General features: G+C 36.2%; 5 protein-coding genes and 1 long non-coding RNA gene across 6 annotated transcripts; 4 read left to right on the forward strand and 2 right to left on the reverse strand.

Annotated features, from left to right (window-relative positions):
* Positions 1-14,162: 14,162 nt before the first annotated feature.
* On the reverse strand, positions 14,163-20,223 carry LOC140156614 (metabotropic glutamate receptor 2-like). The gene is made up of 3 exons (XM_072179548.1): positions 20,084-20,223; positions 19,183-19,418; positions 14,163-17,804 (listed from the first exon to the last, which is right to left on the reverse strand). The coding sequence occupies exons 1-3, from the start codon at positions 20,091-20,093 to the stop codon at positions 17,226-17,228; spliced, it is 825 nt and encodes a 274-aa protein (XP_072035649.1). The 5' UTR covers positions 20,094-20,223; the 3' UTR covers positions 14,163-17,225.
* LOC140156549 (metabotropic glutamate receptor 3-like) lies at positions 20,107-34,627 on the reverse strand. The gene is made up of 4 exons (XM_072179488.1): positions 34,178-34,627; positions 21,535-22,662; positions 20,222-20,989; positions 20,107-20,135 (listed from the first exon to the last, which is right to left on the reverse strand). The coding sequence occupies exons 2-4, from the start codon at positions 22,526-22,528 to the stop codon at positions 20,107-20,109; spliced, it is 1,791 nt and encodes a 596-aa protein (XP_072035589.1). The 5' UTR covers positions 22,529-22,662; positions 34,178-34,627.
* Positions 34,628-35,164: 537 nt separating this feature from the next.
* Positions 35,165-43,840, forward strand: LOC140156550 (uncharacterized). The gene is made up of 3 exons (XM_072179489.1): positions 35,165-35,267; positions 42,660-42,886; positions 43,790-43,840. Exons 1-3 carry the CDS (start codon positions 35,171-35,173, stop codon positions 43,838-43,840), a joined length of 375 nt encoding a protein of 124 aa, XP_072035590.1. The 5' UTR covers positions 35,165-35,170.
* Positions 43,841-43,905: 65 nt separating this feature from the next.
* LOC140156616 (uncharacterized) lies at positions 43,906-47,381 on the forward strand. Its single transcript, XR_011859570.1, has 4 exons — positions 43,906-43,945; positions 44,227-44,320; positions 46,643-46,814; positions 47,349-47,381. It is a non-coding gene; the product is annotated as an uncharacterized lncRNA (long non-coding RNA).
* A 16-nt stretch (positions 47,382-47,397) lies between these two features.
* LOC140156615 (uncharacterized) lies at positions 47,398-50,925 on the forward strand. The gene is made up of 4 exons (XM_072179549.1): positions 47,398-47,513; positions 48,173-48,287; positions 48,754-48,863; positions 50,355-50,925. Exons 1-4 carry the CDS (start codon positions 47,484-47,486, stop codon positions 50,715-50,717), a joined length of 618 nt encoding a protein of 205 aa, XP_072035650.1. The 5' UTR covers positions 47,398-47,483; the 3' UTR covers positions 50,718-50,925.
* Positions 50,926-62,026: 11,101 nt separating this feature from the next.
* Positions 62,027-83,108, forward strand: LOC140156621 (cytochrome b5 reductase 4-like). Its single transcript, XM_072179557.1, has 15 exons — positions 62,027-62,194; positions 64,889-65,120; positions 65,806-65,906; positions 67,950-68,028; positions 68,666-68,753; positions 69,189-69,246; positions 70,225-70,318; positions 71,454-71,486; positions 73,356-73,481; positions 74,705-74,845; positions 76,513-76,671; positions 77,461-77,614; positions 78,374-78,463; positions 81,167-81,337; positions 82,595-83,108. Exons 1-15 carry the CDS (start codon positions 62,033-62,035, stop codon positions 82,647-82,649), a joined length of 1,743 nt encoding a protein of 580 aa, XP_072035658.1. The 5' UTR covers positions 62,027-62,032; the 3' UTR covers positions 82,650-83,108.
* Positions 83,109-144,179: the final 61,071 nt, after the last annotated feature.

Genomic DNA, 144,179 nt, shown 5'->3' on the forward strand with positions numbered 1-144,179 from the left:
TGTTCAAAGGGTTGATTAACCTTGAAACGTTGGTCCTTGGTGGAAATCAAATTATTTCTTTAGATGGAGATTTATTCAACGAGACAAGACGGCTGATATCACTCGTCCTGTCTACAAACAAGTTGAAAATGTTACCAAAAGCTTTGTTCAAAGGGTTGATTAACCTTGAAACGTTGGTCCTTGGTGGAAATCAAATTATTTCATTAAATGGAGATTTGTTCAATGAGACAAGTGAGCTGACTGCACTCATCCTGAATGAAAACAAGTTGACAATTTTACCAAAAGGTTTGTTCGAAGGGTTGACGAGGCTTTACATGTTGTCCCTTTCTCAAAATCAAATTATTTCATTAGATGGAGATTTGTTTAATGATACAAGTCGGCTGGCTATACTCTACCTATCTACAAACAAGTTGACAATTTTACCAAAAGATTTGCTTAAAGGATTGATTAACCTTGAAACGTTGTACCTTGATGGAAATCAAAATATTTCATTAGATGGAGACTTGTTCAATGAGTTAAGTGGGCTGAGTTTGCTCCAGCTGAATGAAAACAAGTTGACAATTTTACCAAAAGGTTTGTTCAAAGGATTGATTAACCTTACAACGTTGACCCTTGATGGAAATCAAATTATTTCATTAGATGGAGATCTATTCAATGAGACAGGTGGGCTGAGTTTGCTCCAGCTGAATGAAAACAAGTTGACAATTTTACCAAAAGGTTTGTTCAAAGGATTGATTAACCTTGAAACGCTGGCCCTTCATGGAAATCAAATGGTTTCATTAAATGGAGATTTATTCAACGAGACAAGTAGGCTGATTTCACTCTTCTTGTATGAAAACAAGTTGACAATTTTACCAAAAGGTTTGTTCAAAGGATTGATTAACCTTAAAATATTGTCCCTCTATGGAAATCAAATTATTTCATTAGATGGAGATTTATTCAACGAGACAAGTAGGCTGAACATACTTGGTCTGAATGAAAACAAGTTGACAATTTTACCAAAAGGTTTGTTCAAAGGATTGATTAACCTTGAATCGTTGTCCCTTGATGGAAATCAAATTATTTCACTAGATGGAGATTTATTCAACGAGACAAGTGGGCTGAACATACTCGGTCTGAATGAAAACGAGTTGACAATTTTACCAAAAGGTTTGTTCAAAGGATTGATTAACCTTGAAACGTTGGCCCTTGATGGAAATAAAATTATTTCTTTAGATGGAGATTTGTTCAGTGAGACAAGTAGGCTGATTGCACTCTTCCTGTATGAAAACAAGTTGACAATTTTACCAAAAGGTTTGTTCAAAGGGTTGATTAACCTTGAAACGTTGGCCCTTCATGGAAATCAAATTATTTCATTAGATGGAGGTTTGTTCAACGAGACAAGTGGGCTAAACATACTCGGTCTGAATGATAACGAGTTGACAATTTTACCAAAAGGTTTGCTCAAAGGGTTGATTAACCTTGAATCGTTGTTCCTTCATGGAAATCAAATTATTTCATTAGATGGAGATTTGTTTAATGAGACAAGTGGGTTGATTGAACTCATGCTGTCTGATAACAAATTGACAATTTTACCAAAAGGTTTGTTCAAAGGGTTGACTAGGCTTTATAACTTGTCCTTTCATGAAAATCAAATTATTTTATTAGATGGAGATGTGTTCAATGAGACAAGTAGGCTGAGTGTACTCAATGTGAAGGAAAATAGGATTTCAATTTTACCCAAAATGTCAATGAAAGGGCTGTTTAACCTTAAACAATTGCATCTTGGTACAAATCAACTTCTATCATTAGATGAAGATTTGTTCAATGACACGAGTGGGCTGATCAGACTCGAACTGCATGATAACAAGTTGACAACTTTACCGAACGGTTTATTCAAAGGTTTGATTAACCTCGAACAGTTGACCCTTGGTAGAAATCAAATTATTTCATTAGATGCAGATTTGTTCAATGACACAGGTAATCTGATTCTACTGGATCTCAACCTGTCTTATATGCCAAAAGGATTGTTCTCCAGAATTAGTAACTTGCAAACACTAATCATCGAAATATATGAAATAGCATCATTAGATGATCCTTTTTTCCAGAATTTACGAAACTTAAGGGAGTTGTTTATACGTTTCCCCAAACTGATAAAGTTAGGATATAGAACGTTTTGGAGGCTTGTTAATTTAGCAGTGCTTTTCCTGATACACAGCCCCTATTTGACTGATTTACATTATAGAACATTTGAGGGATTGAGAAATATTGCAATTTTGTCTTTGTCTTTCAATCGGCTACATATCTTGGATTCCCGTATATTTCAAGACACATTGAACCTTGTTTATCTGCTATTGGATCATAACAGGTTAACAAACATTCCAAATATGACCCATTTAAACAATCTTACCTACATTGACTTACGAGAAAACAGATTGACAAAGATAGATAACAATACATTTGTCGGTTTTCCAACGCAGTTTGTAATTGCGGTAAGCCAATCAGAAGTATGTGAATGTTATCTACCAAGTTATAATTGTAAAGCTGCAGAGGTGAGGTCTCCATATTTGACATGCGATAGATTATTGTCCAGTAGGGTGTTGTTGGGTTTTATGTGGCTCATTGCTTTGAATGCCATAGTTGGGAATTTGTTTGTTTTATGCAGGAAAAAAACAAAAGAGGAAAAAGGTAAAATTCAAACATTTCTGCTAAGCAATCTGGCGCTGTCTGATTTCCTTACGGGAATTTATATGCTTATAATTGCATTCGCTGATATCTACTTTGGTGAATATTTTCCTATGCAAGCTGAGTCTTGGAGAACTGGTGTCACGTGCAGAATTGCTGGCGCAATGGCAATACTGTCCAGTGAAGCTTCTGTGTTCTTTGTGACATTGATAAGCATTGACAGATTCATGAACATTCGATTTCCTTACTCTAGTTGGAAATTAAGACAAAGGTCATCAGCTGTAACAGTAACATTTCTTTGGCTGATTTCTTTCGCATTAGGAGTGATTCCTCCATTTTCTCAGGAAAAACTTCAAATTTTATGAGAACTCTCACGTGTGCATCGGACTTCCTCTGGCGCAGGTTGAAAGATTCGAAATCAACAATGCAATATTAAAGGAAATTCCGTTGGGGAGTGGTTATGTTTTCTTAATGAGTATCTTTGATAAATCTGTATCTCTGGGATATGTTCCTGGTATGTACTATGCGTCGGCAATATTTCTGGGTCTTAATGGCATCTGCATTATTGTTATACTGGTGTGTTATGTAGAGATTGTGCGATCTGTTGTCAAGTCATCAAAACGAGTAGGACGTGAGCTAGGTATGAAACAACAGATCAAAATGACTGCCAAAGTATCTGCCATAATTCTTACAGATTTCCTTTGTTGGTCTCCGATTATTGTGCTTGGGATATTGGTGCAAAGTGGGCTAATGACTTTACCCTCTTCGGTATTTGCATGGTCTGTTTCAGTTATATTACCCGTAAATTCTGCTATCAATCCGTATTTGTACACCATTGCGGCACTTATCACCAAGTATCGCAAAAAGCGTAAAACTGAAAGAGTTGAAAACAACCGAGAACTACCTCGACCATGGGATCAGAAGCCTTTAAGACAAAAACCTCCGGATGAAAATTTGCTAAAGACACAACCTGTATTCATAACCCAGATGCCGCTGCACAGTACTCAAGACATAGAGCTACGAACTTTATCTAGTGATCTAGATTATCGTCGACATCCTGAAAATAAATCTAAAGAAGCCGAGGCAAATTTATAAAATAACAGTTTGACCTTACTGTTATATATAACAGCTACGATGTCTAAGTTGGGCAAAAAAGGCAGATGTTAAAGTTGAAATGTTAAAGTTGCTGAAAGTTGCAGCTCGATGCCTTAAATGAACATATAACATGTTCACAATCTACTTCAACTTCGTTGTTATTGCAACCAATTTGACCTTGAACATTTTGTCACGATTGTATTGATGTTCAATAATGTATGTATATAGATCCGGATACATGCAAAAATCCATTAGATTGTGAAATTGGTTATTTGCACACGAAATAATCTTATAATCATTTAGTGGCGCATGTGTGTATAAAAGATTTGTTATGGTTTAGTCTGGCTGAAAATGGTCAAGGGGTCAAATTTCATGTAAGTGACATTTGGAGCATGCATATTGTGTATTTTGGGATGCTGTGAAATATCACTGAAAACCTTCTTTGAGCACAGAGTGTAGAAAAGTTACGGCGAGATGGGGTCTAGTTATCAAAGCCTATACATAACGTCAGTTGAGCATACTCTATGACAATATCTATTCGGCTTACAGTGGATAGGACTATAGGACCGGTCAACTGGGCTTTGTGATCATTACATGGTCACAATAGGAGGTAGCATTATTTAAGGAATTTGCATAGTGGCAGAACTAGACTAGCAAGGATCGAGTAAAGTCAACATTGCAGCAGCAAGATAAGTTGTGCTGAAGATCCGTCAATACGTTGTAGGCATAAGTCTGTACCTAAGATAATTGGTTGGCAATCTTGTGCTCTCAAAAAATGGGAATTGGACCAAACGGAATTTAGACCTCTTTATCTCCTTAATATCTCCTGAGTCCTGAACAAAATTTTATCACACTCTTGCCTTACTTGACTTATATGCGCAGGCCGGTGTGGCCCTTTGCGCTCTGCCGAGTAAGCCTCCTCCATTCAGTTCTGTCTGTTGCTTGTGTCTTTGCTTCATGTGTGGTCATTCCCAAGTTCCTCTGAATTTGGTCCTTCCATCTGGTTGGTGGACGACCTGGTGGTCTTTTTCTTGCTGAAGTCATTAATGTAAGCTTGGTGGGGAAGCCGATGTAGAGGCATCCTGAAGATGTGCCCAGCCCATTTCAAACGTCTCCGGCAGATAACATCATTGATGGAGCTAGTGATGTTGAGACTCTGTCTGATGGAGTTGTTGCGGATTTTGTCAAGTAGGGAAACTCCACGCATTGCCCTAAGGCATCGCATTTCTCAAAGACATCCAGTCTGTGTCGATCGGATTCACGTAGTGCCCATGATTCTGACCCATTGGTGGCAATAGGGAGGATGAGGGACTGGTACACTCTATAAATATTTAATGAAAGATGTGTCACTCGACCATATCGTCTGTATTGGATGTACCTACAACTACTTTTGGGACACCCTGTACGTACTATTATTACTAGATTCACATTGTTAAAGATTGCTTCAGTGAATAAGTATCACATTGTCAAATATAAATTATATCAAATGTCACGAAAACATATTATTTATCAATAGGATATATATAAATTAAGGTATTATAACTTATATAATGTAACTATATAGTATGCATACAGGTTATATCAAAATGATTTGTACCCATCAGTTTGCAGTGATGTAAACATGACTGCGAAATCAAAATGTAACACAGAATCAACCTAATTTCTTGATTAATGAGATAAACGGTCATATAATTAACAATTATGGTCAATTCAAGAAGATCCTTATATGCATTGGGGTATAACCACCAATACTGATGGGTACCAATCATTTTGATATAGCCTGTAATGTTTTCACCAAAATTGTAAATACTATGCATATGATATAAATATTAGAAGAAATCTACGAAAATATTTAAAATAATTATAAACAAATTTGTGGAAGTTATTATTATGGTGAAGGACGTATGATTTGCGTGGGAAAATCGCAGATCGCGTGGAATTATTTCAGTGCGATATTGAAGTAATGTGTATTTTCCTTTGGTCAGGACTGTTTTAGGCCACAGTTGACTTCATTCTGTCACACTTTAGTATTAAAATTACGCTCTGTGCGCATATTTGTCCTGGTAAAGCCATAGTGGGCCTCAGTCAAATGAGAAACATAACGGGAGTGTCCTAATGATGAACTTTTCAATAATATTTTTCTGTAAATTTGTATTAAGGTTGTGTCTACAATGCTGCTTTTAATGCGCGAGGAAGGATATATTTCGCCGGCCTTTTTCACAGAAATTCCCGCCTGGAAAATCATGCGTCCCATGCTCGCAGTCGTATCGTTTATCGACGAAATTGTAATAGTATAATCTTGATGTTCTTGTTATAGAATATTAATATTTGTATGAACAGAATATTTTCATGTCGGTGTTGTCAAACGCGGCACAGATACATATTACCCCTGTGTGTAAGGTGTTAGCCCGGCAGGCCTATTATATGCTCAGTGGTGTATGCCTATACGTATAGCCTACCCACCCCTACCAGGCAATTATTTTAGAGGGACAATAAACAATGGTTTTGCCGCTGACCTGCTCCAAATTTGACTTTGCCTGAAAGTATTTTGACTTTTAAAGTTGCATTTTGCTGTAAAGTGGGCAGGAAGCTGTTCCGTGTCAGTGCTTTTTGCTGCTGTGTCAGTTGGACAACTGCTTGGTTACTGACATGTGCTTTGAGTAGAGTATTAAAGTAATCCTGTGTGTAATTTTGATAGACAGGATTTTAAGATATGACCTTGTGATTCACAAGTTGTGAAAAATTATAAGTTTCTTTTTGAGCTCAGTTTATTATTATTAGGGTCACATTGTTAAAGATTGCTTTAGTGGATTAGTGTCACATTGACAAATATAAAAAAATTACTAGGTCACGAAGACATATTGTTTTTTATTTTATTTAATCATCTTTATTAACAAAAGAAGAAGAACATATAACCCCAAGATCAACTGAGATCCATACCGATCTCAGGCAAGGGTAAACACAATTATAAACAGCAAATATACACATAAACAATGAGGAAATACATCATGGCGGTGAGAAAAAAGTTATATGACTTCATGGACATTCCACTTTGGCTCATGTCTTGAGTTGAAGATTGAGTAAGATGACATGAGAACAGATTTGGTAATTTGGTCTTTCAATGCCTTGAATTTTTTTGGGGTGTTAAGTTGTTTTGACAAACGAGTCAGCCTAGTTTTGTTGTCGGTGTCAATCAAGCCTCTAGAGCCGACTTCGATGGCAATTAACGAGCAATCATACCCGGCGTCGGTAATGTCGGAAACAAGGGAAGCGTACCGATCATGTTTGATAAAGTTGGCTTTACCAATGTTCGGCTCGAATGGCACCGACAGTTCAAATAGAATGACTCGCTTGTCTGCCGGCCAAAATAAAACAATGTCGGGTTTTTGGGATGTGGCAATTATGTTGGGCGGTATTGTACCGCCACCGATGGTATTATTTTCAATGTCGGCATATACTTGTAGATTGCCACACTTAAACGATTCAGCCTCTTTGAATGTGGATAAAAATATACGAATAACATTATTATGTCTCCATAAGTATCGATCTAGCATATTTGGGCAATTATTGAGTATGTGCAGTAAGGTACCTTTACTCTTACAGAGGGGACATGTCAAAAAGTCTTTTGTCCCAGCGTTTTAAATTTGTAAAGGAAGGCAGGGTATCTATGGAGGCGTTAATAGCGAATTTTAACACAGCTTTGGATAAAGAATATATCAACGATTTCCAGGTTAAGTCGGTTTCATAGGATATGAACTAAAATAGTACAACTTAGATAATACAATATTATAATTATAGAATGCATAAATGTTCTACGAAAATTGTGCACATCGTTTTCAATATTGTATTGCTATTGTGACTCTGTGAATGAAGAATTAAATCTGTACATAAAATACTTGCAACTAAATTACAATATACGGGACAATAAACAATGGTTTTGCCGCTGACCTGCTCCAAATTTGACTTTGCCTGAAAAGTATTTTGACTATTAAAGTTGCATTTTGCTGTAAAGTGGGCAGGAAGCTGTTCCGTGTCAGTGCTTTTTGCTGCTGTGTCAGTTGGACAACTGCTTGGTTACTGACATGTGCTTTGAGTAGAGTATTAAAGTAATCCTGTGTGTAATTTTGATTGACAGGATTTTAAGATATGACCTTGTGATTCACAAGTTGTGAAAAATTATAAGTTTCTTTTTGAGCTCAGTTTATTATTATTAGGGTCACATTGTTAAAGATTGCTTTAGTGGACTAGTGTCACATTGACAAATATAAAAAAATTACTAGGTCACGAAGACATATTGTCAATAGGATATGAACTAAAATAGTACAACTTAGATAATACAATATTATAATTATAGTATGCATAAATATTCTCAGACAATTTTGCACATCGTTTTCAATATTGTATTGCTATTGTGTCTCTGTGAATGAAGAATTAAATCTCTACATACAATACTTGCAACTAAATTACAATATACGGTGTCAATGTATTGGTTTGTGAGTGTTAAGGGTCAAAGTGACTAACGAGCTTTAGTTAACTAAGTGGTCTTAAGGGCTGGGATATGGGCCTTTGCACAGTATTTATCGTGGCACATGAGAGCACATCAGACATATCGAATTGCATTCTGAATACGAAGAATGTCCTTCTATTATATCGACTATTGGTTACATTAATGACTTTCCCCACCCCGGGGATACATTGAGGGTATCTTATACCCACTTTTGATTTGATTTGTTCGGGTTTTGACAACCCAACTAATGTGACGTATAGACCCAAACACACATCACATACACAAACCCACCCCAATATGTGACTTAACCTTCACCGTGGTGACGTTTGAAAAATGGCTCCAAAATCGACATTTTAGCCTCCATTCCCTCAAGATATTTGTAATGAGTGAATTTTGTTTACAACTTTGGGAACAAGTTATGTAATGAAAGATCAAGCACAATTATCAATAATATTATCATCATATCAAATGTTTTCAAAAGTGCAAATTATATTCAACTGATCCTTTAATTCTTTTGAGGAGTGTATAGGCCTATAACATGTTATTTGGGACTCCAGTTTTGGGTCTCATCTCAGCTAACAACCAATCACAACGCCGCTAATCTCTACCACATCCGCAATGAAGTGATATACGCTCATCACGCATCCAATCGTTATCAAATGATTATCTGACGGTTTTTTTTTGATAACTGACTTCATAGGCAGGGGACAGCCTATTTATTTAACATGGCATACTTCGTTTCACACTCTCTGCAATTGAATTTGTTTTCGGTTGACAAGGGGCATAATTCATTGAATGACTCTTTTCATTGCCACCAAACCTTAGGGACCGTTCACAAACACTTGTTAGGGGGGGCCTGATGCAAAAAAAATTCATCGCGAAAATTTTTCGCCCCCCCCCTTATATCAGACCTCAAAAATTTCAGCTCCCCCCTTTTTGACGTGAAAATTATGGGTTAACCCTATAGAAAAGCATATAAACTCAATTTTCCCAGGAAAATTTGTGGTAATTTTGTTCAGCCCCCCCCCCAGGAGGGTCAAAAAATTTAAGGCCCCCCTTTTTGCATCAGGCCCCCTAACAAGTGTTTGTGAACGGTCCCTTATGGGTGCACACCAGTAATTAGCCCCCATTGACTTTATGTACAAACAGGGTCCAGGAAAACGTAATTTTCTTGACTCCAGAGCGACTCAGTTCTTCAAAACTTACCCTTTCTGCAAGTCGAAGGTCAGATGAAGTCACCCATTGTAGAAATTATATACAGAGTCCAGCATTTTTTCCAGAAAAATGCCGACTAGATCACCCTATAGCCCATACAGCGTACGCCATGCATGCATCACGAATAGCTTGGTGTTTCTGAAATGTAACACATTTTGAAAGTTTAGCCAAATTGTCATAAAAAGTCAGATCCTGCTCATTTTTTACAGACAATCTATTTCCCAGGCCTAAATGAGGATTAAATATGAATCAGGGCCTAATAGTTGGGTTTTAAGCCTTTTCTAATGGATTTAATTTAGTCGTATTGCACGTTTCCTCGTTTGAAACAATGATTTTTATTCTCCCAGGGTGTAGGAGACTTGTACTTACTGGTGTGCATTCTTATACTTCAGTAGATATGCGAGGTATACTTGTTCTCTGTTGACAAGGGGCAGTTTTCAGTGAATGGCTCTTTACAGAGCCATCAAACCTTTTACTTTAGCAGATAGGCGAGGTCTGCTTGTTCTCTGTTGACAAGGGACAGTCTTCAGTGAGCGGCTCTTTTCAGAGCCACCAAACCTCTTAATTTAATATATAGGCGGGGGGGGGGTCTGCTTGTTCGCTGTTGACAAGGGCCAGTTTTCAGTGAATGGCTCTTTACAGAGCCATCAAACCTTTACTTTAGCAGATAGGCGAGGTCTGCTTGTTCTCTGTTGACAAGGGACAGTCTTCAGTGAGCGGCTCTTTTCAGAGCCACCAAACCTCTTACTTTAATATATAGGCGGGGTCTGCTTGTTCGCTGTTGACAAGGGACAGTCTTCTGTGAACGGCTCTTTTCAGAGCCACCAGTAGGCAAGGGGAGCATACTTGTATTTTTAGGTACTTTGTCCTGAAGAGGTTAGAGCTACTCTTGACGAAAGCTTGACAGTTCCAAACTTGTCCGACGCCGAACCTGCTAGATGCTATACTAATTTTCCGCAAGAAAATCGTATCTGCGCAGATACCGACCTTCTTGCATTAACTTATGAAGAATGGTGCAAGAATGTCGTATCACCCGGAGATACGATTTTCCATTTATTTATTACTATTAGTAGACACATTTTCCGGTTTTGCAGTGTTTGTTTTTGATACAAAAAACATTTTGATGAAGAAAAGCTTACAAAATATATTATGATACATTCTTCAGACCGATGTTTTTTTACAAGCGTAATCGAGTATTTTTACCCCAAGCTAGGACGTCATCGATCTTTTGGTTTGTTCCCTTAGAAACAATAATTGTTAAAGATCGTCACAAACACTTGTCATTATAATAAATATAATTCAAATTTAAGAAAGGTTATTTTTTCTTTGAAAAATATTCTTTAAAAAAGCAACCAATGCTACTAATAATCCTATTTCCAGTACGTGTCCTCCTGAATTTTTGGGGAGTGTACCGTAAATCTTGGAATATAAGCCGCATCGCCAAATAAGTCTCACTGACCTTTGACACTACAAAAATCAACACATAATCCTCAGCTCACATTCCAGAATTTACTGTAAGTACTTTCATGTTGCTTGAAAAGGTCTCTGCTAATTAAACATACTACAATTTCCTTTACAGACAGTAACAAATTACCAGTTATGTTTACTCATGTAGGCCTATATCCTAAACATTAACAAAGACATAATGTGATGCGATCAAACACAATCAGTCGGAACTCGGAAATATTGATTTTGAGATATAGCCAAACAAAGGAAATATTTCCTTTTGTTTTTGAAACTCTTTAATTGCTCATATCTTTTGAACTGGTTGTTCAATTTCAATGTGGTTTTCTAGAAAATGTAACTTTGTGAATGTTTTTACTATCTGTAAGAATCTGAAATTTTAATATCTCCGAATTCCGACTGATTTTGTTTGATTGGATCACATATATGTTACAACTTAAACCAGATTTAAGATCTCATTTGTTGAAATTGGTTGAGAATTACAGACATGGTGTTCTAAACCCAAGTTAGTAACAAAATCAAAAGTTGCACTTTTATGTTCTAGTTAATGAAAAGAACGGCGCTATAATTCTCTTGTTCCCGAACGATTTGTGTATTTCTTGACCGATTTTAATGAATGATGTTTTAAACACGGGCTCACAGATGTAGCTATTGACCACTTGTTCTAATTATGTCTTTAATACATATAGGGGTGGAACTAACTGGCACCTTATTGTTTTGCTGACTGTATTCTTAAATTTCAGGTCGCAACATATTATTTCTATAAACACATTTGGATTTGCTATTTTTTAAACATACTTTTCATTTAATGTAAAATGTTGTCATTCTGTTGTATCATACATTCCACAAAAGATATGGCATTACTTCAATTAGACTCAAACTAGCACAGAGAATGTTCTTACCAAACTCAACGTATACTTCGTTAGCTCAAATCCCGTCAGTAGAAGAATTATATCATGAAAATTCACTTGAAAATATATATATCTTATCTGTCGTTTTCATTTTTCTCGAATGGGCATTTTTGTTTGGTGCTGGTTAAGAGCGTACACCAAGGCTACGGCTCTGTACGTATCACCGGCTAAATGAAGACTATATTAAATACGCGTATTATGAAGGGTTCTCAAGGAAGAACAGATGATTAATTGTGTTTTCAACTGATTGAGTGTCCCAGGTTAAAGAAGAAATAAAACACACTAATAAAACGGAATAACAGCCTTTAGTAATGTTATTTGATTTGAGCCATAGGCCTATACGGTATTCAATGTTCCTTAAAGCTATAATAAGGCTTTAAGTAGTATGGGTGGAAAAGGAGAATACTAGTACTTGCAAATCCTCCTTTTGTACCCATATTACTTTAAATGCACCAATTCCATAACACGTACATTTGGAGTCTGACTCAAAATGGGTTATGAAATGTATGTATTTAAGGTCTGCCCTCCTTCTACATGTATTTGTAGGGCTCACAAAAAGATGTGTCCACTGTTAATCAATGACTGCACACCGCACCTTTATTGTCGTTTTGAAATATGTGTCCACACTAGTAGCCTCAGTCACTCCGTACGAGCGACGTCCCAATTTGTAGAATATCAATCTGAGCAACCTTGGACTAACTACAAGTGACGCATACCCGTAGGGGTGGGGGTGGGAGGGGGTGTGTGTACACACAATGACGCAAGGATATATATGTTGGGCCTGGTTGTGCTTGTGTGGTCTATGTACTCGTTATCCACAGATAAAACATGCCGAACTAAAGTAATAGTCAGAAATTTCTACAGGGTGTAACAATAAAATTTGTACAATTTTGAAAATAGAATGACACAAATATTTGGTTTGATATTTATATGTCTATCAAGATAATTTCTTTAGCCACCAGGTAAGCTTTATTCCAATAAAATCGATGGTATACAAGTGAAGATAAGGCCAATTGTGTAACCTAGTCTTAAAACCGCTTGGGCCACTTTTGTCTAAAGCAGTATTCAGACTTTTTATTGTACGTACAATATTGTATGCAACATATCTACGTTGTTTAATCTATTGCCATTCTATTTCCAGTAATGTTTAAGTTCTAACGAATGTTTGATGACGTAAAATCGATAATATATTTCTACTAGATATTACATGTAACATATTATCGATTTTTCGTCATCAAACATTCGTTACAACTTAAACATTACTGGAAATAGAATGGCAATAGATAAAATAACGTAGATATGTTGCATACAATATTGTACGTACAATACTCGGAGTCTGTGGAGCGCTTAAGTGTTACAAAAGTGACTGAATAGAGTTGAACCATGGACCAATTGGACGGTGCTCTAAAGTAGTTTCAAACAATGGGGTATTCGAAGTGGTAGAAATGATTACACAATCCTTGAGTTTTTGAAAGTCACAACTAAGCACTGACATAACAACCTCATTTACTAGAAATCGTGGCTAGAAATCAACAACTTAAAACCCCAATTAACGTTGGAAGAGCGTATTTTTAATATGGTTGTGACATTCGGTAGCACACGGAGTCAAGCAGAAACCATAAGATTGTTTAAAGCTCATTTTCTCACATCTTCCAACAAGGCATACATAATTTATAACTGTGAGAAGCATGTAGATTTTGTTAACAGAAATGCTAGCAATAGTGGTCGCCCCAGAACAGCTAGAAGCCCAGCTGAACTTAATTTCAAAATTTCATTGTTTTGTACTTACGGATGCAAAAACTATTCTCAGTTTTATCAATGATATCTCAGGGATATGAGAAATTAATGTACTTTATTTTAATTTGAAAGAAATTTCATGACTTCATTTATAAATTTTAAAGAAATATCATATTATTATTAAGTTCATGTTAATTATATGAAGAAATAACACTTATAATTCTTTTGTGTCAGTTCTTTAATGCACGATAAGCATATCTACGCGGTTCAAATTTGATATGCCCAAACGTGGCAAAAGTGGCCCAACACGTTTTCTGGACGATTTAATTAATCGGATATAACTTTTGAACCCAAGCTAGTAAAGAAACCAACTAAACGTCTTCTTTTAGCCAAGATATCACTGATTAAAGTGCATATAATATTTGTGCCATAACTTTTTTAGTTTTTTCCTGAGAAGTCAAAATGCAACTGAATACATGAATACAAAAACCACCCAATCAATGTGTTACAAGACTCAAATCGTGGAATTGGGTGATTTTTTCATACATGCTATTTTTCACATGCTCAATGGACACAGAGGATGAATTTGAGTTGTTCTTTCATACATATGACAGGCCTATGTATAGCAACACTTTCCCATGCTTAACTCAATTTGGCCAAAGTATGGACTTGGGTGGCTTTTGTATTCATATATTCAATTGTACAAATTTTATTGTTACACGATGTAGATTGTATTACCATTAATACCATCTGGTAAAACTGCAACATCTCTCTTCTCAGCATTATTTCCACCATTATACATTCCTTATTGCAGAAGGACCCTTTAAATTGTCCTTCTCGGGGGGTTTCCTGAGATTGATATTTGCCAGTGTGCTTCTTTACGTTCTACGTTTTAAGTCACACAAAATAAATAGCGTAAAGTTTGACGAAAAGCAAACAAAATAATATAATAGTTGTATTAAATATTAAAGCTATTGACGTGCAGGGTTGCATTTGCCTCTTTCAGGGTCCTGGGCCAGGCAAACATTTAAAGCATCATATCCGAGTCCAAGTGTTACACCCACACGCTGCCCCATCCCTATAAACTACATTATACATATACGAGTGGATATTCGTAACATCCTATGACGTCATTCTGTCAATCATATGACGTCATCAGTGAAGGTTATCCCGATCGTAGACAAGATACCATCACAGCATCACCATCTGCTGAAGACGCTAGTCGAACTAGTGAAAACGTTCCAGGTGAGCGAAAAATAGTGTAGTGTTGAAGTTAAACTCTTTAATTACATTATACATGTTATATTTCTCATCCAAAATCAATGCCCCACTAAATCTGGGCCCCTGGATTTTGGGCCCAAGGTTCGGCCCATCTGACCTTGTGGTAAGTCCGGGCCTGACGTGTAAACCGCTCTGTGGAAAATCTGTGTCACTGTAAGTCCAGGGACATGACGGATGGAATGCACAGAAGTAAAGTATTACACTTGGCATGACAAACACACCAAGAACAGGACTCCAAGAGGTGTGTGCTTGAGGGGAGGGTGTGTCCTCGTTACACACGGATGAAATGTGCTGAAGTAAAGTAATACATGTACACTTGGCATGACAAACACACCAACAAACAGATGACTCCAAGAGGTGTGTGCTTGAGGGGAGGGTGTGTCCTCGTTACACACGGATGAAATGTGCTGAAGTAAAGTAATACCCATAAACTCCAAGATCTCTAGATTGAATTCAAATCACGTGTTTTGCCATTATTACCATTTGCAACGTGTCCCTTCTCAGCCTTATCCCCCACCATGTACATTCACCATTGTAATACCCATAAATTTCCAAGTTCTCTATATTGAATTCAATCACGTTTGTTGCCATTATTATCATCTGCAACAACATGTCCCTTGTCAGCCTTATTGCCCACCATTATGTACATTCACCATTGTAATACCCATACATTTCCAAGTTCTCTATATTCGGTTGTCAATTCAAATCACGTGTGTTGCCATTATTATCATCTGCAACATGTCCCTTGTCAGCCTTATCCCCCACCATTATGTACATTCACCATTGTAATACCCATACATTTCCAAGTTCTCTATATTCGGTTGTCAATTCAAATCACGTGTGTTGCCATTATTATCATCTGCAACATGTCCCTTGTCAGCCTTATCCCCCACCATTATGTACATTCACCATTGTAATACCCATACATTTCCAAGTTCTCTATATTCGGTTGTCAATTCAAATCACGTGTGTTGCCATTATTATCATCTGCAACATGTCCCTTGTCAGCCTTATCCCCCACCATTATGTACATTCACCATTGTAATACCCATACATTTCCAAGTTCTCTATATTCGGTTGTCAATTCAAATCACATGTGTTGCCATTATTATCATCTGCAACATGTCCCTTGTCAGCCTTATTGCCCACCATTATGTACATTCACCATTGTAATACCCATACATTTCCAAGTTCTCTATATTGAATTCAATCACGTATGTTGCCATTATTATCATCTGCAACATGTCCCTTGTCAGCCTTATTGCCCACCATTATGTACATTCACCATTGTAATACCCATAAATTTCCAAGTTCTCTATATTCGGTTGTCAATTCAAATCACGTGTGTTGCCATTATTATCATCTGCAACATGTCCCTTGTCAGCCTTATTGCCCACCATTATGTACATTCACCATTGTAATACCCATACATTTCCAAGTTCTCTATATTCGGTTGTCAATTCAAATCACATGTGTTGCCATTATTATCATCTGCAACATGTCCCTTGTCAGCCTTATTGCCCACCATTATGTACATTCACCATTGTAATACCCATACATTTCCAAGTTCTCTATATTCGGTTGTCAATTCAAATCACATGTGTTGCCATTATTATCATCTGCAACACGTCCCTTGTCAGCCTTATTGCCCACCATTATGTACATTCACCATTGTAATACCCATACATTTCCAAGTTCTCTATATTCGGTTGTCAATTCAAATCATGTGTGTTGCCATTATTATCATCTGTAACATGTCCCTTGTCAGCCTTATTGCCCACCATTATGTACATTCACCATTGTAATACCCATACATTTCCAAGTTCTCTATATTCGGTTGTCAATTCAAATCACGTGTGTTGCCATTATTATCATCTGCAACATGTCCCTTGTCAGCCTTATCCCCCACCATTATGTACATTCACCATTGTAATACCCATACATTTCCAAGTTCTCTATATTCGGTTGTCAATTCAAATCACATGTGTTGCCATTATTATCATCTGCAACACGTCCCTTGTCAGCCTTATCCCCCACCATTATGTACATTCACCATTGTAATACCCATAAATTTCCAAGTTCTCTATATTCGGTTGTCAATTCAAATCACATGTGTTGCCATTATTATCATCTGCAACATGTCCCTTGTCAGCCTTATTGCCCACCATTATGTACATTCACCATTGTAATACCCATAAATTTCCAAGTTCTCTATATTCGGTTGTCAATTCAAATCACATGTGTTGCCATTATTATCATCTGCAACATGTCCCTTGTCAGCATTATCCCCACCATTATGTACATTCACCATTGTAATACCCATAAATTTCCAAGTTCTCTATATTCGGTTGTCAATTCAAATCACGTGTGTTGCCATTATTATCATCTGCAACATGTCCCTTGTCAGCATTATCCCCACCATTATGTACATTCTCCATTGTAACCTCTGCAGAAGGACCCTTTAAATTATCCTTCTCGGGAGTTTCCTGAGATTGAGATTGATATTCGCCAGAGTGCTTCCTCACATTCCAAGCTTCAAGTTTCACGAAATAAATAGCGTAAAGTTTGACGAAAAACAAACAAAATAAAATCATAGTTGCATTAACTATCAAAGCCAATGACGTGTAACCCGCTTTGTAGTAAAGTTCTGTCACTGTAATGTTCGTTGTGGAGAAAGCTAAGAATACAAGAAATGAACAAAACGCGCAGAATGTAATGAACTTTGTTTCATTAAAGTTTTCTGGTAATTGTCTGGTAAGGAACGCTAGTATGGAGCATACTAGGATGACGACTAAGTTCCATGCGTGTATACCAATGGAGGCAGCAGGATTGCGTGAACAGCCAACTTGGAGGTGTGGTTCATTCTCGTATGGCATGTCATGAATTACCGTGGGCGGTGCTACAAACAACCAGATGATGGTCCAAAGTACCTGCAACATTTGGAAAAGATGTAAAATGGGTTAAGTTAATTTAATCCAGGCGCCATCCATCGAGAAAAGTATAGCATTATGGGCAGGCCCGTACGCAGGATTTTTTTTGGGGGGGGTGCTGACTTTTCCCCCAAAAACCCGTAAAAAACCAGATTTTTTTGCTCGCTACGCTCGCAAATTCTTACATTTTGGGACTTTTTGTATACTTTTGGGGAGGTGCGGTCGCACCCCCGCACCCCCTGCGTACGGGCATGATTATGGGAAAAGGAAACAAGGAAGGCCTGCCCTAATATAATGTCGACATCCTGAAACAAGACACCGGATTTGAAACAACTGACATGGCAGCAGCAATGCAAGATAGGAAGATATGGAGGGCCATCACAGTTCGAGGACACCACTCGACATAAGCAAGTAAGCAAGAGCAAATAAATTACCGATACAAGCATATACAAACAAGTATTATTGTAAGACCAATCTATTGTACTGGCATATTTATGGCTGTTTCGTATTAATCTAGCTTTCATCAAAAACACCATTATGCTTGTAGACGAGGTTTTACAGCATAAGGATATCAATAGGTAATCAGTGTACATGGTGTACTAATGATTTTTTTCTCCCTTTGAAGTAGGGTTAACATTACCGATTCGAGGCTATGAAGTTTCTCGAACACAAATAATCTACCTAAAGTGAGAAGGTAATAATATAATCATATCAAGTGCGAAGAAAGTCGCCTCATCAGTATGATCAAGACGGCAGAAATAATGGGCACCAGTGACTGAATAATAATGACTGGTCTTCAGTGGTTTTGAAAGAACAATCTACCTTTCTATTAACGCTTCTTGCTTGTCCATTGAAGCTCCTGGGTAGAAGTTGCCTGTTAATGTACTGACATGTTCACATTAGAACCGAGATAATAAGACAACAAAAGTGTCATCAACGTATCAACCACTTACCTTCATAGCTAGTCTGATACACTACTTATAGTGCCCAGGCGATAAAATTAGGGGGAGGGAAGGGGACAAAAATTGTTTTGGCAAGCCTCAAAGGTGAGCCAAGCATTTTTAGCAGATGCGGGGGGGCGATCATCATTTTTACGGAACATTTTTTATATTATGCGATAAAAGAGCATAGAAAATATTTAAATATGCACAACTTCATGACAGCTGCGCTCGCACCACATGATTAGACTATTTAGTGTTCTAAAAATCTGGCATATGTAAAGGAGTCCAATGATATTTTGGCACATTGAAAGGGGACGAATGTACTTGGTTATGTCCAGATGTGTGGTGCATGCGGTTTTTGGCAGTCAATTTTGAGAATTTGGTTTGTTCGCTGCCATCAATCAGATTCAATTGGCAAGGGCCAAGGTCACACTTACCGGTATAGTTGTGATTGACAAAGCCAGAATGACTTGGGATTTCGGACGAATAAACTTTGGCCTCTTCGCTGATTTCACACTGGCTTTGAAAATGCGGAACAGTCGGAACGTCTTCACTGCTAGAGGCACGTAGATAAGAGAAGTAGCTATCGGTTGGCCCAATCCACGCATGACACACACGCCACGTGATGGGTAGACACCAAATAACAGGGCAGTAAAGTAGGCAAGAAATATTCCTGGAAATCATCATTCAAATTAGATAAGAAGATTAATATTGTGTTTATGCATGTCTGATTTTCAACACCCGCTGATGTTCTAAATAATTATTAAGCAACGAACAAAATAAAAACAATGCTGTACCCATTTTCAGAAAATTGTTTGGAAATTTCAATGGTGTAACAAGTTTGCCATGATCAGATAATATGTAAAGGGTGCAACCGACCAGCCTAATTTAGTCTTTTGGGGATACAGTTAAATAATAGTCTCAATCTTAGATTGCGTGAGACCAAAACTATTAAAAAGATTATACGGTTGGATTTTGATTCTGCCTACCCTACATGTAGTGCCTTATTTGGTTGAAAGTGTACAACATTAAATCAGCGATTTCAGATCACGTCGCCAGGGAAAATTATGTGATAAACTGGGACGAATCCAAGATCCTTGGGCGGGAGCAAAATAAAAGAAATGCTGGAAGCTATGGAAATAAGAAGACGAGGTAGCAAGGTCATGAACAGAGAGGAGGGGACATATTTTCTAAGCCACGTTACTTTACGATCCGCTTTTAAAGATTGGAAAATAGATATAAGAAGTTAAGTACCGGAAACCAGTTTCCAGGGAAAGTGGATCACCACTTTGGGAAGGAATGTATCATCGACGTAACGTCGACAGCTATGAAACTTACCAACAAACATGATGTAAGAGAGCTCACGGCTTGAGGCTTTTATTAATGCATTCTCGTGGTTATAAGTGTAGAGACAAATGATCACAACGGTAACAACAAGTCCCACAACAGACGCGGCAATAATGGCGTAAGACCAACTGTTGTCGTTAGTTGTCAGCGGTAGACACTCGGTGGAATTTTTGTTAGGCCAAGCATAAAGTTTCATCTCCTCATCTATGCATGATTGACAATGCGTCCCATTATTGGTAACAACTTCATGTTTGTAACATCTAATACAAGTCCAGCAACAAGAATTATCGATGTCTACGTTTATCCGTTCTCCATGACCGCACGGTTCACTGCAGATTGATTTGGGTACTGCGTTCCCACTTTGTGGCGAGCGGTTAGTCTGAAGGTACCATGTGATATCCTCATGTATGATTGTCTCAAAGTTGGTTCCTTCTTCCCATTTGCCGACTTTGACAAATCTATACATGTTCTCATCGACATTTTTCTCTAGATACTTGATAGTGTATCTCCCTGCAACATCACCATTGCGCATGAAGCTTACACGACCATTTGGGCTCATGAAACTTGTTTTCAAAAGATAGTCGCGCAATACGATACCATCAGCTGACTTCATTTCATCACAAACGCCACTAATAGCGTTAGGGCAAAGATCTTTTCGCATGTTATCCAATGCAAAAGCGAACGCATAAACGCTATCCATGACTAGTGTTTCGTGGGTGGATACGTCGGTGTCCAGGATATCAAGGATACCAGGCTGGTCGCAATTATCCGTGCAATTTGTAAAGTATTGAAGGAACTCCAGAAGCCAAGGGTTGTTTGAGGTATTTGGAGTCAGGGAACGGAAATACTCGTTAAACTCGGGCGATATTTCAGACACAGGTAGCACGGTGAAAGATCCTGAAAGTATACAAGATGTGAAACGTTTCAATATGAAATATTACGAATTCCCATGTGGCAGTTGACACATAATGTTATACATTTGCTCTGAAAAAAACATTAAATATTTGAACATGCAACATTATACTATTTATAATATTTATGACAAAGTAGACCATCATCTGTTGGAAGTTTGTCCTGGCATCTTCAAAGAAGAAGTTGTAAAAATTAACAGAGGGTAGAAGTATCAGTTGTACTTCTACTGTCTTAAACGTATTATGAAGGTAATCTCGCCCTTTACCGTTTTCTGATAATTCATAGGCATTTCATGTTGCCTACGATATTCTTTTCTAAACGTCACTTGACACTTGTTGGAGCCCTCTATGTTTTAAATACGATAAAACCATCGAGAACGGTATAAAAATGATGGAGCTACCCATCCCAATCCTTATTCAAGATAATCAAAACAAATATTCATATATACTCATCTCCATCCAAGCACGAATCCTCGATCCCAACAAAAACCTCAAAATTATTCGCACATCCTATATACCCTCCTCACTCACCTAGAGCTGCTTCCTCGTTCCCAATCACTGCTTCCTCGTCATAATTTGCCCAGCTATCACTGCCAATCCAAATGAATCTCCTCTGCGCTTTCATCCTCGTCGCTGCTGAGAAGATATTCTGCGCCATCTCCAGGTGTATAAAGAGTACCACAACCGTAGCGCTGTACTCTTGTTGTATGTTTAGTAAGTCCTTGACCAGACTGTCGTAACGACCGCGTGAGTCAACAAGAGATACGGTTTCTGAAAGACCGACGCAGATGCCATTTTGTGCGGCTAGCGTAGTGAATACTTTCCTTCCATTTCGTCCGTATGTGTCAGCAGAACTTATAAATGATACGTACTTCCAATCAAAGTGTAAAAGTATATCAATAATTGCTCGGATTTGGTAACTATCAGGTCCAACTGTTCGTAGGAAGTATGGAAACCTTATGTCATCACTGAGCTCATCACTTGTGGATAAGTAAGAAATTTGTGGTATATGATAGATTCCGAGCAGAAGAGCTGCTTGGACGCTTGAAGAACTCCGCTGCGCACCAACAACACCAACTATAGGCAACTTTTGACGCGGTTCTGAACTGCTTGTACATCCATCCCCAGGGTTATCTGCAGATGGGATGAAATTCAAACATTCTCGTAGAGTTCTTGCGTCATAGGAGCACGTGTCATAGATCTCAAACCCAAGAGTAACATTTGGCAACAACGTGGTATTTTTGTTTATCTGTTGTACTGCGTAAACCATAGCTTCTAGTTTCTTCAAGGCGTCGCTTCGTAAAGTACCGCATTTTTCAGTCATTTCGTTATATGTATGGAGAGGTATGATGCCGCCTAAATTGATGTCTCCTGGCAGTGTGTAATTGATGCTTGTTGTTATGAAGGCATCGGTTGATGGTAGCAAAAAGTGGTATAAAAGCATTATTAACCATGGTAACCGTGCAGGGATGAAACCCGAAAATCTACACATGAATTGCATGGCCATAATTGTTTCCTCTCTCATTTTGTCTCGCAGTAATATTACATTTACATCATATACCACATATCAAATGTGTTAGGTATCGTCTCGTCTTCTTCTGTGTTAGGCGAGTTGTTTCAGATTCAAGGAAACGGTTGATGATGATTGCCTTATATAGCCTGTGAAAGAGAAAAAGGGATCATTATTAAACATTTCACATTCATTGAGAAAACCTGTATTTTCATACATGCAGGTTACCTTTTCAATTGAGGGGCTCATTGACTCGGCATTGAGCAGTAGTTCGATGGCGTGGAGTCAGAGCTTTGGCGTGGAGTGATCAAAATACCTTATCGTAAAGTAATATTAATTTCGCATAGCTATATAATCAAATTATTCGCACAGGAAGCATATATTTTATCAGTTGACTTGTAAATAAAATATTTTGTAGCGATATTAATTTTATTTATTTTCCTTTCCATCCCTGCTTACAACTCTGTGGCCATATCAAGTGTATATTTGTGACAGATGTTTGATTACCCACCAACATAAGCTATATAGTTCTGTTTGAGCATTAAAAAATTTCATCAGGCTATAATCCAGTTCATCAAGTTCTGACAGCATCGCGACTTGTTGCTGCATATTATGTATAATTTTTCAAATATTTCATTTACTTAATATATATAAATGACATATCTAAAGAATTATATATATGCGGCAACAAGTCGCGATGCTCTCAGAACTTGATGAACTGGAGAGAATGATTATGCAGACAGCACCTGAGCCTTAAATATACCTCCTTGCCTAAACCAACGGGCAAAGTGAGTTATCGTCAGCACAGTGCTCCTAGAGCACAATGCTCCTGGAGTGCAAACTTGAAGTTATATTGCTCCTGAAGCACAAAGTATTGTTGACACCACAGAGTGTATGAGTATTTTTGGATTTATAAATCCTTCAAAACTGCAGGATTTCTATCTTATGGTCGTTTATCGTAATTTTCATGCAGACTATGGGCAATTGGATATTATGATCTCTGAATGCAACGGACAAGGACACAAAACACATCAAGGATCAATAAATGATACAAGAGGATACCTTGAATATGAACAACAGGAAAGAAAACGAGCAAAGTACACCAACTTGATGTGGGAAAACAAGTAAAATACAGCCTAGACAATATGCAGGGGGCCTGGCGGGGGGCGAAAACCAGCAAATGTAGGCATAAGAAGTAGTTCGATAGCCTGCTTTACCTACTTCTTATGTCTACATGTGCTGGTTTTGCCTTTTTACTTGTTTCCCCACAGGTGTACCTTGCTCGTTTTCTTTCCTATGATCTCTGAATTTGCCTGCTGTTATTAGAAACAAATAATCGCCCTCAAAATGCTTAGTTTAATTCTGATTAATTTTATAATATGAAATTATCTAATTATTGATAGTGGTATGAAACTGACCAGAAGTGCGACAGAGTTTACTATAGCAAGCATGATAAGAGATGTGGGCCATTCAACTATAATTACATTACCATATCGAATATGATATGATATCAACTCATATTCTTGTTGATACAAACAGCTCTGCAAACAGCTGAACTTGTGGAGCACGTATAAAATAAACATTGTAGTATAGTAATTAGTTGTACATATATAGTAATTTTGCATACATGGCCTCACTTCGGCGAACTAGCCAGGGATATATTTACATGTATGCGCTTAATTGGTTATGGCATGGAAGAACGGCAAAGCCCGGGGAAGGGCTAATGATGTCATGCACACCTGATTTCTTCATTCCGTTCTGTCATCAATGACCAATAGAGACGCTTCGTGTTATAACCCTGTTGGCAAACGATGAAAATATATTTACGCCAGTACGCTTGTTGTAATGTTATGGTATGTGTTTGTTTGGCGAGTAGATATGCACGCTTGGGAACTAGTAATAGGACCAAACGTAGACATAATGCTCATGCCAGGCTAAAATTCGTGGAAAGGAAGAGATTTCTAGTGATCACTACGTCAGTTTAAAGACAAAGTGAACACTGATGGCGCTATTTATCTTAAATCGTGTTTTCATCTTTACAAGGTAAAGACACTGGTAGAGTGGTATTTAAACACCAGAAAAAGGGTAACAAATAGCAAGGAAATTTTCAAAAACCTTTTATCATGAAATTTAAGGAATAATTTATATTATTTGGTTAAATTAAATCTCAAATATTTGTAAATAGCGCCTTCAATTTGAACGCAAAGATACAGTTTATAAAAGAAATGACCACAAAAAAAAAAAAAAAAAAAAAAAAAAAGAAAAAAAGAAGAAAAAAAAAAAAAAAAAAAAAAAAAAGTTGAAAAAGAAACGGAAATCTACGTTAAAAACAGCTAAAAAAATTAAATATAAATTTTAAATATTTGTAAATAGCGCCCTCAATTTGAACACAAATATACAGTTTATAAAAAAGAAATGACAAAAAAAAAAAAGGAAAAAAAAGATGAATAAGTTGATAAAGAAACGGAAATCTACGTTAAATATAGCTTTAAAAATTACGTATTTACTAGTGTGATAGCTGTTGGTATTGTTCAGGTCTAGAATTGAACATTATTATAAAGTTTTGGTAGAAAATTTAATAAATGATCACAAATATATGCCTAGGCCTATAACCATGATACCATGCAAATAGGGCCTCATTGATTCTTTCAAAAGTTTACTATTGGATTTGAATGTTAAAAATAATATTCTGTAAATGATGATGCTCATATAGCGTAATTCAGTTTGATTTATTAAATACTGCGTATCTCTCTCGTTTAAAGAAGAGGTGAGAACTACACATGTAGCAGTTATTCGTTGGAGGTTGGAACTGGTATATGACTCTAAAACATCATAGCATCACTGACGGGTCAGTCCATGTCAAAACAGACTGAGTGTACACCCACCCTCTTGGATTATGCTCTCCTTTGGCTCAGGGGTACCTTTCATGGACCCCTAGGTGAGGTCACAAGAAAAAAAAAATCAAATTCAATTTCGTTTCCGAATGGCGGGCCATCTAAGTTTGGCGACCTTGACCAAAATTGGGAATTTAAGGTGTCCAAATGACAAAGCGCTCTCTTTGAGAGGCATTTTCTTCTTAATTAAATCAGTTGTGACCCTCTTTTTGAATGTGGTCACTCACTGGCTGTGTCTGAAATGCCTAATGCCAAAAAAGATTGATTTAGGAATTTCGTTGGGATTTCAGAGGGGGTCAAATTAATTATGTTCAGAATGGATTAACCATGTGCCAATGTCTATGAGCAATTCAAAAAAGAGAAATTTCTAGACCCCCTACAGAATTTTAGGCCCCCCTAAAGTGGTTCAGCCACAAATGGCGCTTAAAATCGGCAAATTTTGACACCTAATAACTTTAGGTGTACACCAGATATGAATTTCTAGTCTTTTGCATCTGAAAGAATGTAGTCTTATGTTACTAGGAACATAAGATTTGTTTTGTATTTTTGTGTTTTGATACTTTCAAAAGGTCGTTGACCTATGAACATTTTTCGTCATAGCGCCCTCCTGAAAGGTCTGACACATAACAAACTATACATTTTGGAATCCTCATGACCATACGAGTAATTTGATATATTACTTGACATAATTGGGAGCATTCTGAAAATTTGACCCCCATAACCTGTACTTTATGTGCATCGTTGCCAGGAAGTGCATTTTGATTATAAAAATCCATACAGAGGATTAGAAAGTAGTTTTTTCTTATTACTTGACTCAAGAGCAACTTGAAATATCAGGATAAATAATACAAATGGCTATAAAGTGATCAAAAATATAAAAAAATATCATACTAAAATTGGCATTTTGTACCGTATCCTGTATGCATGGTATGTTAGGCAAAAATGACTATTTTTGAAAGCGTCAACTTAATACTAAAACACAAAAAATACAAAACAAATCTTATGTTCCTAGTAACATTAAACTACATTCTTTCAGATGCAAAAGACTAGAAATTCATATCTGGTGTACACCTAAAGTTATTAGGGGTCAAAATTTGCAGACTTTAAGTGCCATTTGTGGCTGAACCACTTTAGGGGTGGCCTAAAATTCTGTAGGGGTCTAGAAATTTCTCTTTTTTTGAATTGCTCATAGACATTGGCATATGGTTAATCCATTCTGAACATAATTAGGACCTATAAGTGCACTGTGACATTATCATGGGTCCTTCAAAATCAAGATAATTTGATTGAACAGTACGAAGTGCTGATTTTGACCCCTCTGAAATCCCAACGAAATTCCGAAATCTATCTTTTTTGGCATTAGGTATTTCAGACACAGCCAGTGAGTGACCACATTCAAAAAGATGATCACAACTGATTCAATTAAGAAGAAAGTGCCCCTCAAAGAGAGCACTTTGTCATTTGGACCCTTAAATTCACAATTTTGGTCGAGGTCGCCAAACTTTGATTGCCCGCCATTCGCAAACGAAATGGAATTTGAATTTTTTCTTGTGACCTCACCTAGGGATCCATGAAAGGTACCCCTGAGCCAAAGGAGAGCAAAATCCAAGAGGGTGGGTGTACACTCAATCTGTTTCGACATGGACTGACCCTGACGTAAAATACAACGGTATCGCTATCATATTGATGTTCTTTGTCTGAGTGCTTATACCCGTCAGCCTAAGGGAGTGTTCAGAAATACTTTGGTGGGGTGGGCTGGTAAAAAGGGCGGGGGGACCAAAACAGTTTTGGCCCTTAAAAGAGGGGGGACCAAAAAGTGTTAGGTGGTAGGAAAGGGGGGCCAAAAAAGTTTTCCACTTTAAAACCCAAAGTTTTTGCGCGTTTCGCGCGCATTGAGACCCTCTATATCACTTTTAACATGGGCAAGTTTGGGTTTTCAGTGCTTTTGTTCGAAAAAATGATGGCATTTAGTGTACACATGTCTTTTAATTAATATAACATTAAAGATGATCAGCAACATGCAACATCTGGGTTGGTTGGTCTAAGAAATACTATCATTTATCATAGAATATTATATCTCTACAAAGTAGGCTACAAACATGATTATGTATCAATCTGATCAAAATACAACTAAATCAAGAAAATATTGCAAATAAATTGGATTTCTTTAAACGTAAACTACACACTTCAGTGTACTATTTCTCATTGCAAAATTATTTTGTACACAGGCGCAGGCTCATGGTTAGATTTACCATAGGGCAGCCTGGGTGGGCACAGGCCCAGGTGCCACGGTCTTAGGGCGTCAAAACTGATGCCTGTGTAGGCCTACATTTGCGTGATTTTGACCAAATTAATCTCATAGCTTTTTGCATAAATTAGTTAAATTTTAACAATATTTGACCATTCAAGGTTCAATATGGTCAACTGTTTTGCTGCTGTGCCTATGAACCTCCAAATAAATCCTCTGTTTCCGTATCACTGTAAAATCAGATAAACACCCTGATTTGGGACAAATCTAAATTAAGTATCATTTAATGAAAATTCCCTTGTGCTTGTATTTCATGCGCAATTGTCCCACCGGGAATGGTTCAAACATTTTCCTCCCTCACATATGTGACCCAGATACCACACCACTGGAAACAACACTATAAAGTATAATGTTTGTTATACGAAAATGGGGGGGGGGCAAAAAGTTTTGTCTGTCAAAGTAGGGGTTCAAAAAGTTTAGCGGTCCATCGAGGGGGGGTCAAAAAAGTTTTCGAGCAAACAATTTGAGGAAGACCAGCCCCCCCTACCAAAGTATTAATGAACACTCCCTAATAATCATACAAACAAGAAAAGAGGCTTAAGCATCATACACTGGAACATAAATCAGTGGCGTAGCGTCATAGGGCACGGGCCCCCAATCGATTGCAAAATTTAGAAAATCCCGTAGGAAAATTGCCAAAAACGGCTTGTGCCCCCCCCTCCCCCCTATCAGACCCGGCGCCCTCCCCCCATTCGGATGACTCACGCTACGCCACTGATATAAATATTCAAGCCTTGCAGACTACTACGAGATCAAATTAATTATGCTTAATCGTTATTCTTGATCAATACACAGGGAAAAGAATCGGTCATGTACTTTATGATGTATTTATTTTCACCATTATTAGTACTGATGTTTTTGTGTATGCCTATCATGTTATGTTATAAATATTCTGTAAAAATTATGTACAATATCATTGTATGAGGGCCTATTTGGAAAGCAGTGGTTGCCACTGAAGTAGTTTAAATTCCTCAATAAAGATTTCACAAATCAAAATCATCATTAACTATTATAGCTTATTTAAGATACTGATATCATCTTCAATTTTCCATTGTTTTTTTTTTACATCTGAGCCAATCCATGTCAACTCCAGGGATATGTGCACCACAGCACCTCTTCAATTTTGTTCTTTTTCTGCGTGGTGGTAGATATTGATGAGAAAGTAAAATCCTGAAAACTTGAGCTTCATACTCCATTTCGTTTTCCCGTGGCATCAATTTGAAAATTTAGGGGGGTCAGCGTAAAAAATGTGTCGCGACGCGAAAGACGATGTTTGGAGGTCCATAAATGTATAAAGGGAACCCCCTACAACTTTGAAAAGTATATGTATCCTGGGGTACTTTTTTGTGTAGAATTCAAATCTGGCATCAAAAAATGTAACTCCTTTACTTTAAAAGATATCGGGCCCTCAAAATGCAACTTCGTCCATCCAGGACCAACTTCGGGGGGTCAGAACTCCAAAAGTAAAAATAATTTTACTGTCCATTTTTTTTGCCAGCCATGGAGCCCTTTACTCTTTGCCCTTTACTCTTTCCCATATTGAGCCTATTAGAATACTTTTAGCTGAGATATTACCCATGCAAAACCCCAATTGTACATTTTTTGTACATTTTGACCCCCTGAAAACCAATGTCAGACCATCAACTTCATGTATGTTGAAAATATGTTCTTGGACAACATTTCTGAGAGATTGTGGCTTGGGGTCTTGATGACTTTGCTTTAAAAACATCAGTTAGGTTTGCTTACTCACATGTGAGTCATTCAAGCCACATCAACAAAATGGGTTGGTTGGTCAGTGGTCATCCCTTCAAATTTTGCTGAAAATCATTTACCTCTATGAGCATGATGAGCATAATGAACACAAGGAAAAAATGCTCTCTCGAGTCACGTCGTTGAATTAGTAGCGTTTGGGTTGGATTGCATTAGTATATATCCACATCTTCATCTTCATGATTCCATTGAGTAGGCCTAGGCTTTTGTCTGTCTTTGTCAGCATGTCTGTTAGTTTCTGCTTTACAGACTCTCTGTTTTCCTTATCTTTCAGATCTTTGAAGATACGCTTACCGAGGAATCGCATGGGTTGGTCGTGGATATGCAATCTCTTCTCCATCTATAGTCAACTTTGGATCGTATGCCACATATTGGGTTTTATGTCCCTCTTGCTTTTGTTTCTTATTTGGGACAACTCTTCATGGCATGGGATCGACATTTGCTTGGCTTTGCCTTCATTGATCGGCGAAGTCATTAACGACGTTGACCAGTTTCTGACAGTCTTCTGGGTTTCTTGCAGTTAGAGTATAGTTATCAGCATAAGCTTTGACTGAAGATTTGATGGATGAATCCTTCATGCAGTATCCCAGATGGCTGTGTTGACAAGAAGATCAAGGCAAATATTGAATACTGACAGGAATAGGATGCAAGATAGTGGGTATCCCTGGAATACTCCTATGCTGCAGTGTATCAATCTGTTGTCCATTCCTTAGTCTTTACATAGATGTAGCTTTCATCATAGTTAAAGATCATCTTCCTGATGTGGTCGGGAACATGGTGCCAGTGTAACGCAAACTGGATGAGGTTGTGTGGCACGGTACCATGTGCATTTTGTAGGTCAAGCCACGTTGTCACAATCGGTTTTCCATTCTTTTTGGCGTCTTGGAGTATTAGTATAATTAGTATTTCAAATCATCTGTGTCATTGACGAGAAAAGTACGCGCACATAAAAGCGGTATTCTCTGTTAATGTAACCCTAGATATTCAATTTGATACTCTGCGTTGTCAATTTCAAGTGTAATTGATATCATATTTGAATCCAGGCCATGCGCATCTTCACGGTAATATTATAGTCATTATGATCGTAGAGTATACGGTTCATGTCCATTCAAGAATGAGATAAGTGGGAAACCTTTTTGTCGCCGAACCACTTTTTTACGTTTAGAAAAACGAAAGTACAGAAAACACATGCAAAACTCAAACCATATAGGCTTATACTTGAAGAGAAATTACTCTCTAATATGTATAGGCCTATTTTAACGGAGTATCATTCCGTAGTGAAATTTCACTTCAAAGAGAATTGAACGCCCTGTTCACTCTTCTAAAATTGACTCTGGAGAGAGTGCATTTCACTCTAGAAAGAGTGAAATTCCATTTCTTTCCATGAATAATGCCTGTATCTTTATTAGAGTGAAATTTTATACATCAACATTGTAAAAATGTTGTCGAGACACTTTTTCGTAAACATTTTCGCAAAACATTTTAAAATATTTTTACATGTTTTGTTTTAATAACAATGTTGGAATGTTTTGCATCAAATTTTCAAAAATGTTTCTGTATGTATTAATTAAAACGTTATATAATCTTTATGCCTATAACCCGACATTTAAAAGTTTTCGGCAAAATGTTTGTGTTTGCTGGATGGGCTTCTTATGTTTTTGGTGAACCATATCAGCCTATAATAGTGTATGTTCCCAGCAAAAACACACGTTACATTATTCGCAAAAGGTTAGAAGAAACTGTCAGAAAACGTTTAAATGGTGGGTTATATAAAGGGTATAACGTTTTAATAACATTCACAAATAATTCCTGAAACGTACTGCAAAATATGCTAACATAATGTTATTTTTGTGTTGACGATATATTCGGCAAAAAATGTTTGCAAAAAAACCCAATAATAAATAAATAATAATAATAAACATTTTACAATAACATTTTGACAACATTCTAAAATGTGGTTTTTTTTGTAGTGTATTTTCTTACAAAACGTTTTAAAACGTTTTCATGACCTTCATAAAACCCTACATTATAAATGTTATTAAAAGTTTTTTACCAAAACCAAACCTAAAATATAACCCGTTTAAAATCTTTTAAATACGTTTTGTGTTTGCTAGTTACTTGCTTACTTGCTAACTTACTGACTAACCTTTAGGTCTGAAATGGACATATCTCGAAATGCCACGAAGGTATGTACCCTGAGTGGTGTCAAATGAAAGAATAAGATATAAGGAAAGTAAAGAATATAATAAAAATATTTCCACACCCGGGGGTGACACTCATCATAAGACCTGAGTCAATATTCATATGGGTCCTTTTAATGTCTCAAAATACTAAGAAGGTATGACCTCCAAAGTGGTATCAAATGAAAAAGAACAAATTTAGTAAAGAATACGGTATGCTATAGAAATAATTTTCCCACCTGGGGTACCGTAATATCCTTAAGCCATGGTTCAGCTATGGTCCGGTAACCGCTCTAGTTAAACTGATTAAACTAATATACGTCATGCACTTTTAAATTAAACAATGAATAAAATGACCTTTTGACGTGATCCGGCCAGGGACTCTCATGACACTGAACTTGATGAAGGAAAATAAACTTCTCAAAAGAGGAAGTGTGCATGGGTCTATACAACTCCAGATTCAAAAATAAATCTTGTTTTGTAAAACGAAGCGCTTAATCCTAAATCCTTTAGTTGTCTAACTGGCAATCAAGTCAAATGGTAATATTTGGGTAATCTTTGGAAATAAGGACCAAAAACGCGCGTTTACAACTGTTTTTTATTATACTGTGACAATTAAGCCCAGAGATTTGTACAAATAATTTTAGGTTGTGCATTCTTGACTAGCTCCGAGTCTTTTTGTGTAATTATAATTGCCCATATTTTAAATTGTAACTCAAATTGTAAATTAAAATTTGTCTTATATTGCCATTAAAATAAAAAACATGATAATATATATTTTTTAATCCAACTAGTGTATTTTTTTGGGGGGAGGATGTTTGAGATGTTAAAACATCTCAAGCAATTGTACACGGCGTGACCTGATTAGATTTTCACCGAAATTGCACGGCGTAATCTGATTAAATTCACGTAGTCGCACCAAGTTTCGATTCTTTTTTTCGATTTTTTTTTGGTAAACATGTATTACAAGGTATATTAAATCAAACTGCAGCCAAGGACTGCATGCATTAAAGCGTTCATTTTAATGTCATTCCGTGTGGAAATACGCTTTGGTCTGGTTGGAATTAAATTAGGATAAAGTTGACCGTGCATATATATTTAAGTAGACCCATTTGAAGGAAAAAAAAACAGATTTGGATTTTATAGAAACCCAACCTCAACAAACAAACTTGCACACAATTAATATGACTATATTTCACGTTAACTTGGTATGTGTGAGCAATATAAGCTAATATATAAAACTGGTCCAAACAATTCCATAAATCTTTAGGTATATACGGTATTTTTAGTACAAAAGAATATGAATTTTAATAATGCACTCAATCACTTTGCATAGCGACTGACAGCTATTCAAAAGCGGTCAAATTCAGGTGTCTTTGTTGTGTTTTGTGTGGCCTACTTGAACGTCAAAAGATGAACAATGTAAATATTAGTCATATTAACACAATTATTCTCATTCTTACATAGGCCTTCTTCAATTCAAATTCTAATATTAATCAGGAAGTATACCAAATTTTAATAAAATTAAATCGTACATTTTACAACTATCCCGATGGGATAGGTTTTTTTAAATATAAAATTCTTGGGTCAGTGTTTTGAAAACACAAGAGCAAGCACCGTCTAAATAAAAAAATAAATAAATAAATAAACAAACAAACAAATTTAAATAAACAAACAAATAAATAAATAAATAAATAAATAAAATAAATAAGAAAAATAAATAAGAAAAAAATAAATAAGTAAATAAATAAATAAATAAATAAATAAATAAATAAATAAATAAATAAATAAATAAATAAATAAATAAATAAATAAACGGCAAAAAAAAATGGATATTAAAAGATTTGTTCGGGTAATCGGGTTTGGCATGCCTGATTTACGCCTCTTTATGAATTTTATTTCTGTTTTGGTCCATTTGAACAGCCAAGGAGCAGTCATATGGGTTAATGCTCTGTCTCGAATCTAACTGACAGCGACAGTCATGCATAATAAATAGTGACAAAATCACCCCCCGAAACAACAACAAACAAACATGACAGACAAACAGAAAAACACATGGATTGAATTTTAAAACTTATACAATCATGACAGTAGCTAGGCTACTAGCCTAATTGGCCCAGTAAAATGAGTCGACTTCGACTGAACTTTATACTAGCCCCAGCCCCCAACCTCACCCTTCTAAGTGCAACGTATAACATACTTACACCCACCTTGCTCCTGGCTATAATGACATTTCACCTTAAATTCTGAATCAAAGAGGCTAACCTACTAGTAGTAGTAGGCTACTATGACAAAAATATGAAACACCGAGTTTTTGTGCAGTTCACCACACGTATATCTTTAGTGCAATATGAATATTAAATGATTTGACAACAATAACGGCGTTGTACAATAAAAATCATTGGAAATATAATACACAGCTCACAGTGTATTAAAAAGAGGGAAATTTCAAGTGTTGCAGGTTTTAATTTAATTTTAAAAACAATTATACATTAAAAGTGTGAATACTTACATGAAAAGCTCCGAAGTAAAAGCTTCGCTCACTGACATTGCAAAATCCTGTTGTCAGCCGTGCACAAACATGATTCCCATTTATTCAGCAGTAGAAGTACTACGGTATACATTGCAGAACAACAGGTATGAATTTTTCTCATTGTTATCGACGAAATGTGAAAGCAAGATGACCTTAAGATTTGCGAGGTCTTGTTAAATGAAGCAAATTGGACTACATGCCATGCAAGTATGTACGGTATATTACATAGCAAGGCTTTGCAGAACTTGTATTATTGTAGATCGAGAGAGCGAGACCTGATGCGTCGTCTGCTTGTATTCACAGCAGTTTTATAGTCAACAATATTCCTGCCGCTCTCGAGCGATCCACTTTCTACCAATGGACAGGCCCGTGTACTTTCATAGTGCAGAAGTAACGAGCCCTCTCAGTGGTCAATACTCAATTGCTCGAAATATGAACTTGAAGAACTTGGATAATAATTATTGAATACTGATAGTGGTGAGTTCTTTTGTACACGTGAGTTCTTCCCGGGAGTTCTTGTCACATATTGAAATTGCCTTAGGCCTATAGCTTGAAATTAAGGCGAATAATAAAATAGGGACGTTGCAATAAATAATAGGGCCTACATCTAAGCCTATAGCCGATGGCCTCAATTCTATACAGTGTTTCAATATTGAATGACCCAATTCCAACTGAAGCAAACCCCGGAAGCAAACCTGTGTACTCTCTAAATGTAAAAGAGTGAAATTTCCACTCTCTGATTAGAGTGAACTGACTTTCACTCCTAATTGAGTACTTTTCACTCCTATTTGAGTGATAATGTAACCATTTCTTTTTCGGATTGGTTCACTCCTTCATCGAGTGGTCCGATTTTACCACTCAATGTCATATTCCCGAGTGAATTTCGACCACTCGTCTACCGAGTGATAAAATTATCGGCACTGAAAGCGAGGCGGGAAGCGAGGCAACCAATCACGATGCGTCAAGCGAACGATGAAACTTTCAGTCTTTACCACAATGGCGACCAACGATGTCGAAACATTTCTGCGTGAGCGAGGATTTTCAGATAAAATCATGGAGATTTTCGCAGGTAATACATTTATTTGTAGAATTAGTTGTTCAAAAATAAGTCGGGAGAAGGAAGAACATGAAATTTATTTTCTTTCCGGGCTAATTATTGTATAAATTGCCAATGAAGTGACGGTCTGGTTGTACAGAAATGAACGCATACATTCTATTGCATGTGTCGCTGCGCTGTGCGTGTACTGTATAGCACCACTGCATGGCTAGTAGTAGTATCACTATCAGTGCATGCTTTATCACTATGGTACGTATTTTGCGTGAGATCGCAACATGAATAAATTTTGAGTAATTTATGGTCTTAAATAAATTCTAGAATGATGTGATGATCATGATCATGATGGTGGGATGAGAATAGGTAAACTTGGACTCGCACTTGGCAAGCTTGGCATGCGCATGCTCGGTAACCGTAATGCCTAATGGTACATGCATGACAACATGAATGATCAACTTTACTGTCATGACTGTTACATGAGTCATGATGGTATGAACTTTGCTGCAGAACTTCATGCTGATGCTGCTGGATATTTTTTCATGTGATTAAGCTTTAACTGTTGTCTGATATATAGGTTACTTTTAGAAAGTAAAAAAAAAAGGTCACAGCGGCGCAGCGATAGTCCGATTACTAATTCGTGAACATTTACCTACACGCGTGTAATTTTCGCCCAACACTTTCGCGCACAAGGTCTTATCCAGAGACCTGTCTTTTGAGCGGGCAGTTTCAAAACTGGGCCGGGTGGAAAATTACTGAAGCCGTCTTTGTCAACGGGCATTTTCACAAGCAAGTAAAAAAATAAAAATAAACAAACTAAAAAGTCCCGTTTACGTTTGACTTCGTCTTCAGCTTTTACGACTCAAAATACGGCAAACATCTATCCACATTTATAAAAGTTGTTGTAGTACCGTACTGTACTAAAGTTTAATAAAAATATTTATATTGTGTCCAAAATGTGTGTAGCCTAATCTTGGAATTTTCGCTGTAGTTTAACGTATTAGCGCAGGAGTGCGGGCGCAACCATTGAGCATTGTTACTTTTTAAATATGATTGTAATTATATCCCGTTTTTTTGTGGAGAACCACGATCTCTTCCGGGTTGATAGCGCCCCACACAGTGAAATTTGCGATACTGATTTGCTGATTTCCCGATGCAGAATGGGTTGGACGCGATCAACGGGTGGTTTTGGACAGGTAGTTTTGAAATTCTGGTTAAGACCCTGCTCGCGCACAATGCTATATCTGGCGACGTGACCTATTTTCTATTTATTAGGGCCTACTTAATCTCGTTGACATGGTGATCTCTGCGAGGTACGCGATGTGAGTGTTTTTAGATGTTCACGAATTAGTAAATCAGACTATAGTTAAACTAAGTCGTGCAGGGTTTCTCGAAATTTTTTTTTTCAAACAACGCAACCTTACTCCTACACCGGACATGCGATTCGGCCAAAACTTTGTGTACATGTTCAGGTGTTCCACCATCTATACAGTGTCACTGTCGGGTCACTTTCATAAATCACGTATCAAAATTCACAGCGAGTCGTGCAGGGTTTCTCGAAAATTATGTTTGTCGAAATTTATTTTTCACTGTTTTTTTTCACTTTTCCACTTTCCTTTTGGATTAAATATATTAATAAAAGATTGCGTTCTTACAAAATTATTTTTTAATTTTTTGTTTGGCCATATTAATAAAAAATGCTTTTAATGCTATGTTTGTCAAAATTTATTTTTCAATTCATTTTGAATTTTTATTGAAATTTATCATTTTATTTTGTTTTTCCATAAAATACATTAAAATTGTTAATCGAAATCTATTTTAATTTTAGGGTTGAAGCTAGTCCAACAAAATGGACCTGATTTTTTTCAAAAATCTGACATTGTTAGTTTCGTATTGACCATGTATTATTGAAATCATTAAATCTCGGACAAAAACATGAGCATTTGAGCGCTGTGAGTGCGTACCATAGCGCACCACACAAGCACTTAGCCACGCAGTGAATGCATGACCGACCTTCCAATACGACCAATCACATCGTTGTGCATCGATCGCTCTGACAAGTAACTGCCAATCAACAGGCGCGTTGACCCTTCCGCATTACATAACACTGCCAGATTTATTTATGCGAGATTTAATTATTTCAATAATAGTTCATCATGTAGTGGTTCTACTGGGGTGCGTAGTCAAGTAAGCGGACCTATTTAGGGTGTTGTCAGTGGTCGATTTACCACCTGCACAAATGCAGGTGATTTTGATTCTGTGCAGGTAACTTTTCAAGACTTACATGTACATGTGCAGGCAGAATTTTGGCCCTAAAGACAGTTGGGATGAGATTAAAGGCTGAGAAACATGTACCTCTCAATTGATGTTAAAGGTGCCCGGTCCGATCAATCCAATTTTTTTTTCAGATTTTTTTCAAACCTTCTGAAATTTTGGTATCAGAAGAAAGCTCATAATTAGCTTATAACCCCTTGTAAATTTTACAGCTGAAATATGTACCATTTTGAAGTTTTTAATAAGACATACATGTATGTTTTTTGTAGGCAGTTGCAATATAGGCCTATACGTAATCTCTTCATACATCCAAACGGTTTGACCGATTTGACTGAAATTTGAAACCAAGATCTTTTGGGTGACGATGCATCATTTGAAAATAAATCCATTCAGAGAAATCGGACCGAGCTTACAAAATTACACCAGTTTCCACTTTTCGTCCAGGCAGAATTCAGAAAAGTTTCTTTTATGTTTGAAGACATAATTCTGTGCAGGTAAGATTACCTAAAAAGCTATGTTACCTGCACAAATGCAAGTAACTTTTTCTGGTAAATTAAACACTGGGTGTAGTCCAACAAAATGGACCAGATTTTTTTCAAAAGTCTTTTATCAGTTTCACACGTGCATCATATATGGGTAAAGTCAAAAATAATGGCACCGTTTGGTTTTTGATGCCTGCTATGCAAATGAAAAAGACCAGCAAAGAAATTCATCTTTCAAAAATTGTGTTATGATTTTCTCTTTAACCACAGCAATTTGTAGTGTCATAGCTGTCATGTAAAAATAATATGCCCAATTTTCTTCCCCATATGGTCAGGAGTGTTACACTTTAGTGTGACAAGAAAAGAGGTACTTGTTTTTTAATCATGCACTGTAAAAAATATACAAGTTGCAAAAGTGTTGCATGGGTTTTCATGGCATTTTGTGAAGTGTCTGCTATTATTAAGTACCAAATTCTTTCATATTAGTCGCTTAATAGTCTACTTAGGAACATGTGAAAATTACATGGTGCGAAAAATAAAATGTTCCAAAGATCACTTCTCACCAGATTGTGTAGCATTGTAAGGTTATGATGACAGTAATAAAAAATTTCAGTCTGTTTAAAGTAAAAGCAACATTTGGGCCAAACTTGGAAAAAATAAAACTTGCATGATGTCAAAGCCGTTTTCTTTTGAGAGTGGGTTGAAAAGAGAAATTCTGTCTCGTCAGGAGTGTTACATCAGAATTCAACTTGATTTATTTCATACACCAAGTTGGCAATATTCATACATTACTTTTTATTTTATTAGTGCATTGGGATAGGAACTCAAAAACAAGAAAAATATTAATAATAAATAAAATCTTCAGCCATTGGACTTTTCCCACAAAACACACCTGGCTCAATTTACACCCAATACTGCCTTCGTAGAGTAGGCCTACTTTTACATGAATTTTTATATCTTTGTTTATTTGGCAGTTTCACGAAGATGGAATACACTTACAACATATAAGATGTAGCAGATGAGAGACAGCACAACTTTGAAAGCAGTACAACCACTTTGTACTAAATATTGAACATGGAAAATGGCTGTTGTATGCTTCAAATGCAAAAATCAATTTATTAACACTAGGAAGTTGGCACTGCATCTACGAGTTTTTCATCAATTAACTAGCCGTGAAAAATACATTTGCTATCAAGGTGGTTGTCGGCAGTCATTTGTATTGTTAAATTCATTTTTAAAACACATTAATCGGCATCACAAACATGTTATTGAACCACAGCCAGTTATTGAACCACAGCCAGTCATTGAAAATGATGATGATGTGAATCCTGGTGAAAATGTGGACGTGGATGACAATGATGGCGTTGATACTGATACAGATTCTACTCCTAGCGATGTTGAAGATGTGCCAGATACTTGTGCACTAGACCCAGAACTGATTAAGAAGGATGCAGCTTCTTTCATTTTGCATATGAGGGGTACAGCAACAACTACATTAACATCAGTGAATAAATACATAGATGCTACAGAATCATTGGTAGCTGATAATGTAAGAGCACTGAAGCAACAAGTAACTGATTTATTTCAGAGGAACAATATAGACTTTGATTCAGATGATGTCCAGGGTGTTTTGTCGAATTTTAATAGTGTTTCAAATCCATTTGAAGGATTAAAAACTATAGATCAGCAAAACAAATACTTCCGTGAGAACTGCAACTTTGTTCCTCCCGAAACATTGTCACTGCCAGGAAGTAGGTATGATCAGCATGTAGACAGGACCACCAGCACACACAAGCAGAACCTTGTTACTGAGACTTTCCAATATGTACCCATTACAAAGACTTTACAGGCAATTCTCTCTACAGCTTCTTTGCGAACTCTGATAGAAAATGAACAGAGAAGTGAAGATGGGTTTTTGGCTGGTTACAAAGATGGACAGCAGTATACTGAGCATGGCATGTTTAATGGACACCCAAACACAATAAGAATCACTCTCTATTATGATGGCGTGAGGTGGCTAATCCTCTTGGTTCCAAGCGAGTGATCCATAAGCAAGGCATCTTTTATTTTAGCATTGATAATCTTCCTAAGTTGTTCAATAGAGATATGAAATCTATTCATTTACTTGCACTTTGTCATACTCTTGATTTGAGCAAAAATGGGTTCGAAGCTGTTTTAAGGCCGTTTATAAGAGAGATGGAAAAACTAGAATCTGATGAAGGAGTCATGCTCGAGGTGAAAGGATATGGACCTCTTTGCGTCCGTGCTGCTCTCACAAATGTTGTTGGTGACACACTTGCGGTGCACGCAGTGTTCAATCTTCTCTCTCCATCTGCAAGGCACTTCTGTAGACAATGTTTGTGTGATAGAGAGACAGCTCAAGAGCACTTTATTGAGGATGACTTTGAGATGCGCAGCATAGAAGCACATGATGAACATGCAGCGGAGGCTGTTCAAATGCCTCGTGGGAATTCAGATACTGGTGTTAGAGGATACTGTTGCGTGAATGACCTTCGCTACTTCCATAATGCATCAAATTTCAATTTTGATGTGATGCATGATATTTTTGAGGGAGTTGGTGCTTTTGAGGCTAAACTGATTCTGAGACAGTTGTTAGTTGAAGATGGAATTATGACTATTAATGAATTCAATGAAAGGTTAAGAAGCTTTGCCTATCCTTTCATCGACAGAAAGAATAAACCAATTAACTGTAAATGTGAACAGAGTGGGATTATTGAATGACAGCGACCACAAACTTGGACAGAAGGCAGCACAAATGGCTTGCCTCCTTAGGATGCTTCCATTTCTTATTGGTGACAAGGTACCAGTTGGAAATGCATATTATGAACTATTGCTGCTTTTGTTGAGATGCCTTGATATTATTTTAGCTGTACCTGTTCACAGATCACCGTCTTTTACCTGAAGCACTTGATATGTGAGCACCATACCCATTTCAAAGAGATATTCCCAGACAGAAACCTAATCAACAAGCACCATCATATGATACATTATGCTACATGCATTCTAAAAGCAGGTCCGTTGGCAAATGCAACTTGCTTCAAGTTTGAAGCCAAAAATGGTTTCATCAAGAGAATTGGTCATGTTAATCAAAACTTCAAGAACATATCTAAATCAGCTGCATCAAAATTCAAATACATCATTGTGCTACCTGGCAAAGTGGAATAGAGACCAGATTTGAGTGTTCAAGTGGCGACATTGTCGAAGTAGAAAGCCTAGAAGGTGGTCAGCTTGTACAGGACCTGCAGCCAGATGTAACCGAAGTATTTGTGGCCCATGAAGTAGTGATATTTGGAACAGCATATCGTCCTAATTTGTATGTAATAGTTGATGTATTGGATGATGATGAACATGCACATGTACCGGTTTTTTGGTGTTTTACATCAATTTTAGTTGGACTTCAGGGTGAACAAGATCAGGCTCACTTTGTAATCAAGAAGTGTACCACTGGAGAATTTGTGCCTCACTACCATGCCTACACTGTTATCATTGATGACCCCCCTGTACATAGCCTAGTGAAAGCCAGTGAACTCCATGATCATCTTCCCCATTCAGCATTAAGAAGTTTCGATGAGCATGACGGAAACTACTATATTCCTCTGAGATATCTTGTGTACTAATTCTGGATGGATCAACTCACAATTCTACCTAATTGACAAAAAGGTACAAATTTTCATTACACAGATACATGCCTGGAAATAGGAGTGGGCTATGCTGGGGTCAAATTTAGTTTTGCTCCATTAACATTTTTGAATTCTACTTGACCTATCTCAACATGAAATGACAAAATTTTGAAGGATTTTGCACCAAAAAGCAGTAGTTTCACAAGAAAAAAATGTGCAGCACCCTCTTGTGTCACCAGGCCAAAAATTTTGTCATTTCATGTTGAGATAGGTCAATTTGTTTAAAAACTGTTAACCGAAAAAGCGAAAAAACATTTTTGCCCCGTATAGCCCACTCCTACTGGAAAAAAATGTTTAATTTGGGAAGCTCATTCCTAGGAAGCTTTTGTGTTCAGAAGGAAAATTTAGGCATACAAATAAACAAATTTTAGAGGGAAGTTTGTATACACGCACATTCCCAGGAAATTTTACATTTTCTTTCAGGCGTGATGGATGCCTAGTATCAGAATAACTAAATGTTAAGTTTTGCTGCTTTGTTTTTCTTTCCCTGTCAGACCTGAGGAGCTCAAACTTAGTGTACTCCTTGAAGCTCTCTTTCAATTAGATATGTTATGGACAGCAGTTTATGGACTCGGAGCTCACAATTATTGTAAATTGAGCTTAATGAGCTTAGAAAACTCAGGAGAGTGATAAAACAAAAATTGTTTTCAGGTTGGGTATCGAACCTTTATTTTTGTCAAAACAACTTTCTGCACTCAATTTTGCTTGAAGTGCAGTGTAAATTAACATTTTTGGACACAATGTAGTCCACTTTAGAACAGCATGGAAGTTTTCCACTATGAAAAAGGTTATTGGATGGGTACAGCCTTGTCACATTTGATGGGTGACAACAAATATGAATATAAGTATAGTAACTCAGGTGGGATTTTTATGCTAAATACATAATTCATTGCCATTGGTCAGTATAGATTCTGTGAGGTTTTATATTTAACTTTATCAATTTTTATTTTCAGCTAATGGTGTGGATACAACAGAAGTTCTCAACTCCATAGATGAGAGCGACTTGAAGGAGTTTGGACTAAATTTTGGTGAGAGGAGAAAGCTAGCACTTGCAATAGATGGGAGAAAAGTTGAAGCAGTATCATCCACACATGCAGTAGATGGTTCTCAAGAAGCTTCTGCAGGAGGCACTGCACTTTCCCAGATTTCCAACACAGCAGGCAACAATACAGCATCTCAGGTAAAATATTTGTACAAGCTAGAACTTAGGGCAAGTAGTCTGTGTGACTCTGATATGTGTGCATGTGCGGGTACTTGTACAATACCCCACAGTAACTATACAGTTTTATATACCTCATTTAAAGATTCCTAGCATCTGATTGGTTAAAAGCGCAGGCATAATCTAACTAAGTCGAAAGCAAGACAAATTTAATATTCCCAGGGCCATTTTTTTGCAATGCCCGAGGCATATTACTGCGAGTGTTGCGTTTTTCACGTAAAGCCATCATCACGCACGTCGCACGCATTTGTTAAATCGGTACTTTCAACCAAAAATATGACTAGAATCTTTAAATTTGGTACATATAAAACAAATATTGACTATACTTTTAATTGAGTCATGGTTAAATTATAGGCCCAAGGTGATCTCAAAACCATACTGTGCCCTCAGTCAATATTTGTATACCATACATTATGCATCCATCATTGTCAGGGTTGTGACTATAGGGCTAGGCTAACTTTAAAGCCAGTTAATTTGGAGGTGAGCATAGTGAGTAAAGGCGAGCGGAGCGCAGTGCTTCCAGCAATGGGTGCATGCAAGTAGTAGTTTCATGATGCAAGCAATGTTATGGATGATAGGAATCCCATATTTTGTGTTCAAGGATTTTATAGTAAATAAACAATAATAAAAAGAATTTTTTAGTAATAACTTGGCATCTAGTTGAAAAAAGTACTGGTGGCCATTGTCTGAACATTGTCAGAGCTGGTTGGGATTTTTGAGAACTGGCTTGTGCCGACCATCTGGTCACAACCCTGATCATTGTAAATTTTACCAGCATGTAAATGTAGGTGTTGGTTCTATGTGTATCAAGATGGCTTGATGTAAATCCCCAACCCTTTGTATTTACTTATTTTTTAATTACAGGGTTTTCAAGTTGCTGAGATTATGAAGGGGACCCAAAGGGTAAAGATATAATTCAGCAGCTGGAAGGAGGAAGCGATGTCTGGACAGGAACTGGTTTCCTTGAGAAAGCTTGTGGTAAAAATCCTTACAAAGCACTTGACAGAAAGCTGGAGATCTGTAAGTATCCATAATACTTATCAAGTTGATAGTCAATTTACTCATGATTTGCTTTCCACTAACATCCTACCATGATGGGGTACACAGATTGTAACATTTATATTAGCCAATTCTGTGCATGAAAATTTTGTAATTCAACACCATGAAATTGGCTAACTATTTATGCACGCGAACAGTTTAGTAATGGAGGGAGGACTGGGATGTATGAAATATGGAGGCTTTGTGATTGAAACTTGAACCACAGAATGGCTTAGTACTAATTAACTTGTATATTTCTTTAGGTACCCCAGAACTCAAGAAAAGGAGGCAATGGCAAAGGCGTTGGTGACAGAATTTCCATGTTTCAAAGATCGTACACCTGGATGTAAAGGCTATGTGAGTACAGGTATTAACCAAATGCAAACATACATTCTTAGTACTATAGACCATTTGACACATGGTGTTTATAAACAAAGGCAGGAACTTGAACTTCACAATCTTGTATTGTCATCATGGCAGGCTGGGAAATAAGAAGCGCGGACCAGGGGCTACTTTGTAAAAAATATAGCCCCTGGTTCACGGGGTTTTACAGGGAACGAGGGGCTATTTTCAATGAACCAGGGGCTAGTCAATGGATGGAAAAAATTGTTGTGTACTTTTTGATACCTCACTCAATCAGGCTTGGAAATAAGAAGCGCCGGACCAGGGCTACTTGGTAAAAAATAGCCCCTGGTTCACAGGGTTTTACAGGGAACCAGGGGCTATTTTAATGAACCAGGGCTAACGGCCCTGGCCCCTATTTACTGTTCCCAGCCTGCATCATGGATGGCGCTAGTTTCAATAGTACGGCCCTTACAATGCACAGCCATATTGCAGGGCAAGACAGGGAAAATGCTGGGCATTAACATCACAGGTCATCAATTGGTCTATAGCCTATAATTTTACCCTGATAAAGATTCAAAATTCTTGTAGTTTCCCTGTTATAACAAAGCTGGTAATACCATATTAGGTCATATTGATTGGTTGTGGGAGATTTAAACATTCTATTAATCAAATTGATGTTCATACTCATAAACTTCGCCATATCAACCATTATGTGTACATGTAGCAACAAGCTACTTCAACTATCATGAAATAGGAGCATTGTATAGGCTGGTTAACAATTAAGTTAATCCAAATATTTGAAAGTTGACAGTGACCTGGTGTGTGTACGCATGCGTTATGGTATTTTGCAATGCTCATCCGTTCAGAGTCTGTGCCTCTTTTAGTCCATCTTTTCTGTGGTCTTTCTCTGGGACTGTTGCTGTGTATTAAGTGAAGGCCACATTTGGTAAATATGTGTGAGAGTTCCTCTTTTAACTTGTTCAATGGTGATTAAAGATTTCCCTTCAGTTTTAGGTTCAGTTTTCCTCTTCTATATACCGGTTTTTGTTAATATTAATCGCACCAGGCGTGATTTTTTATTTTTTTCGATTGGAGGTGTTTATTACAATTTTGGTAGCAACAAGTTGTTTTGTGGGTGCCAATAAAGGATATAAGTGCTTTGTAGAATTGGGGGTGGGGCGCTTTTTATTAGGGTTTTGGTAGCCAAATTTAGAGGGGGTGTTTTTTAGGGGGGAGGGGTTTAAAACAGGAAATATGATATGCTCCGTACTATAACAAGTACTATTTTACAGGTGAGGTGACTAACTTTGGAATTAAAAGTGCTCAAACCCATTACAGGTGAGCGTAGAAACAAATTCAAAGTATAGACCTCTGGAAAAGGCAACCGTTACTACTAGTTTCACGACATACCCTCACTTACGATCATTGGGTATACCGATCATCATATATATGCTCCGTACTATATCTGTAAGATACCTCATACTACATGTAAATCGTCCGTATTCCATAGTGGCGTATAGTGAGGCGCCAGTGAATAAACAACTTTTCGAGAAAATCGGGTTTGAAGAAATGCCAATTTAAAATCGAGTTGTGTAAATCAGACATTCATTATATTTTGTAAATGATGTGAAATTTCTGTAGTAAACTAAATAGATTTTATTGTTATATATTTTCAAAAGAAATAAATACATACTATTGCTGGCAAACTGACAATAAAACTATCGTCACTATGGAAAGCGAACAAAAGCATAATACCCTAACCTTACGTTAACCGTGCGCCACCTCGGTCGCCGTGTAATCCCTATGGCGTTACTTTTCATCGTTAAGTATTCCATAGTGGCGTATAGGTCCGATCGCGCACGCCACTATGACATACGATGTTTTTCATTTTGCCGATATTTCATAATTATAAAATGTGTATAAAAAGTAGGCGTATGGTCGATACGCCACTATGGAATACAAAAAATGTCACTTTGTAACTATCATACATTTAATTAATTAATTACTAATTAATTAGCTAATTATGACTGATGAGACTTAGAAAAATGAAAGAGAACATCATTAAAACGTATGTGCCAATTTTCAAAAAAATGACCAAAAATCACTATACGCCACTATGGAATACAGCCGACGATGTGAGAGAATTCATATTTTCCCAATATCTTGTTCAGAGGTTTCCATTTTCTTCTGTGCTCACCCACACCCCTGAATAAAGGAAATTCTGTAATTTTCAATTCTATGATTGGCACTTCAGTAAAACCTGTCACAGAACTTACCAAGAGAAATAAAAAATCTTACAAATTTGCAACTTCTCATATTTTCTTATCTTTGAAGGAGCTGTTCTTTAGCGAGGGAGAAGGCTTTATAGAATGGAGACTAAAAACAATGCGTCAGAGTGAGAAACGTGCAGGAGGTCCTAGCAATACAAGTCAACTCAAGAAAAAAAAACAAAAATGACACAGATGACAATGAAACAGAACAGTGCTCAGCAGAGGTACTGGAGCAGGTGGGTGCTATACAGTTTTGTGACAATTTTAGCTCTTCAAAAGATTTAGTGCACCTCTTGTAAATGTAACATAGCATACGTTAATAATTAAAAGGGGTTGAATTATTCAGCTTCAACATAGTCAATATCATACTTTTGATCACAAACTTGGCTCTTGTGTTGTGATATCTTTTGAAGAAAAACTTCATTTCTTTCATTATTTTCCAGCATATCCAAGTCAGTTTTATAATTATAAACATCAAAAATTTATCATTTAGAGGACACATTCTTTGATGACATAAGAAGCAAAGCACCAGGTACTAATTTAGATATCAATGTATAGAGGTGACCACAGCTACCCATAGATAAGATAGCAGTCATGAGCTTAGTGCTTTATGTAATTATAACAGATGTAAGGGCGTGGCATCACCCACTGTAATGCCCATCCACCTTGGACATCCAGATAAAATACACAGGTGGATAAAAATAAAGTCGTGTGCATTTCTCATGTTGTAAGTTAGGTAATCTTATATGTGTTTTTTTTTCTTCCACAAGATGGAGTGGCTGAAATACCACCCTCCAACGAGGAGAATTAGTCCCCAAATTAAAGCGAACTTGAAAGCCACGTTCTTCTACCGCAGATCAAAACTAGTAAAGGAGGCACCTTCTATCACAAACCAACTTGCAGAAATGCCAAGATTCAGAGACAGTCCTGACCTGGTTAGTATTTAAATGGAGATCACGATCTGTCTCATGAATACAAACAAACAGTATCAACATGTGTGTAGGGTTTTTTTTAAAGCTTTTTCCTGCAGGGTTAGAATTCGACTTTATGAATTCAAAATACTGTTTACCTGTTCATAGTCCATCACGATAGACTCGCGAGATCCATTGACTTTCACCAAACCTTGCCTTGAAAAATCAAGGCAAGTGTAATGTGAAACCAGGCCCAAACTCATGATATGACCATCTGGGGATCTGAAAAATCCCAGATGTTAGACTGGGCATGGATTAGGTTTGGAAATTCACCAGTCAGGACCGGCGGGTTTGCAGTAAAATCAGGCCATCTAGATGGACTACATGTTCATGATTCTAAACCTAAACATGTTATGACCGTCATCTGAAGGAGTGCAAACATAAGTTCCCCCTTCCAAAAAAAATGTTCCTATGTGACATATACATAGCATGGCTTGATACATTCCATAGGTTCTTAAGGTATTATGGTTTAAATTATTGATAAAGAGGTTTACCAGTTTTCAGGGTACTTCCTGATTTTCAGAGATTTTGCTTTGTTTATTCTTGCCCAAAGTAATTTATCAGCGGACAATATAAGCATGATGTATTTTAAATTAATTCACTTTTCAATTTTCATGTTTCAGATTAACTTTGAGTTTGACATGTTGACCCCCGGTTGTGGTTCAAAAATGTTGGTGAAGTGGAACCCTTACTTTAGACCCAAGCTAACACAGTTATCAGAGGAAGCTGCGAGGTTCAGTAAGTAAACATGAAATTTGAACATATGCATTTTAACAGCAAAGCGTTGTAGAGTTAATAAACTTGCTTAAATATAGATATTTTATAGAGCTTGTTGAGCTCCACAATAATCAGAAATCTGAGCTTGATCAGAGTAGCGGCTCAAAAGTTATGGCAATTTGAGTGTCAAAAATATGACAAAATTGAAGCCTACTCTTCTTATGTATTGTATTGTTGTTGTTGTTTTTTTGACCCCCTAGCAAACTTGACAATGTATGCAAAAAATGTAATTAATTTTCACACAATTTTTTTTAAAAGTTCATGCAAAAGTACTGTTACATTGGGAATAGTGTTAGGGTGAAAGATAGGTGTGCAGGTATAAGAGCATCATTCCTTATTATTATTATTAATTTATTTCATATTTCGAACTTTAAATTATTTTGGCTAAAAAATGACTTGAATATTGGTCTAAATCTTGCTGTTACAGATGATCTGGATGTGTTTAAATTTCTCCTGAAGAAACTTCCAACAGTGACCGCCAAAGGGTTGAAGAGCAAAGGATATGATGTGTTTTCATTCATAATGCAACGTAGACAAGTAAGTTACTCTTGAATCTAGATATATGTTCAGACTTATTTCCAATGGGGTCCATTTTGACAAAAGGTTGCAGAGCATGGCGCAGCAAAGAAAAACAATGGAAATAAGTCTTCACATGTTCAAATTTGTGCGGCAGTTTCTCTCTCATGGCAAAATTCTTAACAGCTCTCTTGAAGACCTCTCTCTTTACTTTGAATGCAATTAATTGATTGATATATGTTCCAGTCACAGATGGCATTGTAAAAGGTGTTAGAAGCAATGCCTTTGACACAAGGAACAATAAAGTTGTGAGCATTTTAGACTGAGTGCAATGAGAGTGAATCTGGGCAAAACTGGTAAATTGATGTCTCAAATGTAGCACGGTACTGGCATTGTGGAAATGAAATGGACATTATTGAGTCTGAGTTGACAAGCATCACATTGCTGGCAGGTAGTAGTAAGTAATCTTGATATTCAGGGTTCTAGCCACTCAGGAAATCAAAATCCTGAAAAGAAAATGTCGTTTTTGAGAAAGTAAGTTTGTGTAACTGATTTGAGTTTGATTTTTGCCATTTAAGGTGGTACGACACCCCTGGGCCTTATTTTTAAAGACTTTTTGCATTTTCTCAAAAGCCAAAGCAACTTTGGACAAAATGTCATATGGATTTGATTAGAAATGTTCCAAGGTTCTCTAAAATTGCAATTAAATTTCAGTACAGACAACTGTTGTGGAGTTGCAGTCAAAATGCGAGAAAATCAATATTTGATCCATAAATCAATAACTACTTGTCTTGAGTTACTAATTTTCCAGTGCAGAGATCGGATTCCTTGCCGTTGCCCCTATAATATACATATCTTACTTGTCATCAAGGTGCTATAAATTTTGAGAAAAATGCATAAATAGTCACAAAATTGGTCAGGGGTGTTGTACCCCTTAACAAAAGTACTCCTTTGCTTGTAAGTTTTGATTGCAGTAACTGAATTTTACCAAATAAGGAGCTGCTGACTCGGACTCATTATCTTAACCCTGACATGTTGCTGTTTTCTTGCAATAAGCCCCCCCAAAAAAAAAAAAAAAAGATATGTCTCAGCTTCTGTGGGTCCAAAACCCTAAGTGCTATGCAATTTTGTAAGTATTTATTTTAGTCCAAAAAGGCTATGCACTTTGCGGAAATTCTTTTTATATTGTAGAATTAGGCCTCTTTTTTTTATTCTGGCTGCTTCAAGCAGCCAACTTTCCTAATATTTTTCTTAATGATTTTAAAAACTCAAAAACCTAAAAAGAAATGCTGAATTTTTTAATTCAGTGGGAGGCTGAGACATTTAATTTTTGGCCTAAGCCACAAAAGTATGTTAAGTTTAATGGGACAATGTCACAGAAAATTGGGGGAACTTGTCTCTTCAAGTGAAATAAAGAGAACCTTGATAACATGATGATATCAAACCGACCATGGCGGTCAGATTGTTACTTGTTTTCAAGCCCTAATGTAAGTATTTATCTTATCTTTTCAGACTGGGACAGATGTTGAAGCCTTTGCAAAAACCAAAGATGTGATCTATGCACAGCCCTTCATTCTCGCACTGGGTGATGAAAATGGCAACCCAACTGAATATTTCATTATTGTAGACAACACATCAATTCCAGGAGGGACAAATGCTGTAGAGGCATTTGATCGCCTGTACAAAGTACATTACGTGTTCAACGTGCACTTTGCAAAACCAGTTCTCACATTCTTCAATTTTTTTGACGGGCTGGTTTACGGAGTAAGCAAGAACATTAGGCCCTACGGTAAGGGAGCTCTACTCCCAGATGATGCAAGAGCCTCAACAAAAAGAAGCTTAGATCTGGTTTTGTGGTTGTTTGACATGGGATGATGTACTTGTTATGATTCTACGAGGTATCTTGATTGTGGCTTCTTCTGTATCAAATCAACCGATGGTTTACGGGTCACTTCTCAGATTTGGCTGAAATTCATTTCTATAAAATTCATACATGACACTGTTGGCAGGGCACCCTTTTTAAAGGGTGCCACTTGGAAATTTGGAAAATCCTTAAAAGGGTGGGGTTTAAACTTTGTTGGTAAAAGGGTGGATTGATATAAAGGGTGGGAGTAAAATAAAAAGGGTGGGAGTGCCAGCTTACAATATATTTTCATTGAATGATAAAATCATCCTAGTTTCCAAGAATAAGTGCCAAACCACAAGAATAAGTGCCAAACCACTGCCAGCAAACCATATCGCAAGATAAAATTCCATTTGATGCATGTTTACATCCACTAGGTTATCGTGTGATGATAGTGCAGAATTTGGCGTACTTGATTTACTTCGAACCAAATTACCTGTGACTTCATCAATGTATATAGGGGAAAAAGCAAAAAGTGGTGGGGGTCAGGAATTTTCAGTATAAAGGGTGCCTCAGTAAAAAGCGTGAGGGTCAGGAATTTTCAATATAAAGGGTGCCTCAATAAAAAGGGTGGGGGTAAAATAAAAAGGATGGGGGTCAAACCCCACTGCCAAGTATGATGAGTATATGGCTAAACCTCACCCTGGGAACCAATTTACAGCTTTGTATAGGTTGTTCATAAGATACTGTTCAGATCATTTGATAAATTATGCAATGACACAAATCGTGCATGCTGAAAGTTGAGAGTACCCAAAATTTGAGGAACCGACCTAAGATTTGGAATGTTATACTTTGCATGTGTGCATTACATCCATAAACAAATGTATGAATCAATTGCAGCCAAATCTGAGAGGTAACCTGTTTTGGTCGATTTGACACAGAATTCAATAGATAGATAGAATTGATAGAAAATGACATCTCTACAGAGTTCTTCATTGTGGATAGCACATGATGTACATCTATCCCCGGTTGAAAGACTGCCGAGGCATTTTGATTGCCTGTGCAAAGTTTACTATGTGTTTTGTATTGTACTGCCTTCCCATGAAAGGGAAGTATGGGACAATTTTCCCATTTTGTGAGTGAGGTCAAAATTACATGAGAATTCTCCATATTATTGAAAATTTCTTATTGAAAATAATGTTAAGTATTTGCCAAAATTGTTCAGAGGTCAGCCACGCAGTGTGGAGAGCGTACATTACGCAACGCTGGCTCACACACGGTTTCTTTTATCATGGACGCCACAACCAATCAGCTCGAATGTTTTTCACTTCCTGGTTTACAGACTTAACGCGAGATACGCTGGCTCAAATCTCTGAACAACTTGGCAAATACTGTAGATTTTGAAATGCATGTACCACAATTTAGTACCTTGCAAGGAAAAAATGTGATCAATGTTTGGAATTTTAAGCCTGAAAATGTTTTCAAGCTAGTAGCATGGTTTTTGGAATATTTGTTAGTTATTTGAAGATCTTTCATGAGTCTTGTAATGCCTTGGCTCTCAAATGGTGGTTTTAGGTTCATTGCAGCTGCAAATACACATTAGCTACTACCGTTGCAGAGGCACCCAACACACTAGATTAAAAAAATAAGTACTCTGTAGTTTTTCTGAAAGTGGTAGATTGCAAACAGTTACAAGTTCAATTCACTTTGCGAGCAATGCCACTTGGGGATGAACCCAAAGCAGTGATGAGGGCAGAAGCTACAGACAACCTGAAAATCATATGACTAGATTGAATTTTTTGAGAGATAGGTGCAATTTGAGGGTCCTCAATTCAACTTCTAAATAATACACTGGTGTTTTTCTATTCTTATAATTAATTTTTTAATTGTTCCGTGGTCGGAGCTGTGCGTATCGCTGCATACGCAGTGTAAACACACAGGTGATAAACAATCACGCTGATTGGCTGATCAACGGTCTTGACAACAAGACGGTTTACCCATTGGTCATCAGCGTGTAAAAGGGGAGGAGACCTCACCACTTTTACGCGATCGCCGATCACCAGCGCGTACCTCGACCATGGAACAATAAAAAAATTAATTATAGAAGTTAAGCTGATGACTAATGAATCTCCACTTGTGTGAACTTTTTATGATTGTTGAATATATGGTTTTTATGTATAGTTAGTACATGTAAAACAGTGTTCGAATTAGAAAAAAAATCTTGCATGCACCTGTGCATGTAGTTCAGAATCTCTACATGCACCAGAGAAATGTTACATGCACATACTTTTGCACAAAGAAATATACCATTTTTATGAGCCGTGATAGCTAGGCAAATAACCAAATATGTAGTAATGTTGGGGCGAGGGAATGGGTCGAACTAACTGCCAATATTGTCCATGCCGTACACATGGTACAAGTTAACTTTTGTGTTACAGTATCAGGACTTCAGTAAGTAATTTTGTGAAATAAGCTTAAACATACCAGAAAATGTAGAAAGTTACATGCACAAACCAATATTTACATGCACACGTGTGCTAATTCGAACACTGAAGTAAAATGTAATTGAATTGTAATTGAGAATACACTGATTTACTTCAGAAGAACAATAACCCTAATAATATAAACTTAGATTCAGATGATGTCCAGGGTTTTGTCGAATTTTGATAGTGTCTCAAATCCATTTGAAGGATTTAAAACTATAGATCCGCAAAACAAATACTTTCGTAAGAACTGTAACTTCATTCCTCCTGAAACATTATCACTGCCAGATATGTGATAGATAAGGTATTGTCACACTGGGATAAGTGTGTGCGGACTGTTGATAGATGCAAGAATTATAGTGTATTATGGGGAAATGTAAGAAATTGTGAGCAGACAGAAATTGTGAGCAGACAATGTCCTGTAAGCTATTTCATTAAGGGGGAAGCTCCACCCCAAACCAAAATTTTGCGTGTTTTGTGCACTATTATAAAATTATCAACACTTTTTTGAAAAGTGATATATCCTGCAGAAGCAAATTGTCTGAGAAACTCAAAAATGGCATTTAAATTTCAGTAGACCACCCGGTTGTTGAGTTATCGTCAATAAAGCAAGAAACCCTTGGCCTACTAAAATTTAAATGCCATTTTTGACAATATTCAGACAATTTGCTCCAGGATGCATTTGAAAATTTTGAGATAGGCACAAAACATGCTAAATTTTGTGTTTTTTTTGGGGGGGGCCTACCCCCTTAAAATATGTATTGGTGTTATACAATTCTGATGATGGTATACTATGGTTTGCTATGAATTTGTATATATTGATTGTGTATTGATTATTGTATTGTTAACCAGTGCCATCAGCTCCGCTGTTTGCGTTTTTTATATACCATTTAATAAACAATAAGTAAATACATTGGATTTGGTAAAATAAAATTGCCTGCAATTTGAAATAATTGATTTGTTGGTGTCATTTTAATTGATTTGTTAGTGTCATTTTTAGTTTTGAGTAGTTTGCAAATAAAACCACTCTTTAGAAAGAGTGGATGATTCCACTCTTAAACGAGTGAATAAGTTCCACTCTTTCCAAGAGAGTGGTAACGTTATCACTCTTTGCAAAGAGTGGTGTTTCACTCTTTTCGAGTGAATTGGAGACCACTCTTTTTTCACTCTAAAATGTGTTGTCCTGCGTTTAACTCCTTGAAAGAGTGGAATTTCACTCCTTTTTGAGTGGGTTTTCACTCTTTTACATTTAGAGAGTAACGAATTCCCCTCCCCCATCTGGGGAAGTAGGCCTACATAAGCATTTCTTCACTTTCCTTTCGCTTTTTTTCTACTTCAAAATACCACTAATCCAATTCAAGTTATTCCAATATCACCATTATCATTCAGTCAAACAATTAACATAGGCCTAGGCCCTACACATGGGCGAGTCTGTAGGCCTATAAAAGCACCTATGCGGTGACATAGGCATACCTTCGCCTCGTCCCACCTTCGAGAAAAACTCCCAACCCAACCCAAAAACCCAACAATCTGTACCGTATAGGCGTTACTTCATTAGACTTTCACTAATTTAGAAAATTTAGAATTTGACTAATTTAAACATGACTAATATTCTCTGCCTGTCTGGTATAACATTATCATGATTATGCTTTCTACGTAATAAAACATATTGATAGGGTAATTGTGCACTTAATATTGTTACTCCCATCATTAATAATTTACGCATAGGGCCTATATCCTATATATTGATTTGAATATATTGACTCAATAATGTCAAAATAAGAGCTTTGTAGAGAGCATTAAGGGTAGACTATAGACATTGTTGGTCGAAGCAGCCAAAAAAATGTATTATTTATTATTATCTAAAACAATATAGGCCTTATATGTTTTGCAAAAATTCATTCTACAAATCATATATTTTGAAAACTTGCTAATTGGTTTATTGTTGACCGGTACGGTATATCGGTATGTACGTTTTACAAAAGAGTTGTTGTTTCAGCTCTCTCAGTCTTAACAACAATGATCGTTCAATTGTGGCTCATTCATCAAGGCTTGGGTCATGATGAGTAGCTGAGTGCAAGTCTATATTATCAAACTTAACTTAAACTGTCAATTGTAACGGGATCATGTAGTTTATCCGTTACCATGATATTGATTACTGATAGCGATGTCATAATATCATCTCATCTTCATTACAAAGCCGTTGACATATCAAAGCGGTGACTTGAATATTTCTTCTTCTTACCTAAACTGATGCTAACTTTGACTCGGACATACTTCGATCGATTTTGACCATGCATACACACTTGTTCTTGGTCAGAACAGAGAAGATGGTACCTTTTCTCATTTTCTCTGGCCAGAACACTGACCATGGGCCAAATGTCACAGATTTAAAAAACATCCCCCCTCCGACAAAAAAATGGAAGAGAAAACTGTCCCTCCTGGTAAAAAATGATAGAGAAAATCGGGATGGAAATGAGCCCATTTCCTACCAAAATTCACCCCGATCATGGGCCAAAATATTTAAGAATAAAGCTGAATAAGCACGAACATTGTCCCTTTTTTTAGAGGCTCTGGGGGAAACCCGATGACACCGATATAACGGTTATTAATAATTATGTTATGTCCCGGTATTTTCATTTTGCCCCTGACTATATAATATACAAGAAAGCTGCAGCAACGCAGTCAAGACAGAGACTTTTCATATCCCTGCCTATAATACCATGCTCAGCTAAAATATCTCTTCTCCCATGAATATCATCATCACAGTATCCATTACACAAAATATGTTTTCGAAACGTTATAATTTTAGCTAATTTTCAGACACAATCGGGTATTCAGTTCCAGCTGATATCATAATATTATCATAAATTTCAAATTTACGCAAACACATTTCATAGCATTTTCTACAGGTGCTTAATCGATTTTACAATAATTTTAATTTGCGGGTTGGACTGAACACAATCATCATTTCATGTAATGTTGTTTCAATATAAACCTTATAGACAGTATTAATATAAAACATTTACCCGTATCTCATGAATTTTAAATTTTCCATGCGACAGTGTTTTATTTTCAGGTACGTTATGCAAACGTGACCATGGTGATATTAATGGAAATCAGGTGAACAGATTGTTAGATTCCCAAATGCCTTTCTTATTATAGTCTTAATTCTTATTACTAAAACTTTAAACGTGCTTTGCAAATCAGAATTATATTCTGTCGAAGAAATGATAAACTCTAAGCTTTGTAAAAATGTAAAACATAATATTATTGCGACGGTGCTTTAAACATGTAAAATGAAGCAAAATTGAAGCTCAGCGCCAAAACTGTGCGACAAAGTGACGTAGCGGAGTCAGGACACATAAATATTCATTAAGTATTTTCGAAGGTTGAGAACCACACTGCAAAAACAAGTGTTTATATTTAAACACCATATTGTGTTTATCAGAGCAACACTTAGTAAACACATAATTCATGTTAATGGTCTAACACTAATGTTCATAAATTAACACTTGGTGTTATATTACAAACACTAATGTTTGTAATATAACACCAAGTGTTAATTATGAACATTAGTGTTAGAAAAATTAACATTAGTGTTAGACCATTAACATGAATTATGTGTTTATTAAGTGTTGCTCTGATAAACACAATATGGTGTTTAAATATAAACACTTGTTTTTGCAGTACAGACTGAGAGCTGAACCCTCGTGGTCTTAAGTTAAAAGCCGTAACGTAAAGTAAATAGGGTTCGTTTGACGAATTCGTTTGCATACAATGCCATGCCGTAAGTGTAAAAATATATATAGCTGCTCCAATACAATTTATTAAAGAGTTAATTATAATTAAGTTAAATATGAAATTTATTATTAAAAATAAATTAAAATTTGTCATAAAGTGCATTATTACGTGCATGGTGATAATAAATATGTGCATGGTGGCAATTATGATGAACACGAACATGATTAAAGTTTAATGTAATTATTGATTTCAATTGTTATAATTCTTGAAAAATTAAAATATCTGATATATGATATGAAACCGTTTACCATGTTTAGGCCTACCATAGCCGATGCGTGCAAAATGCATGCCTGCATGTGCACATTTGCATGCATCTATTATGCTAAAATAATTTACATGCATAATTCAATTGAATATGAACATAAGCTCTAGAATCATGCACCACGGAAGCCTACGAAATCAAAGTATTTTGCAGTTTGGGCCTATATTTTGCAATTATGTAAAGATATTATTACTTAAAAGTAGGTGGCTCGATTGAGAGCCACATTCAACTTTTGAGATTTTGGCATCAGAAGAAAGCTTTTTGCTGGACTTGTCCTAGACTTCTCACAGTGGTGTAGCCAAGGGGTGGGGGCAGCTGTCTCTCCCCCCCCCGTGGGATGGTGGCCGCCCCGATGTTTATATAAGACTTTTTTGTGTTTTTGACGAAATTGACATTATATTTTGCCATTTTATTCTAAAAAGTGCCAAGTGCTTCGCGCGCATTTGTATAACGTTAACTGATTTTGTCGACAAAAGGTACCCCCCTTAAAATTTGTCTTTCACCCTTTGCCCCCTCCCCCCTCAGAAAAAGTGCTGGCTACGCCACTGACTTCTCCGTAGCCCACATGCCCTTTTTGCACTCTGATTTGTATTAATTTGTGTGCAATTGATAGATTTTCACATCTGATCTTTTCAGTCACCGTACTCCCTCTGTTTGTTAGCTTGCCAAGTGCATGGATTTTTCACTCGGGCTTTCGCGATCAATGATCAGAACCCGGGATCAGAATTGTTCAGTATTGAAGTGCGTCGTTATATAAATTTTATAATAATACAAGATATGTTGTCAATAACATCCCAGCAAACACAAAAACGTTTTAAAAACGTTTTAAATAAGTTATATTTTGGCTTTTGGTTTAGGTAAAAACGTTTTAATAACATTAAAATGTCGGGTTATATAAAGATCATGATAACGTTGTAAAACGTTTTGTATGAAAACACACTACAACAATATTTTTAAATGTTTTCAAAAATGTTATTGTAAACTATTTTTGCAAACATTTTTGCCAAATATTGTGTCAATACTTAAATAACATTATGTTAAAATATTTAAACCCAGTAAACACAGAAATTTTCTTAAAATGTTTTTTTCAAAACCTTTTAATAACATTTAAATGTCGGGTTATATAAAGGTCATGAAAACGTTTTTAAAACGTTAATGAAAATATTTTGGGCAAACATTTTTCGCAAAATATTTTTTCAACCCCCAAATAACATTCTGTTTAGAATGTTTTGTATCAAGTTTTCAAGAATGTTTTTGGAATGTTATTAAAACGTTTTTATACCCTTTATATAACATGACATTTAAACGTTTTCTGTAAAACATTTTTGTTTGCTGAGCAGTAGATTATCAAAAATGTTTTTTAAGGTTATGAAAACGTTTTATACTCTTAATATACCCTTTATATAACCCGACATTTAAACGTTTTCTGACAACCTTTTATAACCTTTTGCGAATGATGTCGAAAACGTTTTGTGTTTGCTGGGATATGCCTACTTTTACTGTCACTAATTATATAAACTCTTTATGACCATTTTACTACTGAACATTTGAATTTTAATTAACATCAGTAAAATTTTGAGTTCATTCATTATTCATGATTAATAATAACATATTTTTATTTATCAAAATTCGACTATATGGCATAGTGCAGTCGATCTACAACTTAGCATGACAAGAGCGAATCTTACGTTCTTACAGTAAGCATGGTAAGGCAATATTATTATTACTGTGATTTTCAAACAATTGTTGTGATTATTGCGGCTTACAACACCAATATCTGTGCTCATTCAACCATATTTATATTTTTCTAATCCGGGGGGACACTTCAATATGAAATAGGCCCTACAGGTGTTGGGCTGACACTTTCGCAGTAAGGGGCATTCGGTGAGAGCAAAATGTAAAAAATATGGGGTCAATGGGTGAGAGCATGAATTTGGGCATTCGGTGAGAGCAAAATGTAAAAAATATGGGGTCAATGGGTGAAAACATGACTAGTCTTTTTTTTTTAAGGTGGGTAACCTGATTGACAATCTCATCCCCCACTTTACCTCATCAAAATGCTGATTTTGGTATCAGATGAAAGCTCATATTTTTCTCATAAACATATTGAAATTTGGCGTTCCAAATCGGTATATTTCCGAAGAAATCATCAAAAAACTGCCGGATTAGTCTCAAATAATGGTATATACCATAGTTGAGACTAATTAGGCAGTGAGTTGGAACTTCTAATTTCAATATGTTTATGAGAAAAATAGGGATCAATATATTACATGATCATGATGATTATCATTAATAAAAACACTATAGGCCTACTATACCAATATCACGCTGTATTAATGTCCGTAATTCCATTAATAGGAATTAGTCACATTTTACAAAAAACATTTACATGTTCTTTTTGCATGAGTGCTTGAAAGGGATGACATTTAATGTTATAGGCATACGTAACTTTTAAAGAATTTGATTTTCCAAATATATCAGGTCACCTTCCTTTAAATGGAACCTTTGGGTGAGAGCCGAAACATAGAAACCTCGAACATCGAATTTCTAGCTCAAAATGGCTTCAAATTTCTTCTTTTGTTTTTTCCTACAAATGAATGGCAATTTGGAAACTATGCAGCATGAGTTAGTCTAATGAAATACTCTGTAGGTCACTAGGCTACAGCCATTTCAGTGAAATTTAAAATTATTTTTGTTATTCTTTGCCAAAATATGCCAATATTAGCATGCTTGCTCTGTTGTCCTTCAAGCACAACGAATTTGGCTGCTGTATAAACATTACAAATAGGCTATGCCTGCCGCGGCCAGGGCTATGCCAAAAAAGTTGAAAAAATCAACCATCCAAAAAAAACCCAGTTTTTTGCTGTAGGACTTACTTTTTTCCCTGGACTTTTTTCTTAATTTTGTCATAGTGAAAATATGGCGGACATATTTTGTTAGTAGTGATTTATTATACATAGTTATGTTCCCTATTATTTACCCCAATCATTTTATGTATTATTGTAGGCCTACTCACTCGTGTGGGTTTGCGAACTCCCGCAAACTTTACTCCGTGAAACAGAGGACGATTCTCAGGTGGTGCTCCTTCGCAAAAGGAGGAATTTACAAAAACAACAACAACGATTTACGATGGCGACTTACATTGGCCGAGAATTTGGAAGAAATGGGCAGTGATTTTGTGTATTTCTCGTACTGATCTAGGAAACCATACGTTGTCTTTCCATTTTAGAATGAAAATAGAAATTTTTGACCTGTATCGATTGAAAATTAGAACATAAGTCAACTTAGTAGCACAAAAACGGTTAGTAATTGTGGTAATGTATTTTTTATTTTTAAGCTTACTAAAAATTAAAATATGGTGATCTTTTCCTTAGACCACCCTCGAAATATAGGGCCAAAATTATTACGTTTGCATCAAGGTTTAGTTTTGCATTAAGGTTAAACAGTTGCCAAACACTTTCAAGTCAAGGTTCAATGTATCGGAAGGAGGCATGGAGGGCAGGGCTTCGATAAATGAGGGAAATTATGGGGTAAAAACCCCAAGGTTAAAACAACTTTTAAAACAGGTGAAAACAGCTGTTATTATGCTAGGAAGTTTTTGTCTCAAAAAACAATTTAAAAATTATCGGAAAAGCAAAAACATACCTTCATAAAATCAGCATCACTTCTGAAATTCCGAAACTTAAAAAGATGATCATATCAGATAAGTGGAAAGTGGCGAAGAATTTGCGAAATGAAGGAATTTTTGTAAGAAAAATTAACATCGTATTTTCGAGAAATTCACCATCTTGAATAAATGCAGAATTATGTTACACAGTAAAAACCTGTCGAACACTCTCCTTGAAGAGATTCATGAGGATAGTTTGTGTAGATATGTTTTTGTAGCAATCACGGCAATATAAAATTTCTTGAAACATATCCAGTACTAGTCCTAGTAACTAATAGGAAGATCGAACACAGACATAATCATTTGGACGTTTAAATGAGCCGGTTCTTTCATAGCAGATACATGTAATACCCAATGTAAAAGTAAATGTCGTCACGTTCTCAGTTACTGGGACTAATCCAGTACTGTCAAACACGCTTGAAAATACTTGATCTGCAAGTGTAAATAATCGTTGAACCGAACGTACGTTAAACACTTGTGCTATGTGAAAGATTTGGAATTTGCATTATCACCGGTTTTGCATATAAACTCTTTTACGTCAAAAATAGTATAAAAACATGAATTTTGAAACAAAATAAAGCTTGTTCGAAGAAATAAAAGGTATGTTGGTATAGCTAAAAAATGTTTACATGTAAGTGAAAATTTAATTTCATAAATTCTTGATAATTAATTTTAACCTTATATATCTTGGGTGGTCTAAAAGAAAAGATCTTTTCCTTTACCCTTAGACCACCCTCGCTATCCTCTTAGACTACCCTCGCTATAGGGACTAAATTATAACTTGTTTATTTAGACACAACATGCAAGAAGCATATATTTTATTGCATTTAAGTTATAAGTACAGATCTTGCTAGTTGTAGTTTTTACGGTAACTACAAATTTCGAACAAATTATTGGAACTAAGATCTTGCAGTCCTAAAAATATTAAGCCAAATCTGGTGAGTACGGAGGACGATGATTTAAAAAATGTATTTCCAGCAATATCAATTTTCACTTGATTCATGGTGCCATCGTGCCATATTGACTGTACAACTCCATTGTGTTTTGCATCTGAACTCTTCTCTGTAGATAATGGAAGACAAACAGAATTTACAAGTATCACAACGTGGATCAGGTGTACAGGTTGCCGCTATGGGAGGCCTACAAGTACCACAGCGTGGTGCAGGTGTACAGGTGCCCCAGACCAATACCGGAATACAGGTTCCTACAATGGGAGGCCTACAAGTACCAGCAGCTGGGTCTGGCTTCAAAGTTCCTAGTTCTGGACGAGGAAAGAATGCAGGAGGCCTTCAGGTAAGTATGCACTGCCAGATTGATGCAAAAATGGAGGGAAAATTGGGGGTGGAGGGGTGGGAGGGGAGTAAAAAACAATGCAAGAAGATTTATTCAGCATTTAGTTATACAATTCAAAATTGATTCTTGGGGCTATTTCATTATAAATGACAACATTGAGTCCCAAAAGGGGTCAAAATTCAAACTCATTTATTTCATGCAAATTCATTATCATTTCAAAGTTCAGATGGTGTGTCAATAATTCTCAAAATATTAGAGCGTCAAACCCTCAGGAACCATTAAAAAATTAAATTGAATTTTTGCTGTGTAAAACATAGCTGCCGTCTGGAGGGACATTTTTTAAACAATTTAATACACAACTTTGAAAGAGTATATGTAACCAACATTGGGTTCATACTTATTCATATTTAGTCTGTAATAATTGTTGTATGTTCCTTTACACTTCAGTGTCTTAAATATGCCAGTTTCAATATAAAACAATTAGTAAATTGATACTAATCCAGATAAATGGTGCAAAATTACTACATATTTTAAGGATAAACTTTATCTTCACATGAAAAATTCATGAAATAGTCATTTTGTCCTGCCCAATAGCTACACTGATGCATAAGTGAGTATTCTGCGTCAATCTGTTGTACTAGTCATGGAAAACCTAAAATAAAAGACCCTCCTGTGTCATTTGTTCTGGATAGGACACATTTTTAACACATAATAAAGCATACTTTAACTTTAGAAATAGCTGCATCAATATTATTGCATCAATATTATTGCATAAAAGATCCCCAGCATTTAAAATCCACTACAAACAGGGTTAATATTCTGGTTAAATTAGGAATATTGCAATTTTTAGCTAACCGAAGTTCAATGCAGAATAATATCATATGTGTTCTCAACAACTGGACAATAATTTGAACACTAAAGTGGTTTGTAAGCATAATTTGCAATAAAATGCAAAAATTTCTTGTGGGTTTGGCTCTTTGAAATTTTTATTTTTTAGTTTGTTTACCAATTCATGGAAATGACATAATTGTGCTGGAGAGGACATTTGTTAAATTGCAAACAGAATCGTGGATACAGGCTTGCAAAAATGCAACAAATACCAAATCATGTGCCACCTTGGTAGAAGGAAGACCACTCTTCCTCTACAAATTTCACATTCTATGATATAATCCTTCTTATTTCAACAATTAGTAATTAACTTCAGTTCTGGAGAGGACAAGATCTTTAACGCGGAACTGTGGTATCAAGAACAAGTGGTCTACTGTATGTAAAATAAATGAATTCCTCAATCAGTGCCCTGTCCCATCAATTGGTAATATAACACAGATTATACAGGTAGGGTAAGGGTTTATATTTCCTCTTTAATGTTAACAAAAATGGAGGCATGAATTGGAGAGGACACTCATTTTTTTATTTAACATAAAATGCCAATTTTGCAAGAATCTCTGAATTTTAACATTTTGCACCAATTTTCACCATTCAACTTGCATGATGTTCCACACATATCATATTTTCATTGCAACAAGCACATTGCCATAGAATGTACCTAATTTTTCAAAGAATTAATTCAGAATACATGGGCAAAATGAAATGGGACTCCAAAATTGGGTTAAAATGTACCTTTTGGCAATTTTTTATACAAAAAATAGACAGAATTCTGTAAAAATGCTCATGTAGCTTGTAGTTTGTGGCATACTTAGAATTAAGTTAATAACACTGCATTATCACCCTAATTATATCAACCAGATATGATAAAGGCCATTTTTGTGAACGTGTCATTTATAATGAAATAGCCCCTTGCTTGGTTATATATCATTGGGTTAGTGTCAGTAAGCCATATGAACTATTCAGTCATTTTGCAGAAGCTTTTCAAACTGATTGTAAAGAATAAAAAAGCAGTAAGAGAAAATATTTCACAAAAAATGTTGCCTATTTCTGACTTTTTGTACTCTCCAGTATTTTTTATGAAACAGGAATGAAACTACATATACTGCGCCAAAAAGTATCCTTACACAGTTTTCAAAATGTTCACAATTTCAAAACTAAACCATTAACCATACTGGGGAAAATTTGTTTTTTTAATAGATGCACTATCTAATCCGGTACATTATGATACCCCATTGAATCCAATGTGACTTCAAGAAGCAAAGTTACAAGCATCTGATTAGACGAAGGTCCAGTTTTAAAAGTGACAAACTAGCCTATTCAGAACTCCACGGACTCGACATCTGGTTAGAGAGTGGTGAATGGCTAATTTTTGCATGCCTAAAACAAAAGGAACAAAAGAAAACTGAAACAAAGGAGCTGACAAATAAAATGAAAGTTATGAAAAGTACAGAGAAGTAAAAACTGGAATAAAAACTGCTTTAATAAACCTTCATTGAAGAAACTGTGTTGTCTCTTTGTTGCGCTTGTTGGAATCTTTTTGCGCCTTGTATAGGCTAATTTGTCACAAGTAAAACTGGACCTTCTATTCAATGCTTGTAACTTTACTTCTTAAGGTCACATTGGATTCAACGTGGTGTCATAATGTGCAGGATTGGATAGTGCAATTTACCCCAATATGGTTCACTTTTGAAATTGTGATTTTTTTTTCCAAGTGTAAGTATTCTTTTTTGGCGCAGTATATAATCAAATTGTTAAAATACATTGTAGCATTGGTTTGATTTTTCTTCTTTTGTGTGTGCTTGATAGATACCTCAAGCTCAATTTCCAGCTCTCAATTCTCCTCAGAGAGCCTCATCACAGCTCCTCAAACCCAGACAGAAGGTTGCCTTGAAACCAGGTCGATCCTTGATGGATTGGGTTAGACTGGGTAATGCAAAAGGGAAGGTACTCAATGGTATAGGGGGAAGATCCTGTGAAGTGAGTGTTGAGGAGCTGGCCAAGCATAACAAACTGGATGATGCATGGATGTCTATTAGAGGTAAGTCACGAGAAAAACCACAGACAGTCTTTCAGGTGTTTTTTGTAGTCCAGATTTTCAGCCCAAATTTACGCTCTTTTCCCCCAATTTTCAGGTTTTTTCTTCGGGGTTACTTGCATCCCTGTCAGACTGCAGAAGAATTAAGGTATCAGTTTTTTCCCATGTATATCCTAAAAAAGACAAATATGTCATAATTAGAAGCAGCAGCAGAGCTCTCCAAAGAAGATCATCTAGGGAAAGATGTGTATTTTGCATTCTGACCATTTGGCTATACAGTCCATCTTAGTTGATATTTCTTCAGAAGTGGGTGAATGCTCATCGTGTTTGAACTTGCTAGAACTTCAATGTTTTGATCAGTGCAGTGTTGAATCCTTCTACAAGTGATGCTATATTAAAGTGATTTTGCAATTTCAGTTATTTATATTAATGGGTACTCAAATGAAATGAATATTGTCGTTTAATTATCAATGCATGCAAAGTGACAGAGCAATATACAAGTTGTATATATATCAAAGTTTTAAAAAAACTTAAAAATCCTAGTCCATTTTTCATTTTCCAAAATGTTTATATTTTGACACAAAGTAATGATATAATTTCACTTGAAAAATGGGCTAGTTTTAACTTGAAGCAGTGTCCCAGAATATGGCATATGAAACCCTTGTCTCATTTACATCCCTCCTTTTAGGTAAAGTGTACAATATCACACCATATATGGAGTATCATCCGGGTGGGGAGGAGGAGCTAATGAAAGGAGTAGGCATTGATGGGACACAGCTTTTCAATGAGGTAGGTTAGCACACCATATATGAAGTATCATCCGGGTGGGGAGGAGCTAATGAAAGGAGTAGGCGTTGATGGGACACAGCTTTTCAATGAGGTAGGTTAGCACACCATATGGAGTATCATCCGGGTGGGGAGGACGTGCTAATGGAAGGAGTAGGTGCTGATGGGACACAGCCAGCCCTCGAATTAAGGATCTGAAGGGGCACGGCAACTTTTTTAGGGCAAGTTGATAATTGCCGTGGATTTTCTCTGAAAAGGCAAGGCAGCACGGCAATTTGTAATATTTCAAAAGGGCATCAAGGCAACTGTTGAAAATTTGAGAAGGGCACCAAGGCAATTTTTCAAAAGCGAATAGATGCATTACCGCGGGCATTACCGTCAGCTGAATTCGACACCAAAGACGTAAAATTCGACTCTCAACTTTACACTAAAACTAACCTGATTGCTTTAAAAAAAACCTGCTTTATAATACAAAGCAATCAAAAATCAACAGTTTAATTTGTTAAATTTTGCGATCCCTAGTTCTGAGCTGCAAAAATGACTCGAAACAGCGATGAAACACCTGTAACTTTGGTAATAATATTGATAAAATTCGCCGGGATAAAAACTATTTCGTGCAAAACATATCTAGAGATTTGCCCAGCGCTCAGATTTTGTTTACGACACGAGGTCGAGGAGTCTTAGTTACTAACAGCGTTTCTGATTGGTCGATAGTACGTTGGAGGTATTTCTCTGACCAATCGAGAAAATGAAGTCAGAATGTCAGATTTCTAGCAACCAGATAATGTATAAACTGTATAAAAGCCGATGTGATTGGCTGAATATGTAAGCTTACCTATGGGGTATCGGTAATAAATATTAATTCACAACAAACTATTGTGTATACTGTACGTGATTGATAGCTGGGTTACGATGCTCAAAATAGCGATCGTGTTCAAGATTTTCGATTTAATTTTCCACAACTTTGCGGGGATTTAACCAGTACTTGTTAATGATTTTATAATGAAGGGACAGGGCTGGCCGGCTAGGGCACCCACTGCAACTTCATTTAGGGGCACGGCAAGTGACTGCCGCCGGTAAAGGACATATTTTGAGGGCATTGCGGCAATGGGGGTGGGCACCCACGGCAATATGCCGTCGGTGCCGTGGGTTAATTCGAGGGCTGGACACAGCTTTTCAATGAGGTAGGTTAGCACACCATATATGGAGTATCATCCGGGTGGGGAGGAGCTAATGAAAGGAGTAGGCGCTGATGGGACACAGCTTTTCAATGAGGTAGGTTAGCACACCATATGGAGTATCATCCGGGTGGGGAGGAGGTGCTAATGGAAGGAGTAGGTGCTGATGGGACACAGCTTTTCAATGAGGTAGGTTAGCACACCATATATGTGACTTGATCAAGGGGAATGAGTCGCATGTCGACAATTTTCATTTGGAAGTTTCTTACATCATTTTCTGGCAGTTTACAAATGCTACATTTTGATACAAACCCCGTCAAAATTGAACATCTGTTTTCCGAGTTATGAGTAATTTATCAATGGCTGAAAACAATATAAAATAAAAGAATTTGATCACAGCAAGATAGATTTCAGCAAGATTCTTCAGCAGTTTGGCAATTTGGTGCTGTTTATAGTGTAAACACAGACACAGGGTTCTGATTGGCTAATTATATCACATAATCACATCGGCACTTCATTCACCAATTAAGCTGCATAATAACACTTTGCCTAGTTTATTTATGCGATAATCATGAAGAGCAGTCGGACACCGCTGAAGGACCTTGCTGAATACTATAGTATAGCAAAAATTATTTGCTAATTTTTGCTAATCCTGACAAGAAGAAAGAACCCTTACCTATTTAAACTTGGTGATAACTCACCATGACTTGCCCCAACCTGACATTTTAAAATCTGATGTGCTGTCAGTCCAGATTGGTCTTGGATTTTGCAGCCCTCAGGGTATTATCCTGATGTAATAATAAAAAAAAGTGGTATAAAGTAATTTGTGATTGATATGTTAGTTACTGTTTCCTTTGCATACATGTAGGTGCACCAGTGGGTGAATGTTGAAGGCATGCTGGAAAAGTGTTACATTGGAAGATTGAAGAAGACAATTGACCTGTCAGGTGAGTGCTTTATTGAAGGAATCATATAATATGTGACATGATCTGGTCCATGGGGGCCAAAGGCGGCAAATTTGAAATTGAGATAAAGGTCAAAAAGAAATACACATCACAAAGCTTCAGAACTTTAGAAGGAAGTATGCTAGACCTTTGGTGTTTTCAGTATCGGTTAGCCTATTGTTTGTATAAGGTAATAATGATAGTAACTCAATTTTCAAAAATGCCTCCTTTGGCCCCCATGGAGCAGATCATGTCACATATGATCATCAATATAAGGTGGAAAGGGGGTTTGTCTCAAACATTGTGTGTGAAGCTGTATAAGCTGTCCACAGTTTGTTGTTTTTATTTCAGCCATACCACATGCACAGAAAAGAAATGTTGTGTGATTCATGTACTACTGTAAAAGTGGTAATTTTCGCGCTTGTAATTTTTCATGCTTTGTCGATTTCAAACTACAATGCTTGTTTTAAATTTCATGATTTTGTGTTTTATTACATAGATCTATATTTGTTTTTATTTTCACAGTAGTTGTGTTGCATGTAAAAATTAAAGTAACGCAACAATTTCCACTTTGAGGATTATTTATAAATCAGAAACATGTTATTGACTCATCTAAATATTTTGATTGCCTTTAATACAGGTGGAATGAAGAAGCTATCAGTGCCAGCAACAGGTCCATTAAACCTAGCACCACCAGAACCAAAGGCAGTGGTGAAACCCAAAGCTAGGTAAGTGCAAGTAGTTCTTCCCATAAGTTCAAAATACTTTGACCAAAACCACATCAGATGAAAGACGTTAGGCCTCGTAAACATTGTTTGATTGGCGTAATCAAACAATTTTCTTTTTTTGGCCTAAGCAAAAGAAGGAATGATGCTACATTCAAAAACATTTTAAGATAGCCCAAATCGTTAATACTTGACAATTGTAAAATTTGATCTCTACATGCACAAATCTTGCTTCTTCTCCATAGTTCTCCAGATCAATGTTTTGATTTAATTCATGCAGGAACGTATCATCAAAGATGGGAAGCACCTGTATTTCTTTTAAGTCTGTTAAAAACATACCAGAATGTGAAAAAGAACCCATTGTTGTAACCGAGCACCCTATAAATATTGTGTAACAATAATGATATTATTATATTATAATGATGGTTTCCTCCACAGATATGATTGGTACCAGACGGAGACAGAAGTAACCATAACAATATATGCAAAGTGCAATGTAAGTCTGTAAGAGTATTGAATATTACAAAACACCACAGCCTGGGTACCTCCTCTTCATTGAGCGGCATGAGCAACACAAGAGGGGAACTTGTAACCAAACCACCCCATCCAGGCTGTAGTGTTTTGTAGTATTCTGTAAGGTTAGGGCTAATGATCTGGATACTAGTAGTGTATAGAATATTCTAATATTGCCAGAGTTAGTGGTATATTTCATTTATCATATCTTGTAGTAAATTTGATGCAAATATCAAAGACACTTCTCTAAGTGGTACCCGAGGATATCTTGTATCCAGCATAGTAGTCAATTTTGTACTTATTTTTGAAATTTGTGACATGAAGTGAATACATTCTAATATTCAAACTACAGTCCAAGATCCCTTATCAGGATTCTGGCTCTCTTTTATACTGATCTCTTTGTTATCGGGATGTGTGATCTTCATAGGAAAATGTGTGAAATATTTCAACACCTCAATTTAATGCTCTGAAACATGTACATGTAGAAGGACATAATATGTACAAACAGGATTCAAATATCATCTGTTATTGTTATTACCCCATTTTGAGAATTACTGTTTGTTATCCCAATTTTAACACTGCAATTAGAAATTTAATACAAAATGACACAACATATATTTATCCAGATTTGAGATTTGTTACTTATCCGGCCAATGCTTGGTCCCATTATGGCCAAATAAAAGAGGTTGGACTGTAATATTATTCCATAATATGTGGTTTTGCTGTCTAATAGTGTTTTACGGGCTGAATCAATTTTAAAATTATGTTCTTTATACATTTCAGATAACCTGATACTATCATACTACATGTAGCTTTGTAAAGTTCTTTTTGGCTCATAAAGCATGTACACGACCAGCCTAATAACCAATAAAATTGTATGAAACTTCCAAAATGTTTACAAATATGTAATTTAGCTTTATTCTATATTTCTAATGTGTTGATCTTTTATTATGGTTTTCAGACAATAACCAAAGACAGAGTAGTTTTAGACAAACATGAGAAGGATCTCAGGGCAACTATTTATATTGATGAATATGTCTATACAATACACCTTGGTAAGTGATTGGATACCTGTCAACATGTAGATCTAGTTAATACTAAGAAATGATAAGAACCCACTGTGTTCGGTCTAAGATCTAGTCATGTTGCACAAATATATCGAGTGAGAGATGGGTTAAGTGATATCTACATTGTTCTGCAACTCTCATACATGTATGGTCAGTTGAACAAATCATCTCTCTCTCTCATTGCATTAGTGCTACCTCCACTACTCTTCAAACCCCCAAATTACCCATTAACATTGTGAAAACAGTAAATATAACTTTGACTCCTGACCTAGATTTGGGATTTTGATCATTGAAGTCTTACATAGAGATACAAAGGACATGGTACGGTTACTACATATGCAGTAGATGATGTCATTGTTATTTTTAATTCCACCACAAAGCATTTCCATATGAAGCAAACATATACTTAATTGTACCTATGCATAAGCCTTCCACACTATCAGTGGGCTGTGTTTCACAATGTCCTGCCATCTGCTTCATTTAGAGAATAAACGATAGGAATTTTTATTTTGCCTATCCTCTACCGTGTGATAGGCGACAGGCAGGTCCAATATTTTGAGTAGTGGATGCGGCGCAGCCGGTATCCACTACGATAAAAATATTGGACCTGCCTGTCGCCTCATCATAGGTAGAGGATAGGCAAAAAAAAAATTCCTATCGCTTATTCTCATTCTTAGTCAGTTAAATATTATTTTAATAACTGTAAACAATTTTTTAAAGCAAAAACTAAGTTACCTTCATAAAAACTCTCATCATTATAAAATAAATGAAACTTGTTTACAACTTCACGTATTCTGTTGCGGCGTTCAGCGTATTCCGCACTAGTCTACGCATCCAGCGCGATACATACGCGCACCTCTACACGCGCAGTACACGCATTATCAAGACGCATGATGGCGTGGGGGTGCGTCTACGGCCTGATAGACGGCACCCGAAATCATGAGATTGTCCAATCAGAAATGTGTCTACGAACTAGACCACTCCCACTGACTAAGAATTGTTTGTTAGCCTACTCATGCCTGTCAGGATTTCTGATCAAGTCTTAACTCCCTCTCTCCAAAAGAGAATATGGTGGAGTAAAAGTTGATTTTGAATTTTCATTTCCTCATAATTGTCATTTCAGATCTGTGTGAAGATATATCTGATAATTATCAAGGTAAGCAATAACATGTCAAAGGCAGGCTAATTAAGGTACCAGTTACATTTACCCCCTGTATATCCTAAACAAAGGCATATATGTCATAATTGGAACCAACAGCCAATAGCTGCATCTTTTAGCTCGAATTCAAGACCTCATTCGCTGACATTGTTGAAGAAATAAAGACACGACGGTCCAAAAACCCAAGGAAAATGCAAATTTAAAAGTTGCAGTTCCACATTACATGCCCTATTGATTTGTACACAAAGCGTTCGCGAACAAGAGAACTAGCGCCGTGCTTTCATTGATTAGCACAAAAAACTAGCGTCGTGCTTTCATTGATTAGAACACAAAAGTGCAACTTTTTATTTCGTATCTTCATTAGGTTTTGGATCACCGTTTCTTTAATTTTCAACCAATTTCAACAATAAGGTCTTAAATCAGAGCTAAAGAGTACAGACGTCGACTGTTTGTTTTAATTTTGACACATATGTCTTTATTTAGGATATACAGGGGTAAACACAACTGGTACCTTAATTCTTTTGCTTACTGTATATGGTACTCTCTGTGTGCAGACACTTCTACTCTGAGCGGGCTGCATAGACTAATACAGACTAATCACCAACAGGTGAAGTCCCAGCATCACCCCGTAATGCGAGCCAATCATTCTATGAAGTGTGAGAGACGAAACTCCTGTGCACATACCGTATATTTTTATAGCATTTGCGTAAACGCAAAGGCGCACAATGCTCTATCACGGTACGTGTTGCAAAGGCACACAATACTGGTGTGATTTGTTAGACATACACATACACAGTCGTATGATCGGCCCTCATGAATATGCGAATATTCACAGCATACAAAGCACGGGGACTTTGGCTGTTGGTGAATTGTCTGTATTATATATGTTTTTTGTCTGTTGTGGTCTGGATGTGAACACAAAGGTAAAGTGTGCTGAGGCATGTGGATCAATGTCTAGGCGTTGTGCGTATGCGTAGCGCAATATAAATAACTGCGCTTTTAAAAAAATTATTACAATGTGCATTGGACAGACCCCAATTGAAACCAGTATACATGAACATCTCAGAATAGAACAGAATTATTTTACATTAAAATTTGAACAGACTGTACGAATTCTGAATAGAACCCTTTATTCAAGTCTCAACTGCATATAAAATGTTCATTTTGATATTGAGTCAATGTTTTGGTGAAAAAAAACTTAACTTTGCATTTTTGCTACAGCACATATAATTGAAGATGTGCACAAGCTTATCATATGATGACTTACTTTAAACTTACTATGATAGTCAAATATAACATTTTGGTTTTTCTTCCTGATCCAGAAAAAATCAAATACCGTATTTCGTCAAATAGTCGCCCCCTCAAATAAACGCCCCCATGACTTTTTTCAACCAAGATGTTTAAAAATGCCGATATTTCCATGCTATCTTGTGTAGTTAGCTTACCAAGTTGCTCACATGGTCGATAATAGCGTCACTTTTTGGCGAAAATCTCGATTGGAAACCCGGAAGTGAAGCAGAAGTCAGTGTTTCTAGTTCATAGTTCGTTATTTTAACATGAATTTTAAGTTTACCTAATGATTTTAACGGGAATTATCATTCTAAATTTGACCTTGAATAAATGCCCCCTCTTGGGAAATTATAACGCCCCCGGGGGCGTTTATTGACGAAATACGGTAAATAAATTTACAGGGTAATCCAACAAATTATTTAATATAAATGATTGAAAACGACCATTTCTAGCACACATGACCGTGCAAATATTTCAATAAGAAACAGCTAACAATGTAATTTAAAAATGCTAAGTATTAGCATAAGACTATATCTTTAGAGGTTTTTAAGATGAGCAATTGTTTTTGTATTTCAGTACGAGTACGTCAGGGACCAATTAATAGAATTATGATAATTCTACAGAAAACTGAACCAAAGAAATGGGCGTCCTTAGGACAGCCTGCTGATGGCAATAACTCAACAGTGCTTACCAAGGAAAGAGGTACATATATGTAATATGCATAGGGTGTCATAAAATATGTACAGAATAGGCAAGACATGATATGCCAGTGTTGCCAGCAATTGAATATATGAATACAAAACCCACCCAAGTCCATACGTTGGCCAAATTGAGTTAAGCATATGATATTGTTGCTATACATAGGCCTGTCATATGTATGAAAGAACAACTCAAATTCATCATCCTATTGAGCATGTGAGAAATAGCATGTATAAAAGAAGCACCCAATTCCGTGATTTGAGTCTTGTAACACTTTGATTGAAATCCAGTATGTATAAAAGTCCACTTGTAACACATTCATTGCTGGAGAGTGACTTTTGAAAAAAAATGGGTTTAATAAAGGAACTTGTGTGGTTTATATTACATGGCAGAATGTTTATCAACATTATACATACCTGTGTGCTTTATTTTTTATTATCTTACTAGTGGTAATCTCATTCCAACGTTGTTGTCTTTGTATATGATTCAAAAAACCACCCAAGTCCAAAATTTAAAATGAACCCTACAAAGTCCCTGAAATGCTAATCGTCATACTTTATACAGTTTAATCCACTCATTTGCACGTAAGACTTACCATATTGACCAGGTAAATCTAACTTAAGAAATTAAAATGATACACAGGGTTTTCTCTCAAAATCACTTCCCATGGACTTGGGTGGGTTTTGTATTCATGTATTCAATTTAAAGTCAGTGTTGGGGCCAGATTGTCCATGTCCCGGAGGAGTTAGAAATGTGTTGAAATTCATAGTAAATAATGATAATAAAATATGGACATAATTTGGCTGAAAGGTTAAAGGGTATTCAATCTTTTCACCCTGAAGTTGGGTTACAGAAATACTAATTATTGAGCTCTTTCCCTCTTTGCAATATAACTTTAATACATGCAATGTAAGATCATAAATACATATACATGGATGATATCAGTATGAATTTTGCAAAAAGACAAATAACAGTTAAAAAGCATGTGAAGTGCTTCAGGCGTTTCACCAAGTGTGAGTAGTGATAAAGCCTTTTTTACTGTTGTTTTATCAATCAACGGAGGGCAATGTTACTGATTTTTTACCAGTGAAAAGCTTATACTTAGATACTATTTGGCTATGTAAAGTGAACACAATGATATTGTGTGGCTTAATTAGCCTTTATATTAACAAGACCACCTCTAAAATATTACATTTTGTTAATTTATCTCTGTTTTATTGTTCCAGAGCCTATATTTCGATCCTGTCAGTTGATATGCTGTTCACCCGTTAGTCATGATACTAATCTGTACACATTCCAACAACCAAATGGTACATGTATGAATATACCTATTGGGTATCATGTGAATCTCATGATGAAATGTAATGGTAAGTCTTATGTGTTTCTGTAGTTGTGTTCGTGTTTTTGAATGTAGCTGGGTTATCATGCATTATCAAACAAGGATGACAGCATGTTCTCACACTGACTTGTGTTTTTTGTAGATATGTAACCGCCATGGTGTGTCAATTAGAGAATAAAGGTATTGTTTTTAGCCCCTGTCATATGTATGTATCTTCTCATACGGGCAAAATCATTATTTGAAGTAAAATAATGAGGCAAAGCCGAGTTGTTTTACGCCACACATTTATCCTCATTCTTAAACACTTCAATTTTTATTTATTTGCCAAAACGCAAATGCTGAGCACGGTTACTTATATTCGACAGTGGACTTCCATGCCGTCATCATAGATATTGTGCGTCTTGTTGTGCGTCAAACAAATTGCGAGAGCGCCGGTGGCAGTATTTGGATTGGGTGCTACCATATTTGCACAGATTGTGATTCGCACTTGTGTTATTGGTCGTCCTGTATTTATAGCCTGATCGATTTTTGGGAAGGCAAAACGTAAAAATTGTTTATTATGGAGGAAAATTATGTGTTATTTTGTAAAGTGAAGAGCTGAAAATGACGGTTATGAATGAGGTTAATAGTTTTGCATTGGTAATATGTCAGGCATTGTGAAAAATCTAAACATTTTGCTTTGGACCTCGGAATGTCCCAAGGGGCTCATATATTCCTCAGTTCCAAAGGCAAAATGTTTAGATTGTTCACAATGCCCTCCAAATAACTGATGTGCAGTTATTAAACCTCTAATCAATAACCTCAATGTATGTATGCTGTATCGTATCATCTAACCAGCAATTTGATTGGGATGCACATGGCATCATCAGAGGTTATGAATGTGTGTCAGTTGAGATGACCGAGAGAGATCACTAACCTTGACGTATGTATAAATTGAATACCTGAGTGGAAGAAGGGCCCAACTCCATTTTTTTACAAAAATGAGTTAGACCCAGCATTTTATTGCCAGCAGACTGTTCTTCCTTGTGTGTGAAAGATGAGCCAAAATCCACTCTTTAAATAGTCTTTCAAGTACACTTAATCATGGTTTTCATGGAAGAAAGGCCCAACTCCGTGGAGTTGGGCCCTTCTTCCACAATTATTGGGTTAAAAAGGAATTTTGTTCTTCCATGAAATCTGCTTTTCACTACAATAAACTTTCTTGCTAACATATTACATGCTTCTACATGTGCAATCAATGGATAATTACCAAATTTCTGTAGCTATTTTTAACACATCTGCTTACGGAACTGGCACTTGCAGTATATTAGTGGAAGAAGGGCCCAACTCCAGGTCGTATTAAGACCTGTACCCTTGCCATGGAAACATCATATATAATTTTGATTGTATGTAATATTGTATGTTCATGTATTAAAGGTCCTCTGAAGATGAAAACACTCTGCCTATAAAACTTTTCCAAATATTACGTTTTTTTCTTAATATCTCAAAAACAGTTTTGATGGAGTTGGGCCCTTCTTCCACTCAGGTATTCAATTGTATATGTGTGTATAATCATGATAATCTATTAAGCAATTTGATTGGAACACTTATGGTGTGATACGCAGAGGTTACGAATGTGTATCGGTTTGTGCGAGTCTTGTTTGTGCGAGTCTATTTGTGTGAGTCGATCTGCTTACCTTGGTCTCTCTCTTGCAGGAGTTGATACCAACCGGCCGTACACAGCAGTTGTTCCATCGCTACAACACGCTGATGTTCCAAATCCAGCACCAGGGTTGGAGGGAAGACTGTTGCATCTTATGGTCAAACTCTATCCTGACGGACTGCTGACACAGCAAATGGCAACATTAAAACAAGGTAATGGGCTGAGTGGTGGAATTTTAATTGAGTGGCGGTATGTCAGCAAAGAATAAATTTTGTCTAATTCAATTGATATCATAGCTGTCTATGTATCTCTTTCATGACATAAGTTATACCAGTAACCTTAATTCTGTAATAGCTGTAATTTAAATCTTAAGTAAATTGCTTCTGGGGTGACCTTAATAGAGGCTTCATAAGGGTCTTGTGTATAGTTGAAGTAGTATGAGGTGCTTCTTGCACCTTCATGTCTGCTTTCTCATACCATCAGGTAGTACTGGAATGACATAGACTAATAATAAAACCTTAAATTGTTAGACATGGAAGATAGGACGGTCCCACATGATTATGCAATATTTGTCATCATGGTTTTAGCTAGGATTTGATAAATGCCTGTCATTTTGACCAAAACTGCCTGTCTAATATTTGGCCCTAAAAGCACCAACCAGACCTTTTTCCCTTCCGGGGTTCAGTCAGTTTAAATAGCTATTTGCTGTAGCCTTTATTTGTTTAGTCTGGTCTTGTTTTGACTTCACAGAACTTTTTTAAGCATTATTTTTAGAATATAGGCATTAATTTTGCATGTTCCAGGAATAAACTTCCCATTCAAAATAATAGGTTGACGCAGGTGGCTAGCTCACACTAAAAGCACAGGAATATCAGGTGAGGCATAAGTGCATAGTAATAATGAAGCCCTTACAACCGACTTTCTTGCACCCGATCAGTTGACGATCTGTTCCTCTTTCATCTGTGGGTCTGACATGATTTGTTGTTATTCTGTTCTTACAGGTGATAGTGTTGCTATAAGTGATTTTGAGGGTAACTTTGATGAATCCAGACTCACCAAGTGTAGTCATCTTATCATGCTAGCAGCAGGGACAGGGTTTACTCCAATGATTAGGTTATTACGATGGTGCCTACATGAACATCAGGAATCCACATGGTGAGTTATAAACAGGGGTATACCCCTCATGGAAGGGTCTTTGGTAATAAATTTCAAAAACATCTGCCAAAAAAAGTACCTGCAAGTAAATAACATGGCAGATACGGTGGTTTTTCCACCAGCAACGTGTCAATGTTTCTGTTTCAAATTTGGCCAAAAATACTGTATTAAACACCCCAGACTTATCATTTGCAAAATTGGGAGGGGTATTTCTTAGAATGATATGTGACTATCCACCACAACTGAGCCCGGATGTCGCCAGTGCCACTATTGAGATATGCTCCATTGAACTTAACAATAAACAATAGGAAACGAAGAATTTATTGACTGTTTTATTGATTTTTCACTACTTAAATGTCAAGTACTATAGACATGATATACATCATTTTAAAGCTGATTTCAAGCAGAATATTTTGGTTGAATATCTCATAAATGATGATTGGCGACTTCAGGGCTCAGTTGTGCTGGATGGTCACAATTTTTAATGATAAACTTGTGAAAATCACAAAATATGACTTTAGATTTGAAATACAAAATGATGGTGCCCATGTAGGACCATATATTATCGGTAAATCAGTAAATACTGATGTTATGCAAGAATGATTTATTATATGTTATTATTCCATGGAGTGTTTTGAAGACCATCATCATCACATTCACATATACTTCCAACATTTAAAAAAAAACATGTGTTCCTTTCAGCTTTATGATTTGTGTAATAAAATGTTAGTAATTGATTGCTTTTTTCATATTTTTCAGCAAATTAAAGCTGCTTTTCTTTAATAAAACCGAGAAAGATATTTTATGGCATGATCAGCTACAAACTTTATCAACAGAAAACAGTGAGAGGTGAGTTCAAATGGTTTATTCCCCTTATGGAAGACATGACATTTTACACATCCCTGTGTGAGAGATTAAAATCTCTCACACAGGGAGTGTGAATTTCAAATTAGGGTTACCTGAATGGGTCATTCTGTTTGAAATCTACACCACCTCTGTGGGAGATTAAGGTCATATCTTATGTAGGGAGTGTAGGGATTTTAACTGGAATGTGTGAATAGAAATGTTCAGTCTTGAAATACTGGTATAAATTTCATGGACATAGTGCAAGACCATTGTAAGTGCATATTGCATGGTTTTGTAGGAGCATAATTTTTCTGTTTTATGAAGCTGATATGCCAAAGATTGTTTGGTTTATTGGAATATTCAGAATATTGATTAATAGATTATAGTTAAATATTTGATGCAGAATGCAGCAATGCTCACTTTTATAATGTGAACAACATCTAACCCAGGCTCAAATTTGAAACGGTCACTTTGAGTATGATTAACTGAAAAGCATTCTTACATGAAATAAAAAAGGAAAGTAAAAGTTATTTTGTGAATTCATATTCACATTGATTTATTGAAACAACAAGAGAAATGACAATATTGTGTGTGATACAAGCATGTGATTTTACTAGCATACAAGTTTATCTGTGTTGGTCAAAGATATTATACATGTACCCAAAGATTACAGACTCAAATTGCACCATATGTGAGGTATGTTAAACCGGCCACCATTTTGGTTTGTCGCTCATGGAAGGCAGATAATGTACCTCCGGTATTCATCAGCTAAAACCGGATATTGAAAGATAATTTGTATTCTTATTCTTGAGCATTACAAAGAATTGCATACACAGCGTTTTTGGCTCAACATGGTTACAGAGCAAACACAAAAAACCCAAAAACACACACACTTTCAATCAAAGTTTGTCGGGCACATAGTTAATTAATCGGTAGGTACATTAAGGCAGCTGTGTACTCTAGACATTGTTTCTTTTGCAAAATTGAGTTTTTTTGATATGTTTGTACTTTGTTATGTTTTTTATAAATACAAGGAATGAAAAGCCAGATTTGTAAACTCCAACTGCAATATTTTAAGGATTTTATTTCACTATTCCACTCGTGTTTGAAATTGAAAAGGAAAGAAAATCTTTGTTGTACCAGCAGGGTACGCGCATGGCGCAACAACGCATCGCGTTGTGTATCGCGCAATTTGTTAACGCACAAATACGCTTACGCATACGCCGACGCTTATCTGCATGCGTGGCGCATCTTATGGAAAACACCACGGAAGCACAAAACCTAGTGGTCAAATGGCTCCGTTTTAGCTGATAAAATGTGGGTTTTTTTTTTTTTTTTCCCCCGATTTAAATATCAAGTTATGAATGGATTTCGCTCAAACTTCTCAAGGGGCTGTGGATTTACCCGATGTTTATGTAATGTAAGGTAGAAAAATAAAAACTGCAGCATTCTCCTGCGAGATTCGATGAAAGTGCACTATGTGACCACTTTAAACTTCAACGGCCATTATTTCAATGTTCATTTTCTCGGTAAAATGACGATTTAGGTACATGATAACTCAATAAATACAGCATCTATAGGTAAGCAAATATGATCATCGTAAAAGGCATGATCGACTCAAGAAACGGTTTTCTCATTTTTTTTATATTTCGGTCTATTTCCGATTTTAGGCATCATTTTGTGCAAATAGACGTTTGTGAATTTTAAAAGTTCAATTTGATGCCTTATATGGTCAATATCTCAAAAAATAAGGCCAATATCAAAAAAATAAAAAAAACGTTTTTGGAATGGAGCCTCAAGATAGAGCTAAAAACAAAATAAAATATTTTGGAAAGAGTGTTTTTTGTTATGATGTACCTAACAAATATTGCCAAAACTCACTTTTTGTGATTTTCTTCATAATTGTTGTTTTTACCCCAAATCTGTATTTATATTAAGATTTATTGATGTCTTGCCTTCATAAAAATGTATACTTTTATATGTCTTATGAATAATTACAAAGTTATTGCACTTTTACTACATGCATGTCTGAGAGTACACAGCCTCCTTAAGTTGCCCATTGAATGACACACAAACATGGCTGAGTTGGTACTCTGTTATTCTGCCTCACTGGTGTTGATAATCATCATAAGTCTTTGATCTCAACACAAGATTAGTCGTACCTGCATGATCCTGAACTAGGGTTGCCAATCTCCAGATGATGGTCTAAGTTGTGAACGAAAATTTGAGGTACATCTAATCTTGTGTTGAGATCAAATGATTAAATCCTATATGTGACACGATCTACTCCATGGGGGCCAAAGGAAGCTTTTTTGAATATTGAGTTACTATAATTATTACCTTGTAGTAGCATTAGGTTATCATATACTGAAAACTTCAAAGGTCTAGCATACATGGTTTTAAGGTTATGAAGTTTTGAGCTGTGTATTTTCTTATGTATTTTATTGTTTTTACACCATATTTTTGCCTTTATCTCAGTTTCAAATTTTCGCCTTTGGCCCCCATGGACCAGATCATGTGATATGTGATTTTTAATTGTTAATCAATTATGATTCATTTCTTACACAATACATTTCATTTTGGGGGTAATGTGCACTGCTTTTATTACCCAAGTGGTATATGATATTGATAAGGAAAATAAATACAATTAAAAACAGCAACATACTTATTAACCCACTACATTATTGTTTACTTTTATACATGCAGATTTGAAGTAGTTCATATTCTGTCAGCAGCAGATACATCTTGGCATGGTGCAACTGGGAGAGTTAGGTCAGAGTTGGTAGAAAAATATATACCAGCTCCTAAAGATTTAGCAGATAAGTCTCCTTTAGTGTGTATATGCGGATCAACACCTTTCACCAATGAGGCCTATAGGTAAGTGCATTATGAGTAGTTGTCTGCCATTCAGAATGCTTTGCATTCTCAATTTCAAAATCAAATTGGTCTGATTAGATCAGATCACATCAAAAAGATAAATTGAAAGTGGAAAGTTGAAAGCTGAAATTCCCATACAGTGTACAGTTCATGTGATTATGTAAAGTAATATTGTAACATTAAAAAAAGGAAGAAGATTTTTCCCCATAAAATGTCACTTTTCACTGCCAGATATGTCCCTTTTTTATTTTTAGCCGAACAAATTTGGTAAAACAAAGAAAATTGCTGTTTAATTCTAGCCCTTATGTCACCAATGTGTGCCACTCCCTTGATTGTGACTGAGGTCGGTCAGTTTAATGTGTTATGACCTTTACGAAAGACATGTACGTATGAACATCGGGTACACCATGCTATGAATTTTTAAATTAACTTCCCCAGTTCTTTTACTAAAAATTTCAGATTTTATCCCTAATACATGTGCAGCACTAAAAGCCTTACTTCTGCAGGGTGCATTTAAAGTACATTACAATCATGTAAAAATAATTCTGAATAAATTTGAGGCCGTCCTCCTCAGCAAATGTTACAATATTGCTTTAAATACCACTGAGAAAAACAATAACAAGGCAATAATTACAAAATAAGTCATTCAAAACATAATTATGACCATAATATGAAAATGTCATTTAAAATAAATTGTACTTATGAACCAATTCCTTTTGTATATAAGATAACATCATTGATAACCATAACTACTTCATTGACTTTATACTTCTGCACAATACATATCAAGTTAGTGGTTTAGATTAAATGTAATTGACTCTTTCATGATTGATAAGCGTTTGTTTAAGAATGTTACAGACAGGATACGCAACAAGCACAAAAACTTTTTAAAATGATGTTTGATTTTGGTCAAAATATTTTAATAACATTAAATGTCAGGTCATATATAAAAGTCATGAAAATGTTTTAAAACTTTTGTAAGAAAACTCACATTTTCAAATGTTGTCAAACTGTTGGTGTAAGATATATTTGAGAAAATATTTTAACATTATGTTTTGCAACAAGTTGTACACAATGTTTTGAATGTTATTAAAACGTTTTATAACCTTTATACATGTATATATAACCCAAATTAAACTTTTCGGGCAACCTGTTGCAAATGCTTTTGAAACGTTTTTTGTTTGTTGTGATTTTTCTTGTTATTACAGACTAATTTAGATAAATAGTCATATTTTTTTTCTGTGTTTTCTGTTTCAGGTTAATCCAGGCCCATGGTTTTACTTCATCTGTAATTCACTTGTTTACAGCTTGACCATCAACACATCAGTACTTTCTTATCGTCTTTTAACAGAAGTTTTTAACATAAGTCATCCTATGATCAGCTCATAATAGGCAAGAATTACTTGGTTTAATGTACGTGTTAAATATAAAGTCCCAACATATGCGTGCATGAAATCATTGTTTGTGTAGGTGCTGTAGCTGTGTGTACGCCATAGTATATCACTCCAAGATGTTATGAGTCGTGCCTATTAGGAGCTGATGATACCACATTAGGAGCTGATGATACCACATTACTATAATTATACTAACCTATTGATTGATCCTTTGTTTAAGTGGACATTTTTGATCATTTTAAGCACATATTTTATTATTTAAAAGACAAGGTCCCATATGAACTACTGCGTGACATACGGTTCCCTGTTTTAAAACATGTGCAAATTTGATGAAAAACAAAAAGCGTGTTTTAATTTGTGGCCATATTTATAAAAAAAGGTATATGGTCGAATCCAACGAAAAGTGTACACGGCATGTTCAGGGCCATAACTTAAAAGTATTAACCAATTGGCATTCGTTTTTGTATTGTGTTTATTCGCCTTGATCATACGCTTCGCGCCATATGTAATAAGACCCCCTTCTGTGAAAAACTTAGACACAGAGACCCCAAAACATGCTATTTTTACCAATTTTTTCAAAATATTTCTTAAAGTATTTTTCAAAACATCTAAATCAGTTATGAAAAGAAGTCATTGGATTGAATCTAAATTGATTTCCTGAAAGGTGTGTATTCAAAGATTGCCTGTTCAATTTTTCACATATTTGTACATAATTATGAATTTTTTGTGATAATTTTTTGAGTGGTATTTTTTTACATTACCTACGAATACAATTTTTTTTTTTTCTATATATATATTTAAAAATTGGAAATCACTTATAATTGCGTAATTGATACAAGCTTTGATATGTCCAATACTGAAATGCATTGCATTCGGACATCTTTATTATTGTGTTTAGCTGCCAGAAATTCTAAATATCACAAAGATAGGTTTGGTAAAAAATATGCATTACCTCCGAATACATGTTAAAAGCTGTGCCATTTCCACAAAGTGAGAGAATAGTAAACAATAGTTAAGCAATAGGTGCAGGGTAATACACTCTTTATTTCTACCAAGTTTCAATAACCTGCGTTTAAATATTTCTGAGATGTCAACAATAAAAGCAAGTATTCAGAGGTAAATTTTGGTAACCGAATGTTACCTCTGAATACACTTTGACATCATGACAGTATTGCGAAACACCGCCATTCATGCCAATGCCCATATTGGTACATAACGAAGGCCTGTATGTTTGCTATCAAATCATATGTCAATGAAAGTTGCGAATTCACATACATGCCCACCATGCAAAACTGAATACGGCTTAATTGGTGAAAAATATGTACTGAAATAGACGACGGTCTGCTCATTTGAAAGAAAAATCAGATTCAAAGAAGATTAGAAGGGATAAATACTTGGATTTGTCAACTGTCATGTGTGCTTCATTTTAAATGTTTACCGACCTTCTGGTTTCTGAGTAATTTGTGTCCAAATTGATTTATTCGAAGGTAACTTTTGACGTTTTCGCTAAGGTTACCTACGAATACCATGGAAAAAACGACTGTTCTCATTGTCTCATGATCTAGACAACACATTGATGGACCCTGGTATAAAGCTAATTGTAGTTGCCCTCAAACGAAAGGCCACAAGGCGTAACTGACTCCAAGATGGACTTCACAAGTCTGCAATAACGGTTTTAAGCGATTTGTGTGCAATTAAGCAAATTAAAGACACTTTAGTGTCTTTGTTTCTTACTTCAATCCTCTTTCAACCGCTGTGAACCGACATTATTAATACATGATAGGGTATAAAGTATCAATAAACGCACATAAAGAAAATAATACATTCAAAGTGCTTTATAAAATGAAGTTTTGATTGCGATATCCACCAAAAGTCTAATTCTTACCTACAAATACTGAAATGTTACTTACGAATACAGCATAATACATGACATGTGTAATGAAGTGTCCCTACCAATGGAAATTAATTTTCAAAAACTTTAAGCGGTACCCCAGGACACTACTATTACCCATATACGGATTCATTCAACAATTATTTATTATGTAAAATTGCTGATTAACTACTTGTATATCAAAATGAAGTGGTCAAAATCTTGCTAAAAGCATCAAAAACTTTTTGATATAAGGTAATAGCATTTATTCATTTGGACGTACCATCTGAAAGAGATCTAAAAACTACCATTTTATTAATTCATTACCATAATAGCAAAATTTAAACCTATAAACTCAATATAGATATTGTTAAATCGCTCATGTTACCTACGAATACCCGGGTTTCGTCACCTTTTCATTGTATAAAGCGTTAGGTGTATGCGTATAATTCCTAATATTCTGGAAAACATATATCATACTCGTTCTTATACAATGTGTAAATTGATTCATACTCATTTGATAAATAAAATACAGAAACTGACCTAAACTTCATTTTCAAAAATAAACTAGCATAAATTGATAAGATCATATTGATCGCGTTATAAGAATAAAAACAAATATTTTCTGGTTGAGTTAGCATTTTCCTGACACCCTGTGGTCTACATTACACGAAAAAAGCGTTAATGGGAATATTCCATTTGTTTTAGGTTGATTAGTATTGCGATAGTGAAAGCATCCTAGTGGTATTAAGTAGGTAACATTGGGTTTTGATATCACATTTACTATCACACGTCCTGGATTTATTTTTCAAGATTAGTAATGGCACTTTTGGTTCCTATAAGGCCAATATGTCATCAATCAATGGGCAAAAGGAAAAAATTGTGGAGACATCTTTATTTCGGACTTTTATTTTTGGCCCGTGGACACTTTTGGTTGGATTCGACCATATACATGAAGATTTACACACAATTCTATGGAGGGAGTGATTAATTCAGTTTTAGTCTTGTATAGTTAAAAAGCTAGCATTTTGCACAATATATGCTTGAAACATTGGGGTGTGTCATGCAGTAGTTCACTTATGCGACCGTGTCCTCAAAAAACTTTAATATCCTATACCTCAATACTTAAGGGGTGGGGTATGAACGTTTGGACAGTATTTATTGTGGGACATTAGAGCACATCACACATATCGAATTGCATTCTGAATACGAAGAATGTCCTTCTGATATCAAATAATTTGGATTTTTTGAAATTCGCAATGTAATACACATTTGATGGCAAATGATTAAAATTGATATTTTTGATATTTAACAGTACTGAAGTAAACTTTATAAATCTGATGATTTATACTTAAAGTGTATGTAGGTGGGATGAAAAGCCGACGATCAATTGAAAATTTTTACCTTTCGTATTGAAGATATGGAATTTTTTCCACAAAACACCAAAAAAAATTAGGTCTAATTGGGGAAAAAAATCCATATCTTCAATATGATTGATCGTTGGCTACAAGCTACATACACTTTAAGAATATATCATTAGATTTATAAAATTTACCGAGGACTGTTATATATCAAAATCTGAAAAATATCAAATTTTATAATGAAAATTATTTGATATCAGAAAGACATTCTTCGTATTCAGAATGCAAATCGATATGTCTGATGTGCTCTCATGTCCCACAAAAAATACTGTCGAAACGCTCAAAACCCTCATTCCAGATCCCTTAAGAAACATAAGTGATTGGTTTATGCTGGTCTTTGAGTGTTGGCAGCGATAAGGACAATAACTTTGTACTGCAAATTTGTTATAGTGTTCCCTTCATTTGTTGGTGGAAAGGTTAATATCAATCTGGGATTATGCATAATGAAAGAACCATAACAATATGTTGTGCAAGTGCCTTATACCATAGACCCTCTCTCATGCTTCCCAACTTCCGAACCCAGGCCTCGGTATCACAAAGCGCATTAATTTACGCCACTAGACCAGCGAGGAATAAGCTGCCAAAGAGGCAATTTTATGGAATAAATTGCATAATAATGGAGATGTACAATTATTATTCAGTCAAGTCAACTAGAGAGGCCAGTAGTATTGTAATGTGTTATCACACTTGACCAAATTTGAGAGATTTGGTTGGCATTAACTGGAAAGAATAGGTGTAACATGAAGAAAACAAGCCTAGTGCATATATGTGCATTAATTCCCTGCTATTTGGTACTCTTAATGAAGGCTTATTATTGAATACTAAATTGCCGAATTCTGCCACCCTGGACAAAATAAGATATGTAAAGATTAGTTCAGCATTATGTGAAATTTGGAGCAGGGTTTAATTGCATGTTAATAAATGTTATTTCTAAACACTGCAAATCTAGGCAAAATCTGCACTCATGGTAAATTACTCTTGGTGAACAATATGTAAAGTAAACACTTTTGACCAGGAGCGTGAAGTACATTAGCACCATTCTATAATAGGTATTTTTTCAGATCTACAGATATTCTAGCACCACTTTGCACTTGTAAAAATGGAATTAGAATAAAACTCTGAGTTAAATCAGAAAGACTGCACGGACATTGATATACAAACCATGATTAGCACCCTCCTTGAAATAATTTACTACATGTACAGGGTATGAGATGTAAATTAGGTCAAAATGCCCCATCACCACTATAGATTTTTAAACTATCCCCTAGAAAAGTTAAATAGTTTAGCTGTCATATTGTACAGGTTGTAGGTAGTTTTTATGTGAAAAAAGTGATATTTTCTTACATTGTTTATGCATATTATTTATTCATCATGGTTTATTATGCAGTTTATCTCAAAAGCAAAAATGAATAATGTAAAAAAGAAATTTCATCAATTTCAAAACATTGTTTTGATTTAAGTGCAAAACGGTTATGAACAGTAAAAAAACGATCATAATTTACAATATGTAAATTGTTTATTTTTAATCTCAAAAGAAGGAAATTAGTAATTTTATATGTGGTGTAATTTGTTACAAATATATATGCATTGTAAAAAATATCTATATCTTATGTAAAACAGCTTTTGTAATACAGGTAAATCAGTCAATGATTATAGATAATAAATATATATAAATAAAGTTGTAGAAAATTTCTTGTGCAGAGTGAAGAAAACATGATTTGAGCTTTAAGATAATCATTAAAAGTAATGTTTTTGTGCATCGCGCAAACTATTTTTTAAAAAGGAGACCCATGTCTAAAGGATTTTTTCTTCAAAACTTACACATAATAAATTGTTGCCTTGACCTTTTGAATTCAGCAGACAAACTTGTATTGGGATTAAATTGTTAAATTTCCCTGTAATTACCTAAATAATAGTAGTAGGCATGTCCACTAAAAATTGAAGTACTTTTAAATTGATTCAGACCTAACTTATTGGCTGGGAATTGATGAAAGAAATATTTTGGCGTTTAAATAATCTTAATCGGACGTTTCATTCCTGAGATATGGCCTTTTGAGTGTTACGGTTTTATATAGGGCTGCTAGAACATGTTAAAAAGTTAAAGTCCAAAAAGGATTACTAACAGAAAGTGCAATTTTAAGGTACTTTTTCTTAATGTATTTATTAACTAGCGTTATCTGGAACATTATATTTGCTTATAACAACATGAAAATAAGATCATCCTGAAAATTTAATCGATTTTGTTGACATACAACAAAAAATATAAGACCTCAAAACCCATGGTTTGTTTGGTGAAACCGCAAGCATGATCATAGATGGCCGCCATGGAAAATATCTCCATAGAGGAGATGAACAATAAGTGCATTATTTCAAATGAATGGCGGTAGTCTTAAACATTGTTCAATCTTTTACGGTCAGCACATTTTATCTTCAAAAATTATTATATTTCATCATGGCATAAGTTTGGTAATATTAATCACTACCAATTTTGAGAAATTTGCTCCAACTCAAAGGTTATCTTTAATACATTGAGCAATACACTGTGTGTGCATGGAGGCCATGATGCATATGAAATGGACATGGTAGTGAGAAGTGCATGATTTGAGATGGGCCGCGGTAGGCTTAAACATTCTTAAATTTCTTAACATCCTGTACATTTTGTCTTCAAAAATAGTTACATTTTATGACTATGTAAGTTTGCTTGTCTGATTCACTCCAAATTCGGAAATAATTGCGTTTGAACACCTGATGCACGGAATGGTGTCACTTCAACCTGTTGTAGTTCTCATCTCATTAAATTTTTCATTAAAAAAGTTGATCTCTGCATGGAGGAAGGTCCTCTCTATTTACTGACCAATCAGGAAAAAGTTTGGTTAATGTTTTCCGGTGGAATCAGGAATTTCTTGAAACACCCTGATATAGGCCTACATTTGGATCAAAAACAAGTATGTACGCCATTTAACAGGCCTGGGATTTCTTGTATCGATCAGTTTCTCCATAGACAATACGTGTGTGAGTGCACGCACACAGTAAATGAAAAATCGTTCTAGTGGAAACTGTATGGACAGTGGGCATCCCTAATAGTAGGCCTATAATAGCCTATAATAATAGCATGATAATAATAATAATAGTAATATTCCAAAAATGCATATCTCTTTAAAATGTAATAGCACTATTGTTGATATTCTTTGAATAAGTTCATCAGGACTGATATGATTAAATTAAATATCAGATTATGTTGTTCAAGTCCAGAAATTTCTGACTTGAACAACATAATCTGATATTTAATTTATTGTTGATATTGATACAAAGAATCAATGTGATAATACCTCATCACGGTAGAGAAACTGATGTTTTTTTTTTCATTTAACTCTTTTGAATCTCCTGGTTATTATTTTGACCGGTAGGACTACTTTTACAGGCAATGTGATGCCAAGCAGGCCTTTTTTTTTATTATCGTACATTTATATTAGGAATATATCCTACGTCCCAGCTTATGTCATAAAACTTATGGTCATCATTCTTAAATAAAACTTAAATGGTCATCTTTCTTATATAACAATAAATAAACGACTTCATAAGTAATTTCTGACCATACATAGGCCTCTGTTCAATTAGCTTAGAGTTTTTTTTTTTTAGATATTTGAAAAAATAATAAATTATGGTCAAAGTCATCAATGAAAAGTGTTATCACAGCCTTAGACCCAACATGATTTATACTTGTCAAATTCAGAAGTTCAATTGAAAACCCCATTTCTTTTCAATGTTGGGTCTTTTCCCGCAATATTTTTATAATAAGCAGTAGAACGTCGAGTACCATAAACTTTTTTTATTCAATCCATTTAGTGCAATGTGGACGAATTTCATAATAATTAGATGCGCTGAGATATTTATTCGACCATCATTTTTATGTCATTGTTTAGGAAAAATAATGGCAGAATAATGTTATGCATACAACGTAATCACGCATGCCTCACGGAGCTTCACCTAACTATGTGAAACTAAAACCGGTGGACCATCATCACCTATATACCCTATCCAATATCTGGAACGGTATAACAATTGAAATGGCAGGACAGATTGGTGGACAGATTATTTTGAGAATGGACCATCCCACTCGATTTGTGAAAAGGGCACGGAACTCTTTTGGTGGACCCAAGTAACTGCCTCAGTAAAATGAAGCAAAATTGAAATGAAATGAGGTTTTAAATTGAACTTTGGAATTTGAAAAGTATAAATCAAATTTGGGTCTAAGGCTGTGCTAAAACTTTTTTTGATGACGTTGACCACATTTTTTTATTTTTTCAAATATCTCAAAATGCAAAAGCTAAGCTAATTGAACAGACAGTAATGGTGGTGTTCAAATTTATTTTCCAAGGGACAGTTGTATACTCTGTAGACCGGGTATCTAGACAATGGACAATCTGTAATCTACCACAGAACGCCTTATAATTGTCCTGACGAGTAAACCTGACAGTGTGATACTTGTCTGAAGGCGTACCCTTTGAAACTCTCAATATGTGATGCAGTATAATTATAGACGAATCCAACGAGCCAAGTCATGGTCAGGATTTGGTCGGCCATGACGGGTCCCCGCATGCACCAAACTGGTGTAGTGACTGCCCAATTGGGTGGATTAAAGCCGCTTAAAATTTCGATGTTAGATTCTTTTGTGTTGTACACTGTCATTATTCTTTTGTCTACGTATAACACAGGTGATAGAATGCAGTTTAAAATACCCTCCAAGGCCGCATTTCACATTTTAGGTGAGATGGAGCCGACGGACCCAACTTTGGCAGCCGTTGAGGAGTAGGAATGCATGAAATTGGATTCGTCTATACATTTGAGCTTAAATACCGAAACCACAAAATATCCAGCTGCCCACACTTCCCCAGCCGGTTGATATCCCTACGTAGGAGATGTTGTACATCATCGAGTTTTGAAAGTTCATAAACGGTTCACCACCAACTTGGCTTACTTCCACAAAATTGGCGTTGAATGAGACGAGAAACTGTCGATATTCAGCATCGCTCAAAATCGAAGGTGTCGATGATCGCCGCTGCAACTCTTCAAATGAATCGACGCCGCATTGCTTACAAGGTCGAATGATTGATTCCGTGTTTGTCCAACCTCCAATTACTAATCAAAGAACATTGTTTTGATTACTATCATTGTTGTTTTTGTTTTGTTATGAGTACTATGAGGCCTACAAATCTAAAATATCACGACGGCCACCATCCTACTGGGGCAAGATCTCTCACAGGGGGTAGCTGCCCCCTCGCTACGCCACGGTGTGGGGTGTGGGGGTGTGTATGTATGTTAGTTCGCAAGGCAAACTTAAAAAAAACGGGCAAAACAGACGTGTCATTTATCGGTATGACATTTTCGTTATTTGACGCTGCCCTATTTACTAGCAGAGCTAAGTACGGTATGGGTTCCTCGTACTATATGTATGTAGGGGTGGGGGTAGGTGGGGGTGTGTGTGGGGGAGATGATATTAATAAGCATAGTAGTATGAACTAATGTTTACTGCTATTCTGACAAGCAGGAAAAATAATTAACTTACCAATCTCATACATTTGCTCAGCATCTGCGTTGTTTGGTGACAAACCAAGATGTACATCGTTGTTGGCGCGAACACTGAATGTGAAATTATGCACATCACTTGGTATACGCGGCCACACATATTGATATGCATATTCAGCCAGTGTGACTGTAATTTGGCAAGCTGAAGAAAAGAATAAACAGTTGGGTAAATCTAGACAACCTTAGGATAAACTAACACTTTTTCCTACCAGAACCACACTTGGCACATATGTTGCTTGGGTTAATATGATAAAAAAAAAACACGGACCACCTTGATTTTCCCCCTAAATCCAAGATAATGCCCAAATTACCACGTATATAAAAAGCCATTAAAATAACATGTTTTGACATCTTTATGTGAATCAAATGCCACAATTTTCGCCTAAACTGTATAAGCAAAATATACAATTATATTCTTCAGTTAATGTCCCATCACATTTTTGAAAGTCCAAAAACGGTCTCAAATGACTCCAGTAGCCTTGATCGATTAAAAGTGTTATATTCAACGAAATAACGAATGTCTGATATCTAATCTCGAGCCAACTTCACCGTGCTTCTTCACGACCTTAATCATCCAGACAGGGAGTGTGAATTTCATGGCGCTACCTCAATGGGTGACATAAGGGTGTATAGATTGCAACTAGAATAATTCAACACTGACTTACTGCTGCAGTTACGCACGGGACAGTATTCCCACCGAGTTTGCGGATCTGTAGTGTAACACCAAGGCCCATAGGGCATATCATCCGGATTACGACAATAGTTGTGTTCGCCAAGACCAGTGTCCGGATAGTTTTCTGGCGTACGGGTGTGTGCGTGGGGATATTGTGCTGTCCAGGATTGACATTCCGTGCCATATATGGTTTGATGAACTGAACCACGATAGCCACGCCCAAGTGGATCAGAGTAGCACTCTGATGCTGTGTGCAAAAAAAAAAAAAAAAAAACATAAAAATACAAACAAATTGTTTTCAATTGCAATAGTTACAAATTCTGATGATAAAAAGATCTAAGCTGAATTCTTGTTAAGAGTGATTATGATTCTATATAAAGGCGGGAGCGAGGGACAGAGGGGACACGTCCCTAAATTTTTCTATGGGTGATATCCCAACCCCTTAAAATTCGTTAGAGAAAACAGTGGCGTAGATTTCTTTTCGCCATTGGGGGGGATGGGGTTAGAAAAAATTTCTTGAAGTCAGCACCTTTTGGCGACAAAATAAGGTTATGGTACAAATGCGCGCGAAGCGCGCGAAAAATTTTGCAATATTAAAGCTAAACTGGTGAAATATTGTACAAAAGTTGAATAAATTCGCGCGGAGCGCGAAAAATTTAGCACTTTTTAGGTTGAAATGGCCAAATATGGGGTTAATTTGATTGGAAACCCATATACAGGCGTCAACATTGGGGGGGATGATTGTATGGATCATCCCCCTGGCAAAATATTGGGGGATAAATCCCCATCCCCCCAGGATCTACGCCTATGAGAGAAAAACAAATTAATCAAAAGTGCTCTATCTAGCAGGAAGAAATATATGAGAACTGACTACATGTACATCTTTTTACGCCGATAACACCAGGTTTTGGGGCAAGCCAGTAAAATTGTGCGCACTACTCCATGTACTCGGTAATTTTAAAATTTACCTCAACTTTGGGTTAAAATAGTCTGAAATTAAATCATTTTCGCAATTGTCGAATTAAAGCCGGCCCAAAATCTGCTCATCCGTCCCTTACTTTCATTGGTTCCGCCACGGGTTCCGCCACTGCATCATTGGTTGGTTGAACTACAACTTTTATTTTGACTTCGGCTTCCTGATAACGCCCGTTGCCATCAGGGCCGGATTTACCTTTTTTGTGCCCTGGGCCAGGTCAAAATTTGGAAGCCCTAAACTCGACGTGATAAAGACATGTGCACTATGGTTGACAGTGGCAACGGATGCAGTGATAAAGACATGTGCACTATGGTTGACAGTGGCAACGGATGCAGTAAAAATCAGAGGGTGGGAAGATATTTTGTTCATTTTTACTAGGATACTCGCGCGCGAAAAAAATTTCAATTTCAGACTTTTAACTCAAAATTAATAATCGAATGGCAAAACCTCAAACACGTGCTTAGTTTTTGAGTCACATTACACCATGCGTACAAACTATACCTCATTTATTCTCTTGATTATTGTAATGTATAATCACCAGGAGTTGACTAATCATAACGACCATTGCCTGAACTGGCAGCATCAGTTAGTTACTATCTAAGTTCTGTCTCAGACCTGAAAGTTAAAAATAAATTTAACCAACCACTTCTTGTCACTTGCTATTTGCAAATCAGTTTCCCTGGTGTGCCATTTCCAAAACAGGTTTAAAAGTTTCAGCTATTGCAGCTAATTGTATTGATTTGTAGTCAGTGCGAAGATAAGGGCGGGCTTTACGTGTTACAATGCTTACATAATAACCATTGACCACTGTAAACTGCCATTTTTAAATTCGGATATTTATATTTGACTTTAACAGCACTACTATAGTCGGGCTCTCATTCACGCGCGGATGGGAAATAGTGTTCACTTTATGTTTGATACGGTTTCCAGACTGAAATTTTGCGTAGAACACGCTCCCGTAATCCACTTTAATTAAAAATGTGCCCAAAGTGCTTTTTCCGGGGGGTGCCCCTACAATGGGGGTCAAAATTACTAAAAATGTATTCTAAGGGCAATGGTGGTAATTTTGGTGTCTAAATATATGTTTATGGACATGAGAAAGTCATTTAGACAGTTTACAAAATCCAAAATGGCTTCCTTATGTTCCAAAATTCAAAATGGCGGCCAAAATGGTGAATGTTAGCCAAACTTATTTGAACGGCTTTATCAGGCCGATGGTGGTAATTTGAGTGTCTATGAATATGTCTGTGGACATGAAAAAGTTATTTACATAGTTTATCAAAATCCAAAATGGCTGCCTTATACAAAAAAAAAATTCAAAATGGCCGCCAAAATGCCGAAAATGATTCTAACTTATTTGAACGCCGCTCTCGGCCCGATGGTCGTAATTTGGGTGTAGGTATATGTTTGCGGACATGATGAAACAGTCATTTTTATTGCTTATAAAAATCCAAAATGGCTGCCCTATGCCTAAAAATTCAAAATGGCGGTCAAAATGGCGAATATTAGTCTATATCATTTGAACGGCATTCTCAGGCCGCTGGTGGTGATTTTGGTGTCCAGTTTTATGTTTGGGGATATGACAAAGTCATTCAGCTAGTTTACAAAATCCAAAAATGTTACCCTATAGTGAATTTTAGTAAAAATTACTTGAAAGATATTCTTAGGCTGATGGTAGCGATATTGGTGTCTAGGTATGTTTCTGACATATAGGCCCCCATAGTGTACATGACCAAGTCATTTAGATAGTTGATGAAATCTAGAATGGCTGCCCTATGCAAACAAAAAATGGTGGCCAGAATTGCAAATTTTATATTGATTTTATCTAATTATCATATAGACACCCCAGCTCTTGGGACTTAAATTTTTGTTTTAAATCTAAAGTCGCCGTGTTACAATATAATCACTTATAAATGGAACATAGATTCCCAAAATATTCAAAATGGCGTCATTAAACCAATTGTTAATACTAACTAACAACACTATAAGGATCACATTTGATGTCCATTGATCTATTATGATTTAAAAAGGTAGTCCAAAGACGATTGAAAATGTTGTATATCCCGTAAAATGTAAACTAGTTCTATCTCTAAACCTGGGCACTTGAAGACCTCAGTGGCGGCCATAATATGAAACATCATATTATGGAAATTATTATAACGCATAAGCAAAGTGATAAACCCTAGAACTAAAGCAGGGAGTTGTACCACCCCAAAGGTTTTTCATCCGTCATAAAAAACACACGCGTATTTACGTCCAAACGACTTAAGCTAATCGTAGATCCATCCATTGCGCTCATTTTAGTGATAACATGTTTGCCCAATCATCTTACCCGGGGGTAGGGCCGACCATCAAAGATGGCCATGGGGTGGGGGAGGTGAGGCCCATCATGAATTTCATTTCACTCTTGTAAAATTGTAAAAGATATATTAACTTTTACTTGTTAATTATATAGGTTGAAATAGTCATTTCCTTTTATATTTATGAGAAAATTCGGTGAAAATCGCACTTTAGATTTAAAATCGTAGATTTTTTGGCCGAATCTATTTTGCCTATACTTTAGTAGATAGCCAAAATTTCCCAATTTTACAAGGGTGTGCTCACATTATGACGTCATAGCGATATTATAACTGAGGAATGTGAACTTTTTTGGGGTCACTGTAGAGAGTTGACCTATAGCTATACTTTGGTACCAAATATAACGGCATATGACGTTTGTAATTGAAAATTAGGGGGGGTTGCAACACCCCACCCCTTTGTAGTCCGTGTTACAAAATATGGCTCATTAGTTCTAGGGTAAAACTTACACACGTTTCCACTTTTGATCTGTTATGAGTGAAATTAATGTGCTAAAAGTGGCAACTATTGTTTATCATCTATCATTGCTCAATGGATACTCGCCTTTATCAGAAGGATATCAGGTCTTGGTCAATATTATTACCAAACAAGCGAATGTGATGGCTTGTTTACAGCTTCTAACAAATCCAGCTTTCGCAGTTACCTACTGACTCCAAGGAACAGGCGCTATATACCATCATGGTGATAGCGGCATGAGGAAGAAACGCCTAAAAGTTTACTCCCTAGCAAAGGCTCCTTGACCATGCAGAAAATTCACGAAATGTCATATCCTGCGAGTAAATGGCATTGTTAACTGCTTTTATGATTTGTATAAACAGACATATCCTCTCAACTACGGCTGGTTGCTTGAAAACGGCATCCCTTGACTCATTTTAACTCATAACAAATCAAAAGTGGAAACATGTGTACGTTTAACACTAGAACTGGCAACCTGGGAACCAAGGGAGAACAGTGCCAGGGTCACCCAGGTTAAATAAATGCCCCTAATTTTCAATTCTATTTGGTACCAATGTATAGCTATGGGTCTCGTCTATCCAATGATACCAAAAGAAGTACAAACATTCCCCACATAATATCGCTATGACGTCATAATGTGAGAACATCCTTGCAAAATTGAATATATGAATGCACAACCCACCCAAGTCCATACTTTGGCCAAATTGAGTTAAGCATGGAAAATTGTTGCTTATACATAGGCCTATCATATGTATAAAAGTTGAACCCAAATCAACCCTCTGCGTGGGTCTATTAGCATGTGAAATCCAAAATGGCCTATACCGGCATGTATGATACACATTTGGTTTTTAGTTTTCTCAAAATCACTTTCGATGGACTTGGGTGGGTTTGTATTCATGTATTCAATTCTGGTTATTTACAAAAGTATAGGCAAAATTGATCTTTTCCCAAAAATTCTACGAACATGCGATTTTCACCGAATTGTCTCATAAATATAAAAGAAAATTACTATTTCAACCTAACTATCAAGTAAAAAGTCAATATATCTTGGAATAATTTTACAAGAGTGAAATAAAACTGTATTTACTGTAGAAACCTATGGTGGGCCTCACTCCCCCTCTATGATCAATCATCTTTGATGGTCGGTCATACCCCGGGTAAGGTGCTGGGGTAAAAATTGTATCACTTAAAAGAGCGTACATGATGGATCTACGATTAGTTTAAGTCGTTTGGGCGTAAAGACGCGTGTTGTTGTTTTTTATGGCGGATGGAAAACCTTAGGGGTGGTACAACCTCCTACGTAATCTAGGGTTAATCACTTTCCTTAACTGCGTAATAATGATTATTATGTTTCTTATTTTGGCCGATCTTCAAATACCCCAGTTTAAAGATAGAAATCGCTTACCTTTTACGGGATATACAACAGTTGGCCACCTTTTTAAATCATAATAGATCAATGGACATCAAATGTTATTATTTGGTTAATGGCGCCATTTTGAATAATTTGGGCATCTATGTACCAATTACAAGTGATTATATTGTGACACGGCGACCTTAGATTTAAAACAAAAATTAAGTCCCAAAAGCTGGGGTGTCTATATGATAATTATGTGAAATCAATATAAAATTTGCAATTTTGACCACCAATTGAATTTTTTAGCATAGGGCAGCCATTTAAGATTTCATCATCTAAATGACTTGGTCATGTACACTATAGGGGCCTATATGTCAGAAACATATACCTAGACACCAATATCGCTACCATCGGCCTAAGATTCTTAGTCAGTGGGAGTGGTCTATTAGTAGACACATAATCTGATTGGACAATCGCATGATTTTGGGTGTCGTCTATCAGGCTGTAGACGACCCCACGTCATCATGAGTGTTAATAACGCGTAACACGCTCATAGAGGTGCGCGTATGTATCGCGTTGTATGCGTAGACGCAGTGCGGAATACTCGCACGCGCTAGCAGTACGCGCAACAAAAGATGTGAAGTTGTAAACAAGTTTCGTTCATTTTAGAAAAGGGGAGATTTCATGACGGTAACTTAATTTTTTCTTTAAAAATAGTTTACAGTTATTAAAATAATATTTAACTGATTAAGAATGAGAATAAACGATAGGAATTTTTATTTTGCCTATCCTCTACCTATGATAGACGACAGGCAGGTCCAATATTTTTATCGTAGTCTGCGCCGGCATCCCCTACTCAAAATATTGGACCTGCCTGTCGTCTATCACACGGGAGAGGATAGGCAAACTAAAAATTCCTATCGTTTATTCTCTAAATATCTTTCAAGTCATTTTTACTAAAATTCACTATTTTAGCCGCCATTTTGAATTCTGGACCATAGGGCAACTTTTTTGGATTTTGTAAACTAGCTGAATGACTTTGTCATGTCCCCTAACATATAACTGGACACCAAAATCACCACCATCGGCCTGAGAATGCCGTTCAAATGATATAGACTAATATTCGACATTTTGACCGCCATTTTGAATTTGTGGGCATAGGGCAGCCATTTTGGGTTTGTAGGCCAATAAGCAATATAAATGACTGTTTCATGTCCGCAAACATATACCTACACCCAAATCACGACCATCGGGCCGAGAGCGCCGTTCAAATAAGTTAGAATAATTTTCGGCATTTTGGCGGCCATTTTGAATTTTTTTTTATATAAGCCAGCCATTTTGGATTTTGATAAACTATGTAAATAACTTTTTTTTTTTATGTCCACAGACATATTCATAGAAAAAAATGGCCGCCAGTGGGGTGAGACATGGGAGTAGAGACCTCTGAGATTCTAGCATTATATTGTCCCAAATCTCCCATGTCAATCATCATTCACCCACAAGTCTACACTATAGATGTATGGAGTATCACATCTGTGAAGTTTTGAACTTTGCAACTCGTCATCTTTGGTGTTTTTTATTGGACTTATGAATTGTGATTAGGTAAGCTTAAACACCCAAAAAAGTTGCTGAATTCTGCAGACGCACACGTATGTGCAGGTATGCTTGTAGCAACTGTAGCTTACTCAACCTTCAGTCTTTGACAACTTCTAGTGAACATTACCATCTTTCACTACTGTGGCAGTATTGCTAGCCCTATTGGTGTGAACTTTGTCATCATTACCCACCATTTTGATAAGCTTACATAGTGGACATAGAATCCATCACTTTCACTATCGTAACAGTCATAGGCTAGTTGTCTGGTGTGAACTTTACCATCACTGGAATCCACCAGAACTGATTTTTGTCATCGAAAATGGCAGGCAAAAATGGTGTTATGTTTTCTCTCGCTATGTACTTCTTACTTGCACGTTTTAAAAACTGTTTATGTGTACCGACCCATGCTGTTAGTTATTCTTTGGGTGGCCTTGAAGCTGATTATCATCATGATCCATCTAGACTATTGCTCTGTAACATTAAACATTTCAACAAAGAACTTTCCATAGAAGAATCCAGTAAACTACTACTTACACCCATTCATCAGTTTGGTACTGCTAATCATCGTGACAAGAAACGTGAGATGCTGAGTAATGGCGCTGGTGTTCAACTCAAGATTTCTTCAATTTTCTGTCTCTGTCTACTTAATTGTGGGGATGTGGAAGTTAACCTGGGTCCCACAAAAGATCCATGTGGAAGCTGTTCAAAGTGTGTTCGGTCCAATCAACGTGGTATACTGTGCGACATGTGCAATCTGTGGTTTCACACGAAGTGCATTGGTATGAATGTTCAAAGCTATGAAACTCTGGCTTCATCTGACGACCCTTGGTTCTGTTCATCTTTTGCGCTCCCACAGTTCAGCGACTCCTTTTTCAACTCATCCTGCAGTTCTTCCGACGGTGATCTGGACTCCAGTGAGTTCTCCAACGATGATGTGAATGCGTCTTCAGGTCCAAGTCATCCCAACACAACTTCAAACAATTCAACTTCAAACAATGTCAATTCCAATAAACTCAACTTTCTTTATTTAAATGCGCGGAGTATGAAAACTATTAAAAGGAAAAAGAACATTATACAAACTTAGAGATTTTCAATCCATCTTATCTACAAATAAATTTGACTGTGTGTCCGTCTCTGAAACATGGCTCAATGAAACAGTTGATGATAGTGAAATCCCTTGCAGTGGATATGATATTTATCGCAAGGATAGAGATGACCCTGAGAAAGAACCTGGCGCGGGTCTCCTCTTTGCAGTTAAAAGCTCTATCTTCTCACTACGTCGTTCTGATGTTGAGCCTGTTGACGAGATAATGGTAATTGAAATAAGACCAAATAAAAGTGAAAAAATGGCTCTTGTGTTATGCTACAGAGCACCTGATGGCAACGTCGAAACATTTGTTAATAATTTTGACTCTACAATTGAAAAACTCCACAATGACTTTAACCAGATTCATGTAATTGGTGATTTTAATCTTCCTGATGTAAAAGGTTGTCTTGACAATACTATATATCACAATGTTACAGATTCTGAACAAGCTTTTTGTGATTCTGTGGATTCTTTTTTCCTGAAGCAAATGAATGATATCCCATCTAGAAAAAATTGTGATAATATTTTAGATCTTATTTTCACAACTGTCCCTGACAGGCTCAATGGTGTTACCATATCACATGAAACATTCTTAACAGATCACAAGCTGCTTCAATTTACTGTGAGTACAAGGGTTGAGCGTCTCAAACAAAGACCTCGATTTGTATACAATTTTAAAGCAGCTAATTTTAATGATATACGTTGTGAGCTGCAAAACACTGATTTTAGTCAAGTATATTGTGCAATAGATGTTAATTCATCATGGAATTTATTTTCAGAAATATTCACCAAGGTTTTAGACGATTACATACCAAAAATTAAGATCAAAGACTCTTCGGCCCCAGCGTGGATTGACGCAGAAGTTAGGCATCTCCAAAACAAAAAGGAAACTGTGTGGAGGCGTGCTAAAAAATCAAATCTCTCTAGCCACTGGGCCAATTTTCGGAAGTTACGTAATCGTTTGAAAAATTTGCTCTCTGCCAAGTTTAATGAGTATATTGATAGTCTTGGTGAAAGTGTTGTTGATAACACCAAAGATTCTGGTCATTTTTTAGATCAAAAACAAAATCCAAATCTCTTCCAAAAGTTATCAGCTGGGATAACATCACAGCTACAACAGCTAGAGAAAAAGCTTCTCTTTTTAACAACTATTTTTATTCTGTTTTTACTCAGCCAACTTCCAACACACAGTTGCCAAAGATACATGGGTTTCAACATCCTTCACTGGGTAATATTCAGATCAACGAATGTGATGTCCTCAAGATCTTGTGCAATTTAAATGTTTCCAAAGCTATTGGTCCTGATGGGATATCTCCCAGGGTCTTGAAAGAATGCGCTCATGAAATTGTTTTTCCTTTGTGCCACATTTTTAACATATCTTTGAGTTCTGGTATTATGCCTGAGACCTGGTTAAAAGCCAATGTTGTTCCTGTTTTTAAAAAGTCTGACAAGCAACGTGCTGAAAATTATAGACCTGTGTCACTATTGTGTATATGTGGAAAAGTGATGGAGAGAGCTATTTTTGATCAAGTGTTCCCCGCAATTAAAGACCAATTATACCATCTGCAACATGGTTTTATCAAAGGTCGCTCCACTGTGACACAGCTTTTATCCGTTTTTCATGAAGTCAGTTCTACTCTGGACAACGCTGGGCAAGTTGATATGATCTATCTTGATTTCTCGAAAGCTTTTGACAGTGTTTGTCATAGCTTGTTGCTTCACAAATTGCAATCTTTTGGCTTTCATTCTGACCTCCTCAATTGGTTTCGCGCTTATTTAACAGGGAGGAGGCAGAGGGTTGTTATTGATGGGGTAAATTCCGACTGGCTTCCAGTTGTTTCAGGGTACCCCAAGGTTCAATATTGGGGCCTATGCTTTTTTCTTTTGTACATAAATGACATGCCCAGTGTTGCCCAGAATTCTTCTTTAGCTTTGTTTGCAGATGACTCTAAATGTTATAAAAACGTCTCTGATGTCTCTGATTGTCACATGCTCCAAAGTGATATTGATGCATTATTTAATTGGAGCAAAACTTGGGATCTCCATTTTCATCCCTCTAAATGCCAGATCATATCAATCACCAGACGTAGGAATGCAATTCGTCATGATTATAAAATGAATGGTGCCATTCTAGACCGTGTTAGTTCCATTAAAGATCTTGGTCTTGATATTTCCTCGTCTTTCACTCGGGATGATCACATTAACAGGGTTGTTAAAAGTGTAACAAAAAACTTGGTATGATTAAACGCACCATTGGCTTCAATGCCCCTCGTAATGTATCCAGGACTTTGTACTCGGCCTTGGTTCGTAGTGATTTGGAATATTGCAGTCCCCTCTGGAGTGGTACCTCAAAGCGCAACATCCAGAAAGTTGAGGGGGTCCAGAGAAGGGCAACTAAATTCATTTTAGATTATCCAGAGGCTGAGTACAAAGAAAGGTTAACAGAGCTAACTCTTCTCCCATTAAGTTTTAGAAGAGAATATGTTGATCTCAATATATTTTTCAAGTGCAATCTGGGATTATATGACATCAATCTAGATGATTATGTAGTTTTTAATGGTATTAACAAAGACCGTCCCACCACCAGATTTTCCTCTGATCCTTTGTTGCTGGTAAATCAGCTTTCTAAAACTGAGTGCCACAAGATGGGCTTTTTTCAGCGTATGGTGCCCATTTGGAACCAGCTCCCTAGTATTATCAGATCTACAAATTCTGTTGCTTCATTTAAGCACCAAGTTTTGGAGTTTTACCAGTCCAAATTTGCTCGCACCTTTGATGCAACTTCTGTTTGCACTTGGACCTCTTTTTGTAATTGTCCAAATTGCAGGCAAATGTAACTTACCTGCATTTTCCCCTCTAATTTATTTTTCCCTTCCCTTCTTTTTTGGTTTTGGTGGGGCGGTCTTAGAGGTGCCTGGCACCTGTTCGCTCCAGCCATTCACTGGACTTTTTAAAACAAATGTTCCTTACATAATATTGTGTAATTTTTGATGTAACTTATGTGCAATATTATATATTTCTTGTAATTCTGTGCCAGTGATAAAGTGTAATAAATAAATAAATAAATAAACATAAAGTGAACACTATTTCCCATCCGCGCGTGAATGAGAGCCCGACTATACTGTGTTGTTAATATTGGACAAATGGGGTATCAAAATACGCGCACATACACCATCCTTCGTTCTAAGTGAATACAATTAATAGCGTTACTTTTTGTGCAGACTTGATATTACTTTGAAAAGCACAAGAAAGAAAAAGCTCACGGGGCCAAGTTGAAGCCTGTCAAAATCATAAGCTTACACAAAAGACTTAATGTCACGCCTAAATATTACACCAGGATTTGAAAAAATATACAGAATCAAGCATTATGTGTTTTGCTGACATTTACTGAAAAAATTAACACTGTTGCTTTTCATTTGGCTGAGAAAATAAATTATAAAGTGAACAGGTGTAACTCAAAGTTTTGCTCATTTCAACACCGAATTCGATCGGTTCCAAAGCCTAATTTAATGACTGATTGAGCCTTGCATAACAATAGCCAGTGTGTGACTAGTGTTCTGAGTAAAATAATCAGATTGGGAAGGTTTTTTTGTATTTCATAAAAGAATGGTTATTAGGAATTAATTTCTTAATTGCATTCCATATGATACACCACAATATTGACAATAAATGCATTCAGCGTGTTTAATGGATCGTCATAAAAGTAGATGAAGACATAAGGTACTTAACATGTAGATCACAGTTTAATTTCATTAATTGGCAATAAACAGATAAAATATTTATTACGATCAGAACACCGATCCCATGGTTACGTTGAACAATAGTGATATTGGAGCCAATTTTACATCGAATACAAGCTAATACAGTGGTAAAATGCAGCTAATATAGCGCACTCATCTATTTTTAATTAAAAAGTAATTACGTTGAAATTCAATCAAAGAGGATACAACAACTAACTATAACAAAATTTTTTCATTTTTTGTTTTTGTTTGTTGAGAAAGACCCCTGAAAACCTTTTCAAATCAGGATTTAAATCGGAGTTTGACACCTTACCTATACCTTTTCGGGTTTTCAAACTACTGCGTATCGATATAAATTATAATTATGATGAGTTCAATCTATTATTGTGTGATTTTCAACTTATTTTACATTATGTAGAAGCGTATTAATTTCATTTTCGAGCTTCTCATTGACAAATACGCATGCCAGATAATGTTTTGTGAACGTATCATGTTCATATGCCAGGTAAATTCTATATACCCTGTCATTTCATTTCTCATAAAATATGTTATTTTAGAGCATTGTCCAAATGACATTTAATTGCTTACATACATGTATATCTGTGACAAGTCTGTGAGCGCTATCGGGTTACAGGTCAAATGCGACCGACACGCGGACATCTATCCCATCTATATTAACAGTAGCAAAGTCAGCGGCAACATTAACAACAAATTACACTTAATAAAATAAAACTCAATATTTGGTTTGCAAGGTCAAAATCTCGTTAAATGTATTTGGAAATGTTCCTGGTGGATAATATGACGTATCTTTGGTGTGCGACTATCCCTAGTCCCGCCTCTAGTCCACTCCCAGTCATCTAATCTCCCCACTTTTCATGTCACGCCTGCAGTTAGGTTACGGTTTGTATCATGTTGAATAATAAACATACATAAATACCTTTTGAATCTGCAAGTTTACATCCTAGTTTCTCACGTAACTTCGAATAGTCACTTGTATTTACAAGCGTTAACGGATCACCCTGGTAATATAAGAAGCCTGATCCTGGTAGAGGTATCGGGTTCATTCCCCCGAACATGATCTTGGTACAATTACATAAGATGTCCTTAGTATAAGGCAGAACCCAACGTAAACCAATTTCAGGATGACCTGCAACAGGCTGCTGCTCCATGAAGCAGACATGGGCTCCACAGACACAGATAATAGCTGTAACAAAAATAAATATCCAAATTACAAAACAAATTAATTCAAAATGTTTGAACTATAATTTGTAGTTTTTGATTTTATATTAATGTTGTTTGTACCTGAAGAAGAGCAGTTTATCTGCTCGAAACGTTGGTAGTTTTGTGTCTGTTTAGTTTATACCGTTGGCCATCGAACTTCAGTACCTACATTTTGGAATTCCTTGTCATTATTTGATTCAGTTTGTTGGCCTGTGTGTACAGTGATTCTCATCTTTTATCATGTAACAGCAACATTTAGTATTATGAAAACGGTAAATTGTGCAAAATGATGCAAGTATTAATAATACATTACATTATGTAGCGTAGGTAGAGCGGGTTAGTGTAGCGATTGTCTCCTCGCTTTGCACCACTGGGGTTCGAGCTATAGCCGTTCTTGACGATTTTATGTGCATTTGTTTATTCTGTTCATTCTCATTCTCGCAAGTTTTCACCGGGTTCTCCGATTTCCTCCGGCTTCTAAAACGTGACTTTCGTTCATGATCGTAAAGTTTTGGACCAATTTCCATATTGAATATGATTTAAGGTATTATGTACATTATAAACCAGTTTTATAATGGCGCGAATATCCAGAGTAGCTGAAAGCACCAATAAACCAAACAAACAAGCAAGCAAGCAAGCAAAAAACAAACAAATAAATAATAAAATATACATTGAAAAAAAACCACTTTATTGACGAATATGTCTTTAATAATCGTGTTATCTACTGCTTGTATGTTTGCTTGCTACGGTGTTTGTTTAAGTGTAGGTGTACTGTTTGTTTGTCTGTTTGTTTATTTGTTGTTCAAATCAAGACTGCTTACCTGCCAAAGCCGCTATGGCGACTGTAATCGCCTGAGACATGTCGAAGAAAATTTGGGCCTCTAATTCATCCTGCCCATATAGTCCATATGTATTTGATACCTGGTAATGACATACACAGCCTCCTCGCTGGTAGGAAATGAGGAAATTTATACTCCTCTAAAGACACCACTATAACGTCGTTGCCTGTTACCATAGTGACACATAACAGTGAGTAGCCAAATTAAAGACATTATGGTTGTTCTGAATAAGTTTGCACATTGTATTTGTGATTATTTTACTGATTCTATACATGAACGAGGTTCTCGTAGAAATGTGTACATTCGATCAATTAAAGCACTGGAGTTAGGGAAAACAAATTTCCCAGTATATTACAAATGAACGATATACAGTGACAAAATGGTAGGACATTGAAATTCCATTAATATGATGGAATCCCCAGGAATATGCGAGTTGGTATCCAGGGTGATATTTGAGATTTGTTTTTGTAATTGTTACAACTATTTCTTGGAGTGGTTCTATTATTTAAATGTCAATAGATGCGTTCCAACAATACCTCAATGTAATATGTACATTAATATAAATACTTATCTTTAACTTGATATAAACATGTATCATATTGACATTTGAGAGCCGTAGGCGACGAAAAAAAGAAACCCTGTTCTACGTACGGGCGGAATGACCTTTCAAGTAGGGTCGGTCGGTCGGCCTGTTTCTTTAATGACCCAAAAAATAACCAAAATCTGTAAATAATTTGCAATTTGAGAAAATACACAAAACAATTGTTCCTGAAATGTCCGAAATTTGGGTGGGCATTCATTTCTACAGAAATTGATTTCCTAATTTGTTCAAAATCTGCATCGGTCGGGCCCGGAGAACAGGGTTCTCTTTTTTCGTCGCCTTACGGTCTGCTACACTTATTGAAATACAACGTTAAACTGGTTAAGGTGGTCGGAAGACCAATGTTGTTACTTGCTAGTGTATCGAAGTACCCTCTTAAAGAGCATAATTATCAAAAAAGGAGAAAAAGGAAGTAGGGGAAATTCTAATTTGCATAAAATAATAATGACTGCTAATGCAAGGCTCAAATTTCAAAATTGGGTGAATATGGATACAAATCTAATTGTATCCATCTCATTATTTAGATTCACACAAATTATACTTTGATCTATCGCCGATGTGCAGTTCATGAGTTATAGGCAAGGTCAAATGTCAAATTTTGGTCTCCATCATTGTCCGCAGGGGTAAACAAACAAAAAATGTTCCCATTTTGATCAAAGTGGTCTCCAAATGTTCCGCCTGGAAAACCATTTTAACTAATGAATATTTTGCCACATTTCAGGTGTTCCGTTACCTGGTTATAAGAGTTCCTACAAAAACGCCACCTGCTGGAGCTGATACAGATCAATTGGTGACTTGTCCGCAATACCAATACCATACTGCACCAATGTGAAGACCATCAGAGAACAAGGATACGGCGATGAACCAGTGCCCAACTTAATTAAAGCCATATACTAACATCTGATGTGGAGGACGCCCTCAATATTTTTCAAAATTCTGTTTTTTATCTAATTATAATGTACCTTATTAAACTAACATACCCTGCCAAAAATCAAGACTCTTTGTGCTATAATTTAGTCACAATCCGAAATTTTGAATAAAACGCAGGAACCATTTACATCGTTTTATTATGACGATGGAAATATTAGTCGAATGCATACTGTGGAGGAGGTGTAGCGATCCCCTGTAGCAACATTAAATGGAGGAGTCTGGCCCAATCACCAATGAAAGAGAGATGGGCACTCCGATCACTGTTTAAACAGGATGGTCTCCTTTACTTTATCCCATAGGATGGCTTTTATGAGGATACGACTCAAAATGTCACGTTTATCGATAAGTTAATGACAGTCACGAACTTGAATAAGTGGATACCACCGCCCTCGATATTTGAAGAACGCGTGATACATTTCACCAGAACCAATTACTCTCCAACTGTCAGTTGCTGAGTTTTTATGGCTTGCAGTGTGTTGGGTGCACCGATTACAAGTATAGCAGTATGGTTGCCTGGTACAAAACGAACAAAGTAGATTACAGGTAGTCTTGGTCAGTAGATGGTTCTATGTTTTTTTACACAAGATTAGTGATTATGACAATAGTTATCTACTACAAAGGGTGCTGAATGTTATCTGAAAAAACTCTGATTGATTTCAATGATTGCCAAATTGATGTAACTGTAATTCTCGTTTATTTCAATTTGTAAATCATGTCGACCAAGGTTCTTGAGTTCATTAACGAAACAAATAATTCTTGTAATGTCCAGAACACCATCGCCCTGAATTATACGTCCGATTATTTACTAGACATGCTAGATGATTTACAGCCAAACGAATGGATTCAACTTGTTTTATATGTCCTCGTACTAATCGGGTTGCTTTCTAATGTATCGTTCATCTGGACCACTGCAGTGGTCCGTGTACCATCATTGCATACATCAACGTATATTCTTCTGTTTTCCCTGGCATGTTCGGATCTTGTCACATTACTCATGATGATTATTCTTCAGGTTCTCATTCTCACCATAAGCGTCGATGGATATCAAGAAAGCATTGCTGTAATTACTATAATTACTTTCGCAGTTTACTCCTTCTGTTTTGTGACATCTGCAGCTTTGGTTCTCTTGGTCTCATTTGAGAGATACCTTGCAATTTGTCGCCCACTGAAACATTATTTATTAAGAGGAAACGAGAGAACTTTGAAACTTATCGGTGTGATAATTGTCAGCAATTTAGTACTGACCTGTTCTTCATTACCATTGCTTATTTATACATCAACACCTTGGTGCATTATTTGGCCAGAGAGCTCTGAATACCAAGATTATCCTCAAAAAGTTCTGATACCAAATGCTCAGTCTAAATTGCAACTCTATAATACGGTCTTGAACATGTTTTTTGCTGCTATATTTATCGTCATTCTCACAAGCGTCTGCTTTATGTATACACGAATCCTAGGTACGTTGGCAAAACGTAAGCATAACACTAGTTTACAAATATCATTGGATTATAAATCACAAATTAGACAAGTATCTGTTATAGTTATTACAAATGGATTTATATACTTGGTGTTGACATCTGTACTTATTATATACTTAGTGATTCAGACTTTACCATACTTTGGTGTCGATACAGGTGGCATTTCTACTTTTTGGAAAAATATGAACGTGTTTGCTACCATTATAAACGCTTCTATCAATCCGCTCCTTTACGTATGTACTAATGGTACATATAGACGTGCATTTAAAAACTTTTGGTTGACATGCTTCTGCAGAAAGGAATGTTCAAGTCATAAGGACAATGACACTGAGTTTTGAATATTAAATGTGAGGTTTGTTTTGCTCCTTTGTTCTTATTGTAATTAGTAGGTATACTTAAAATATCGATAAAATAAGTGCATAACATTTTGTTTAATTAGACCTAAGTAATCAGGTGATAATATCAAATCAAATTCTTTAGTAGAAATCATATTTATATTACACAAACGGATTGTTTCCGCCTTGAAGATCAACCACGATCTTCTTTACAAGTGTCTTTAAAACGAAATGCTATTTGCATTATGTTATACTTAATAATGTTATATATCCTTTGCAATATGTAAATGAAAGGTGGATGGTTGCTACCTAACACCCTGATTATTATCTGGATGGAAGTCATTTCTGGATGGAAGTCATTTTATTCATTATTTTTCCTTGGGTAAAGTAAACAATGAATGTGTAATATACATCAATCAACGGTACGAGGTATTTATTGGACAACGATATTAATACAAACCTGCCACCATAGGCAAACACTTGTAAGTGAACGAGACACACGAACTTGATATTGCCTGGGTAATTATGTCTTTTAATATCACTGTGAACAAATTGTTCAGCATTTTCACTCGGTCGTTTCAAGTTATGAGTTTTATAATTTGATTTTGGTTTTAGTCACATGGTTTCCTATTATCCTACCCACGCTCTTGACTGGCGTTATTATCGACACCTTTTTCTGTCCCTTTTGTTAGAAACTTAAAACTTGTAGAAGCAGTTTTGGTTTTCATTTCAGTTTGTTACTTAATTGTGTGGCCGTAGGTAAACAAACACTTGTAAGTGAATGAGACTCACGAACTTGAGATTGCCTGGGATATTATGTCTTTCAATATCACTGCGAACACATTGTTCAGTATTTTCACTGTCATTGGATTCCTTGCCAGATTAATTTTTCATCTGGACTTTGATTCACTCACAGTCATTTTGGGTGCTCCAAATAATCTATTATCTCAATTTTTAATCAATCCTTGAAACCAAAAAAAATGCACTTAATGCGCTGGAGACACATATAAAGAGAACATTATTATGCAAACACATAAAAAGAAACACATAACATTCATGATACCAATTAAAAGATTTAAAAGATTTAAATTTCAAAGAAAGTTAGTGCGTCAGAGGCTGTAGATTCAGGATCGTCATGGGTGTGGTCCAAGTACATTCAGAGGAGTCGATAATCTGAAAGTGAAGTACACCATCAGTATACTCAGCCAGATCAGGCAGGTCAGCTAGCTATATCTTTTACTAGCTATATCTTTTACTAGCTATATCTTTTACTAGCTATATCTTTAACTAGCTATATCTTTTACTAGCTATATCTTTAACTAGCTATATCTTTTACTAGCTATATCTTTTACTAGCTATATCTTTTACTAGCTATATCTTTTACTAGCTATATCTTTTACTAGCTATATCTTTTACTAGCTATATCTTTTACTAGCTATATCTTTTACTAGCTATATCTTTTACTAGCTATATCTTTTACTAGCTATATCTTTTACTAGCTATATCTTTTACTAGCTATATCTTTTACTAGCTATATCTTTTACTAGCTATATCTTTTACTTGTTTTCATTTCTTGATCTTCAAATCAATTCCAGTTAGTTAGGGTTAAATTATTCCAGCTGTATGGTAGGGTTAGAGTCGCCGGATTCCGCCCGCTTACAACAGACTACATGTACAATCCCGGTCATAAATTAGTACTTATACTTGACATACTGAAATTTAGCAGCCCTCCATAACAGCCCTCGCCTTCCCTCCAAACAATATTGGATGGCTCGTTCATTCATTCGTTCATGCATTCATTCATTCATTCATTCATTCATTCATTCATTCATTCATTCATTCATTCATTCATTCATTCGTTCGTTCGTTAGTTAGTTCATTTCCACAATTCACTTAGAAATAATAAAATAGGCACTTCTTCTTCTTAGCGTGTCCACAGCACAAGATTAAATGTGTTTCAGCCAGTGCTGCACATATTTTTCAGCATTCTCATTGTAAACTGCTAAGTCAGCAGTTGTGCATGCTTGCTCCAGTTGTGGGCAACACAGTAGGTGATCCATTGTTTGTGGTTCTGTTCCACAATCGCAGGTTACATCTGTATTCTTTCAATATTCCCATTTGCTGAGGCTGATTTTACATCTTCCTACACCAGACCTTAACCTATTGAGGCATTTTCATTCAACCCAACTTGCATCTGCACCAGGTGGTAGTTCTTCGCCAACAGAAATATTTAAATTTTGTGGGTGATTGGTAGATCTCTCCTTCCATTTTGCCACTCTTTTACTGTTGGCTGATGTTTCAAGTGGAGTTACACTGTTGAGGAATCTCTGGACTTCAGACGACTTTCTTGAGGAACATGTCCAAACAGGGGATGTCTTACATCAGTGGCTTGGCCTTGGCGTTTTTTCATGCTTGCTACATTACGTCTTACATCTGGTGGCGCTATACCTGCTAGAGTGTATAGGCTTTCAGTTGGTGTTGCTCGAAGACAACCTGTTATCAGGCGACAGCTAGCATTCAGGGCTGGATCCAACTTCTTTGCATGAGGCGATCTCTCCCATACAGGGCATGCATACTCTGCTGTTGAGTGGCATAGAATTAAGGCCGTTGCCTTCAGAGTATGAGCACTTGTACCCCAGCTTGTTCCGGTGAGCTTACTCAAGATGTTGTTTCTTGTACTGACTTTCATCTTTGTCTTCTCAACATGATTCTTATAGGAGAGACACCTATCCAGAGTAACTACAAGATAAACAGGGTGTTTACAGTGTTCAAGTGCTGTACCAAACCAGGTGACCTTTACATGGCGTTTGGCTTCACGGTTGCGTAAATGGAAGGCACACACCTGTGTCTTTGATGGGTTAGCTCGCAGGTGGTTATCCTCATAGTATGGTGTGAGTTCATCCAGAGCTGTAAAGAGGCATTCTTCCACAACTGTGAATTCTAGATCTTGAGCTCCAATACCGAGATCGTCAGCATAGATGAATCGAACAGTGTTCTCACTTCTTGGTTTGTCATTCGTGTAGATGTTGAAGAGGAGAGGTGCAAGTACACATTTGCTCTTCTTACTACCCTGCTCCACAAAGAAGAGTCTGTCCTTAAGCAGGTTTTCTATCAGTTCTGTTAACTGTATATCTTTAATCAGCTCCTGGATCTTGTGGAGAAGACAACGATGGTTGACTGTATCGTAAGCTGCTGATAGATCGACGAACACAACCCCAGATACCATTCCTTTCTCGTAACCTTCTTCGATGTACTGAGTGAGGTTAAGAACTTGGCTAATTGTTGACTTGCCAGAGCGGAAGCCGGCTTGCTCAGGGATGAGGCATTCATCGATGACAGGTGCGACTCTGTTGAATTCAAGGAGCTTGTATGTATAACTCAGAAATTATATTGGGCGATAGTTCTTTGGAATTGATGGATCGTTTCCAGATTTCAGAAGTGCTGTCACATGAGCTTTCTTCCAGATATTCGGGAGCTTGTGTGTTGCCAGACATTGGTTGAAGAGCTGTAGGAGCCACTTCCTTGCTTCAGTTCCAAAGTTTTTGATCTGCTCAGTTATAATGTTGTCCATGGTGAAAGGTCTTGTAAAACCACAGGCCTTGTTGTACTTTTTTGTATTCATGTTGCTATACATAGGCCTGTCATAGGTACGAAAGAACAACTCAAATTCATCCTCTGTGTCTATTGAGCAGGTGAAAAATAGCATGTATGACAGAACCACCCAATTCCATGATTTGAGTCTTGTAACACATTAATTGAAAGCCAGTATGTATAAAAGTCCACTTGTAACACATTCATTGCTGGAGAGTGACTTTTGAAAAAGAAATGGGTTTAATAAAGGAAAGTGTTAGGTTTATATTACATGGAAGAATGCTTATCAACGTTATACAAACCTGTGTGCTTTATTTTGTATTATCTTACTAGTGGTAATCTCATTCCAACATTGTTGTCTTTGTAAATGATTAAAAACCACCCAAGTCCATAATTTAAAATGAACCCCACGAAGTCCCTGAAATGCTAATCGTCATACCTAATACTTTGCACGTAAAACTTACCATATTGACCAGGTAAATCTAACTGAAGGAATTAAAATGATACACAGGTTTTTCTCTCAAAATAACTTCCCATGGACTTGGGTGGGTTATGTATTCATGTATTCAATTTTATGGCATAATAGACTAATAATTGAATAACCTGAGTAATACTTTCTGTTGGTTGAATGAAATTACCAAAACTCCTTCACACACAAAACCTCAAAACCCGGGTGAACCCTCTAAAGTTCATCTAAATTTCATAAAATTAGAGTTTGGCCCGTTAAGAAATCAAAACTTTTGTATTTCTGAACCAGATATACAAAATATGCCTTGAAATAGAAAGTGTTACGATTTCTTCACCACGCACCACAGTCAAAGAGTTACTTTCGGTAGTTATGATACTCTTCTATCTGGTTTCTCTTTAGACCGGATTGTAAGACAGTTTTGGGTAAAGTAAATTGATTTTTGTAGTAATATATTTCGATCAATTCGATCTAGCTATTTATTGGGTTACAATGGTAAGTATCGGCACGAACTTGATTAACTTTGTAATTATATTTCATTTGGCCAGTGGCTCGCATACAACAACCACGAGGTGCTCTAATTAGACAGAAGTCTCACTATCGAATCGCTATATGTAATTGTGGATACGTGTATATTTGTCAACTTAGTGTATAACAAGTTAGTCCTTGCACAACGTATCTGTGCATCATGTCAGCCAATGTACCTGAGTTCTCTAACGATACAAATACATTGTGTACGGTTTACAACACCATTGATCTTAGTAATGCATCAGAGTCTGATTTATCCCTCTATCATGTATTTGTACAGCAACATGAATGGACTTTTGTTCAGTTGGTTTCCTCTCTTCTTGTTTTCATCGGATTGCTTACCAATTCATCCTTCATTTGGACAGTGATCCGTGTACCATTACTACACACATCAACATATATGATTCTTTCCTGCCTATCGTTTTCAGATCTTATGATATTGCTAACGATGGTTATCAATTATGTTTTACATTATCTTATTGACGTTGACGGGCAAGAAATATCTGATTTTATCGACACTATAAATAATGCAATTAACGCATTTTGTGTTCTGTTGTCTACTGCGTTAGTTGTTTTCGTTTCATCTGAGCGGTATATTGCGATTTGTCACCCGCTAAAGCATTACGTATTAAAGGGGAGAAAGAGAACACTTAAACTGATTACTGTCATACTTGCCATAAGTTTCGGACTCATGTGTTTCCTAATACCAATTTACATCTACTCATCAAACTATTGGTGTATAAGATGGCCTGATAAATGGGAGTATCACGATTACCCAAAACAAATTCTGATACCAAATTTCCACGCATCAACTTATCTCTATTATTCCATCGTCCACACGTTGTTTGCCATTGTGTATGCTATCATTCTAATGACGGTCTTCTTTATGTATGTAAGTATCCTGATCTCATTGAAATCGCGTCAACATAACACAGATTTACAGATGACAGCGACTTTTAAAACACAAATTAGGCAAGTGTCCATTATGGTTATTACAAATGGTTCTGTTCATCTATTGTTCACATCAGTGCTTGTTATCTACTTTGTGCTGCAGACTTTGCCATACTTTGACAGCGATACATTTGGTAACATTTTGTTCTTGGATAATCTAATTACGTTTGCTATTATTATAAATGCTTCTATAAATCCGCTCATTTATATATGTACCAATGCTACATATAGAAATGCATTCACAAATCTTTGCATCAATTTGTATTTCTGCAGAAATGACAGATCTCGCGATACCAGGACATCTGCATCTAGTATGGATAATATATAATATGAGTAGGATAACAAGAATAGAACATGAAACATCGTTTGTTGTATAAAGGGAACACTGTAAATTTTACGGATTCGAAAACATTTTCATGCACACACGAATGATTTTGTGATCGTGATATCGACATTACTATAGTAAACAAATGGTTAATAGAAAAGTAACTGCAGAAAGAATTCGATGGTTTGTTAAAATGCTCAAATAAACCACTCTATTGCACTTTTAATAAAACCAATATCAATTATTGATTTAGGCATAATATCGTATTGGTCCTATAGCGCTATCGGTGCCCGAAGAGGTACCGATAGCACTTTTTTTCGTACCCTGAACATTAATTTTGTACAGTGCATTCGATTTTTATCGAAGTGAAAAACAATAATACTTTGCAAATGTTCATTATTATGCTTGATACAATGTATTGCATCTCCAGGGAGTGATGTTAAGAGTCATCGGTACCTAAACGGGCACCGATAGTTCTATAGAACCAAATTGGCTGTGGTGCCTGATTATTTTATAAGAGAAAATTGTATTCATTAGTTGACGTTTAAGAGATATGGTACTGAAAAATCAGTATCTCCTAAAAAGTAAAAATCGCAGCTTAATAAGAGTTTACTGTGTCATTATAACATATGTCTGACACCAATTTAAACAATTGTTTTGGGGTGTCACCCTAAACTTGAGCAAATAATTTGACAATGTTGTCTAATGTCTATCAAATCTAAAAAGATGCAACTGACAATATATAAACTCATATGAGGATCCACATTTAACTACAATAGCGATATAACACTTGTGATTAACTGAAATGTTCTACAGAAAATGGATCTTGGCAATCTTTCACAGTATGTTTTGGAACGTCCAAAAAACCAATGTCAGACAACAATTATTGCACGTTCTTAATATCGAGGCGTCGGTATCCAATTATTTAAGTTCTTCTTCTTCTTCTGCGCAAATACATCACTATGTGAAACGGCAAAGGTGATCGGCAATTCTTCTTCTTCTTCTTCTTCTTCTTCTTCTTCGTGCAACATGACAAGGTCGCGCAAATACGTCACTATGTGAAACGGCAAAGGTGATCGGCAATTCTTCTTCTTCTTCTTCTTCTTCTACTTCTTCTTCTTCTTCTTCTTCTTCTTCTTCTTCTTCTTCTTCTTTTTCTTCTTCTTCTTCTTCTTCTTCTTCTTCTTCTTCTTCTTCTTCTTCTTCTTCTTCTTCTTCTTGCATGCTATGACCACCAAACTTAAATTTTTATAGTCATAAGAAAATGCCGACCAGCGGACCTTCTTCTTCTTCTTCTTCTTCTTCTTCTTCTTCTTCTTCTTCTTCTTCTTCTTCTAGGCCTCTAAGCGCTTTACATATATATTCAAGCAATAGCAAACTTGTAAAGTTATAAAAACAATAATAACACCGCATTAAATATATAAAGAGATAAAAAAACCCACAAAGTTCAGAGAGTGAAACCAGCACTCATAAACACGACCATACGATAAAAAGTGATTTAAAAAATACAATATACATACGACTTAAAAACAACGTAAGCAATCTGAAAAGAAAGATTGCACAGAATTGATTCATGCATGGCATCTAGGCAGTAGACGAGAGAGAGAGAAAGAAATGGAAAACCATCACCTCCGTGGATCGGACAAGCCGAACGGATGAAAAAAAAACCCGACAGACGTGATAAAACTAAAACGTCTGCTTAACTGGAAACCACGCACAACATTGCAGCAAAACACATTATAATCAAACAGTTGGATTGATAAAAAGATGAGCTTTTAAGAGTTTCTTGAAGGTGGCAAGTGACGCGGCATTCCTAATCTGCTGAGGTAACCCATTCCACAACTTAGATGAAGAAACTGAGAAGGCACGCTCTCCGTACGTTGATGTTGCTACAGTCCGTGGTACTTCAAGGAGAGAAAGCGACGACGACTGAAGCGAGCGGCTCGGTTTGTAGGTATTAAGAAGTTCTTTCAGGTAAGGTGGAACTAGTCCATTCAAAACCGTTAAATCGGCAGTACTTGGAATTGAAAAATCTGCAAAAATTAAGTATCTCTGGTTCAATTTCAGTGTTTGCAACGACTAAGGTGCGTGTTAACATATCGGGATAATGTAGGTTTCACGAAACCTAGCGACATATTTCGATGGTATTTCTAAATACTCAAAGTAGGCCATGGCATTTAAATTTTTACTTCAAATAAAAGCCTTGTTCCAACTGAATGCACGTCTGGTTAAGAATGAGCAACATTAAATATCCAAAATATCTCACCTGCGACACAGAGTTTTGACCATAAATCCCTCAAACAACCTGCCGTGGTTTATAAAAGGAATTAATACGAGATTAAAAAACATTACCATTTTTCTGAGCGTAGTCTGGTTGTTTGATTATACAAAAGTATACAAAAGCAATAAACAATGGAAGTCAAAGCATTCATGAAAAATTCAATGTGTGCGCCACGATTTTTTCCAAGTATTGCCGATTTATCGGTTTTGACCTGTTTTGTTTTTGTCTCTGCAATGTTCCGATCTTGTTATTTTGCTTGTAATGATTATCCCTCTTCTTCTGCTTTTCATCATAAGCATCGATGGATATCAAGAAAACATTGCTGTAATTGATATGATTAATTTAAAGCAGTACATAGACTCCGAGTATATAATATTAAGCAGTATGCAGACTCCGAGTATTAGACGTACAATATTGTATGTAACATATCTACGTTATTTAATCTATTGCCATTCTAGTAATTCCAGTAATGTATAAGTTCTAACGAAAGTTTGATGACGAAAAATCGATAATATGTTACATATAATATCTAGCAGAAATATATTATCGATTTTACGTCATCAAACATTCGTTAGAACTTAAACATTACTGGAAATAGAATGGCAATATATTAAATAACGTAGATATCCCAGCAAACACAAAAACGTTTTTAAAACGTTTTAAATAAGTTATATTTTGGCATTTGGTTTAGGGAAAAACGTTTTAATAACATTAAAATGTCGGGTTATATAAAGGTCATGATAACGTTTTAAAACGTTTTGTATGAAAACACACTACAGCAATAATTTTAAAATGTTTTCAAAAATGTTATTGTAAACTATTTTTGCAAACATTTTTGCCAAATATTTTGCCAACACGTAAATAATATTATGTTAAAATATTTTCCCCCAGCAAACACAGAAATGTTCTTAAAATGTTTTCTTCAAAACGTTTGAATAACATTTAAATGCCGGGTTATATAAAGGTCATAAAACGTTTTTAAAACGTTATTGCAAATATTTTGGGCAAACATTTTTCGCAAAATATTTTTTCAACCGCAAAAAAACATTCTGTTTAGAATGTTTAGTATCATGTTTTCAAAAATGTTTTTGGATTGTTATTAAAACGCTTTTATACCCTTTATATAACCCGACATTTTAACGTGTTCTGTAAAATATTTTGTGTTCGTTTGGGCAGTAGATTATCAAAAAATGTTGTTCAATGTTATGAAAACGTTTTATACCCTTAATATACGCTTTATATAACCCGACATTTAAACATTTTCTGACAACATTTTATAACCTTTTCAGAATGATGTCGAAAACGTTTTGTGTTTGCTGGGATGTTACATACAATATTTTACGTACAATAAAACGTCTGTATACTGCTTTAGACATACAATATTGTATGTAACATATCTACGTTATTTAATCTATTGCCATTCTATTTCCAGTAATGTTAAAGTTCTAACGAATGTTTGATGACGAAAAATCGATAATATGTTACATATAATATCTAGCAGAAATATATTATCGATTTTACGTCATCAAACATTCGTTAGAACTTAAACATTACTGGAAATAGAATGGCAATAGATTAAATAACGTAGATTATGTTACATACAATATGTTATGTACAATAAAAAATAAGAGAACACCGAAGCTTATCGCTGTGGCAATTTTCGTCACAATAAACTAATTTGTACAAATAATCAGGTGGTAACTGATCGGGTTTTATAAATTACCTCATAACCATTACCATCTAACCATACTCGTCTTCACAATTTAGCCTCAATGAATTGAACGCTATTAACTTTTGTGTTTTTAGCGTAAGAAATTATGATGCTGATGTGACTATTTGAGTAAACGGCTTTCACAAGATGTTGTTAAAATCTTAATAAAAGATGGCAACGTTCTTGAACACATCATGAAAAGTGATATTTAATAATTGCTTTGATAGCAATGCAAGTATATGCGTCTTCTGTAATTAAATAATATCATTTTCTTCATGTTGATTATTATTTACAATACCTATGAACATTGGAAACGGTAACCTAGATTATGCGATACATTATATAAAAAAATTGAAATGCATCCACAAATGCCACTGTTTCATGTTGCGATCGTCAAATATATAATACAAAGGAAGCGTCAATTTGGAGTGTTATTTCGAAAGATACTCGTCAAGTTAACTTATTAATGCAATTCAAAAAGAAACTCAAAGAAGAACTAAAAGTGTACTTCTACTAATTATGCAGCTCATACATGTCAAATAGTTTAAATACTTTGTGTTTCTCGTTGAGTAGGTTACCCTGTTTAAATATGATTTTGTTATTCCTACAACAGGCAATACAGTGATTTATATACTTATATTTCACAGTAAACGGATGGATTTGTAATCGTCATCGGACTCCTTAGTAACTCATTTTTCATTTTGACAGTGGCTCACACGCATTAAATGCTCCAATTAGACATGAAAGCCTTACTCTAACTCCGCTTCTAATCTTCTTCTTCTTCCTTATAAGTGCCTCCCTCATATGTATGAGTATTGTCGCACTGCGTACATACAAGCTGTACTTATTTTTTACTCTGGAACCTAGAGTAGATGAGTGTATTTTGAAGTACAGTCAACATGACCGGGATGATCCCCTGCTCTTTTCGAATAGCCTGTGACGTTCTTTAACGTGCACACTACATTAATGTGAGAAAATATGCATGTACACGGGACCGACAGCTTAAAGTGCCCTCCGAAGCACTAAGCAAGTAGAGTGAAGTGTCTTGCTCAAGGACACAAAGAGCCGGACCTGGGATTCGAACCCTTGACCCTTGGGTTCATAGTCCTATGCCTTAACCGCTAGGCCACGCTCTCCTCATCTTAAGTTAATCCCAATCGTTGTTGTCTGTGCATCATGTTATCCAAAGGACGTGAGTTCTCTAACGAAACAAATACATCTTGTACGGTTGATATCACCATTGATCTTAGTAATGCATCAGATTCTGATTTATCTCTCTATCACGTATACGTGCAGCAACACGAATGGACTTTTGTTCCTTAGCAATTTGCAAAATTGCTAAGGTCTGTTTCTGTCAAGTTCTTTCTTTGTTTCTTTCTTTCTTTCTTTCTTTCTTTCTGTCAATCTTATAATGAGCCACCGTAGCCATATGCTTTGAGCCATGTTGACCATAGTTGGTCATTAGGACCATTAGGTGGGGGACAAATGAAACATGGTCAACTTCAGGTCAAAGGTCATCCACTTCCGGTCAATGGCCAAAAACGTGATTTCACTAAAATGCTACTTCTTCCACAAATTATACAGCACGATGATGGCACTTGGGTACATGCATCAGCTATACCCAGTGTCTAAAAGTTATTGTCCAGAATTGGGGTCAAAGGTCATTAAGGGATACTCCCGGTATATGACCAAATACCCTAAAATGTTGCTGCTGTCGCAAATATATATGGTACAACAATGTTACTTGGTCATCAGGACCAATAGCTGGTGGCACAAATGTCACATGACCAACTCAAGGTCAAAGGTTATGGAAAGGTCATTATGGCCGAAAAAGTTATTTCCTGTTATTTTTACTAAAACTGCTACTCCTTACACGAATTACACAGCAAGATGATGTCACTTGACACATGCATTAGCCTTGAGGTCAAAGGTCATACGAAGATCATTATGGCTGATGTGATTTTCTGTTCTGTTACTAAAAATGCTAAGTCATTATAATATAGCATGATAACATTACACATTGTATTCATCCATTGGGGTCAAAGGTCATTGGGGTCAAAGGTCATGCAGATATTACTTCCGGTATGTAGAAAATACCTTAGGAAGTCGCACTCTAATAGCGCATGACCAAAGTTGCACAGAAATATTTACATGAATATTGAATAATTTTGGTTAACAAAATGATTTCACAACTGGAAAATAATTATGTAATATAATTAATAATTATAAGGCCAAATAAAAAAATAAACATGTTTCATGTACCCTCCCGCTTCCTTTTTTGAGGTTTCTTCAATTATATATTTATTCAGTTATAACTTTTCAAAAAATATAGCTAGGAAGCAGAAATATTTCTATAGCCTTGCTAATATACAAGAAACACTTTGGAAGGTTTTATGAAAATTAGAGGAGCCGGCCTATATCCTCAGAACAAAAATAAAAAGACGCCAGCTCAAATTATGGGTATTCACACCGATTTTGCCATGAAAATATAAAATAAAAGCCCCCTCTTCCTCCTTTTTTTACAAAACCCGGACTTGAAACATGGTTTTTATTTTAATATGATACTATAAACTTCTGTTGTAGTTATACATGTATATTCCAATGAATTACACCAAACTGCTGGACCTTTTGAACTCACATATGCTATAGGTGAGCTAACAAATTAACCTTGCTCCCATTGTCCCTACGGTCAATTTCAAATTACAGTGCAAAAAAAAAAAGACCTCTCAGTAAAATCAGCATATTATACTACTGCTGGCTGTTTATGCCTTAATACATCCATGCATGCTAGATAGCTAGCTGGGCTAATTAGCCATGGGCCTAGTTAATTAGCTATTGCTAAGGTCGCGTATATGTGTATGCGCAATTTAGCTCTAGTTCATCTTGTTTCCTCTCTTCTTGTGTTCATCGGATTGCTTACCAATTCATCCTTCATCTGGACTGTGATTTGTGTACCTTCACTACACACATCCACATATTTGATTCTTTTATTTCTCTCATGTTCTGATCTTATGATATTGCTAACGACAATGATCAATTATCTTATATATTATCTTATTAACGTCGACGGTCATCAAGTGTTTTTGGATGTTTTTACCACTATATTTCACATAGTGTCCTCGTTCTGTTACATATCGTCTACTGCGTTAGTTGTATTCGTTTCATCTGAGCGGTATCTTGCGATTTGTCACCCGCTAAAGCATTATAATTGAAGGGAACAAAAAGAACATTCAAACTGATTACTGTCATACTTGCTATCAGTTTTGGGCTTTCATTTACAGCAATACCTTTTCACATTTACTTATCAACCTATTGGTGTATAATATGGCCCAATACATCGGAGTACCACGATTACCCAAACCGAATTATGATACCAATTTGGCACCCCTCAACTGATCTCTATCACGTCATTGTACATGCATTCTTTGCTATTGTGTATCCAAGCACATTTTTTGACCAAAATATAGGTTTCAAAAGTCAGAACCTCAAGTGTTCCTTACAATATTTGATAAATTTTATGCCATTAAATAAAAAGCACACTTATATTGTCCATACACAAGCGTCACTAGAATGAGCAATAGTCAAAAGTTACTATTTTCGCCTGTTTTGTCATACGGTTGTAAATTCAATGAACTAGAACTTGGCTAATGAGCGCTTACAAATTGATATATTTCACCAACTGATGTGACTTGTAGTATCACGTCTATAGAAAATAAATGACGAGAACCAATTAATCTTTTCAGCAAATCCCATAAGCCTTTGAGGGTATATCTGAGATGTCGTCATTTGACGTCACGCCGATCTGCGCCGATGCGCACATCCTTTATCGAACATCGTTACTGCGCATTGCAACTCGGCGTGACGTCAGGTTATGGGATTTACCAAAAAGATCAATTACTCATCAACCATCAGGTGCTAAGATTTACATCTTAGGGTGTGTCTAGTGCACAGATAATCATAGCGGCATACTTGTGTGGTACAGAACGAACCACATATTACAGGTATCCTTAGTCAGTAGATGGTTCTATGTTTTATGACAATGGTTGTCTATTACCAAGGATGTTGAATGTGAACTAAAAATAACTATGTATTCAGGTTGCAAACAAAGGACATATTATGGAACATCGTACGATTGTCAACTTAATGTAAAACTGTGTTTATTTGAATTTGTACATCATGTCGACCAAGGTACTTGAGTTCATTAACGAAACAAATAATTCTTGTAATGTCCACAACACCATTGACCTGAGTAATACATCCAGTTCTATACTAGACATGTTAGATGATTATTTACAGCCAAACGAATGGATTCAACTTGTTTTATATGTCCTCGTACTAATCGGGTTGCTTTCTAATGTATCGTTCATCTGGACAGTGATTCGTGTACCTTCATTACACACATCAACGTATACACTTCTGTTGTCCCTGTCATGTTCCGATCTTTTCATATTACTCATGATGATTATTCTCCAGATTCTGCTTCTCACCATAAGCGTCGATGGATATCATGAAAGCATTGCTGTAATTACTATAATTTTTTTCGCAGTTTACTCCTTCTGTTTTGTGACATCTACCGCTGTAGTCCTTTTGGTCTCATTCGAGCGATACCTTGCAATTTGTCGTCCACTGAAACATTATTTATTAAAGGGAAATAAGAGAGCATTGAAACTTATCGGTGTGATAATTGTAAGCAATTTAGCACTGGTTTGTTCTTCATTACCAGTGCTCATTTATTCATCATCTCCTTGGTGCATTATTTGGCCAGATAGCCCTGAATACCACGATTATCCTCAAAAAGTTCTGATACCGAACGTTCATCCTAAATGGCATCTATATAGTACGGTCTTGAACATGTGTTTTGCTGCTATATTTATCGTCATCCTCACAAGCGTCTGCTTTATGTATACACGAATCCTAGTTACGTTGACAAAACGTAAGCATAACACTAGTTTACAAATATCATTGGATTATAAATCACAAATTAGACAAGTATCTATCATGGTTATTACAAATGGATTTATATACTTGGTGTTGACGTCTGTACTTATTATATACTTAGTGATTCAGAGTTTACCATACTTTGGTATCGATACAGGTGACAGTTCTACTTTATGGACAAATATTAACGTGTTTGCTACCATTATAAACGCTTCTATCAATCCGCTCCTTTACGTATGTACTAATGGTACATATAGACGTGCATTTAAAAACGTTTGGTTGAAAGGCTTCTGCAGAAAGGAATGTTTACGTCACAGGGACAACGACACTGAGTATGCAGAATAATAAAGAACGAAATGGCGACAAATATCTTCTATTATCAGAACATATGTGCTGTTTTTAATAGGGTGTCAGCTAGCATTATATATGTTATAGACAAATGCTTGTGGCTTTAATGTAAAAAGTTTGAAAATGTCGTTTAGCGTCTTTTGCATCTGAGCTCTTTATTTGAGGTTATGTTGTAACATAATGTGAAAAGTTTAATAAAAGATGCCATAGTTCCTGAACACATCCTGAAAATGGATATTTAACTTTGTGGCAGTAAAAATATTTTTCTGTTTATAAAATAATATAATTTTCATCTTCGTTGTTCATTGTTATTTACAACACGCCTGCTTTTAAATGACGTTGAAAACGGTAGCATATCGTTCGGGACACATTGCATAATAGCTGGAAATACATCTAAAAGTGTGTCCTGTCAGAACGAAAATACGGTGTACTCATAAATTGAATGTGCTGTCTTTGCTTCAACAGACAGTGTTCTTTAAATGAAATGCTATTTGCATTATGTTATACTTTAATCCTTTGCAATATGTAAATGACAGGTGGATGTGTTGCTAGCTAACACCCTGATTATTATCTGAATGGAAGTCATTTTATTCATTATTTTTCCTTTGGTAAAGTAAACAATGAATGTGTAATATACATCAATCAACGGTACGAGGTATTTATTGGACAACGATATTAATACAAACCTGTCACCATAGGCAAACACTTGTAAGTTAACGAGACACACGAACTTGATAATTAATTATGTATTTTAGACAACGAAGGGCATAAAAAACGTATAAAAGACGAATTTGTTCTCTAAAACCGTATTTCCTCAGCAATCAAATATCGCAGTGAGAGAAATGTTGGTGCATTGGATGTAGCTTTACATTATTTTTGTGTGTTTATACAAATTGTTAGAATTCTTTTAAATATCCTTCGTTTAAATCCTTTTTAAGCACCATGTTCACAAGATCAAAAACGCGTTCCATGTTGTTGTTGTTGTTGTGTCAAATGTGCGCCCCGTATAAAACCACGCCGAGTGATTGTTTTCTCCTTTTTTGTATTGTTCCACAAATCGATCAAAGAAATAATGTTGCTATTTAACAGAACAAAATGCAGTACCGACTAAATTTTAGAAGCCCGTTTTTAGGGAACATTTTCGAGAATCTTGCACGACAAAAAACTGTTTTTGTTACATTATCGATATCTTGATTGTGGAACATTAATTTTGACATCTAACTACGTACAGGCAACTTCAGTGGCGTAAATTTCTTCCTGAAATGGGAGAGGGAGGTTGGTGTAAAATCCATGTTGAAGCGAAGCTGCCATTGATCAAATGTGAACATTGAAGGAGACAAATGCCAACGAAGCTCGCACAAATTGGCAATTTGAAAGTGGACTTTTGCTCAACAACTTCCACACAAAGTGCAGAAAATGCCGATTTGAAGCTTAAATGATCAAGTTTGCGATTCGAAAGTAACAACTCTTGCTCCCAGATTAGACTTATCGAAACAAACTCCACACGAATCGCGCAAAATTAATTGCAATTTTAAGCTTAAATCGTCGGCTGTATTCCATAGTGGCGTATAGTGATTTTTGGTCATTTTTTTGAAAATTGGCACATTTGTTTTTAATGATGTTCTCTTTCATTTTTCTAAGTCTCATCAGTCATAATTAGCTAATTAATTAGTAATTAATTAATTAAATGTGGCGTATAGTTACAAAGTGACATTTTTGTATTCCATAGTGGCGTATCGACCATACGCCACTTTTTATACACATTTTATAATGATGAAATATCGGCAAAAATGAAAAACATCGTATGTCATAGTGGCGTACGCGTATCGGACCTATACGCCACTATGGAATACGAACGACGAAAAGTAACGCCATAGGGATTACACGGCGACCGAGGTGGCGTACGGTTAACGTTAGGTTAGGGTATTGCGTTTTGTTCGTTTTCCATAGTGACGTATAGTTTTATTTTCAGTTTGCCAGCAATAATATGTGACCGTACAGCACGAATGAGCCGTAAATGTCCTCAATTGTATTCTGAGTTACAGTGTAAAATGGGCATGAAGGTCGTATTCATAGGTACCTCAATTTGGTGCTACGTGTACCTCATTTAATGAGATACACGTAGCACCAAATTGAAATACCTATGAATATGACCTTCATGCCCATTTTACACTGTAACTCAGAATACAATTGAGGACATTTACGGCTCATTCGTGCTGTACGGTCACATATGTATTTATTTCTTTTGAAAAATATATAACAATAAAATCTATTTAGTTTACTACAGAAATTTCACATCATTTACAAAATATAATGAATGTCTGATTTACACAACTCGATTTTAAATTGGCATTTCTTCAAACCCGATTTTCTCGAAAAGTTGTTTATTCGCGGCGCCCCACTATACGCCACTATGGAATACGGACGACGAAATGATTAAATAATGAAAGTTTGCAATTTGCGAAAATTTGCAATTTGCGTTCCAGCGATTAACCCTAACTGAACACAAGGGATTTTGGCTATCGGAAGGGAAAGAAGAAACGAAAAAGGAGACAAGATGAAGAAAGAAGTCACTTTGCACCCCCGGGATTCGAACCTCGGACCCCTCGCATGCCACGCAGAAGATCCCCAGCATGTAGCCACACAGGTGACGTTGGCCCGGCCAACGATTCCCTGGGCATATATGACTTAGGCTGATTGCGTCATCAAGTCACGTGCAATGCGTGCACGAGCAGCGATTTTCATAGTGAGATTCAGTGAGATCTAGTTCAGTAAGGGTTAAGCTGCAATCTCCTGATTTCTTGAAGTCTTGATTTTTATCGAGGATGGTCATTGTGGCAAAAGCAGACACTATTATAATTCAAGTGAATTATAAATATTTATTAGAAAGTATGGGTCAAAGGCTATCTTGTATTTTTAATGTACGTCCCTTTTCTTTGTTTTTTTACGGGCCCGCTACTTTTGTTTGCTTTTTATGGGCCGTAAAAGAGTTAAGAAAACAGACCTTATAATTGACCCCTAAACGTAAAGAAAAGAGACAGTAAGGCCCATAAAAGCAAAGAGATCCAAAGAGATACCACTGGGGCCGTAAAAGAAAAGAGACATTAGTGACCATGTAAAAAAGCTTAATAAGCAAAGAAAAGATACCTTAATGGACCCTTAAAAAGAAAAAAAAGAGACCTCTAAGGGCCCGTAAACAGCAAAGAAGAAATAGTCTACCTTAGGCCTAATGGAAAAGAAAAGGGACATTAGTTGGCCGGTATAGTAAAGCAAAGAAAATATGCCTGAATTGCTTAATCTTTTCTTTACTTTCTTTGGTTTTACGGGGCCATAGTAAAGTATGTTTCTTCACTTTTTATTCTTTGATAGCGATATACAGTTTTCTGTACCTACAATAATATAAATTTGATCTTCCTTGTTGAATATTCTTTATAATACTTATTAACATTGAATACATTTTCTTCCACGTTTCTTCCACGCAATGAAGAAAGGAATTAGTATATTTTACGTCGTAGTGTCCGTCCAGAGGTACGCCTTAATTCCCCTGTCGGGGCACAAGGGACAGACCAACTGGATACAATACCATAGGACCTAATTATTATACTCTTTTTCTCTCTCTTCTCATCTTTTTCTCTATCTTCCATCTTCTTTGCTTTACTTCACTTCTTTTAGCTTCTTTTCTTCCCTTCTCTCTCCCTCTCTTTAAGAGAACCGGGACAGTTCATTCCCCAAACCCCCACCTGGGTAGTTGGGTGCGCCATTAATAATCAATTACATTCCATGTCGATTGACACATGACTATGATCAATAAGATTGTACGAACAATTTAAAGGTCAGTCCATGATTTGTTCGGGGGGGGGGGGGAAGTGAACGGGGGGGGGGGATTGACAAATTCCTTCTTCTTCATCTGGATCTTCTTATCACAGAACAACATGTATCATATCGGATCTGATATTTGTCAAAATAAAAATGTTGTAACTTTCATTTAAATAGAAACATTTGTGGTGGCGCAGTTAATCCGGGTTCTCTTAGTATTATAAACCTGAAGTCTTTTTATTTATTAGTTTTGAATGGGGAAAGTAAATAGCTTTATTTCGTTGCAATATGAAGCCTGTCAGGTTTTGTTTTTAATGAAAGTTGTTAAGTAACGACACGAACTGGATTAACTTGGTAGGTAGATTTTACAATTACACGAATGGATTGTTATTTTCATTTGGCCAGTGGCTCGCACATAATCATGAGGTGCTCCAATCAGACAGAAGTCTTACTACGAATCTGCTTGTAATCTAAGCGCTATGAAACAACTAATTTATGACATTGTATAAAGGTGCATTTTTATCAACTTCGTGCGTATAACAAGTCTCAACATATCTGTGCATCATGTCGACCAATCTACGTGAGTTCTCTAACGAAACAAACACATCTTGTACGGTTGATAGCACCATTGATCTTAGTAATGCATCAGAGTCTGAACTATCTCTCTACCACGTATACGTACAGCAACACGAATCGAATTTTGTTCATCTTGTTTCCTCTCTTCTTGCATTCATCGGATTGCTTACTAATTCATCAATTTTCTGATATGAGTTCAAGGAATAAATTAAGAACCTACATTCAGTTCAAATCACTCCTTGCTCCTGAAAGGTACTTATTATTGATTAGAAATTTTGGTAAAAGAAGGGCCATGGCAAAATTAAGATGTTCCGATCACCCTCTCAGAATTGAAACTGGCAGGTGGAATAAAATAAACGCCGAGGAGAGGTTTTGCGAATTGTGCAATGATGGTAGTGTTGAAGATGAATATCACTTTGTTTTGGTATGTCCCTTTTTTCGGATTTTAAGAGATAAGTACATTCATGTTTTTTATAGAGTCAATCCATCATTATATAAGTTTATCTCTATGATGAAAAATGAAGATATTAATGTTATTCAAACACTTTCAGAGTTTATTTATATTGCTCTCAAACTCAGGTATAATATGCATTCTGATACATAATGTTTCTCTATTAATCTAAATTGTTGATTTTTCTTTCATATGCATGTAAATAATGTCTGTCACCGTGTAATTATTGTTTGCTTTGTACTATGGGCTGGAGGCCTACGTACTTAAAAAAATACAATGAATGAACGAACTAATTCATCGTTCATTTGGACAGTGATACGCGTACCTTCATTACACACATCAACATATATGCTTCTTTCCTGCCTATCGGTTTCCGATCTTATGATATTGCTTACGACGATTATCAATTATCTTTTACATTATCTTATTAACGTTAACGGGCAAGAAATATCTGATTTCATCAGCACTATAAATAATGTAGTTTACGCATTCTGTATTCTGTTGTCTACTGCGTTAGTTGTTTTGGTTTCATCTGAACGGTATATCGCGATCTGTCACCCGCTAAAGCATTACATTTTAAAGGGAAGAAAAAGGAAATTTAAATTGATTACTGTCATACTTGCCATGAGTTTGGGACTTTCATTTACAGTAATGCCTATACACATCTATTCATCAACCTATTGGTGTATGAGATGGCCTGATGAATGGAAGTATCACGATTACCCAAAACAAATTCTGATACCAAATTTTCACCCTTCAATTTATCTCTATAATGCTATCTTACACACATTATTTGCGATTGTATATATTATTATTCTCATGACTGTCTTCTTTATGTATGTAAATATCCTGATTTCGTTGAAATCGCGTCAACTTAACACAGATTTACATATGACATCGGGTTTTAAAACACAAATTAGACAAGTATCTGTTATGGTTATTACAAATGGTTCTGTACACCTGTTACTGACGGCTCTACTTGTTATGCACTTTGTGTTGGAGACTTTGATATACTTTAACATCGACACATATGGTAACATTTCTGTCTTTCAAAATCTAATTACGTTTGCTATTATTATAAATGCTTCTATCAATCCGGTCATTTATATATGTACCAATGCTACATATAGACATGCATTCAAAAAGCTTTGCATCAATTTGTATTTCTGCAGAAATGACGAATCTCGCGATAACGGGATACCTGCATCTAGTATGGATAATATATAGTATGAGTAGGATAACAAGAATAGAACATGAAGCGAAAACATTTTCCTGCACATACGAATGATTTTGTGATCATGATAAGGTTAATAGACATATAGTTGCAGAAAGAAGTCAATGTTTTGTATCAGACTTGTTAAAATGCTATAATAAACCACTCTTTGGCACTTTTAATAACAACCAATAACAATTATGGACTTACTATTTTACAAGTAAACAATTTCTTTTTCTTTTTCGTTTTCGTTTTCTTTTTCTTTTTTCTTTTTCTTAAATTATGAAGACGTTTATGGTTGGCTGGTAAATTGCATGCTATGACCACCAAATTTGGTCTGAAGAAAATTCTGTAATATATATCCTTGTTCTAAGCGGACTGCTTTCTAATTTATCGTTTATCTGGACAGTGATTTGTGTACCATCTTTACACACATCAACGTATATACCTCTTTTGTTTTTGTCTGCTGCATGTTCCGATTTTGTTATTTTGCTTGTAATGATTATTCTGCAACGATGGATATCAAGAAACCATTGCTGTAATTGGTATAATTAATTTAACAGCATTATTCTTTCTGCTTTTTGACGTCTGTCGCTGTAGTCATCTAGGTCTCATTTGATCAATACCTAGCAATTTGTCGCCCACTTAAATATATTAAAGGAAAATGAGAGAACACCGAAGCTTATCTCTGTGGTAGGCCTAATTGTCGTCACAATAAACTAATTTGTACAGATAATCAGGTGGTAAAGCATCGGGTTTTATAAATTGCTTCCTAACCATTGCCAGGCAACCATAAACGTCTTCATAATTTAGCCTCAAATTATGATACTGATGTGACTATATGAGTAAATAGCTTTCACAGGATGTTGTTAAAACCTTAATAAAAGATGGCAACGTTCTTGAACACATCATGAAAAGTGATATTTAAATCTTCCTGTTGATTATTATTTATAATACTTATGAACATTCCAAACGGTACCATGGATTATGAAATACATTATATAATAAAAGTGAAATGCATCCACAAATGCCTCTGTTTTATGTTGCGATCGCCAAATATATAATCCAAAGGAAGCGTCTATTTGGGGTGTTATTTCGAAGGATATTCGTCAAGTCAATTTATTAATGCAATTCAAAAAGAAACTTCTACTGATTATGCAGCTCATACATATCTAATAGTTTAATACTTCGTGTTTCTCGTTGAGTAGGCTACCCTGTTTAAATATGATTTTGTTATTCCTGCAACAGGCAATACCAGAGGATGATTTAAGGAAGCCCCATCATGCACTGCAAACGTGTTATCACCAGAGTTTCAACTGCCACTTTACTTTTCAAATCCCATTGAATTGTGTGCAAAAGACGTTGTTTAAGAATTGTGCGTGTGTCATTATTAGTTGGTCGATTTCAGATCTAAAGTGATGTATGCAAAAATGTGAAATCGACCAGCATTGTGAATGCGTTTTTATTGTAAATATATCAGTCCAAATTCAAATTTAACCATGGCCGTCAATGCTATGTGCGAGCAGTCGTGTCATGTTCACTCACACAGCTGTGCTAACCGCAAGTCAACACAGTGGCGTGGTGGGAAGTGCTTAAATCATCCTCTGAGGCAATACAGTTTTAATATTTCATTTTGTTATACTTAAATCGTGTTTCGTATTATACTTGCAGTATAACATCACGTGCGTTGAAATCAGTTATTTATTATCTTTCTGCGAGTATAGTAAACAGCAACTTAGGTTTATCGATCAACGGTAGCTCCTTAATGGACTGCGATATTAATACAACCCTGTCACTTTATGAAAATAGGGCAAAAAACCCGTAAGCTGCTTTTGTGTAATGAATATCGATCAACGGTAGCGCTTTATTGGACTGCAAATATACATACCTGTCACTCTCTGAAACCCATTTTTCATTTGAACAGTGGCTTTCATAATTGTTCGAATTGGACATTTAGGTCTTATTACGACTCTGCCTCAAATCTAGCGATATACATGTATTATAGCAACAGTGACATCATATGAATTGCAGTTTAAGTCAACTTGCCAACTTAATTATCTCAATCTTTGCATAACGTATCTGCAGTACATCATGCCGACCAAGGGACTTGAGTTCGCAAACGAAACCAATGCATCTTGTACGGTTCAAAACACCATTGATCTTCGTAATGCATCCGATTCTGAATTATCGTATTATTTACAACAAAATTGTCTTTTCTTCACCTTGTTGCTTTGGTACTTGTGTTCATCGGGTTGCTTACTAATTCATCGTTCATTTGGACAGTGGTACGTGTACCTTCATTACACACATCAACATATATGATTCTGTCATTTTTATCGGGTTCTGATCTTATGATATTGCTAATGATGATGATCAATTTTCTTTCATATATATATTATTCCATTAACATTGACTGGCATCAAAAAAGCCATGTTTTCACTGCTGTGTATGAAGTAGTTTCCTCGTTCTGTTTTCTGTCGTCTGGAGCATTAGTTGTTTTGGTTTCATCTGAGCGGTATATTGCGATATGCCATCCGCTAAAGCATTACATATTAAAGGGAACAACGAGAGCATTCAAACAGATTGCTGTATTACTTGCCATCAGTCTGGGAGTTTCGTGTTCAGCAATACCTTTTCGCATCTCTTCATCACGCTCTTGGTGTATTATATGGCCTGAGAAATTGGAGCACTACAGTTATCCAAATCAAATTCTGACACCAATTAGCCATCCTTTAAAGGACCTCTATGATTCAATTTTTCATACTTTCTATGCTATCGCATATATTTTGTTACTCTTTATTGTTTTCTTTATGTATGCAAGTATTCTGATTTCCCTGAAATCGCGTCAGCGTAACACAGATTTGCAGATGTCATCGGGTTTTAAATCACAAATTAGACAAGTGTCCATTATGGTTATTACAAATGGATCTGTATACCTATTGTTGACGTCTGTGCTTGTTATATACTTTGTATTGCAGACTTTGCCATATTACTTTGACATCGACGCAGGTGGTAGCTTGATGATCTTCGAAGCTCTTTCTACGTTTACTGTTATTATAAATGCTTCTATAAATCCAGTCCTGTATATATGTACCAATGGTACATATAGAAATGCATTCAAAAACCTTTGGACGAAATGCTGTCTCTGCCGAAATGACAGATCTCGCGATAACGAGATAACTGCATCGAGTAAGGATATGCATAATATGAATAGGATACGGTAATAAAATAAATTTAGAACATGAAAACACCACACAGCGTCATCATCCCTAAATCTTCGTGTCAGAAATTGCCATGATAGTAGGGCGTATCCACTAGTTCTTCAACAGCCACGCATGGCGAGTTTGTTCGAGATAGGCCGGTCGACTCAGGCTGTGGACACCACTGGTTACCATAAAAATACACACTTCTTCCCCATTCGAATGCAGCGTTGCCATTTATCAGCTGAAATGACTAAATTGTTTGATATGTGCATGCTCACTATTGTCTTTAACGTTGCCAACTCAAGAAAACTCGATTTTCGTCAGTTTTTGTTTTCAAGACGCACGTTGGTTGTTCAATGCAATACGAACAGTAACACTTATCATATATTTTCAGCACATACATTCAACTGTAAGTCTTACAAAGGTTTTGTACAAAAAGGAAAAATAACGGTATATATTGAAGGGTTTGAGAATATTATCACAGCAACAGAGTCTACACCATCATCTCACAATCTGTAGTCTATTTTCATTATAGGAATAAAATCAATTTATCTCAATATGCAACGGAGGAATGTGATCTTATTGTATTGTCCCTGAGTTTGCTAGTCTATACAGATCATTGAAAGACTCGACCTTCAACAATACAACGACAATAGATTTAGCCTGTTTATTTTAAGATATATCAAAAAAGAAGTGATTTAGATGTATATATGACTCCTTCCACTTTTAAGCTTAGCAACTATATATTTTAAACTGTTGCGATTTGATAGTTCACAACATCTTGCGAATAGTAGTGAGCTTTGGCAAAATTGCATTGATCATTTCATAGCGAGTGTGTAGAAGATTCCAGTTATCACAGATATACTTTGTAGGTCCTATAGTTCTTGAGTTATGTTGTAAAGAGGGCTGAAACAACAACACTTTTGTAAAACGTACATAACTCATTATATGATTTGTAGAATGAACCTTTACAAAACATCAAAGTGTTATTTTTCAATAATATATTGAGTTAATATTGAGACAATAAAAATCGATTTTTTTACTGCTTCGGCCAACAATACCGCATCTACCCTTAATGGCATACAATATACACCCTAGGGATATAGGATCATCGCATAAGACTTGATCATCGATCATGGACTTTTGCAAAACATCAAAGTGTTGTTTTTCAATTATGTATTGATTTAGATAATGAAAATCGATTTTGTTGTTGTTGGTTGCTTCGACCAATAATACGGTGTCTACCCTTAATGTACAACCAGGATTAACTATTAAGGTGTTGGATGAATTTTTTTCGGTGTAAAATACATGCAAGTGATAGTAAGTTCATTCTTCGGCGTTTATTTAAGTCAACATTTCCTTTAAGATTGAGCAGAAAAAAACTAATTTTCGTGTAATTTTGTAGCAGAAAAAGAAGTATATAATAGCTTAACAGGGGAATGTCAGTATTAATGTTAGTATCGATTGATCAGGCTCAACGCAGTAAAATAAGTTAACACATACGGCTACCACATGGTAGAAATGGAATCAAAGATATTTGCACGTACAATTCTTGGGTCTTACTTTTAAAATAAACAGCGCACGAATGGAAACGTATCGCCACACTTCTTGAAGAAATCATCAACTATTAAGAAATTTGAGTGTTAAAAAAAGCGCAGTGATTTATACGATATGCTCAGGCACAACGCCTAGACGTTGATTCACAAGCCTCAGCACACTTTACAGGTTGTCGCTGACCACAACGGCTGACATCATTCCATAAACCATTAAAATAACACATGAGCTAAGACGTGAACATCCTAGACATTCCATAATTGACCTTCGCAGTCAAGATCAGTTCGCCGAGTTTTTACGGGTTACAACGAGACAGTAAGCAGTAAGTTCCTTGTCCAGGGGAATTTCAAGCTAACTCAATTTTACAAGAGAACGTACTAACCTAACCACCGCTGGGGTCGAACCCGCAACCTCTCGCACCATAGTCGCCCAAATTGTTTTGGACAACGTAACAAAAGATTGTTGGGTAAACAAATATTTCTTATTAATTTTTAAAAACAAGATAAAAATATCTAGGACCCGTTTTATTATTTTTTTAAATTTTGACCAACTTCACCAAATGTTGTAAAAAACTCCAGTTGAACCAGTTGAAAAGAAATATATTTTATTACCACTATCCCTACCAAATCATTTTTATTGGATTGCACACATTCATTTTAGGTGCTTAAACCAGGCATGATTTGGAGGGGTCTTAGACGAATAAACTTTGTTTTCCAGAAGTGTCATCTAAAAGACTGGTAATGTTAGCACTCTTGTCCTTACGGACTATACCAAAGCCTTCGACATGATAAGCCACAGAATTGCTGTCATCAATTTGTTGAAGATGGGGTGTCTCCCCTGCAATTGTGGACTGGGTGATTTACTGCCTTGCCTCCCGTAAGCAAAGGGTTAAATACAAGCAAACCTTTTCTGAATGGGTTACTCTCTCTGGAGGTGTCCCACAAGGTACCAACATGGGACCTATAACCTTTCTTGCCATGATCAACTATGCCTTGAATGATGTCCAGAATACAAACAATAGAGTCTAGAAATACGTTGATGACCTGACAATATGTGAAAATCGGACATATAGTGATGATAGTGCAATCCAAGAGAATCTTGATGCCCTGTATGAGTGGTCTAAGAGCAATAAATTGAAGTTGAACCCTTCAAAATGTCAGGCCATGCAAGTTTATTTGGGGTAAGAAAGCTACCCCACATATTAGATCTTTCCATTGATGATCATAAATTAGCTGCTGTTGAGAAGGTTAAACTCCTGGGTTTATGTTGGGATGAACAAGTTGATTCTATGTATGCGAAGGAAGCATCTCTCTCACCCGAGGAGTTGTTATTGGTGTACAAGGGGTACATCCGCCCTGTTTTAGAGTATGCCGCCCCACTTTGGCATTCTGGTCTTACTCATAATCAGGTGACCCAGCTTGAGAAAATTCAGAGACGTGTTTGCAAATACATCCTTGGTAGAAAGTAAACTACCTATGCAGATTCCTTAGCTACCCTTGAGAGGAGACAAAACATCTGCAAGGAATTAGCCCTGAAAGCAAGCACGTCTGTGAGGTTCTCACCCTGGTTTCCACCTAGCAAGTATCAATCCCACATGACTCTCAGAAGACAACCAAAATTTGACTCTTTTAGATGTAGGACCAACAGATTTCAGAATAGTCCACTACCATTTCTCACCAACCTCCTAAAAGCAATATAGTTTTTTTTCTTGCCAGTCATTTTTTGATATTGTTCCAAATCCAGTCAAGTGCAATTATAATGTGTTCTTATTTATTTTCATGTTTTAAATGTTTGAGTGTTTTAATTATAATGATGTATTTTTCATAATGCTATTTTTAATGTAAATGTCATGCAATTCAGCCGTTGGCTGCTATGTGATTTGTTAATAAATATACAATACAATAAAATACAATACAATACAATACAATACAATACAACACAATACAATACAATACAATAAAACCAATATGCTTACGTGTTATTCAAGAAAAAACAAGCCTGACCACATTTGGCTTTTCTCTTAAAGCCATATTATAACATTTTCATACAAAATAGATTAGTATTTCTTTGCTATAAAATGATAGCTTTTACTGTCAGATATATCCTTTTTTAATTTTGAGCCGAACAACTAAGGCAAAGCAAAGAACATTGGAATTTACTACCAGCGCACTTTTTTAATTTTGAGCCGAACAACTAAGGCAAAGCAAAGAACATTGGAATTTACTACCAGCGCAGATGTCGCCAATATGCGTACCACTCCTTCGGTCGTGTTATGGTACGATCCTTTGTTGTGTAGATCACCGTCCTGCACACCATGTACGTACTGTGTTATGAAGATGGCGTATGGATTTTGACAAAACTACAGCACTTAGGGTCTTGATTTTTGCAGTGCATGTTGGTTTAAGTGACATCATTCAAGTCAATATTATCGTGTAAAACAGAATTTTGAAAAAAATATTGAGGGCGTCCTCCTCAGCAAATGTTATAATATGGCTGTTAACAACCAGGTATAAAAAAGTTCATTTTTGTATTATATTAACCTGATTGCAAGCCATTCTATTCAATAGATTTGGATGGGAAAGGTAAATATGATTGCAATATTAAACCTGTCAGTTTTTATTAAAAAGGTAAGTAACGACACGAACTTAAATAATCTATAGTACTTATATTTCACAATAAACGGATAGATTTGTAATCGTGATCGGACTCCTTAGTAACTCATTTTTCATTTTGACAGTGGCTCACATGCATTAAATTTTCCAATTAGACATGAAAGTCTCCGCTTCTAATTTCAAGTTAATCACAATCTTTGTCTATGCATCATGTTATCCAAAGGACTTGGGTCCTCTAACGAAACAAATGTATCTTGTACGGTTGATAGCGCCATTGATCTTAGTAATGCATCAGAGTCTGAACTATCTCTCTATTATGTATACGTACAGCAACAAGAATGGACTTTCGTTCAGGTTGTTTCCTCTCTTCTTGTATGCATCGGATTGCTTACTAATTCATCATTCATTTGGACAGTGATTCGTGTACCTTCATTACACACATCAACGTATATAATTCTTTCAATTATATCGTGTTCCGATCTTATGATATTGTTATCGACGATTATCAATTATCTTCTTATTAACGCCGATGTGCACAAAGTTGCTAATGTTTTCACCATTATATATCAAGTAGTTTATGCATTTTGTTATGTATCGTCTGCTACGTTAGTAGTTTTCGTTTCATCTGAGCGGTATCTTGCGATTTGTCATCCTCTAAAGCATTATATATTGAAGGGAACAAAAAGAACATTTAAACTGATTACTGTCATACTTGTCATCAGTTTGGGACTTGCATGTACAGTAATACCTTTCCACATCTACTCATCAACATATTGGTGTATAATATGGCCCAAAACATCGGAGTACCACAATTACCCAAACCGAATTCTGATACCAAATTTTCACCTTTCAATTGATCGATATTATGTCATCTTTCACATGGTTTTTGCTATTGAGTATGCCGTCATTTTCATGACTGTATTCTTTATATATGTAAATATCCTGATGTCGTTGAAATCGCGTCAAGTTAACACAGATTTACAGATGTCATCGGGTTTTAAATCACAGATCAGACAAGTGTCTGTTATGGTTATTACATGTGGTTCTGTTTACTTATTGCTAACGTCGGTGTTTATTACATATTTGGTGTTGCAGATTTTGCCATACTTTGACATTGACATAGGTGGTAGCTTGATTGTCTTTGAAACTCTAACTACGTTTGCTATTATTATAAATGCTTCTATAAATCCGCTCATTTATGTATGTACCAATGCTACTTATAGAAATGCATTCACAAACCTCTGCATCAAATGCTTTTTTCTGCAGAAATGACAGATCTCACGATGAAAAGATACATGCATCGAGTATGGATAATATATAATATGAATAGGATAATAAAACAGAACAAGAAAACACATTTGCTGTATAAAGTGAGCACTATAACTACCGAAAATTTTCCTGCACAAATGAATAAGAAATGATTCGTTGACGTTTAAGGGATCTGGAACTGAAGGTGATGATCCGTCACCCAGTTTTTCGATTAAATAATTTATTGCTTAAAAAGTAAAAATCGCCGATTATGAATACGAGTATCATATGAAAATGTTGACCTTTTGTATTGAAGATATAGATTTTCCCCGAAAAAACCAAAACATTTAGATTCTATTGGGGGAAAATGTACATCTTCAATATGAAAAGGTCAAAATGTTTGATTGATCATCCTGATCATCGGCTTTTCATCCCAGCTACATACACTTAAGTACATACAATTTGCCATCAAATTTGTGTAATATTGTGAATTTCAAAAATCAACAGTAGTTGATATCAAAACTACATTCCTCACATTCAGAATTCAATGTCTGATGTACTCTCAGGTCCCACAAAAATACTGTGAAAACGTTGCTATCCGATACCTTAAACGACAGCTGGAGCTAACACAGATATTGATAAATTGAATGATGATTTGTCCGCAAAGACATATAGAAGGGACAAGCCTGACAAGTGTTAAACTGAAAGGAGAAACCTTATAAACTACAACCAAATTGTCACAATCACCACCATGAATATGAGGACCATATGAGAACAAACATGCAGAGAAAAACTGTTGCCCAACTTAATGGCATACAAAATAGACACCCTGGGATACAGGATCATCGCATATTCCAGAAAAATAGTCAGACATGAGGACATCCTTGGCCTTTTTTGTTTTGGTACCACATTCGCCTTTTCGAAGTATGTCGCACACGATAGGAGGGCAATATTCAATATGGGTAAAACGCACCATATTCTATAGTCTTTGCCTATTTCGTGCAGCGCCATCATATTGTGTCCGCCATGCCTAAAAACCTAGTAGGATAAGTCGAAAACTTTTATGAGGACACGACTTATACTCTACCAAGGATAAGTTAATGAGACTAACCTAGCAATTTGTCGCCACCTTAAAGGGAGTCTCCGGCAATCATAACATTATGCCTTATATGTTACAAAAATAATTATCAAGTACGAATCACATGGTTTTAATTAAAACAAACTCATATTGACCATAATAACGAATAAAAACAGTCTGCTCTCAACACGCGATATTCAAAATTCCCGCGCCGAAATTGTCTAAGTGCAATGACGTAATGGTTATTTGTGCTCAATTGTCGTCAGCCTTCATTGTATTACAGGGACGTCATTACACTCAACAATTTCGGCGCCCGGGAATTTTGAATATCGCGTGTTGAGAGACGACTGTTTTAATCGGTTTTTTTGGTCACTATGAATTTGTTTTAATTAAAACCACGTGATTCGTGCTTGATAATTATTTTTCTTAATAAGGCACAATGTTGTGATTGCCGGTGGACTTCCTTTAAACATTACAATTATATTAAAGGGAAATAACAGAACATTGAAACTTATCGCTGGGGTATTTGTCTTCAATTTAGCACTGACCTGTTTTCATTACCAGTGCTCATTTATTCATCAACTCCTTGGTGATTTATTTTTGAATGACCCTTGTACATAGATCAAAGGCACTGGCTTTTTATTGGGCAGCAATATTATATCTGTCAGGTTTCTTTTATGAAAGTGGATATTAGTAACTGCACGAACTTTATTAACGTATTAACGTATTTTACAATTACACGAATGGCTCGATAATTGTCACCGTACACCTTACAAATAATTTTCATTTGGCACACACTCATGATGTATTCCAATCAGACATAAGTCGTACGACTCCGCTTGTAATCAAAGCGTTATAACTAAGGCACTGGATATAGGTGTATTTTGTCAACTTGGCGCTATAGAACCAAATTTGATGTTATGCCTAATGTACATCGATCAAAGGTACTGGCTCGTTATTGGGCTGCAATATTAAACCTGTCAGGGTTTTTTTAAGTGGATAAGTAACAGCACGAACTGCATGAATAAATTGGTAGTTATATTTTACAATAATACACGAATGGATTGTTAATTGTCTTCATACATCTCACAATCATTAGGTCCTCCAATCAGACATAATCCGCTTATCAAAGCGCTATATCATGATATATAACGACTATGATACTGGATATAGATGTATTTTGTCAAGTTGATGCGTATAACAAGTTAGTCTCAATCATTGCATAACGTATCTGTACATCATGTCAATCAATCTACTCGAGTTCTCTAACGAAACAAATATATCTTGTACGTTTGATAACACCATTGATCTTAGTAATGCATCATATTCTGAACTATCTCGTTATGTACCAAATGTACAGCAGCAAAACGGATTGACTTTCTTTGTTCGGCTTGTATTCGGAGTTGTTTTCTCTACTCTTGTGTTCATCGGATTGCTGACTAATTCATCGTTCATTTGGACAGTGATACGTGTACCTTCACTACACACATCAACATATATGATTCTTTCCTGCCTATCGGTTTCCGATCTTATGGCATTGCTCACGAGCATGGTAAATTACCTAATATATTATCTTATTAACGTTGATTGGCAAAAAATATCTGATTTAATCCGCATTATTAGTACAATAGTTTACACATTTTGTTTTCTGTCATCTACTGCGTTAGTTGTTTTCGTTTCATCTGAGCGGTATATCGCGATCTGTCACCCGCTAAAGCATTACATATTAAAGGGAACAAAAAGAACATTTAAACTGATTACTGTCATACTTGCTATCAGTTTGGTACTTTCGTGTTTAGTAATACCTATTAACATCTATTCATCAACTGTTTTGTGTATAATATGGCCAGAGAACCACGAGTATCAAGAATACCCAAACCAAATTTTCATACCTGGTTTTCATTCTTCAATTTATGTCTATTATGGCATCCTGGAAACGTTCTTTGCTAGTGTGTATGTTATCATTGTCATGGCTGTATTCTGTATGTATATAAGTATCCTAGTATCTTTGAAATCGCGTCAACTTAACACAGATTTGCCGATGTCAACGGGTTTTAAATCACAAATTAGACAAATTTCAGTTATGGTTATTACAAATGGTTCTGTATACCTGTTGTTGACGTCTGTGCTTGTTGTATACTTTGTTCTGCGGACTTTGCCATACTTTGACATCGACGCAGGTGGTAGCTTGATTGTCTTTCAAACTCTATCTTCGTTTACTGTTATTATAAATGCTTCTATTAACCCACTCTTGTATGTGTGTACCAATGCTACATATAGAAATGCATTCAAAAATATTTGGATAAAATGCTGTTTCTGCAGAAATGACAGATCACCAGATAAAGAGTTAACTGCATTGAGTGTGAATGTAATATGAGTAGGCTAACAAAATAGAAGATGAAAACACCATCTACTGTACTGTATTTTATGACAATTTCGTACGGTCGAGGGCTTGTGCTTTGGCATTCCTTAGAACGAGTATCGGTGGTGTTACGTTATACTAATAACGTTTGAAAAGAAGACTGGATACATTATGCAACTGTTAATTATTATGCTTGCTAAAATGTATTACATCTCCAGGGAGTGATGTAAAGAGTCATCGGTACCTAACCGGGCTCCGATAGTTCTATAGGACCAAATTCGATGTGGTGCCTAAGTCTAGTCCACAAGTCAGAATATAGTAAGCATTGAACCATTCACGCCGGGAAATGTAATACCAGTGCTTGATACAGTACAGCACACAAGCTCATAGATAGCTCAGCGTATTCATACTGAATATACTGAGTTTTGAGTACATCATGTACGATAGTCCTTGTATGTATACCGGAACTCTGTCTATAGTGAGGCAAGCCTTTGACCGTACGAAATTATTGATTTTGGCGAATTGGTAAGGCTAAAAAGACCCCTCCTCCACGGTTGAGAGATGGTTGCTCCGCTCTCACCCAGATAGCCTCTTTCACACCCCGCGCGCTCAAACCAACGCTGCTCACGGTCTAAAATACGGACATCCTTGGTGTCAAAGTGGTGTCCGCTGGCTCGTTTCCACCTGAGCTAGCTTTGCTGTGTTGTAGCATACGGTTATGAAGAGGTTGGGCGGTTTCTCGTATGTAAGAGTCTTGACAGGCTTGCTCACTCGAACGGCGTACCCCGTAGACCAGTCCACTGATCCTACCCTTGGGCTGCTTGTCCTTGGGATGCACTAAGGACTGACGGATCGTGTTTGTAGGTTTAAAATGAGTGGTGATCCCGTGGTCGCGATAAATTCTCTTGAGTTTCTCAGACAAGTCACCGTGGTATGGGATAGTGATACTTGTAGTTCTCCCCGTCTGATTCGTGCTCGTGGCAGCGGTTTTGTTATTATCCTTGTTCAGGGCCTTGTTAATAGCCCAGTCCTGGTAACCACAGTTACCCAGAGCTTTGCGCAGATCCTTGGTAATGATGGAATCAGCTCTATGAAACAAAGTATTGACCACGCCGAGTTTCTGAATTAGCGGGTGATTAGAACCGAATTGTAGGTACTGGTCCGTATAATGTCTGAGATATGGAATTAATTTGGAAATGTATGCAAATATAGCAAAGAAACATAAAGGCTGCTGGAGCTCATAACATGGACCCCTGGATCAGGTAAACTTACCTTGTGTCATGTGCTCCCCACAGACTTTGGACAAATTTACCAAATCAAAGCCCATAAAGCCATTTTGTGCCCCATTTTTACACTTTTATTGGATATTTTCTGACCGTATTTTTAAATGTATTTATCATTGTGTCACTCCTGCACTACTGCAGCATTTCTGTGAAATTGGGGCCTTTTCGCTGGCGTAGTGCACGTTAGAATATGACCGTTGCTAGGTCAACTGGCTCACGCTTTCGTTGTTACGAACCAGTGATCGAAATTATCACAACACAAAGCCTATGGCATATCATAATTCGGAACAGGTGCATGATTCCAGGCTTGAACCAGTAATCAATGGCTAAAAACGTGCACTACGTCAGCGAATATCGTGTCAAATGAGATTGAGATTTCTACTTGTAATGTT

The sequence above is a fragment of the Amphiura filiformis genome, chromosome 7 (genome assembly GCF_039555335.1).
Source record: "Amphiura filiformis chromosome 7, Afil_fr2py, whole genome shotgun sequence".
NCBI classification, from domain to species: Eukaryota; Metazoa; Echinodermata; class Ophiuroidea; order Amphilepidida; family Amphiuridae; genus Amphiura; species Amphiura filiformis.

What these genes read in the sequence shown, in the direction of transcription:
- LOC140156614 (XM_072179548.1), bottom strand. An exon ending in TGTCAATCACAACTATACCG is followed by an intron (nt 17,805 to 19,182) that starts GTAAGTGTGACC and finishes CAAATGTTGCAG; the next exon opens with GTACTTTGGACCATCATCTG.
- LOC140156549 (XM_072179488.1), bottom strand. Translation starts at nt 22,528, where the DNA reads ATGAGAGAGGAAACAATTATGGCCATGCAATTCATGTGTAGATTTTCG. An exon ending in GAACGAGGAAGCAGCTCTAG is followed by an intron (nt 20,990 to 21,534) that starts GTGAGTGAGGAG and finishes GTATACTTTCAG; the next exon opens with GATCTTTCACCGTGCTACCT. An exon ending in GCTGACAACTAACGACAACA is followed by an intron (nt 20,136 to 20,221) that starts GTTGGTCTTACG and finishes TATAACCACGAG; the next exon opens with AATGCATTAATAAAAGCCTC.
- LOC140156550 (XM_072179489.1), top strand. Translation starts at nt 35,171, where the DNA reads ATGAAACTTTCAGTCTTTACCACAATGGCGACCAACGATGTCGAAACA. An exon ending in AATCATGGAGATTTTCGCAG is followed by an intron (nt 35,268 to 42,659) that starts GTAATACATTTA and finishes TTTTATTTTCAG; the next exon opens with CTAATGGTGTGGATACAACA. An exon ending in GCAACAATACAGCATCTCAG is followed by an intron (nt 42,887 to 43,789) that starts GTAAAATATTTG and finishes TTTTAATTACAG; the next exon opens with GGTTTTCAAGTTGCTGAGAT.
- LOC140156615 (XM_072179549.1), top strand. Translation starts at nt 47,484, where the DNA reads ATGCCAAGATTCAGAGACAGTCCTGACCTG. An exon ending in AGAGGAAGCTGCGAGGTTCA is followed by an intron (nt 48,288 to 48,753) that starts GTAAGTAAACAT and finishes TTGCTGTTACAG; the next exon opens with ATGATCTGGATGTGTTTAAA. An exon ending in TCATAATGCAACGTAGACAA is followed by an intron (nt 48,864 to 50,354) that starts GTAAGTTACTCT and finishes TTATCTTTTCAG; the next exon opens with ACTGGGACAGATGTTGAAGC.
- LOC140156621 (XM_072179557.1), top strand. Translation starts at nt 62,033, where the DNA reads ATGGGAGGCCTACAAGTACCACAGCGTGGTGCAGGTGTACAGGTGCCC. An exon ending in TCTCATGATGAAATGTAATG is followed by an intron (nt 74,846 to 76,512) that starts GTAAGTCTTATG and finishes TCTCTCTTGCAG; the next exon opens with GAGTTGATACCAACCGGCCG. An exon ending in AATGGCAACATTAAAACAAG is followed by an intron (nt 76,672 to 77,460) that starts GTAATGGGCTGA and finishes CTGTTCTTACAG; the next exon opens with GTGATAGTGTTGCTATAAGT.